The following is a 109,469-nucleotide window of genomic DNA, read 5'->3' on the forward strand; positions in this document are numbered from 1 at the left end:
CAACCAGATACAACTTGTATTATGTAGGCTACATTCACAAATGGGGGGTAGGGGTTTCCTTTTCAATGGATTATTGTACACATTTCATTACACATACAGTATTTGCTAATTTGGCACTGACAGTGAAACCATAACGAATGAGTTGAGTTCATAGGCAGCCGTTGGTCTACCTGATAGCCGTTGGTCTACCTGATTTGAAGGGTAACCCCTATTGGCTGAGGACATTGGGGTGGGGAGGAGGAACTTTCAGAGTTACGCGATAGACTACTCTTCATTCGGAACTCGAAAGCGTATGCGTCGACATCTCACGTATTGAGTTCTCACGGAGACGATTCTCTCCGGGGTGAGTCGTCTGTCAGTCGAATTTATTTATTTACAAAGGATATTTTATTTTTTTAATTGAGCCACGTCTGCAGCTAACGACACTGGATCTATGCAAACCCTACGAATTGTACGACTTTTTTTTAATTGAAAAGAGGAGGAATGTATCGTTTCTTTGTGAAACTAACGTTTCTTATTCCAGTCATCGTCATAACACAAGGTAAAGTGCCTGGAAAAAAGATACTGTAAAGTTATTTCTCCTAACGATTTAAACAATTGTGGACTTAATGTTTTAATTAAAATCACTATTATTAAGTGGAGTTGAATGACTGTTATGTTGATTTTGTTGAGTGCTGCAAGGAGATCACTTTTCGTTCATTTCAGTAAATGAGGGTTTAATGTTTGGGAAATAGGCTTCTGGTGTTCTGCAGTCTACGGATTGAAGTGGTACGGTAATCTGATATGGTTTAGAAGGCGCGTTGGCTATTTGATTTGCTTTATTACGGATCTCTGATCTTCTGCGTCTTTCTCAGTGCGAACAAGTTATGGGAACTCATTCCTCTGTGCCTTGGCACGTCAGTCTTTATCGTCTTTGCTTTACATTTTAGTTATTTAGCAGACGCTCTTATCCAGAGCGATGTACAGTTAGTGAGTGTATACATTTTTCATACTGGCCCCCCGTGGGAATCGAACCCACAACCCTGGCGTTGCAAGCGCCATGCTCTACCAACTGAGCTACGGGAGGGCCTTTGAGTTGTGAACTGTGTAATTTTTGTAAAACGTTTAGCCCACTAAGCATGTAGGCTATTGTTGATGTGTGCCTTTTTTTGAAAGTAAAAAAAAAAAACTTACACTTGATTTCGTCTAACTAGGCTATGTCTAGATTTTAAATTAGATACATTTTGTTTTCTTTCTCGTGAAGTAGGCAAAGGCTTAATTTTCACTGTGGAGCGAGAGTTTTGTGGTAGGCTATGGAACGCGTGTGTTGCGGAAGGCGTTGGTGGGGGGGTATTCTCTCTCTATGGGAGAGAGTGTGAGTCCCATAGGGGGTTGGGGTTTGTGGCTCGTTTTCTGGCTCGTGCTGGACTGTGATTTCTTTTGTTCACACATCTGAGCTCAGCAGCTGTTGCGCTTTCGCGCAAAGCTAGCCTTGACAGCCGCTAGTGGGTACTATGTATCTCCAATCATCTGGGCTTGATGTGCCCAGACGGTAATACACTCGTGTCCCCAGGCGACTGGTTCGTACATCTTTCTAGAGCGCAGACCTTAAGATCACTGACGTCATGATTTGACCTCGTATTTTTCCGAGTTCCCAGTTGTTTTGAATGCGGCATCAATGTGGGCAAACATTATGGATATACTGCCAAGATACAGGTCTCTCCGCGCTAACAATGGGAGTCGGCACCGCGGTCTGTCTAATTCCTGCCTATCCTTTTTTGGGAGATTGGTGGATACATCTCATTATTGTAATCCTTTTTTTCATATTCGATGAGAGTGGTTCACGTTAACCGCCTGTATTCAATGGAGAGAGATGCTATGCTACTAGCGTCATGCCATGAATATGCATAGCCATCTCGAGACAACTCAGATATAGTGTGTTTTCAAAGTTGTCAGGATGTCACGTGTCCTACTTATCAGTACACTCGTAACAATTTAACCATTACGAAACTTATATTCAATCAAATAAACCTCACGTAGCAAATTAGCCATTAATTTTTTGTTGTTGACCAAATTCGACAAATACAAAAACTAATGTCTTGGTGGGCGAAACAAAAAAAAAACGCCACCTGCTGGAGGGAGACATTGCTTTGGCAATGTAAACATATGTTTCCCATGCCAAAAAGCCCCTTAAATTGAATTGACAGATTTTTGGCCGAGTTGGGCCTCTCTCTTCCTCTCTGATGTGGGGAACATCAGGAAGTAGCATTAGCCACCACCATGCATGCTACTAGCCTCACCGGCCAACAAGTTGTCTAGGCCTACAGGGTCCCCCAAACCACAGCGTGCACATTACATGATTAGTTTCAAAGCACACATCTCAGTTGGCATTTAGCAAAAATGGTTATTGTGCAGGTATTATTAATGTGAATTGGCTTTTAAAGTTCCACTTTCTGCAGCCTATGTCTTACGGTAAAATAATGTTTTTACAGTGGGCCTATTAAGAGTTTCATGACTGAATTATATGTGTGGAATATGTTTTTGTGTGAATTACTGTGATTTTGTGAGAGCGTTACTGTTGCTCCTTTATAACAGATTTTTCTCTACAGGTCTAAGATGCTCTCGAACTACTGAATCATGTCTGAACGGAGGGAGGTGTGAGGCCTCCCCTGATGGAAACGGAGAATGCAGGTAAGTAGTCCATAGTCCACATATTAACAACACTTCGCTGAATGGCTTTACTTGTTTGATATCAACATCAGAACTTTTCCCCCAATACCAGGCCAGTTATTACAACCGTGATCAGGATTTTGAGTTTGGGTGTTTCTGAGCACTGGAGTTCAAAGTTGGGTTATTGGAACTCTGAAGTTATCCTTGGGTATTTTGTAAGGTGCATGGTGCAGTGTTATGGGTATTGTAAGGTTTTGATAATAGTGTGTGGTATTAGACATATTAGATTGTTCTTTGGTAGGCTATAGAGGCAAGGGGCCTTGTGTTCCCCCTCATTCCAGCCTTTGAGAGGCAGCTCTGCTCGGCAACTAGAGGCCCTCAACTTTCCTCTGAGCAAGGTCCTTCCTGTAGCCACAGAGCACCGCACGTCTGCACTTAAAAAAAAAAAAAGACTGAAAGAGAAGTGCCCCCCCCGCTTATGAATGCAGGACCCTTCCCCGGCGGAGTGAGGGACGCGTCCCAGTCCTAAATCTTGTTTTTCTGCTCTTTCATGGGGCGACAGCTGGGGATTGCATGCCGCCCGGCGACCATTGTCCCCTAGTCAGAGTAATGCTGTGTGACTAATCAGAGTGGGGCTTCCCAAGAACGCTACAACTACTATCCCCCCCCCCCTGCAAAAAACGCCACAACACACCCCAAAACCCTTGCCGTACCCCGTTCGAGGGCTTGTCTCCTGATTTATGAATAGGCACTCTCCCCCTTGTGAACTCCAGTAGAGGGCCAGATGGCGCTGAAATGTAATTAGATTGGATGTTATTGGTGGAGTCAGATTAATTGGAGTAAACTGAAGAAATTTGAAAGCAAACAAGTGGGAGTGAGTGGAGCAGATGAGGGCTCTCTAGCCTGGGCCTGATGCTGGTGCAGGGATGGGCAGTGTATGTTACAAAATACTATGTATTTATATACTTAATATTTTTACATTTGTATTTAAAGACCTGCTGCAAAAACCCTTCATGCAATTTATAATGAAGATACAAAAGACCTGTGTTCATCCCTGAAAATATGTTGTTGCAAAAAATGATGTCTCTTTTTTTATCACCATGGTGCTGGTGGCCTCTCTGAAGGAGTTCAGTGGTGGGCTACTGGGTGGGTGTGGCCTGATGGCATTTGGGGAAGGCCCCACTCTTGGGACAGAGGGACCCATGCTAGCCCATGGGCCACAACTCAATTACATCTGAATTGGATGTGCCTTTTGTTAAGTAAATCAGTTTTTAAATGAGGTTAAAAGGAGACTGGATTGCCAAGACAGGATAGGGGCATCTAGTGGGCCTCATCAGAGGGAGATGTGGATGTCTCTGTCCACTCTCTCCTTAGGCTGTGTTTACACAGGCAGCCCAATTCTGATATTTTCAAAAGACCAATTAGTGAAAAAAAGATCAGAATTGGGCTGCCTGTCAAAACGCAGCCTTAGTCTTCCTCTCATTCATCATTTATCTCTACTTTCCTCACCAAGCCAAACAACCATCTATCATACTGGACATTTAGGTGTGTCAGTGTCAATATTCAAGGGTCAGTGTGGAGCGTCACTGGGAGGGAATTGATGATTATCAAGCTCATGTTTATTTATTAAGTTTATGATACACACACGGGTCGTTCCACCTCAAAAAATACAAGAAAGAGGATTTAGACACCCACCATCTCAGATAGTTCTGAAATCGTTTGTTTTTAGAAACAGAAAAGATACGGATTCCTGCAAGATTGTTTTGTATTTTTGAAATATAATTTGATATCTGAGAAATTAAGCTAATTGATTGAACCCAAATTTGCCATTTTAATTTATAATATTCAATAAATATAGTACCTAACATCCGATTTGGACTAAACTTATTTCTAACAATGAGTTAGATATGAGGAATCCAAACGAATGGTCAAAAGCCACCCATTGACACCCCACGCCAATCCCACCCCAACAACAGTTATATAGTATCAGTTCTCTATGTTTGACAAGTAGTATGGAGCTGCGGCTCAGAGTATTGTTTCTTCATCCTATGTTATTTATTCCCAGTGAATTTGGTGATGTTTTTTCACCCTGCTCAGATAATTTAGTAATTTAAGTTGTTATGTTTGTGTCCCATCCTACATCCTGATATTACCAGATTCTGACCACTAGATGCTGTTTCAAATCATCCTAAAGTATCTCAAATTCGATCGTGTAAAATTATTTGGATATGAAGCGTGAAAATACTAATATAGGTACCACTGACTTGCATTGGATTTGTGCCACAAAAAAGTTAACATTTGAAACAGTGGCTAGGTAAACAAAACCAAAGGACTGGTTGCTGTCATATCTTGTCTATAGACTGCTTACAGGGTAAGGAAACCAATATGATATTTTAAAAAATATCACCTAACAGCAGTAACAGCACCATCTAGTGGTCAGAACCTGGTAATATCAGGATGTAGGATGGGAAATTACATTTACATCATTTAGCAGACGCTCTTATCCAGAGCGACTTACAAATTGGTGCATTCAACTTATGATAGCTAGTGGGACAACCACCTTTTTTTTAATGGGGGGTGGGGGAAGAAGGATTACTTTATACTATTCCAGGTATTCCTTAAAGAGGTAGGGTTTCAAGTGTCTCCGGAAGGTGGTCAGTGACTACGCTGTCCTGGCGTCGTGGGGGAGCTTGTTCTAACAACTAATGGATACCCAATAAACCTAACAACTTCAATGACTAATATCTCTGAACAGGGGGGGGAAAAACATCACCAAATTCACTGAGAACACATTACATAGGATGAAGAAAAACTACTCAGAGCCGCAGCTCCGTACTACTCCATACATAGAACTGATACTGTATAATCGTTGGGTTAGGATTGGTGTGGGGTCTGTTGGTTGCTTTTGACAATTTCTTTGGATTCCTCATGTCTAACTCAGTTTAATTTCCCAGAGATCAAATTATATTCCAACAAAATAATGTTGCAGGAATTCTAATCTTATCTCTTTCTAACTACAGAAACGATTTCAGGACAATCTGAAATGGTGGGTATCATGGCTTGCTGAAATGACATGGAATGACCCCCAACTGTTTACGTGGAATGACCCCCAACTGTTTACGTGGAATAACCTAAGGTAGCTATGTTGTCTTGGGAAAAGTTTGCCCTAGTTTCAGTGTGTGGTTTGATTGATGTGATGGTGCTGAGTTCCATCAGAGGTGGGCAGGTGGCAGCAGCAGAAATGTCAAAGGGCATTTAGCACGTCATCTGGTCATTTGATCACCCTTTTACTTATTTTTAGGAATTTACAAATGACTGAAGTCATTCTTGATAAAATGATCCAGAGATTGGGCCCATGACACAGATGGCAGTTATGATGAGGTGGAGTTTGACTCAAGAATATACTGGGATAGATTTCAGACAGACTCAATCAGAGACCTGACAGGTCAAAGATTTAGAGGGAGTTAGAATGGGACATGGTAGGGGCTTAGCCTGGTCCAGATATGCATACTTTAGTTCAGCCAACTTCTCTGACAAGCAAAATTAATAGAACGTATTCCCATTCAAGTCAATGTTTTATGATGGATGAACTGGTGGCCATATTCTATATATGGTTAAAGGACCAAGCTAAAACGCATCCAGATCTGGACCAAACTAGTAGGGATTAGGTTTGGGTTTAGAACAGGACATGGTTTTACTGACATTTTTCCGCTGCTCCTTCCTGCAGGATTGCCTCCCCTCCCCGAAAACAGGAAGTACTTTTTTGGGGGGGAAAGTCGCCCATCTTTTCTGTCCTCCACCTCCGGCTCCAAGAATAGCTATTTTATTTAAAGCCTTTCGACATGGATCATCCCCAAAACAGAATGTTCACCTTATGGCTTCCCATCCTTCCCTCCACTTGTATCAACATTAGTTTGGTCTGAGGGAGTTTTGTCTGACAATGAGTTTGGTCTGAATGGCACACCTGGTCACTTTCACACTGCCTCCACTCAATCTCAGGAGTGACTGAGTCAAATGTGTTGTGCCAATTTACCGTTTATGTGGCACTACAGACAGACCAAATTGTGGTTCTCAGTAGGTTCTCAGTAGCTCAGCTGGTAGAGCACGGCGCTTGTAACGCCAAGGTAGTGGGTTCGATCCCCGGGACCACCCATACACAAAAAAATTAAAAATAAAATGTATGCACGCATGACTGTAAGTCGCTTTGGATAAAAGCGTCAGCTAAATGGCATATTATATTATTATTATAGACCACATCAGTGTGCCCTCATGGGAAAGGCCTCAGCAGCAGGGATTCTGCAAAGTGAGAGGTTATCTCAAGTCCTGTGTTGGTGTGTGGTGAAGCTTCCTGTTTCTCACAGTGTCTGAATGTTCTCTAATAGCCAAAATGTGTGTTTGTGCGCACACGTGTGTGTGTGCATTTGAGTCCAATTTACAGTGATATCAGTCATGGTCAGGCTTTAGATGTTGAGATGTCGTTGCCCTCCCAGCTCTTTTAGCCTTATCGTCTCCTGTGAATAAAAGTTGACTTCAATGGTCTGTGTTTGACAGTCTTCCGAAATTGCAGCCTAATGGATACCCCAAATACTAATGATATGTACATGGTCTGGTTACTTAAGACGTAGGGAGGTTGGTTGGGGAGGATGGGTGGATGTATAACGCAAACATTGGGTGTATAACGCAAAGGTTGCGTGTTTAAATCGCGTTAGAAACAACTTGAACATCTTGGCTAATTAGCAACTTTAGCTAACCACAACCATAGTGTTTTGCAACTACTTAGCATGTTAGCTACCCCTTAAAGTGTCCGCATGCTTCCCATCTGAAACAGTTCGCAACAGTTAGTGCATATACACTGCTCAAAAAAATTAAGGGAACACTTAAACAACACAATGTAACTCCAAGTCAATCACACTTCTGTGAAATCAAACTGTCCACTTAGGAAGCAACACTGATTGACAATAAATGTCACATGCTGTTGTGCAAATGGAATAGACAACAGGTGGAAATTATAGGCAATTAGCAAGACACCCCCAATAAAGGACTGGTTTTGCAGGTGGTGACCACAGACCACTTCTCAGTTCCTATGCTTCCTGGCTGATGTTTTGGTCACTTTTGAATGTTGGCGGTGCTTTCACTCTAGTGGTAGCATGAGACGGAGTCTACAACCCACACAAGTGGCTCAGGTAGTGCAGCTCATCCAGGATGGCACATCAATGCGAGCTGTGGCAAGAAGGTTTGCTGTGTCTGTCAGCGTAGTGTCCAGAGCATGGAGGCGCTACCAGGAGACAGGCCAGCACATCAGGAGACGTGGAGGAGGCCATAGGAGGGCAACAACCCAGCAGCAGGACTGCTACCTCCGCCTTTGTGCAAGGAGGAGCACTGCCAGAGCCCTGCAAAATGACCTCCAGCAGGCCACAAAGGTGCATGTGTCTGCTCAAACGGTCAGAAACAGACTCCGTGAGGGTGGTATGAGGGCCCGACGTCCACAGGTGGGGGTTGTGCTTACAGCCCAACACCGTGCAGGACGTTTGGCATTTGCCAGAGAACACCAAGATTGGCAAATTCGCCACTGGCGCCCTGTGCTCTTCACAGATGAAAGCAGGTTCACACTGAGCACATGTGACAGTGTCTGGAGACGCCGTGGAGAACGTTCTGCTGCCTGCAACATCCTCCAGCATGACCGGTTTGGCGGTGGGTCAGTCATGGTGTGGGGTGGCATTTCTTTGTGGGGCCGCACAGCCCTCCATGTGCTCGCCAGAGGTAGCCTGACTGCCATTAGGTACCGAGATGAGATCCTCAGACCCCTTGTGAGACCATATGCTGGTGCGGTTGGCCTAGGGTTCCTCCTAATGCAAGACAATGCTAGACCTCATGTGGCTGGAGTGTGTCAGCAGTTCCTGCAAGAGGAAGGCATTGATGCTATGGACTGGCCCGCACGTTCCCCAGACCTGAATCCAATTGAGCAAATCTGGGACATCATGTCTCGCTCCATCCACCAACGCCACATTGCACCACAGACTGTCCAGGAGTTGGTGGATGCTTTAGCCCAGGTCTGGGAGGAGATCCCTCAGGAGACCATCCGCCAACTCATCAGGAGCATGCCCAGGCGTTGTAGGGAGGTCATACAGGCACGTGGAGGCCACACACACTACTGAGCCTCATTTTGACTTGTTTTAAGGACATTACATCAAAGTTGGATCAGCCTGTAGTGTGGTTTTCCACTTTAATTTTGAGGGTGACTCCAAATCCAGACCTCCATGGGTTGATACATTTGATTTCCATTGATCATTTTTGTGTAATTTTGTTGTCAGCACATTCAACTATGTAAATAAAAAAGTATTTAATAAGATTATTTCATTCATTCAGATCTAGGATGTGTTATTTTAGTGTTCCCTTAATTATTTTGAGCAGTGTATTATGATGACAGTTTGTGACGTTTTTGTTCGTTTTGTTCTTCGGCATAGGGTTATTCGGCTGTTCGTGCACACACACAAAATTCTCGAGGCAAGCCGAAGTTCGGAAGCCGAAGTCTACGCCCTGTCATTGGTCAACATGATTCTTCAATGAAGTGTTTGTTGTTATTCAATGATAGAAGACTCGTTTTCATGCAAATTTTTTCACTTGAGAAATACTGCACCAAACATCTTAGTTAGATGTAAAATTGCACGACTAAGATCTCCTCGGCAAAAACATCAAAATGAGTCAGAAGTTTACATACACCTTAGCCAAATACATTTAAACTCAGTTTTTCACAATTCCTGACATTTAATCCTAGTAAAAATTCCCTGTTTTATGTCAGTTAGGATCACCACTTTATTTTAAGAATGTGAAATGTCAGAATAATAGTAGAGAGAATTATTTATTTCATCACATTCCCAGTGGGTCAGAAGTTTACATACACTCAATTAGTATTTGGTAGAATTGCCTTTAAATTGTTTAACTTGGGTCAAACGTTTTGGGTAGCCTTCCACAAGCTTCCCACAATAAGTTGGGTGAATTTTGGCCCATTCCTCCTGACAGAGCTGGTGTAACTGAGTCAGGTTTGTAGGCCTCCTTGCTCAGACACGCTTTTTCAGTTCTGCCCACAAATTGTCTATAGGATTGAGGTCGGGGCTTTGTGATGGCCACTCCAATACCTTGACTTTGTTGTCCTTAAGCCATTTTGCCACAACTTTGGAAGTATGCTTGAGATGTTGCTTCAATATATCCACATAATTTTCCTTCCTCATGATGCCATCTATTTTGTGAAGTGCACAAGTCCCTCCTGCAGCAAAGCACCCCCACAGCATGATGCTGCCACCCCCGTGCTTCATGGTTGGGATGGTGTTCTTCGGCTTGCAAGCCTACCCCTTTTTCCTCCAAACATAACGATGGTCATGATGGCCAAACAGTTCTATTTTTGTTTCATCAGACCAGAGGACATTTCTCCAAAAAGTACGATCTTTGTCCCCATGTGCAGTTGCAAACCGTAGTCTGGCTTTTTTATGGCGGTTTTGGAGCAGTGGCTTCTTCCTTGCTGAGAGGCCTTTCGGGTTATGTCGATATAGGACTCGTTTTACAGTTGATATAGATACTTTTGTACCTGTTTCCTCCAGCATCTTCACAAGGTCCTTTGCTGTTGTTCTAGGATTGATTAGCACTTTTCGCACCAAAGTACGTTAATCTCTAGGAGACAGAACGCGTCTCCTTCCTGAGTGGTATGACGCCTGCGTGGTCCCATGGTGTTTATACTTGTGTATTATTGTTTGTACAGATGAACGTGGTACCTTCAGGCATTTGGAAATTGCTCCCAAGGATGAACCAGACTTGTGGAGGTCTACAATTTTTTTTCTGAGGTCTTGGCTGATTTCTTTTGATTTTCCCATGATGTCAAGCAAAGAGGCACTGAGTTTGAAGGTAGGCCTTGAAATACATCCACAGGTACACATCCAATTGACTCAATGATGTCAATTAGCCTATCAGAAGCTTCTAAAGCCATGACATAATTTTCTGGAATTTTCCAAGCTGTTTAAAGGCACAGTCAACTTAGTGTATGTAAACTTCTGACCCACTGGAATTGTGATACAGTGAATTATAAGTGAAATAATCTGTCTGTAAACAATTGTTGGAAAATTTACTTGTGTCATGCACAAAGTAGATGTCCTAACCGACTTGCCAAAACTATAGTTTGTTAACAAGAAATTTGTGGAGTGGTTGAAAAACTAGTTTTAATGACTCCAACCTTTTCTCGTTTTTCAAGCGAAGGTCTATTAAGGGAGTATGTGAAACTCTAAGATTGTGTTCAGAGGAACGCATTTAGCCTCTGCGATGCTCCGCCACGATTCAAGGAATGCTGCTCTTCATTTGTCCTCCTATAGGATTACTCTGTGCTCTCTGGCAAAGCTCAGCTCATAGTTGAGGCTTAAGGCTGTATCAGGAGCCGGCCAATGTGGCACAGGGTCAAGCGCCAAGCATGTGGGCAGGTGTTGGGCATTTATTGGCTTTTAAGTCTCAAGGGCCGAACCATTCCCAAGTGCTGAATTTCCATTGGAGATTTGCCCCAAGTTTTACCAAAAGGCCCAACTGCCCAGCTCCAGTGACTCACTGGGCCATGGTCTCAGCGGACCTGATCTGACTTGGGGCGAATGCAAGGCCGCTGGGAAATGTTATATAACATTTGCTAACTGTGGACATTGGTTAAAACTTTCCACGGTTAACACCTTCTCACAAAGCAACTGTTTTGATAATGCAGCAGTTGTTGATACTGCTCCTCACAATTCCTCAGTGTCAGCCCTAGCTATGTAAACACGCTTCCCAAAAAATAACACTAGACCTTACATTAATTAACATAATCACTGGAGACACTCTAGTGCTGCTATTGAAAAAAGCTGAAGATGCCTGGAGCTCTGATACGGGTCTAGGGTTGGGGGCCGGTGGTGAGTCAGGTGGGCGCCGGGGGGCACTCTAATCTCCCCAGACGTAGTTTGGCTAGACTTAGTTTGAAGAGAGCAGAGTTGGAGAGAGACTCTTGCACTTTCTCTTGAGCTATGTTTTATAGCCTACCTTTTTGGAGTTGGGCGATTTTCAGACGGAGACAAATATGGGTAATCAATATGTATTTCTAGACAATGTAGTAAATTATATCCTAATCATATTTAGGAAGTTAATATCCTTGGAATGATAACTGCCCCGTGCTTCTCCGCCCATGCATAGGCTATAGAATACAATTTTAATTGAGACCACACGCGCACCTGATCTCACACCTATGGCTACTGAATTTAAAGCAGCAAGAATGATGAGAGCGGACACTTGCACTTTCTCTTGAGTTACATTTGCATGTAGGATATAGCCTACCTTTTAGGAGGACGATTTGCAGGCTGAGACAAATAAATGGGTAATCAATATTTATTGAAAATAAAAAGGCGCAACGCTCGCTCACAATGGTAGCTTAGTCTACACCCCATCGTCAGTGATTGATCAACAGTACTACTCCTAGTAGGAGTGGGAAGATGAAGTGTTGTCATTCAACGAGAGACGACCAGATTTCATGCACATTTTTTCACTTGAGAAATACTGCACCAAACATCTTAGCTAGAATTAATGACAGATTTCTTGATTTATCTTAGATTAATTCGGACTATTTTGAGGAAGTGTTTCTGGCTATGTTGTTGCTACAGTGGCTCAACAGGGACAAATAACAGTAATATTGCAGTTTTTTATTTATTTTTTAAGCGAAGGTCTTTAGGGAGTATGAGAGCCCAGACGGTCGCTTCGCCTAGCCAAGTTCTGCTAGGAACAAACCAAACCTATGTATTCGGACGACTTTAAGGTGCTCCGATATTATTACAATTGGAGTTCTACACTTGTAGGCTACTTACTTTCTTGTCCAAATGGTGAGAACCAAGCAAACCGTTTGACCACCTGCAAAGTGAATGCTGATTTCATGGGTAGGGTATAAACAAAGAACTGTACAGCAGTTGATACACCAGCTCAATGTATAGTCGCAGACACGAACACATGAATGAACACACACACACACACACACACACACACACACACACACACACACACACACACACACACACACACACACACACACACACACATCAACAGAGTGGTTATGCTCCCAGTCCAACTAGCTAGCAGATGTAGACCTCCAGGGGTCAGGGCCTGGGTAATGATTAAACAAGGGAACTTCTAGAAGACTACAACCTCTCCCTCAACTTGAGCAAGACAAAGGAGCTGATCGTGGCCCCAGGAAAAGGAGGGTCGAGCACGCCCCCATTCACATCGACGGGACTGTAGTGGAGCGGGTCGAGAGCTTCATGTTCCTTGGTGTCCACATCACTAAGGACCTATCATGGTCCAAACACACCAAGACAGTCGTGAAGAGGGCACGACAACGCCTCTTCCCCCTCAGGAGGCTGAAAAGATTTGGCATGTGACCTCAGATCCTCAAAAAGTTCTACAGCTGCACCATCGAGAGCATCCTGACTGGTTGCATCACCGCTTGATATGGCAACTGCTCGGCATCCGACCGCAAGGCGCTACATAGGGTAGTGCGAACGGCCCAGTATATCACTGGGCCGAGCTTCCTGCCTTCCAGGACCTCTATACCAGGCGGTGTCAGAGGAAGGCCATAAAAATTGTCAAAGACTCCAGCAACCCAAGTCATAGACTTAACTCTGCTACCACACGGCATGCAGTACTAGAGCGCTAAGTCTGGGATCAAAAGGCTCCTGAACAGCTTCTACCCCCAAGCCATAGGACTTCTGAACAGTTAATCAAATGGTTACCCGGACTATTTGCATTGACCCCCTTATTTTATTATAATTTTTTGCACTGACTCTCTTGAAAATGCTCAATGTACACTCACTGGACTCTAACCACACACTCACACATACTACACTGACACTCCAACACAGAGACACACACACACACACACACACACACACACACACACACACACAAAACACACACACAAACACACATACATTCACATTCCTTCACACTCTTCACATACGCTGCTGCTACTGTTTATTATCTATGTATAGTCACTTTACCCCTACCTACATGTACATATTACCTCGACTAACCCGTACCCCTGCACATTGACTCGGTACTGGTACCCCTCGTATATAGCCTCGTTATTGTTATTTTATTGTTACTATTTTTCCTTTAGTTTATTTAGCAAATGTTTCTTACTTACTTTTTAAAAACTCTGTTGGTTAAGGGCTTGTAAGTAAGCATTTCAAGGTAAGGTCTGCACCTGTGGTATTCGGCGCATGTGACAAATATAATTTCATTTGAAGACAAACATAATGATGAAGGGGCGGAAAAAGATGAACAAGTAAGAAGGTTGAACAAGTAAGAAAGGGGGTGGTGGTGTGGGGAAAGGGAAAGGAGGGAGTTTACTTGAGCAGTGGCAACAAACAGCTTGAAGTGGCACACTTCTTCATGCACACACACATAAACACCAGAATGTTTTTTTTTGTCCGCGCTACAGACGGCTATATCGGCCCGCTAATAAAGGACTAGTAAAGGCCCAGTGCACTACGTTTGTGAAGGAAAAAAAAGTGGGAGTTGGGGGCTGTTTTTGTGTAGGAGGCTAAAGTCACCCTCAGTGGCAGATGGCAGATCAGGCCCTATATGGGGAAGGGAGTAGGGGAGGAGAGGGGGCTGACCCAAAGTCACAAATGTGTTTGGGGTCAGGGTTCAGGGAAGCATCTGCTCTGGCCCTGAGGGGACATTACATTGCTGGGAGAGACCTGTTGCTGTGGTGTGTTGCCGAGGCCTGATGGGTTTTACAGCGTGGGGGGGGGGCTGACTTCAGGACAAAGAAGATCCGTTACAGTGAGGGGATGGGGGAAACACACATAGGCAGGCACGCGCATAAATATGCAGACACACAGACTCCACCTCCGTCTTTGTCTTTATTCGTCTATTTCGCACAAACACAACTCTCTCCATACATATTGTACAATAGTACTGTGAGCCCCTGACACATCCAAAAAAGGTTATCCTGCTGGACGTATTGAGTCATGTTACAGTGAAAAGTGAAGTCTGCATGGGAGGCAAAGAAACTTCAAAGACACGGTTTTGCCAATTGCCTCTGGTTGGACCCCTGGGGAGGGTAGAGCGGTTAGCCTCACCCCCAGTCCTCATATCGTAGTGAGTCAACCACAGAGTCTCCCAACAGGCACGTGTGAGGTCTGAGATGAGGGCTGTAAAAATTACAAAAAAAAACAGGGCTGAGAGCAATGACTGTATATATGAATGGACAAAGCCATCAATCACGTGACACCATTCATTCCTATGTGAAGACTCAATAGCGCATTGAAGCCAAATAAAGTCGGTTAAGATGGCGTCGCATGGAGACATAACATGCGCAGTTTGAGCCACTCCAGGGTGACGTTGCAGGCTAGCTCAGTGCTGCCTCCTCTCATTGAGTAACTCCAGTTGAAGGCAGAACGGGGTACTGCAGGCTGCCATTAGCAACTAAATTATCCTTAACTTCGTCTGTGTGCGATTAAAAAAATAATCTGTTCAAGGACATACATCTGGTGCATTACAAACAATTATTGGTACCATGGTTGTCTTCAGAAAATATATTTTTCTATACACGAAGATTCACCTCGGCAGATTTTTCCATTCACTGTAATGGTGGAATCTGTTTTCTGCAGTACCGTGGTCGGCCTTGAACTTCTGTGGCTTAAATGAGAGGGGCAGTCGTTCTCCCCTGGCTGAGCGTGAAAGAGATCATGGGTCATCACTTTCATGGCAGTAAAGCTTTTTTTGAATTTGAGAGGGAGAGAGAGAGGATTCACAAGTGAGAGTATTTAGAGGAAGTAAGCGGTGGTGTTGCATGGTGTACTGAAACTTCTGTACTTTTTCGACACTATAACACAAAACGCTCAGGTGTTAGAATTTGTTACTTTCTGTTCTTCTATAAAAATGTGTTGCACATTTTGGAAATCACCTAAATGTATTGAACTTATTAGAAAATTAATTAATTAGCCCAAGCTTATCATAAAACATGAACAGATTGCGTCAATGATTCGTATTCCCTGCGACTTTCTGAAGAGGTAACGGCACGGGAATGCCCCTGTCTGTGTGTGCGGTGCGTGTATGTCTACCACTTTGTGTAGCCGTTAGTGATGCTAATGATAACCGTCTTCAGGTAGATGGAAAGGCTTTCCCAAAAATCTTATTAATTAAAAGTTAAGTACAAAGTAGCCTATACCTACCTGGCAGAATCATGATTATTTATGTCAATCCAGTGGGCATTTGTTTTGCAATCTCCATCTCATGTGCGCTACAGAAACCGCTAACCAAACAACAGTGCTAGCTGCATGCACACTTGAATTAAACTGGGAAAAATCTGTCCTTAAATTTTTTTTTTGCTGTGGTATTGTTTTGGTATCGAGTATCATGATACTAAACCTGGTATCGGTATCAAAGTGAAAACTCAGGTATCGTGACCATACTAGGTGAAAGGGTGACTCCGGTAAAGGTCTCCACACAGTTAATGTACGTCGATGTGCTCTTGGGTGGAGTCATATTTTTTGTAGCAACAAACACCTTTTGGTAACGTGATACCCTCGCCGTTCCATGTGTTCCTAGACCCCCGAATAGCAATATTCACAAGGGGGCGATAGCAGAAATTTCCTTTTCATCTGCCCATTTGTGGTAAAAGCAAAGAAGAATCATGTTGAAAGCATCACCAAAGAAAATCAATTGCATAGTTGAGTAATAGCTACATGTAATGAAAGTTTAGGTTTGTTTTACATTACCTTGTTTTGTGCCTGCCAGTTAGCTGTAGGCTACTCCTCTAGCAGCTTGCTAGCTAGCTGTCTAAAAACAGCACGCAAGCTAGCCTTTTAGCTTCCCACATGTGAAATAATCTGATTTATAATTAAATAATATGCCCTGGCAAATATTATTATACTTACCAGTGTAACCTACAACATCATCCCAGTTTGATATGCTGCTTGAATGTATATTTCGCTCCCATATCAGCTAAAAATAGAATGTCATCATGTTTGGTCACAGAGAAAGCACATGGCTAGTAGCTATTTTTACCATTTGAAAATAGCCTGGAATCATGTAGTTATACTACTAAACAAAATACCTTTTTGGGGGGGGGGGGGGTTATCAATGCATAGCCTATATAGATCAAATCAAGGAACCAAGCGAGTTTGGTGGTAAAATACAGGTTAATTGCGTACACAACACTTCCCCCACGGCTGTGCAAGGAAGACGCTCCTTTTGTGACGAAAAACGCATCTGCCCTCTAGAGGACAGCATCCCACCTCTAGAGGACAGAGAGGAGGGGAGAGGGGGAGGAGGTGTGCCTAACAGCTGCCTTCATTAACATGCGCACCTGCTCCCTGTGGAGATTCTACGAGGCCAACAGATGCCCTCTCTGACATGCATAGACACACTTACACTCCCTCTCTATCTCTCTCTCACACACACACACGATTAAAAACACAGATTCTCTAGATCGCAGTCTAGATCTCTTAGTATACACGTTAGATTATTACAGTGCTGCCTAGTCAGACTAGTTTTCCCCTGCTAACCACATCTGCTGCCAGGGTTGGGGATGGGGGTGAGGGTCTTTCTGGGAATAAAGAGGGTGTCTCATGATGTGATGATGGTTGGGGGTGGGGGGGAGGGTTGGACAAGGAGACTGTTGCTGTGTCTGACTTTGGTGGGAGTGTGGAGGAGGGGCACAGAGGGGCTTAGTAGCCTTAATGCGGTGCTCCATGTCTGGGCAGCTGGGCCGATCAGGGCCCCTTGATCTCTAGGGTCATGACGGGATGAGGGTGGACAGCCTGGGTTGGAAAAGGTAGCTGGGAACGGGACGGCACAACGAGACTGTCCCCAAAGCCTGTTTTTGGTGGCGTCTGTTGTCCCAGCAGAGTGTGTTTTCAAAGTTCTGAGGGACATTTAATCCAGGGAGACACACTAGAAAAACAGCCCACCCTGGCCTGGCTCTCGCTCCATCCCTCCCTCCCTCCCTCGCAGGGCTGCTGTGGGCCTCTGTTGAGCGGGAAACTGAGAGGGCCACTATCCACACCCATCCTCTTGCTTCCCTCCACTCCTGGCTCGTTAGTATCATGTGTTGATATAGAGTTTGGGGAGATACAATTCTATTGTACTGCTAAGAGAAACTGCAATAGAATTCCACCACATTCTATCCTCATATCCTCCACATAAAACAAGTGGTTCACTTTAGACTGTTTTAGACTGTTTTCCACCTGTGTTTCGACCGCCTCTAACTGTCACTGGTCTCCTTTCTCTCCAGGTGTACAAGTGACTACGTGGGTAGCCGCTGCCAGTACCCCAACCCCTGCAACCCCTCACCATGCCGCAACGGCGGTGAGTGCCGCGCCGTATCCCACGGCAACACTTTTGACTTCCGCTGCATATGTCGGCTGGGCTTCTCCGACCAGCTGTGCCTGACGCCTACCAACCACGCCTGCATGAGCTCGCCCTGTCGCAATGGAGGGACTTGTGACCTGATCACGCTCTCCGACTACCGCTGCCGCTGCCCGCCCGGCTGGTCAGGTAAGATATTAAGATGTATATTTTTAAGGTCATTTCTGATTTTAGTGAGCAGATAGTGGGAGAGGATGACAGTAGGGAAAGCTAGAGATACACTATCTATACAAAAGTATGTGGACACCCCTTCAAATTAGTGAATTTGGCTATTTCAGCCGTGCAATCTCCATAGGGAAACATTGGCAGTAGAATGACCTTACTGAAGGGCCCAGTGGCTTTCAGCGTGGCACCGTCATAGGATGCTACCTTTCCAACAAATCAGTTCGCCCTGCTAGAGCTGCCCCGGTCAACTTTAAGTGCTGTTATTGTGAAGTGGAAACGTGTAGGAGAAACAACGGGAAACGTCTAGGAGAAACAACGGCTCAGCAACCAAGTGGTAGGCCACACAAGCTCACAGAACGGGACCACCGAGTGCTGAAGCGCGTAAAAATCATCTGTCCTCGGTTGCAACACTCACTACCGAGTTCCAAACTGCCTCTGGAAGCAACGTCAGCACAAGAACTGTTCGTCGGGAGTGTCATGAAATGGGTTTCCATGGCCGAGAAGCCACACACAAGCCTAAGATCCCCATGCGCAATGCCAAACGTTGGCTGGAGTGGTGTAAAGCTCGCTGCCATTGGACTCTGGAGCAGTGGAAACACGTTCTCTGGAGTGATGAATCACGCTTCCCCATCTGGCAGACGAATCAGGGTTTGGCGGATGCCAGGAGAACCATACCTGCCCGAATGCATAGTGCCAACTGTAAAGTTTGGTGGAGGAAGAATAATTGTATGGGGCTGGTTTTCATGGTTTGGGCTAGGCCCCTTAGTTCCAGTGAAGGGAAATCTTAACGCTACAGCATACAATGACATTCTAGACGATTCTGTGCTTCTAACTTTTTGGCAACAGTTTGGGGAAGGCCCTTTCCTGTTTCAGCATGACAATGCCCCTGTGCACAAAGCGAGGTCCATACAGCAATGGTTTGTCGAGATCGGTGAGGAAGAACTTGACTGGCTTGCACAGAGCCCTGACCTCAACCTCATCAAATGCCCATGATTTTGTAATGAGATATTCAATGATTAGGTGTCCACATACCTTTGGTCATGTAGTGTAGGTTGTTTCAAAGGGCAATAGGCTGGGTTCGAACTAATGCCGACACTGTAAACGTGTGCCGGAGGCTGCAGCATTACCGTTCGGTCTAGCCAGGACACACAAGGTTTTAAGACGCTGTGTTAGGGGCCAGAAGATTTTCCTGTTCAGGTCACATGGTCAGAGACTGGGAACTCCTGGCTCTATCGATTTTTCTATTGAATTCACAACTTGATTATTCCCTCTGGAGTAATTTGATGGTTGTGGTTGAAGTGTACCCAGCTGGCACATTTGGTTCCTTGGAAGTTGTGGGAATGTACGTTTTTGGTTTTCCATTGGTTCTGGGAACGAAGCCATAAGTACCGGTAAAACAGAACATTTAAAAAACATTCTGAGATGGGAAGTGACATTTTGCCTGTTCTAGGAACCTTAATTTTTAAGTTGCAGGGAGGTTCTGATAATCTTTTACTACTGAACGTTTTCCTGGGAGGTTTTATTAACATTCTGAGAGTGGAGATTTTAGGTTATTTGGAGGTTTTTTAATAACCTCCTTAACTTTCACTGAATGTTTCAATAATACTTTTAATAACACTGCTAGATTAGTTTGTGTTAACTGTTTTGAATTCCAAGCACAGATATGACACATGGAAATTAATTTGCTTCCACATGAATCATGCAAACATCTTTTTTCTTTTTTGTGACATGCTGTCAGTGAGATTCAAACCTATGGTCTTCTGTCCTCATACCAATGGAATTAGCCCAATGTGCCACCAGGATGGAGCTAGCATGCCATGTTTTTTTTTTACTCATACAAAGCTGTTCATTTTAGTCTATTCAAACAGACCCCATTTAAAAGGAAACAAGCACTCACTAAGATCAGGTGTGGCCAATTAGTGGGCGCGGCCAACATACCTGAAAACACTTAACAGGATTGAGGATAGAGAGAGTTTTGTTGATTCTGAGAACGGAATGTATATATTTTTGTTAGCTATATGTGTGACAACTCCACCAGTCCTATTTATAATATAGTTTACAAAGATTATACCGTTTTTAATGTTTATCTTCCAAAAAATAATGATTTTTAAAATCAATTAGTATATTTGAGTTTAACCATAGTATTGGTTGTAATATTTGTTCTGTCTTTTCTGGTGGATTAAACTGAAATTACAACCAACTTTCTATGGCTTGTTTAACTATAGCTACACAATCCCCCGAACTCAACCAAATTTAGATGGTTTGGGGTGAGTCGGACCGCAGAGTGAAGGAAAAGCAGCCAACAAGTGCTCAGCATATGTGGGAACTCCTTCAAGACTGTTGGAAAAGCATTGCAGGTGAAGCTGGTTGAGAGAATGCCAAGAGTCTGCAAAGCTGTCATCAAGGCAAAGGGTGGCTATTTGAAAAATCTCAAATATAAAATATATTTTGATTTGTTTAACACTTTTTTGGTTACTACATGGTTCCATATGGGTTATTTCATAGTTTTGATGTCTTCACTATTATTCTACAATGTAGAAAATATTTAAAAAATAAAGAAAAACCCTTGAATGAGTAGGTTTTCTAAAACTTTTGACCGGCAGTGTATATTTTGGAGATTATTTCATTTTCAAATAACTGAAAGTGAGAGGTTGTAATCTGAATAAAGGGGAAAAAGGCCGTTCTTGGACATGGGGTGAGACATTCTTACTAATCTGCTAGAGAACCAGTTCGGTTTTAAGTATAACGTTTGTATGACTGAAGCCTTTAGTGAGAGGTCTAATGCTTTAATATTTAATCATTTCTGCCCTCTGAATTCATATTCATTATATATATATAGGCCCTTTTAATTTTGTTTGGCTTGCCGTTCCAAACAAAATTGAATATTTTTTGCTCATATAATTTAAAAAACAAGTCGATAGGTGTAGGCAAGGCCATAAGCAAATGGGTAAACTGGGATATGACTAAAGAGTTAATCAGGGTGATTTTTTTCACAAATAGACAGGTATTTTCTTTTCCATGGTAGCAAGATCTTATCTATTTTTGCTAACTTTCTATTAAAATGTATTGTATTGAGAATTTATTGATTTCAGGATATGAATACCGAGTATGTTCAGTTCACCGTCAGACCATTTTATTGGTAAACTACACAGTAATGTAAAAGTTGTATATTTTAGTGATCCAATACGTAATATAGTACAGTTATCATAATTTGGTTGTAATCCAGAGATGTTAGAACAATTATCTAGATCCTATGAGGCTGTGGACGGATCCAAATTGTGGATTAAAAAAAATATGAATCATCAGCGTACAATGACACTTTTGTTTTAAGCCTTGGATTTCTAGCCCCTTGATATTATTGTTGGATCTGATTTTAATAGCTAACGTTTCGATGGCCATAATAAATAAATATGCCGATAGTGGACAACCTTGTTTTACTACTCTTGACAGTTTAATACTTTCTGAGAAGTAGCCATTATTTACTATTTTATACCTAGGGTTACTATACATAACTATATTTTAACCCATTTTATAAGAGATTCTCCAAAATTGAAATATTCCAAGCATTTATATATAAATTCCAGTCGTACTTTATCAAAAGCCTTTTCAAAGTCAGTTATGAATACCAGGCCTGGTTTCCCACATTTTTCATAGTGTTCTATTGTTTCCAGTACTTGTCTTATATTATCTCCAATGTATCGTCCATGTAAAAAACCTGTCTGATTTAGGATTAATAATATCCGACAATACCTTTTTTAAATTCTATGCGCTATGCGTTTTGCTAGAATCTTTGCATCACAACACTGAAGTGTAAGGGGCCTCCAGTTTTTTTAATGGACTGGATCTTTATATTTAACATTTGGGTCCTGTTTCAGTAATAATGAAATCAGACCTTGTTGAGTATCTGAAAATCTACAGTTTTTATAGGAGTGGTTAAAACATCCTAATAACGGTGCTCTGAGTACATCAAAAAGGTTTGGTATACCTCAACTTGTATGCCATCCAGCCCTGGAGTTTCCCCAGACTTAAAGGCTTTAATTGTATCAAGAAATTCCTCCTCTGTAATTTGGCCTTCACATGAGTCTTTCTTCTGAACAGCTGTTCATTTTACATTATTAATAGAAAAAGATCCTTACAATTCGGTTAGTGGAGATGGAGGAGATTGAAACAAAAACATATGCTTAAAGTACTTTGCTTCCTCTTTCAAAATATCGTTTGGTGAATCATGGTCATTTGTTTCAGTAAATTATGTTTTGGTAGCTTTTCTATGTTGAAGATCCCAAAAAAATAATTGGTGCATTTTTCCCCATATTCCATCCAGTTCACTTTATTTTTATATTACGCTTGATCTTTGTTGAATAAGTTCCTCCATTTGTTTTTGTTTTTCCTCTAACTTATTATGTGCCGCTATGGTACAGTTTTATTGCTATCTATCTGTACTGTTAGTCCCTCTATTTTGTTTGTTAATATGAACTCTTTTGACCTAAATTGCTTTTGTTTTAAAGATGAGTATTGAATTGCATTGCCTCTAAAGGCACATTTAAGTGTCCCATATAATAAGGGGATCTGCTGTAGCTATGTTATGTCGGAAAAAGTAAGTTATAAATTATTCTGTCCTAGTTAAAAACAAGTTGTCATCCAATAGGCTTTTGATTAAATGTTAAATATCCTCACCCACGTGGAAATTCTGTAAGTGTAAAGTATATGCCAATTATTTGATAGTCTGACTGCTATCAACACTTTTTTTAAACTTTTGGTGCCAGTGAGAATTACATAAGAAAGTAGTCAAGCCGACTAGCTTGATTGAGCCTCCACCATGTATATCTCACTAGGTCAGGATATTTAAGCCTCCATATATCCACTAGTTCCAATATATCAATGATAATCCTGATTTCCATTAACTGCATGAGGGTGATAGTTTGTGGTGTGATTTCCTTTACGGTCCATTGCGGTATTTTAAACCGTATTATAATCTCCCTCCATAATAAGGGAGATTATAGTCTTGTCTGTTTTCCACACAACTTCATCTAAAATTGTTGAGTGAGTTTCCTGTAACAATAGATATTATATTCCTTCTCTTTTAGCCAGGTAAATACTGATCGTCTTTTCTTATTATCTGCTAAGCCATTACAATTATAACTGGCAATACTTATTTCACCATTTACCATAATGAGATACAAGTTTCAACTCTATTTATCATAATATATGTTTATAAACTTACCATTAAAAAGTACCGTCATGATTGAGTGTCCATATAGCTGTACCATGATATTTGCACTGCTACTAAGTAAACCTCCAATTGTTGATCTATGGGTCCAGCTAACCTTTTGATATGCTGATGATATGCTGAGCATCATGACTTGCTTACATTTTTTACATTTAGTTATGCTCATGTCAGTTATTTTATTTGTCCTTCCTCTCTTCTTAAGGGATAGAGTCCAGACAAGCTATTTTAGGAAACGTTATATTAGGCCTATAGTGTAATGCTAAAATCATGTAGCATATCAAATGAATTGACAAGGAAAGTTTGAAGAGGGAGAGAGAGACAGCTATAGTATTACTAGAGACGTTGGTTATGTCATTATTATCCCAGCATGTGCCTTATTCCAGAGGAAGATTTGCACTGGATTAGTTTTTCCTAAATGCCCCATGTAATTCTTACTTTTTTAAATTCAATTGAGTCTATGCCGGAAGCCTGGTGGTTTTCATTCTAGGCATAAGGATATTTCAACATCATGTGTAGATGATAAAAGGCTACACTGATCACTTGTGCTTAGCTGCCAAATGTATAGGTGTCCCCATAGGGTTAATATTTAAATTGAGGAAATGTGATCATAATCATTATTTTAACGATCCACGTTAGACGTCCCTCCTAGTCAAAAGGCTCTCCATCCTGCTGAAATGAACTGCTGGACAGTGCACTTGCACTTGATATGCATTTATGGATGAGAAAGTGAACTTGCCATTTCCAAAAAGGAGCTCAGTGGGGAATCAGGGATTCCCTGCTTTGCGATCTGTTGCCTACGTCAACAGCCACTGTCAGCCAGGGTTTCATTAAATAGGCCTAGGCACTATACTTTTTTATTGCACATTTAATTCAACTGACGATTTGGAGATATTCATCTTCAATTAATTGGCACAAAATGGACATCAGAAAAATATATATTTTTGTCTCTGGCTTGCATAACATAGGTGGTGGTCGCCTAAATTCATTGTAGTAGGCAAGGCCTAATATATAGGCTAGCATACGAATGGTGGATTAATAGCCCAGCCTATTAATTAACTTCTAATTTACACATCTCAGTCTTTACTTCTCTGTTCCCTTCTTGCGCAATTCATGCATCTCCGCTTGCATCTCCACTGGCCTCTCTCTCTTCCATCCTCTCTCTATTCCTCTTATAGCTCTTGAACCAGTAGCCTAGCCCAATACGTGTCCCAGAAGTAGCAATATAGTTTGGTCACTTGTTTTGAGCAATTAAAAAATCATTATATTCGAGGAAAGAGGCACCTTGCTCTTGCTTGCTGGATATAAAATAGGCTACAGCTTTCACAATGAACTAGCAGGGAAGTTTGAATGGCAAGAGCTTCTCTGGTGTAATGTGATCACATTGGCTGGTGGTAAAAATGCAATAAACGGGAATCTTCCGTTCTCCACACGCCCCCAATGTTTATGTTTACAATTAAATGTATTACGTCAGCATGCCCAATGTTACCAATCAAATGTATAAATTAAAGTTTTCATATCAATTTAATTTGCATAAATATTGTGATTGGATGATAGCTGTGAGGGTTGTTGAATCAGGATTAAATCCTCTGATCTCCTCGAGCTCAATAATGATATAATGTTCATATTTGAAGATTGCCGAAAGGCCAGTCTCTTTGGGAAATGATAGGAGTGGAATGTAATAGCTGAACAGAGACGGCAACCAGGCTAATGAGATACCAAGTAAATAACGTTTATAAGTTCCTTAAATGTGCTGAGAATGTTCCAAAGCCAATCAACTATCCTGCACCATTCCCAGAAGGTTGTGGGAAGGTTGTATGCAAAATAACCATAGGACAACCACACTCTCACCAAGCTCGAAGAAACATATGGTTATCAGAACATTATGTGCTAGCTGGGGATGGCCTAAATGATGTAACCAAATGAAATACTTGTTCATGCAGGTATGTTTGACGTGATTTCATTGTTAGTTTTTTCTTTGTTGTTGTCCTATCCTCCTCCTCTAGGGAAGACATGCCAGATCGCCAACCCCTGTGCCTCCAACCCCTGTGCCAACGGTGGACAGTGCTCGCCCTTCGAGTCCCACTACATCTGCGCGTGCCTGCCCGCCTTTCATGGCCAGACCTGCAAGCAGGACGTCAATGAGTGTACCCAGATGTCATCACCCTGTCGTAACGGGGGAGTGTGTGTGAATGAGGTGGGCTCCTACCACTGCCGCTGCCCCCAGGAGTACACGGGTGCCCACTGCGAGACCCCCTATATGCCCTGCAGCCCCTCTCCCTGCCACAACGGGGGCACTTGCGTGCAGAAGGGGGACACCACCTATGACTGCAGCTGCCTGCCAGGTAACCCTTCACCCCTTTGCTCAAATCTATTAAAATACTTTATCTGTGCCTGTTTGAGCGTGCCTGGCGTTGACTTTTCAATAATTTGTGTTTACCAAAGAGGTACTGGCAGGAATTGATTAATAGAGAGCTGTTGTAGCTTGGATGTGATTGGTGGATATAGGGCATTGCCAGTCTCTGGTTTCTGCTGGCAGGATATTATTGCACAGATGTTTCCCAGCTAGAACATTTGGTTCCTTGGAAGTTGTGGGAACGTACGTTTTTGGTTTCCCATTGCTTCTGGGAATGAAGCCATAAGCCTGAACGTTTTTTTAAATGTTCTGAGAACGGAAGTGAAAATTTAGCCTGTTCTGGGAACGTTAATTTCTAGGTTGGTGGGGGGTTCTGAGAACGTTTTACTATGGTTCCTGAAAGTTTTACTGGGAGGTTTTATTAACGTTGTGAGAATGGAAATTCTAAGTTATTTGAAGGTAATTCAACAACGTTCTGAGAACATGTTTCAGTAAGACTTTTAATAACACTGCTAGCTTAGTTTGTGTTAACTGTTTTAAACTCCAAGCACAGATAGGACACAAATTAATTTGCTTAGGCATTAATCGTGCAAATACATTTCTTTTTTATTGTGGCACAGTGTCAGTGAGATTCGAACCTATTAACGGTTCTCTATCCATGGAATTAGTCCACTAATTTGAGAACATGCCTTTTAAATAGAACCATGAGGAAACCTGTAGGAAACGTTATAATGAAGTACTGAAAATCCCACAGAAGATCAAATCAAATCAAATCAAATTTTATTGGTCACATGCGCCGAATACAACAGGTGCAGACATTGCAGTGAAATGCTTACTTACAGCCCTTAACCAACAGTGCATTTATTTTAAACAAAAAAAAGTAAGAATAAAACAACAACAACAAAAAAGTGTTGAGAAAAAAAGAGCAGAAGTAAAATAAAGTGACAGTAGGGAGGCTATATATACAGTAAAATAAAGTGACAGTAGGGAGGCTATATATACAGGGGGTACCGTTGCAGAGTCAATGTGCGGGGGCACCGGCTAGTTGAGGTAGTTGAGGTAATATGTACATGTGGGTAGAGTTAAAGTGACTATGCATAAATACTTAACAGAGTAGCAGCAGCGTAAAAAAGGATGGGGTGGGGGGCAGTGCAAATAGTCCGGGTAGCCATGATTAGCTGTTCAGGAGTCTTATGGCTTGGGGGTAGAAGCTGTTGAGAAGTCTTTTGGACCTAGACTTGGCACTCCGGTACCGCTTGCCGTGCGGTAGCAGAGAGAACAGTCTATGACTAGGGTGGCTGGAGTCTTTGACAATTTTGAGGGCCTTCCTCTGACACCGCCTGGTATAGAGGTCCTGGATGGCAGGGAGCTTTGCCCCAGTGATGTACTGGGCCGTACGCACTACCCTCTGTAGTGCCTTGCGGTCAGAGGCCAAGCAGTTGCCATACCAGGCGGTGATGCAACCAGTCAGGATGCTCTCGATGGTGCAGCTGTAGAATGTTTTGAGGATCTGAGGACCCATGCCAAATCTTTTTAGTCTCCTGAGGGGGATAGGCTTTGTCGTGGCCCTCTTCACAACTGTCTTGGTGTGTTTGGACCATGATAGTTCGTTGGTGATGTGGACACCAAGGAACTTGAAGCTCTCAACCTGTTCCACTACAGCCCCGTCGATGAGAATGGGGGCGTGCTCAGTCCTCTTTTTTTTCCTGTAGTCCACAATCATCTCCTTTGTCTTGGTCACGTTGAGGGAGAGGTTGTTGTTTCTTAACGTTCTCTGAACTATTTTAGAAAATGTCCAAAGTCAAACCAGTTTGAGAACGTTCCTAGAATATTACCAAAATTACAATGAAATCTAACCATGTTTGAACGTTTAGGAAAGTAATGAAATACAGAGAAAATTATGTTTTTTTTGTTCCTTAAATGTGCTGAGAACGTTCCAAGGCCAAGCAACTATCCTGCACCATTCCCAGAAAGTTGTGCGAAGGTTGTATAGAAAACAACCATAGGACAACCACGCTCTCACCAAGCTCTAAGAAACATATGGTTCTACAAACGCTATGTGCTAGCTGGGTTCCCCCTGATAACTACACGCGGGCACACACACACACACACACACTCTCACACTCACACACACAGAAACACACACATCACACAGGTTTTCTGTTTTCAAACGGTTTGACAAGCCAATTGTGATTCCGCCTAGGTGGGAGAACTACAGTTGTAGAGCTATTGTGTAAGATAGTGGTTAATGGTGGTTAGGGCTGTTATGGTGACAGTATTACTGCAATACCGGTGGTCACGAGTCATGGCCGCAGTCAAATTTTACCTGGACGTTTAGTCACGGTAACTATGCTTCTCCAAAACTGCGCTCTGATGCTGCTGGTGGTCATTAGTAGCCTACTAATGCTTGCTAACTGCCAGTCGCTAATGGCCTGGTACTCAGTGATCTATTGTCCCTATAATCACTCTGACGTCAATACAAATGCAATCGAAAATCAAATCAAACACTTCATGAGAGCCCATGAGCTCATGTTGCGCAACATTTCTATAGACATTTACATTTACATTTTCGTCATTTAGCAGACACTCTTATCCAGAGCGACTTACAAATTGGACTATGCAATTGCGTGAGAAAACAGTTTTGATGGCCTCTATTAAAAAGAGGAGGATCCCATCAGCTTTCTGTAGGCTTACTATATTTATTTGTCAACTTTCCTAATATTAAGCACATTGCTTTTGCTTTACAACAGGAATATAGCCTACCTGGCTGGCATGAAAATGATCCACGGGAAAAGAGTCCTCCATTCGCTATTTAAGTGCATAGATGACATGTATTTTTTCACCCTGCCCTTGTTCCGACAGGTGCATGATAATGGTCTATTCTAAATCAAAAATAATTTCACACATATTATTTAGTATTTGTAAAGACAAGATTAAATTAAGAATAGTCTGATGGGTGACTATTATCACTTGTGAATGATGCCCAGCATGTGCAGTAAGGCAAGAAACAGCATGTTTTTTTTTGTGCAAAAAAAAATCATAGTCACACACATCATGTAGCTATAGTCCATAGGCCTATATGTTTTGATAAGGTTTGTATCACAACTAAAGTGACCAAATAACTCCAAATGTACAGTGCCGGGATAAAGTATTTGCCCCCTTTCTGATTTTCTCTATTTTTGCATATTTTCTATACTGAATTATCACATCTTCAACCAAAACCTAATATTAGATAAAAGGAAACTGAGTTAACAAATAACAAAAAATAGTATACTTATTTTATTTATTTAATTAACAAAGTTATGCAACATCCAATTCACCTGTTTGAAAAAGTAATTGTCCCCTTACACTTAATAACAGGTTGTGCCACCTTTAGCTGCAATGACTGCAACCAAATGCTTCCTGTAGTTGATCAGTCTCTCATATAGCTGTGGAGGAATTTTGGCCCACTCTTGCATGCAGAACTGCTTTAGCTCAGCGACATTTGTGGGTTTTCAAGTATGAACTGCTTGTTTCAAGTCCTGCCGCAACATTTCAATTGGGATTAGGTCTGGACTTTGACTAGGCCATTCCAAAACTTCAAATTTGTTGCATTTTAGCCATTTTCATGGAGACTTGATTGTGTGTTTTGGATCATTGTCTTGCTGCATGACCCAGCTGTGCTTCAGCTTCAGCTCACAGACGAATGGCCTGACATTCTCCTGTAGAATTCTCTGATACAGAGCAGAATTCATGGTTCCTTCTATTAAGGCAAGTCGTCCAGGTCCTGAGGCAGCAAAGCATCCCCAAACCATCACACTACCACCAACATGCTTGACCGTTGGTATAAGGTTCTTACTGTGGAATGCAGTGTTTGGTTTTTGCCAGGCATAATAGGACCCATGTCTGTCCTTTAGGTGCCTTTTGGCAAACTCCAAGCGGGCTGTCATGTGCCTTTTTACTGAGGAGTGGCTTCCGTCTGGCCACTCTACCATAAAGGTCTGATTGGTGGAGTGCTGCAGAGATGGTTGTCCTTCTGGAAGGTTCTCCCATCTCCACAGAGGAAATCTAGAGCTCTGTCAGTGACCATCGGGTTCTTGGTCACCTCCCTAACCAAGGCCCTTCTCCCCCGATTGTTTAGTTTGGCAGGGCGGCCAGCTCTAGGAAGAGTCTTGGTGGTTCCAAACTTCTTCCATTTAAGAATGATGGAGGCCACTGTGTTCTTGGCCCTTCAATGCTGCATACATTTGTTGGTACTCTTCCCCAGATCTGTGTCTCGACACAATCCTGTCTCGGTGCTCTACGGACAATTCCTTTGACCTCATGGCTTGGTTTTTGCTCTGACATGCACTGTCAACTGTGGGACCTTATATAGACAGGTGTGTGCCCTTCCAAATCATGTCCAATCAATTTAATTTACCACAGGTGGACTCCAATCAAGTAGTAGAAACATCTCAAGGATGATCAATGGAAACAGGATGCACCTGAGCTCAATTTCGACTTTCATAGCAAAGGGTCTGAATACTTATGTAAATAAGGTATTTCTGTTTTTTATGTTTAACAAATTTGCAAACATTTCTAAAAACCTGTTTTCGCTTTGTCAGTATGGGGTATTGTGTGTAGATTGATGAGAAAAATAAATATTTAATCCATTTTAGAATAAGGCTTTAACGTAACAAATGTCGAATGCACTGTAATTTTGGCAATTTACTTTAGGAAAAGCTTCCCCTAATCTTATGGACTCGCTGCCTATGCTTGCATATTAAAAACGTAAGCATATAGGAGGACCTGTTTATTTGTTAACTGTTCAACTCAGAATAGCTGCATGTGCGCACTCCCTCAGAAATCGTTTGGAGAAAATATCCTTTCTATTTTATTCAGCTATGTTCAACTGTATTCTTCATACTATAAAATAATATAAAATAATGAATTCTAAGCAAATCTTGTCTGCTAGATGAACTGTGTAGCCCACAGCCATATGGCATAGCCAGATCAGGGCCTAACATAAGGACAACTCAGAATATGCAATTCTGTTCTTCTGAAATAGGCTACATTTTCTTCATATCATGTTTCTTTAGACCTGTCTAAAATAAATAATGGATTTATTGTGATTGTGTAGTCTATATTAAATGGATTCATGTAATTGTTCCAATGGTCGGCATCAGTGGCTTGTAGACTATTCATGGCAACTAGGAGATGCTAAATGTGTTTATGGTAAGTTCTGCATGCAGCTGCCGAGACTCTCTCATTCCCAACGGCTCAGAAACAGACGGAATTCCCAGATTTGTCTCCTTATCAATCCCTTCCTCCTGATGATAGCGAAGCATGCAGTTGGTGGTGTTGGCCTAAAGGTTGAGGTTTCAGTGGTAATCAAAGTTCAGTCACCTGTAGAACAATCCCAAGTGTTTGAGTGAAGGAGGGTTTCTTTGTGATGGAATGCGGACAGAGAGTGAGGCAAGCAGGAAACCTGCAGAGCTTTGGGTTGATCGTTAACCTGAGTTTTGGTTTGTAAAACGCTGACACACTACTCAGGGAGCCTTTGATGTGTGCAAGGAGGTAGGTTATACTGCTGTCTGTCTTAAACAGACGGCCATGGGAATATGCAGATCTTATCTCTGGTTATAAAGAATTGTAACAATAATAAGAAGGGTGGGTCTGATTGATGTGCAGTGAAATTGTTTCTTGTTTCTATGCTGAATGACTGACGTCTCATTTTCCTTTTTCTTTCCCTATTGTCTCTCTCTTTCTCCCCCTCTCTCTCATCTCTTACTCATCTCTCTCTCATCTCTCACTCACTCTCTTACTCACTCTCTCAGGATTTACAAGTCAGAATTGTGATCACAACGTTGATGACTGCCCAGGCCACAACTGTCAGAATGGTGGCTTGTGTGTGGATGGGGTCAACACCTACAACTGCCAGTGCCCCCCTCACTTTACAGGTAACCTTTATACCCACAAACCCTCCAATCTTCAAGATGGACAAGGTCTCTCTTGAAAATGAATGAACTTGAGATTACATGAACAAAAACTATTTCAAATTTCCACCCACATTGGCCCTATATCCATCTCTTATGGCCCCTGTATGATGTAATCCTTGTCCTCTGCCCTCTAGGCCAGTTCTGTACCGAGAACGTGGATGAGTGTGAGATGATGCCAAACACGTGCCAGAACGGTGGTACATGCCACGACACCTACGGCAGCTTCCACTGTGTCTGTGTCAATGGCTGGACGGGCGATGACTGCAGCGAGAACATCGACGACTGTGCCAGCGCAGCCTGTTATCACGGCGCCACATGCCACGACCGCGTAGCCTCCTTCTTCTGCGAGTGTCCGCACGGGCGCACAGGTACTACGATCTCACATGTCCCACACTAACCACACACACGCGTTGGAAGAAAAGTGATTAAAAATAAGAAACTGTTGAGAGCTTTGCACACCAGGCCACACTGAACTGAGGTGGCCTGGTTACACCCCCATGATAGTTGCTTGAAGATATTGAGATACTATTTTCAGGTGGGTACTTCACAATGTTAGTTGTTGAGGTGAGTCAGTTCTCCCCCTTTACAGTAGAAAACATTTTGTGCCCCTGGAAATGCACTGCCTATAGAAATCCCATTAATCATAATTTGTCTTTCCTCAGGATTACTGTGTCATCTTGACGACGCCTGCATCAGTAACCCGTGTCAGAAAGGCTCTAACTGTGACACCAACCCTGTCAACGGCAAAGCCATCTGTACCTGCCCTCCAGGTTACACCGGCTCTGCATGCAACCAGGACATTGACGAGTGTTCCCTAGGTGAGTGACTTCTCTCTCTGCTCCTCTCTCGTTTCTATAGGAAGGTACCTGTCCCTGAACATTCAGGATGACAAACTCTGCCAATGTGCTATTTGCCAAACACTCCCTTGAGAGATTTTCAATTAGACTAACTTGGATACATTAAGGTTAAATAAAAATAAATGATTGTCAGTGTGACGGTTATGCATTTTGGTAATATTTTGGCATCAGAACACTGAAGTGTAAAAGGCCTCTTTTTTTTTTATATCTACCTCTTGTGTTAATGATAGAGAAATTGCGCGGGGTGAAAGTGGGGATATAAGTGGTGATGTATATCCTGTGTTTGACGTTTCAGGTGCCAACCCTTGCGAGCACGGTGGGCGCTGCCTGAACACTAAAGGCTCGTTCCAGTGCAAGTGTCTCCAGGGTTACGAGGGCCCGCGCTGTGAGATGGACGTCAACGAGTGCATGTCCAACCCCTGTCAGAACGATGCCACCTGCCTGGACCAGATTGGAGGATTCCACTGCATCTGCATGCCAGGTACGACGACACATTGGAATGTACCATTTAGGGGGATATTTAGGTTTGTAACACTGTCTTACTGACATAGACACTTTGACATGTTGTTAGGTGTAAGAATAATTGTTCATGATTGGAGTCATCTTTCTGTTCTCTGCCCCTGCTACAGAAGACAATACTAGCTATCTAAAAATGGCAAAATATTTTTGGAGCCTGTGAACTCAAAGTAATGTTACCTGAAACTGTGTTTCTGTAATATTGTCATAAACGTGTGTGTGTGTGTGTGTGTTCAGGTTATGAGGGGGTGTTTTGCCAGATCAACACCGACGAGTGTGCCAGTATGCCCTGTCTGAACAACGGGAAGTGCATTGACAGGATCAACTCCTTCCACTGCGAGTGCCCCAAAGGTGAGAGAGATGGCGGGTGGAAGGAATTGAGGGATGGATGGGTGAAAGGAGGAATGGAGGAAGGAAGGTGTACAGGGATGGAGGATTGGAGGAGTAGATGGAGGGTGGGGGTCCTCAGCTCCTGATAGGGTTGGGTGGGAGTGGGGTCACTGGAGGGTAAAGTAAAGTGAATGATTACCATAGGGGGGTGTGTGTGTGTGATTAATACTTTTCTGAGGTTGACTAGTGTAGGCATTTCAGATGAGGGCAGGGAGGGTGGTAATAACAAGGTCCCCCTACATTAGCATAATTGGCGGACAAAATAGTTTGCACAAGACCTTAGCGCCCAAAGAGGGGGGTATAAGGGGTGGTGGGGGTGAGCAATTGTGTATTTGGAGCTCCTGCTATATGGGTTGTGTGTGTGTTGAGGGGGGTATCATTATAAAGTTCAGGATCCAGGGTCCTCCAGACCTACTTTATTAAATTAGTTTCCCCTCCATTTTCCATTTTCTCTCCTCTGCATATGCACTGTAGAGCCACAATAAAGGCTAGATTACGTTTGAAAGATGTGGTAAAATAATTAAGAGCGCAATTACATTCAGCTAACGTTAGATAGATATCTTTTAGGCCTACATTACAAATTCAGCATATTTAAATTACCTTAGGACAAACCAGGCTTCATTTTATCAATATCATGCAAATCATTACATGAGGTGAAAACAAATTCAGACTGAAAACTGTTAATTGACTGGGGAGTTGATCCTGCTTGCCATTGCATTGTTCTGAGATTCCTTTCTTTCTTTCTTTTTAAAGCTACGGCGACAATTTCAGAATGTAACAGGCTATTAGTGCAATTTCAGGGGAAAACCCAATAAAGCAAATCTCAAATTAAAGGAAAATATCTATACATTTCTGCTCTTTCAAAAACATTGTTCTGCTATTAAGATTTTTACTGTATGAGAATTTGGCTTGAAAAGACAATTCTGTTTAGATTCTACAGAACTAGTGGTCGCGTACGAGACATGAGAAATGTGCATCTTTACATGACAGTAATATGTTCATACGCTGGTATTATTTTGATAACTCTTGTAAATGTATCATAGTGTAAATGCTCTCCAAGACAACGCAGTATTTTAATCTTAAAGAACTGTCCCCAGATGTGTAGCCTACAAATAATGTTAGATGTACATAAACTTGGATTCAATACGAGACAAATAACTAAACTGTAAGAACAGCAAAACAGCACAGAAAACAATAACAGAAAGGAGTATGGCTGATATATATTCTTCCTTGTCCAGGCTTCTCTGGTGGTCTATGTCAGGTTGACATCGATGAGTGTGCCAGCACGCCCTGCATGAACGGAGCCAAGTGTACCGACGGCCCCAACAAATACTCATGCGAATGCACTGAAGGTATAGTAGGCTGGCACATGGTTAGAACGGTTTGAGGCTCAATTCTTGTCTTTAAATTAATACACTTTATAGGGTGGTACATGGACCAAGGCCAAGCCTACTCCTGGACCGAGTTTTTGTGCAACGATAGGCTTCCTCTGGTTCGGCGGAATTTCCCCCTCTATAAGATCTCTTCATCCTAGAACATAAGCTACATTCCGATTCTCTACCCTTATTCTGAAATGTGCGCTCATACACTCCCTTTCATGGATTTAAAATACATGGATTGGTGTGAGGAATATGGTGGAAACTCCTTCCAGCTATGCTTGCACCAATGCAATGCTTTTGAAATGCATGAGGGGGAGGTATAGTTTCAAATGAAATATCATTTTCTCTACTCCAACTCAGTATGTGCTGCCCCAATGATCCAGTTCCTTAATATTTTGAACTCAGTAGTTAGTTTCTTTCTGTGTATCTATCTTCTCCTCCTTTCCAGGTTACTCTGGGCAGCACTGTGAGACTGACATCAATGAGTGTTACTCGGACCCCTGTCACTATGGCACCTGTAAGGACGGCCTGGCCACCTTCACCTGCTACTGTCGCCCTGGTTACACGGGCCGCCTGTGCGAGACCAACATCAACGAGTGTCTGAGCCAGCCATGTCAGAATGGAGGCACCTGCCAGGACAGGGAGAACACATACATCTGCACCTGCCCCAAGGGCACTGCAGGTACAGGAACACACTCTCTCTCACACACACACACACACACACATGCGCATGCAGGAAGACACACGCAGAGACACGCACCCACACAGGCAGGCAGACATACACACACATACACACGCACACACCATACTACAATCCTACATATTTTACAACACAGGCAGCCACATCCAGGCATATGTGTGAAACTCTGCCAGTGTTAGTAACATTGTACCCCCTACTGTGGTTGTTTGACAGGCTTTAACTGTGAGGTGAATCTGGATGACTGTAAGAGCAAGCCCTGTGACTACGGGAGGTGCATTGACAAGATCAACGGCTATGAGTGTGCATGTGAGCCAGGTTACTCAGGTGAGCACTGGGTTGAAGAGAGGGGGGAAAGAGAGGGGGACAGGCAGGACAGGTGGCCAGCGAGCTGACTCAAACAGAAGAGTGGTGTCATATTCCCTGTGTGGGACAAGGCGGGAGAACAGAGAGGCAGCCCCAAACCTGATACACGTACTCTCTCACACACTCATTCACTCACACACACATCTGCTGCATGTGCACCTGGTGTGTATAGACTGTGTTCTTACACCTAAGCACTGACCTTTTTATACGTTTCCCGGTATCAGTGAAGAAAAGGTGGATTATTTTGCCCAAACCATTCCTGGAATAACAATTCCAGTCCACCTATTCCCATGGGGCTACCGTTTCAAGACCCTGTAGGGCCTGTTTTCTCTACTTGTATGTGTGTGGAAACATCCTGTGTGTTTGTGTGCACACATATGTGTCGCATTTTTGTGTGTGTCTGTGAATACTTAATAAACTCTTAGGTTGGGAGGGTCGTGGGTTTGCAGGCAGGCTGCTGTTGTGCCCCTGCTCCTCTGTCTTTTTGTCCTCTTTCCTCTGTTTTGTGAGTGTTGAGGGGCATGGCTCACGGACAGAGGGCCATTGTAGTTGTAGAGCAGGCAGTTGGGCCCTCCCCTTTCTGATTGATGGGGGAGGGGGGATGTAATTGTTGCTCACCGGCGTGTGAAATGGGGCCCTTCTGTCTCTCCTTACCAGCCCTGGGTTAAGGTGGCCCTCCCTCCCCCACTGTTCCCCCTATGAAGCGAGGAGGAGGGGGTGGCGAGAGGCTTTGTGTGTCCCATTGTCACTGGTATAAAAGATCTGAGCTTACACCCCCTCAGATCCAGCTGAAACATTCCTTCTCCCTCCTTACCAGAGCACCTCTTATTATTCAATGGGCAGGGAGAGGGAAAGGCCACACTGCTAATCTCCAGTGGCTAGCCTGGCAGCCTCACCCTGCCTCTATATACCCTTTAGTAATGTGGCCCTGTGTATTGTGCAGACTCCCCCCATCACCTCAGCAACTAACAAAGGATTAGAGATAGAGAGCGAGAGAGAAGAAAACAAAATGTCCAGCTGTGGTTTCTTTAAACAATGGCCATATATGAGTGAATACTCACCCCCTGCTGTGTTGGATTTTCAGGGGCCATGTGCAACATCAATACCGACGATTGTGCCATCAACCCCTGTCACAATGGTGGCACCTGCATCGACGGCATCAACAGCTTCACATGCCTGTGCCCAGAGGGCTACAATGATGCCACCTGTCTGTTGCAGGTGGACGAGTGTGGCAGCAACCCCTGCATCCACGGCCGCTGCCAGGACCTGGTCAACGGGTGAGCACACACACACACACACACACACACACATATTTCGATTAAAGCTTACCTTTCTCTATCTGTATTCCAGCTACAAGTGTTTCTGTGACTCTGGCTGGAGTGGGCCTAACTGTGACATCAACAACAACGAGTGTGAGTCCAACCCGTGTATGAACGGTGGCACCTGCAAGGATATGACCAGTGGATATGTTTGTAGCTGCCGAGCCGGCTTCAGTGGTCAGTTCAATTCAACGTGTCTTCCCTTACTGTTTCTCACTCTCCCTATCAGCTCCTTCTCTCTCTCTCTCTCTTTTCTATCTTCTCACACCTTACCCTCTCAATCCTGCAACTCTGTTTGAGTGGGTGTGTGTGGTGGATATCATCCCTAATAAGTCTGCGACTCTAACCCATGTGTGTTCTCTAATCCCCGGCCATGCTGTAGGACCTAACTGCCAAACTAACATCAACGAGTGTGCCACCAACCCCTGTCTGAACCAGGGCACCTGCATTGACGACGTGGCCGGCTACAAGTGCAACTGCTTACTGCCCTATACTGGTATGATAACGTATTGATTTTCGCGGAGCCATATAGGCCTAAAGAGATGTGTACAGTAGCCTTATGGCTCTGGTTTTGGTTTGGCCCTCTACTCAGAAAGGCCTGTATGGCTCCGGAATAGAAGACTTCTTGAACAATGGTATAACAATACATTTCTGAAATCCACTTGTGCGCTGACTACTGAGGGCTCTTCAGTAATATTGCTGAGATCTACAAATAATCCTGTGTAGAGCCCATCCCCTGGGAGAGCAATATATGCAAATTGTTATTCAGACAGCAGACTTATTTTAGAAAACATAGGTTGACTAATGCCCACTAACTGTGTGGAAACAGGCCTTATGTTTTGCTCCTCTCTGTCATTTGTGGAAAAATCCACCCTGTCTACCATGTTGTGATAACTTTGTGTGTGTGTGTGTGTGTGTGTGTGTGTGTGTGTGTGTGTGTGTGTGTGTGTGTGTGTGTGTGTGTGTGTGTGTGTGTGTGTGTGTGTGTGGGAATAACATGCTATAGACCGGGAGGGCTGGGAACTGGGACCTGTGGCCACTTCCTCTTCCTGTCTCTGGGCTACACAATAGCAGGAAACAGGAAGCAGCTTCCTGCCTGGTCTCTGGTTACTGTGGAGCGGATAGGGAAGTGGATAGGAAACTGGGATTTAAAAACTGATGTCATTCTTCAGGGGAAACTCCTCTGAGTGTGACTAGAAAAGGGAAATATCATGCAATGCAGCCATTTTCATTTCCATTTCGCTTTAAGACAACTTTGAAGAAGTCAACTCTACCAAGAGTTTAAAAGCATTGAATTGTGATGTAGTACTTCTCCAAAGATGTCTAACTGCAAAAGGGAAGTGGAGAGTGAAATACAAATGTAACATGAACGAAACATGTATGAATGGAACAAACATTCATGGCTCTTACTCAAAAAGCGTACAGACCGATGAATGATCTGTGATGGATTCCCTGTAGCACTTGAGGGCATTTGTTTGAGGTGTGTGTTGTGTTCCTATCCCTACCAGGTGAGACATGTGAGACACTGCTGGCCCCATGCAGCCCCCGGCCCTGTAAGAACGGTGGCGTGTGTCAGGAGTCTGAGGACTACCAGAGCTTCTCCTGCCTCTGTCCAGAGGGATGGCAAGGTAAACTACTCATCTCTTCCTCCATCAATCTGTTCTGTTTATTCCTCCATCTGTCCACCCATCCATCCATCCAATAGAGGGTGTTCTTTGAGAGACTGACTGCCCCCCCTCTCTCTCCTCTCTCAGGTCAAACATGCGAGATAGACATCAACGAGTGTGTGAAAAGTCCGTGCCGCAACGGCGCCACGTGCCACAACATGGTGGGCAGCTACCGGTGCAGCTGCCGTCCGGGCTACACCGGTCAGAAGTGTGAGATGGACATTGACGACTGCAAGCCCAGTAAGGAACTTCAACTCCTAGCTCTATCTTGTAAAGTGAACTTGGCCCAACTGTATCACTTACCTGATACATCTCTCTCTCTGTTTCTCTTTTTCTCGTTCTAGACCCCTGCAGTAATGGAGGTCTGTGCAGAGATGGAGTGGACAGCTTTGTGTGCACTTGTCTGCCAGGGTTCCGTGGTAGCAGGTGTGATCAGGACATTAACGAGTGCGAGAGCAACCCGTGTAAGAATGGGGCCAACTGCACCGACTGTGTCAACTCCTACACCTGCACCTGTCCACCCGGTTTCAGTGGCATCAACTGTGAGAATAACACCCCCGACTGCACAGAGAGGTACAGAGAGCAGTTCACATACTGTGTTTCTGTTAGTGGCAATTCAAAAGCATGGGAAAGAGCCCCTTTTTGCAAGAGAAACCCTCTTCAAAAAGTATCTTAAATGAATATTTTCTTACTAGCGCTGAATTTGCTGAAAATGTACTTTCTACGACTGTGATGTGGTTGTCTCCCCCAGCTATCTTAAGATGAATGCACTAATTGTTAAGTGTCTCTGGATAAGAACGTCTACTAAATGACTAAAATGTAAATTTCAAATGCTTTTGAATACATCCTAAGAGAAACAATCAATTTCCACATTGCTTGATAAAAACAATGTTGACCAGAATATTCTGGATGTTGCTAAATAACCAACTAATAATTTTAGAAACAGATTGGAAGAAACAACAACAGGAACATTTTAAATAAGCTGAAGTAAAAAAATATATTTTTAACATCCCTTTAACTAATTTGGTTACTATACTTATAGTCTCAAAACTCTCCCATTGTTGTGTGTTTTTTCTCTAGCTCTTGCTTCAACGGTGGCACCTGTGTGGATGGCATCAATACCTTCACCTGCCTGTGTCTTCCAGGCTTCACAGGCAGCTACTGCCAGCACGACATCAACGAGTGTGACTCCAAGCCCTGCCTCAACGGTGGCACCTGTCTGGACAGCTACGGCACCTACAAGTGTACCTGCCCTCATGGCTACACTGGAGTCAACTGCCAGGTATGGGCGGGCAGGAGCCATCTTGACTAAGGGCAGTGGGTTCATGTGTTCTGGCTAGGCAGCCATATCTCCTGAGTGCATTTGATTGTATATAATAATTTTCCCTCTATTTTCCCTCTTTCTATTGATATAATTTAATAAACATCTTAGAAACAACTGAGACGTAATAGTGGTAGTCCGCTCAACAGCGAGTGAGTGAGAGTGTGTGTGTTACACATGGGTGTATTTGTGTGTTAATGTGTTTCTGCTCTGCTTGCAGAACCTGGTGCGGTGGTGTGACTCATCTCCCTGTAAGAACGGAGGCTCATGTTGGCAACAGGGCTCCTCATACACCTGTCAGTGTCAGACGGGATGGACCGGCCTCTACTGTGATGTCCCCAGTGTCTCCTGCGAGGTGGCCGCCAAACAGCAAGGTAAGCACACAGAGTAAAAACAATTCCGATTATACAGTGCCTTCAGAAAGTATTCACTCCCCCTGACTTTTTCCACATTTTGTTGTGTTACAGACAGAATTTAAAATTGATTAAATTAAGATTGTTGGTCACTGGCCTACACACAATACACTATAATGTCAAGTGGAATTATGTTTTTTGACATTTCTACAAATTAAAATGAAAATCTGAAATGTCTTGAGTCAATAAGTATTCAACCCCTTTGTTATGGCAAGCCTAAATAAGTTCAGGAGTACAAATTTGCTTAACAAGTCACATAATAAATTACAATGATTTTTTTGTTGTTGGGACTACCTCAGCTCTGTACCCCACACATACAATTATCTGTAAGGTCCGCCAGTCGAGCAGTGAATTTCAAACACAGATTCAACCACAAAGAGCAGGGAGGTTTTCCAATGCCTTGTAAAGAACGGCACCTATTGGTAGATGGGGAAAAAAATTAAAAAGCATACATTAAATATCCCTTTGAGCATGGTGAAGTTATTAATTACACTTTGGATGGTGTATCAATACACCCAGTCACTACAAAGATACAGGTGTCATTCCTAACTCAGTTGCCAGAGCGGAAGGAAACCGCTCAGGGATTTCACCATGAGACCAATGGTGACTTTAAAACAGTTAGTGTTTAATGGCTGTGATAGGAGAAAACTGAGGATGGATCAACAACATTGTAGTTTCTCCACAATACTAACCTAATTGACAGAGTGAAAAGAAGGAAGCCTGTACAGAATACAAATATATATATATATATATATATATATATATATATATATATATATATATATATATATATATATATATATCCAAAACATGCATTCTGTTTTTGCAAAAAGGCACTAAGGTAATACAGCAAAACAAATGTAGCAAATCAATTAACTTTTTGTCCTGAATACAAAGTGTTATGCTTGGGGCAAATCCAATACAACACATTACTGAGTACCACTCTCCATATTTTCAAGCATAGTGGTGCCTGCATCATGTTATGGGTATGCTTGTAATTGTTAAGGACTGGGGAGTTTTTCAGGATAAAAAAGAAACGGAATGGAGCTAAGCACAGACAAAATCCTAGAGGAAAACCTGGGAGATTCATTCACCTTTCAGCAGGACAATAACCTGAAACACAAGGCCAAATCTACACTGGAGTTGCTTACCAAGAAGACAGTGAATGTTCCTGAGTGGCAGAGTTACAGTTTAGACTTAAATCTGCTTGAAAATCTATGGCAAGACTTAAATGGTTGTCTAGCAATGATCAACAACCAATTTGACAGAGCTTGAAGAATTTTGAAAATAATAATGGGCAAATATTGCACAATCCAGGTGTGCAAAGCTCTTATAGACTTACCCAGAAAGCCTCACAGCTGTAATCACTGCCAAAGGTAATTCTAACATATATTGACTCAGGGATGTGAATACTTACAGTGAGGGAAAAAAGTATTTGATCCCCTGCTGATTTTGTACGTTTGCCCACTGACAAAGAAATGATCAGTCTATCATTTTAATGGTAGGTTTATTTGAACAGTGAGAGACAGAATAACAACAAAACAATCCAGAAAAACGCATGTCAAAAATTTTATAAATTGATTTGCATTTTAATGAGGGAAATAAGTATTTGACCCCCTCTCAATCAGAAAGATTTCTGGCTCCCAGGTGTCTTTTATACAGGTAACGAGCTGAGATTAGGAGCACACTCTTAAAGGGAGTGCTCCTAATCTCAGCTTGTTACCTGTATAAAAGACACCTGTCCACAGAAGCAATCAATCAATCAGATTACAAACTCTCCACCATGGCCAAGACCAAAGAGCTCTCCAAGGATGTCAGGGACAAGATTGTAGACCTACACAAGGCTGGAATGGGCTACAAGACCATCGCCAAGCAGCTTGGTGAGAAGGTGACAACAGTTGGTGCGATTATTCGCAAATGGAAGAAACACAAAATAACTGTCAATCTCCCTCGGCCTGGAGCTCCTTGCAAGATCTCACCTTGTGGAGTTGCAATGATCATGAGAACGGTGAGGAATCAGCCCAAAACTACACGGGAGGATCTTGTCAATGATCTCAAGGCAGCTGGGACCATAGTCACCAAGAAAACAATTGGTAACACACAACGCCGTGAAGGACTGAAATCCTGCAGTGCCCGCAAGGTCCCCCTGCTCAAGAAAGCAGCACATATACAGGCTCGTCTGAAGTTTGCCAACTGGGAGAAAGTGGTCAGATGAGACCAAAATCGAGCTCTTTGGCATCAACTCAACTCGCCGTGTTTGGAGGAGGAGGAATGCTGCCTATGGCCCCAAGAACACCATCCCCACTGTCAAACATGGAGGTGGAAACATTATGCTTTGGGGGTGTTTTTCTGCTAAGGGGACAGGACAACTTCACCGCATCAAAGGGACGATGGATGGGGCCATGTACCGTCAAATCTTGGGTGAGAACCTCCTTCCCTCAGCCAGGGCATTGAAAATGGGTCGTGGATGGGTATTCCAGCATGACAATGACCCAAAACACACGGCCAAGGCAACAAAGAAGTGGCTCAAGAAGAAGTACATTAAGGTCCTGGAGTGGCCTAGCCAGTCTCCAGACCTTAATCCCATAGAAAATCTGTGGAGGGAGCTGAAGGTTCGAGTTGCCAAACGTCAGGCTCGAAACCTTAATGACTTGGAGAAGATCTGCAAAGAGGAGTGGGACAACATCCCTCCTGAGATGTGTGCAAACCTGGTGGCCAACTACAAGAAACGTCTGACCTCTGTGATTGCCAACAAGGGTTTTGCCACCAAGTACTAAGTCATGTTTTGCAGAGGGGTCAAATACTTATTTCCCTCATTAAAATGCAAATCAATTTACAACATTTTTGACATGCGTTTTTCTGGATTTATGTGTTGTTATTCTGTCTCTCACTGTTCAAATAAACCTACCATAAAAATTATAGACTGATCATGTCTTTGTCAGTGGGCAAACGTACATTTTTTAAAATTTTATTTTTTTATTTCACCTTTATTTAACCAGGTAAGCCAGTTGAGAACAAGTTCTCATTTACAACTGCGACCTGGCCAAGATAAAGCATAGTAGTGCGATAAAAACAACAACACAGAGTTACATATGGGGTAAAAAACATAAAGTCAAAAAAAATACAACAGAAAATATATATACAGTGTGTGCAAATGTAGCAAGTTATGGAGGTAAGGCAATAAATAGGCTATAGTGCAAAATAATTACAATTAGTATTAACACTGGAATGCTAGATGTGCAAGAGATTATGTGCAAATAGAGATACTGGGGTGCAAAATAGCAAAATAAATAACAATATAGGGATGAGGTAGTTGGGTGGGCTAATTTCAGATGGGCTGTGTACAGGTGCAGTGATCGGTAAGGTGCTCTGACAACTGATGCTTAAAGTTAGTGAGGGGAGATAAGAGTCTCCAGCTTCAGAGATTTTTGCAATTCGTTCCAGTCATTGGCAGCAGAGAACTGGAAGGAATGGCGGCCAAAGGAGGTGTTGGCTTTGGGAATGACCAGTGAGATATACCTGCTGGAGCGCAGACTACGGGTGGGTGCTGCTATGGTGACCAATGAGCTAAGATAAGGCGGGGATTTGCCTAGCAGTGATTTATAGATGGCCTGGAGCCAGTGGGTTTGACGACGAACATGTAGTGAGGACCAGCCAACAAGAGCGTACAGGTCGCAGTGGTGGGTAGTGTATGGGGCTTTGGAGACAAAACGGATGGCACTGTGATAGACTACATCCAATTTGCTGAGTAGAGTGTTGGAGGCTATTTTGTAAATGACATCGCCGAAGTCAAGGATCGGTAGGATAGTCAGTTTTACGAGGGCATGTTTGGCAGCATGAGTGAAGGAGGCTTTGTTGCGAAATAGGAAGCCGATTCTAGATTTAACTTTGGATTGGAGATTCTTAATGTGAGTCTGGAAGGAGAGTTTACAGTCTAACCAGACACCTAGGTATTTGTAGTTGTCCACATACTCTAGGTCAGACCCGTCGAGAGTGGTGATTCTAGTCGGGTGGGCGGCTGCCAGCAGCGTTCGATTGAAGAGCATGCATTTAGTTTTACTAGTTTTTAAGAGCAGTTGGAGGCTACTGAAGGAGTGTTGTATGGCATTGAAGCTCGTTTGGAGGTTTGTTAACACAGTGTCCAATGAAGGGCCAGATGTATACAAAATGGTGTCGTCTGCGTAGAGGTGGATCTGAGAGTCACCAGCAGCAAGAGCTGCTTCAAAATCAGCAGGGGATCAAATACTTTTTTCCCTCACTGTATGTAATTTTAAATATTTCTGTATTTCATTTTCAATAAATTTGCAAACATTTCTAAAAACATGTTTTGATTTCGTCATTATGGGGTATTGTGTGTGTATATGGGTGAGATTTTTTTTTATTATCCATTTTTAATTCACACAACAAAATGTGGAATACAGTGGGGGAAAAAGTATTTAGTCAGCCACCAATTGTGCAAGTTCTCCCACTTAAAAAGATGAGAGAGGCCTGTAATTTTCATCATAGGTACACGTCAACTATGACAGACAAATTGAGAAAAAAAATTCTAATAAATTGAATTTATTTGCAAATTATGGTGGAAAATAAGATTTGGTCACCTACAAACAAGCAAGATTTCTGGCTCTCACAGACCTGTAACTTCTTCTTTAAGAGGCTCCTCTGTCCTCCACTCGTTACCTGTATTAATGGCACCTGTTTGAACTTGTTATCAGTATAAAAGACACCTGTCCACAACCTCAAACAGTCACACTCCAAACTCCACTATGGCCAAGACCAAAGAGCTGTCAAAGGACACCAGAAACAACATTGTAGACCTGCACCAGGCTGGGAAGACTGAATCTGCAATAGGTAAGCAGCTTGGTTTGAAGAAATCAACTGTGGGAGCAATTATTAGGAAATGGAAGACATACTGATAATCTCCCTCGATCTGGGGCTCCACGCAAGATCTCACCCCGTGGGGTCAAAATGATCACAAGAATGGTGAGCAAAAATCCCAGAACCACACGGGGGGACCTAGTGAAGGACCTGCAGAGAGCTGGGACCAAAGTAACAAAGCCTACCATCAGTAACACACTACGCCGCCAGGGACTCAAATCCTGCAGTGCCAGACGTGTCCCCCTGCTTAAGCCAGTACATGTCCAGGCCCGTCTGAAGTTTGCTAGAGTGCATTTGGATGATCCAGAAGAGGATTGGGAGAATGTCATATGGTCAGATGAAACCAAAATAGAACTTTTTGGTAAAAACTCAACTCGTCGTGTTTGGAGGACAAAGAATGCTGAGTTGCATCCAAAGAACACCATACCTACTGTGAAGCATGGGGGTGGAAACATCATGCTTTGGGGCTGTTTTTCTGCAAAGGGACCAGGATGACTGATCCGTGTAAAGGAAAGAATGAATGGGGCCATGTATCGTGAGATTTTGAGTGAAAACCTCCTTCCATCAGCAAGGGCATTGAAGATGAAACGTGGCTGGGTCTTTCAGCATGACAATGATCCCAAACACACCGCCCGGGCAACGAAGGAGTGGCTTCGTAAGAAGCATTTCAAGGTCCTGGAGTGGCCTAGCCAGTCTCCAGATCTCAACCCCATAGAAAATCTTTGGAGGGAGTTGAAAGTCCGTGTTGCCCAGCGACAGCCCCAAAACATCACTGCTCTAGAGGAGATCTGCATGGAGGAATGGGACAAAATACCAGCAACAGTGTGTGAAAACCTTGTGAAGACTTACAGAAAACGTTTGACCTGTGTCATTACCAACAAAGGGTATATAACAAAGTATTGAGAAACTTTTGTTATTGACCAAATACTTATTTTCCACCATAATTTGCAAATAAATCCATAAAAAATCCTACAATGTGATTTTCTGGATTTCTTTTTCTCATTTTGTCTGTCATAGTTGATGTGTACCTATGATGAAAATGACAGACCTCTCTCATCTTTTTAAGTGGGAGAACTTGCACAATTGGTGGCTGACTAAATACTTTTTTCCCCCACTGTAAGTGGAGGAGTATGAATACTTTCTGAAGGCACTGTATCTAACTATTAGACAGTTAATTTAGTCGAGACAGAGCACAAATCGTTCTGACCATCTCTAGGCCAAGCAGACAAAGATCCAATTTTGCATGTAAAATTGACCAATACAGGATGGTTAGGGGATGGTAAGAACATGTTTGTGTGCTTTTTATGCTGTGTGTGTGTGTGTACATATGTGTATGCTACATATATATGTATACACCCCCCTCTTGTCTGAAGGTGTGGAGGTGGCTCACCTGTGTCGTAACTCGGGCCAGTGTCTGGATGCTGGCAACACCCACTACTGCCGCTGCCAGGCGGGCTACACGGGCAGCTACTGCCAGGAACAGGTGGACGAGTGCTCCCCCAACCCTTGCCAGAACGGTGCCACCTGCACAGACTACCTGGGAGGGTACAGCTGTGAGGTATATATGCTCTAGCTAGCAAATCTGAATCAACACAAACACATAAATTATTATTAATACGTTATCCTTAATTTATGCAATTAAAGGCCCACTCCGTAATTCCAAGCACAACAACAACGACAGCCCCGCCACTTGGTGTGCTACAGTATAATCTCTCTTTCTCTCAAGGGTAGGGTGTCAAAATTCAAGATACCTAACATTGCTCTACTTTCACACTGTTCTAATATCAAGTGTATGGACCAGGTCTCCCTTGAGTAGGGTTGCAATATTCCGGAAACTTTCAATAAATTACCAGATTTTCCAGAAATCCTGTTTGGAGGAATCAGGAGGGAATAAGCAGGAAATCCGGAATCCTCCAACCAGGATTTCTGGAAAATCTGGGAATTTATTGAACGTTTCCTGAATTTTGCAACCCTACTCAAGACCTGGTCTATACACTTGATATTAGAACAGTGTGAAAGTAGAGCAATGTTAGGTATCTTGAATCATGTGTCAGATAAGATAGTACTTAATTTCTCTGGTATTTGAATGGTTTTGGTCTGGTTTGTCTCTGTCAGTGTCTTCCTGGCTACCACGGGGTGAACTGCTCCAAGGAGATCAACGAATGTCTGTCTCAGCCATGTCAGCACGGGGGCACCTGCATCGACCTCATCAATACCTACAAATGCTCCTGTCCCAGAGGAACACAAGGTACACACTAGCGCATGCACACACACACAAAGGCAATCTCATAAAAATCTCTCATCAGTCTACCACTGAAAAACAAGCACAGAACAGTTAGTAGCAGCATATTATTCATGTATTTCCATTCGGTAGTAGACTAAGAGGAGCTCTATGCTAAATTACATAGAATTAGATGCATGTAATTCTATTTCTATACTGAATTCCACCTAATCCTCAGCCCACCCCTTCCCCAGGCATTCACTGTGAGATCAACCTGGACGACTGCAACCCCTCTATGGACCCTCTGACCAACGAGCCCAAGTGTTTCAACAAGGGTCAGTGTGTGGACAGAGTGGGGGGCTACCACTGCATGTGTCCCGCTGGCTACGTAGGGGAGCGCTGCGAGGGTGACGTCAACGAGTGCCTGTCGGACCCCTGCGACCCGCGAGGCTCCTACAACTGTGTCCAGCTCACCAACAGCTACCGCTGCGAGTGTCGCACTGGATACACAGGTACTGACCATACCCTACGCACCTAAAATAAATTGGATTATTCTGTGTTTATGACAGATTTGACACAACAATGCAAAAAAAAACATTGTCCACACATTTGTAATGTACATAAATAACAGACATTGTTCTCCCTCTCAACTCCAGGCCAGCGCTGTGACAAGGTGTTTGACGGCTGTAAGGGGAGACCGTGTAGGAACGGAGGATCGTGTGCAGTGGCCAGTAACAACCCCGATGGATTCATCTGCAAATGCCCACCGGTGAGCACATTTACATTTGAGTCATTTAACAGACACTCTCATCCAGAGCGATTTACAGTTGTGAGTGCATACATTTTTGTAATGGTCCCCGTGTGAATCGAACCCACAACCCTGGCATTGCAAGCGCCTTGCTCTACCAACCGAGCCACACACCACTGACCAGAACACAAACTCTAAATTCACCCTGGCCATAATGGCAACATATTCCCCATATAGAGCAAAAGGGAACAGGGTGACATTTTTGACGTAGCCCCTGGCTCCCTCTGTATTTCCATCCACAATTTAGCATCTCATTTAGCATAATTATTTACAGTGGGGGAAAAAAGTATTTAGTCAGCCACCAAGTTCTCCCACTTAAAAAGATGAGAGAGGCCTGTAATTTTCATCATAGGTACACGTCAACTATGACAGACAAAATGAGAAAAATAATTCCAGAAAATAACATTGTAGGATTTTTTATGAATTTATTTGCAAATTATAATAATAAATAATATGCCATTTAGCAGACACTTTTATCCAAAGCGACTTACAGTCATGCGTGCATACATTTTTTGTGTATGGGTGGTCCCGGGGATCGAACCCACTACCTTGGCGTTACAAGCGCCGTGCTCTACCAGCTGAGCTACAGAGGACCACCCATACACAAAATTCCACCCATTATGGTGGAAAATAAGTATTTGGTCAATAACAAAAGTTTCTCAATAGTTTGTTATATACCCTTTGTTGGCAATGACACAGGTCAAATGTTTTCTGTAAGTCTTCACAAGGTTTTCACACACTGTTGCTGGTATTTTGGCCCATTCCTCCATGCAGATCTCCTCTAGAGCAGTGATGTTTTGGGGCTGTCGCTGGGCAACACAGACTTTCAACTCCCTCCAAAGATTTTCTATGGGGTTGAGATCTGGAGACTGACTAGGCCACTCCAGGACCTTGAAATGCTTCTTACGAAGCCACTCCTTCGTTGCGTTTGGGATCATTGTCATGCTGAAAGACCCAGCCACGTTTCATCTTCAATGCCCTTGCTGATGGAAGGAGGTTTTCACTCAAAATCTCACGATACATGGCCCCATTCATTCTTTCCTTTACATTTACATTTTAGTCATTTAGCAGACGCTCTTATCCAGAGCGACTTACAGTTAGTGAATACATATATATATATATATTTTTTTTAATACTGGCCCCCCGTGGGAATCGAACCCACAACCCTGGCGTTGCAAACGCCATGCTCTGTCAACTGAGCTACATCCCTGCCGGTCATTCCCTCCCCTACCCTGGACGACGCTGGGCCAATTGTGCGCCGCCCATGAGTCTCCCGGTCGCGGCCGGCTGCGACAGAGCCTGGATTCGAACCAGGATCTAGTGGCACAGTTAGCACTGCGATGCAGTGCCTTAGACCACTGCGCCACTCAGGAGTCACGGATCAGTCGTCCTGGTCCCTTTGCAGAAAAACAGCCCCAAAGCATGATGTTTCCACCCCCATGCTTCACAGTAGGTATGGTGTTCTTTGGATGCAACTCAGCATTCTTTGTCCTCCAAACACGACGAGTTGAGTTTTTACCAAAAAGTTATATTTTGGTTTCATATGACCATATGACATTCTCCCAATCCTCTTCTGGATCATCCAAATGCACTCTAGCAAACTTCAGACGGGCCTGGACATGTACTGGCTTAAGCAGGGGGACACGTCTGGCACTGCAGGATTTGAGTCCCTGGCGGCGTAGTGTGTTACTGATGGTAGGCTTTGTTACTTTGGTCCCAGCTCTCTGCAGGTCATTCACTAGGTCCCCCGTGTGGTTCTGGGATTTTTGCTCACCGTTCTTGTGATCATTTTGACCCCACGGAGTGAGATCTTGCGTGGAGTCCCAGATCGAGGGAGATTATCAGTGGTCTTGTATGTCTTCCATTTCCTAATAATTGCTCCCACAGTTGATTTCTTCAAACCAAGCTGCTTACCTATTGCAGATTCAGTCTTCCCAGCCTGGTGCAGGTCTACAATTTTGTTTCTGGTGTCCTTTGACAGCTCTTTGGTCTTGGCCATAGTGGAGTTTGGAGTGTGACTGTTTGAGGTTGTGGACAGGTGTCTTTTATACTGATAACAAGTTCAAACAGGTGCCATTAATATAGGTAACGAGTGGAGGACAGAGGAGCCTCTTAAAGAAGAAGTTACAGGTCTGTGAGAGCCAGAAATCTTGCTTGTTTGTAGGTGACCAAATACTTATTTTCCACCATAATTTGCAAATAAATTCATTAAAAATCCTACAATGTGATTTTCTGGATTTTTTTCCCTCAATTTGTCTTTCATAGTTGACGTGTACCTATGATGAAAATGACAGGCCTCTCTCATCTTTTTATGTGGGAGAACTTGCACAATTGGTGGCTGACTAAATACTTTTTTCCCCCACTGTATGTGTTTGATTAACTTTGTCTCTTTTTTGTATATCTTTGTGGAAAGGGAGCGGTTTGGCGATGCAAAGTAAACGTGTGTGCCAACAGACTGTTTTAAGGTACAACCTCATCTGACCCATCTCTGTGTGTTTCTCTCCAGGGCTACACAGGCTCCTCCTGCGAGTATGACTCACGCTTCTGTGGCAGCCTCAGCTGCAGAAATGGTGGCACCTGTGTCTCCGGCCACCTGAGCCCTCGTTGCCTGTGCCCCGCCGCTTTTACCGGCCCTGAGTGCCAGACTCCCACGGACAGCCCCTGCAACGTCAACCCCTGCTACAACGAGGGCACTTGCCAGAGCACCCCTGACGCACCCTTCTTCCACTGCAGCTGCCCCAACAACTTCAATGGCCTGCTCTGTCACATCCTTGATTACTCCTTTCCCGGTGGGTTCGGCCGGGATATTACGCCACCACCCGAGGTGGAGGTGAGCTGCGAGATCCCGCAGTGCGACGAGTGGGCGGGCAACCACATCTGTGACTCGCTGTGCAACAACCACGCCTGCGGCTGGGACGGCGGCGACTGCTCGCTCAACTTCGATGACCCATGGCAGAACTGCTCGGCGGCGCTGCAGTGCTGGCGGTACTTCAACGACGGGAAGTGCGACGAGCAGTGCAACAGCCCTGGGTGTCTCTACGACGGCTTCGACTGCCAGGGACAGGAGGGACAGTGCAAGTGAGTCTCAGTCCGCCTCGAATATGTCTGTTCCATCTCAACCTCTCACTATCTCACTATGCCCAGTCTCAAACCTATTTCACTCTCAGATGATTATTAAAACATATTAAACCATGAAAGAAGGATGATGATATGTTGTGTTTGTAAGAATGATGAACATTGTCTACTTCCAACTCCTTACGAGTCTACATATCCAAGCAATCTTTTCTAATCTACCTACTTTCTACATTCCTACCTCATCCAATTCCTCTGGCCTTAGTTAACTTAAGTGCTAATCCTAATGTTGACCATGTTAATGCTCTCTCTCCCCAGCCCACTGTATGACCAGTACTGTAAGGACCACTACGCGGACGGCCACTGCGACCAGGGCTGTAACAACGCAGAGTGCGAGTGGGACGGCCTGGACTGCGCCAACAACATGCCCGAGAAGCTAGCTGACGGCCACCTCGTCCTTGTGGTCCACATCCCTCCCGAGCAGTTAAAAAATGGTTTTTCCACGTTCCTCCGTGAGCTCAGCACCGTTTTACACACCAACGTGGTGTTCCGGCGCGACGCCAACGGAGAGCCCATGGTGTTCCCCTACTACGGCAGCGAGCAGGAGCTGGCCAAGCACAACATGAAGCGTTCCACCGACAGCTGGCCCGACTGGGCGGTCGTGCCGGCCAACATGCTGGGCCAGGTGAAGGAGAGCGTGGAGTCCATGGTAAACCCTCCCCGCCGGCGCCGCGAGCTGGACCTCATGCAGGTCAAAGGGTAGGTACACACACTTGTTCACTTTGTTATACATTGCTCAGTAACACGCATTCAATGATACACACACAAATGCACCCACAGTCGCTTGCTCACTCACTCACTCAGACATTACTTGTTCAGTCTTTCCACAGAATTGTCCTTAGATTTGATATTAGAGAGGAGAGTCAGAAGAGGACTTGATTGTTCAAGTGAATCCTTTCCTTCCCTCTTATTGGTCGAATTAACTCTCCCCTTTTCTGGTAGGTCGGTGGTATACCTGGAGATTGATAACCGCCAGTGCTACCAGCAGTCCACGGAATGCTTCCAGAGCGCCACCGACGTCGCCGCGTTCCTGGGAGCACTGGCCTCCAGCGGGAATCTCAATGTTCCTTACATTGAGGCCGTCACCAGTAAGTACCAACATACAGTATCTCTCCAGCTGAAATACTCTCCATTCAAAAATCTCTCTCTCATAAAATATGACTGTATGAAAGTATGAAAATAGACCAATAACTACTTTAATGCTTGTGATTTAGATGATGATGATGGTCACTTTATTTGTATCCATTAGGAAAAATGTCTGTGTCATACAGCATGCCAATATACAGATATTCACATAGACATACGTAGAGCACATAAACATTACATACATAGTACAAGAGTCGTAACCCCATTCTGACATGCTGTACTCTCCCTGCCCCTCTCTCCCAGGTGTGCAGCCCACCCCTGCATCCTCTGAGCTATACCCCATGTACGTGGTGTTCCTGGGGCTGGCTGTGCTGGGCTTCATCTGCCTGGGGGTGCTGGTGTCGCGTAAACGCCGACGGGAGCACGGACAGCTCTGGTTCCCTGAGGGCTTCAAAGTGTCTGAGCCCAGCAAGAAGAAACGCAGAGAGCCCGTAGGAGAGGACTCTGTGGGACTCAAGTAAGTGTGTCTGTGCGTGCGTGTGTGTGTTTCATGTGTGGCTTATCTAACTGGTCTTTCCTATGTCCATCAGGCCACTGAAGAACATTTTGGACATTTCTCTGATGGACGACAGCCAGAATGGATTGTGGGGAGAGGAGGAGCCAGACTCTAGACGCTTTAGGGTAAGAGATCATCTGAAACCTACACAGACCATGTACAACCACTAAATGTATAAAATAGTGTACACATCTGGAAATTGTTGAATTAATGTTAAATACATAAACAGATAATTGCCTTTGCCTGCATAATGTGTATTGTGTGGTCACAGGGATTGTACGGTAGTTGATGGACCATGTTTGTCTCTGTGTTAGTTGGAGGAGCCGGCCATGTTGGACCTGGATGACCGCACTGACCACAGACAATGGACCCAGCAGCACCTGGACGCGGCTGACCTGCGGATCCCTTCCATCGCCCCCACGCCTCCACAGGGAGAGATCGAGAATGACTGCATGGACGTCAATGTCCGAGGCCCAGGTGTGTGAGGATCTCTCTCTTCTCAATTTTTTCTCTCTTCTCTCTCTGGCATACCCCCCTTGTCACATGACTTGTCCCGTGTAGCTCAGTTGGTAGAGCATGGCGCTTGCAATGCCAGGGTTGTGGGTTCGATTCCCACAGGGGGCCAGTATGAAAATGTATGCACTCACTTAACTGTAAGTCGCTCTGTATAAGAGCGTCTGCTAAATGACTAAAATGTAAAATGTAAATGTAGAAGTAACATTAAAGATGTCCTCCAGTGATTAAAAAAACATACCTTTTCCTGTTGAAATGGGATATCCCAAGTATAAATAAATTAAAGTGCACACACTAAAGGGTAAATAAATATGTTATGAGCTAAATAATGTTTTTTAGACACAACTGCAAACTTCAAGGAGTAGGGCATTCAAGGAGTTGGTCTGATGGGAATTTGTGATGTCATTGGCCTCCACCCTTGCTTGAGGGACAATAGAGGAGCAATAACGAAAACAAAAGAGCAAAGGCCCATACCCCCACGCCCACCTATTGAGATGTGCCTTTTGTTAAGTAAATCAGGTGTTAAATGAGGTGAAAAGGAGTCTGGAGTGCCACTCCATGCCATTCCGTTTAAATAAAGTATTTCCCCTCGGTCCTAATGTGTGTTTATTTTTTTCTCTATCTACCACCCTTTCTCTCCCTCCATCCATCTCTCCGTCCATCCCTCTCTCAGACGGTTTCACTCCTCTAATGATCGCATCGTGCAGCGGAGGAGGCCTGGAGATTGGGAACAGTGAGGAGGAGGAGGACCCTTCGGCTGAGATCATCTCTGACTTCATCTACCAGGGCGCCAACCTGCACAACCAGACGGACCGCACGGGTGAGACCGCTCTTCACCTAGCCGCCCGCTACGCCCGTTCCGACGCCGCCAAGCGACTGCTGGAGTCCACGGCCGACGCCAACGTCCAGGACAACATGGGGCGCACTCCGCTGCACGCCGCCGTGGCCGCAGACGCACAGGGAGTCTTCCAGGTACTACTACAGTACTCTAGTAGTAGTGCTCCTTTGAATTAATAAATACATTCATTTTATATGCCACTTTTCATTTGTGGACTATCAAAATGCTTTTCTAAAGCATGTGCAAAAAGGTGCATTTACGTGAATTGAAAATGATATTATATACAATGCCATATGTAGCATTCCCTATTACCAGTTAAGCATTTGGACTTTGCTCTCAGATTTAGCCTGTACTGTACATGTTCACTAAAGGTGTCTGTCTTTTCGTTCAGATTCTCATCCGGAATCGGGCCACTGATCTTGACGCCCGCATGCATGACGGAACGACTCCTCTGATCCTGGCCGCCCGATTGGCTGTGGAAGGCATGGTGGATGAGCTTATTAACTGCCATGCTGATGCCAACGCCATCGATGACTTTGGTAGGTTACACAGATTTTACTTTGGTTGTATTCACATCATATCTCCCACACAGTGTACTAATGGAATTTGCCCTTAACCGGCTGACCCATCTTCATGGACTGTAGCCCTCATGGTCTAGGAATTTGCAGGTTATTTGAATTTGTATTAAATCATCATTCCTTTTATTTTTTTTATTTTTTTCTCCAGGTAAATCTGCCCTTCATTGGGCTTCAGCTGTCAACAACGTGGATGCTGCCATGGTGTTGCTGAAGAATGGCGCCAACAAAGACATGCAGAACAACAAGGTGAAAAACATGGCTCACACATCTCACACAAACATGGCTCTTACATCTCACACTAGTTGACACACTAGTGAAACTACTACTTGCCAACTTGTGTAGTTGTTATGTGTGTAATTGTTACATGCTCAATGGTGTATTTCGAAATGTTGAGGAATATACTAAAAGCTCATTGTGCAATGTCATTCCAGTAAATGCCACCATTGTTCAGGGGATCAAAGAATAATCACAATCGAATGTAAAATAAAGTATTGTATTAAAACATTTTCTCACTCACTGTTTGCTGTCTCTCTAGGAGGAAACTCCTCTCTTTCTGGCAGCCAGAGAAGGCAGTTACGAGACGGCCAAGGTGCTGCTGGAGCACTTTGCCAACCGCGAGATCACCGACCACCTGGACCAGCTGCCCCGGGACATCGCCCAGGAGCGAATGCACCATGACATCATCCATCTGCTCGATGAGTACAACCTGGTGAGGAGCCCAGGGCTCCATAATGGGACCCTGAGCGCCACCAGCCTGTCCCCACCTCTGTGCTCCCCCAACGGATACCTGGGCAGCCTCAAGCCCACCGCCTTGGGCAAGAAGGTCCGCAAGCCAGGCTTTGGAGGGAAGGACGGCGGCAAAGATATGAGGATACGGAAGAAGAAGTCCCTGGACGGGAAGGGCAGTCTGCTGGACAGCTCGGCCGTCCTCTCGCCCGTCGACTCCCAGGAGTCGCCCCACGGGTACCTGTCCGACGTGGCGTCGCCGCCGATGACGTCGCCATTCCAGCAGTCTCCGCCCATGTCGTTCAACCACCTGCAAGGCAGTGGAGACAGCCACCTGGGTCAGATGGGCATGGGCATGGGCAAGGGGCAGGACATTGGGCGTATGCCCTTTGACCCGAACCCTCCCCGCCTGTCCCACCTGCCCGTTTCCAGCCCCGGCAGCCAGGGAACCATCACTATGGCCATGGGCGGCGCTGGGGGTAGAGGACAGTGTGATTGGCACTCCAGGATGCACCCGGGTCTCGGGCAGCAGGGCGGCTTCAACCAAGGCCTTCCCATGATGGCTCCCCTCCACGGGGTCCCCACCGCCACCCTGTCCAGGATCATGGGCTACCAGGGCCTGCAGACCAGTCATCTGGGCACGCCGCCCCACCTCATGCAGCAGATGCACTCCCGGCAGAACCCACAGCTCCAGCATCAGAACTCCAACTCCACCACAGCCGGCCAGGTCCTGAGCCAGAGCTTCCTGAGCAGCGAGCTGAGCGGCTCGGACCTGCAGCAAGGCAACGGGGCAGGCCGCTCGGTCGCTATCCACACCATCCTCCCCCAGGAGACCCAGATTCTCGGCACACAGTTCCTCACCCCACCCTCCCAGCACAGCTATTCCAGCCCTATGGACAACACACCCAATCACCAGCTGCAGGTGCCTGACCACCCCTTTCTAACTCCCTCCCCCGGATCCCCTGACCAATGGTCCAGCTCCTCTCCACATTCCAATATGTCTGATTGGTCAGAGGGCATCTCCAGTCCACCAATGAGTTTGCATTCTCAGATGGGCCTTATCCCTAACCAGTTTAAGTAGAGTGGGTCACAGAGGACAATGGACAGAAGAACTCGTCAATAGGAAAACAAAACAAAAAATACTTTTAAATGGACAAAGGATAAGACAGCTGACCTGACTGAAGATTCTCCTTTTTTATTACCAATTTTTATACTAACGACAATAACTGTTTTTATTTGTATTTATTTATGTACTTTTTTGACATGATATAAAGAAGATGCTTTTATATTTATGCGTAAAAAAAATTGGAAGGGAACCTGGGCTGTGTGTGCGGGGAGACTGGACGGGGGTCAGGAAAGGAGTATGTCTATCTACTGTGACTGAGACTACTGACTTATTGGTGTCTTATGTTGCTCTCATCACTGGATCGTGCACCAATTTTCACTGTTTTATTTTGGGAGTGCATTGTCATTATGATGCTTTGTATAATATATATTTTGTTGTAAAAGTTCCAGTATTAATTGATTAGATGTATAACCTCTTATTTTTTAACTGAAGCAAGTTTGTTACTGAACTACAATTCATTAAGTCTTAACACTGAGTATGTACTAGAGGATGGATGATCGAACCTGTGTCTTAAAATGTGTCCAAAATGCCACCCCTGTCAGTTAAACGGTTGGTGTCTGCGGTAAAATGAGTTTGGGGGATTTGAATGGGACCAGATTACTTAATCAGATTTTTTTTATTAAACAACGAGCGGTAGTATCTTCTGTTCCTCATCTGTTGAGTCCGTCTGGGAAACTGTGTTAACTGAAAGTGCAACGGTAAGCTGGGTTAAAGACAAATTACATCTTACACATGCCTTATTCTACAATGGTGTGTCACGGTTATTTTGCTTCTTTGAAGGAAAATATGTAATGTTTGGTGAGATTCCCAGTGAGTGTCCTCTAAATCGAGGATGCTTTTTGTGGAAGTTCTTCTTGTGTGTTTGACATCACCTGCGCTTTGTGGGGAGCATGGTTTAGGTGTCACGTTTATAAACTAGATCAGAGATAAGTGTTTAATTAATGTAATTCAAAAGTGTATGTACATGCAAAGTTTGCAAACAAAAGGTATTTCCTGTCAAAAATGAGTTGTGAAATATCATCTTGATTCAATAAAGGGCACTGTTAAGCTTACAGTTATGGATTTATTTTTGTATTCTTTATTAACGTTACATGCACACAATAATGTGATTATTGTGGGTAGTCAGATTAATAAAATAGTTAGATTAGAACGTTTACATGCTTTGCAAGAAGAACGATTTCCCTAATAATCCTGTTTACATGGACACATCTGAAATCAGGCTACCTGATGGGACTGATAAATGCAGTTAGTGCATTCATCTTAAGATAGCTAGCTGGGACAACCACATATCACAGTCATAGTAAGTACATTTTTCCTCAAAGTAGCTATCAGCAAAGTCAGAGCTAGTAAGGGGGAAATGCATTTTTTTCTCTTTATTCAACCCACCCACCACCCACCCTCCCTTCATCCACACAATATTTGATGACCCTAAACCCGACTGCGGGTTATGAGTCAACTTGGCACTGCATTACTGTTTCTGACAGACACACAGAGACAAAGGATATTCACAGTTTACTAGGTATACCTGGGTCGGACCCCCCTTTGCCTCCATAAACAGCCTGAATTATTCGGAGCATTCTACAAGGTGTCTGAAACATTCCACAGGGATGTTGGTCCATGCTGACACGATGGCATCAAGCAGTTGCTGCAGATTGGATGGCGGTACATTCATGCTGCGAACAGCCCGTTCTATCCATCTGAAAGATGCTCTATTGGGTTGAGGTCTGGGGACTGCACAGGCCACTCAAGTAAACTGAACTCGCTGTCATGTTCCAGGCAGTAGCGGTGCGTGGGTAAAATCACTGGGCAAGCCAAACCAGTAAAAAAGCCAAATTACAACCTACAGTGAGGGAAAAAATTATTTTTATCCCCTGCTGATTTTGTAAGTTTGCCCACTGACAAAGACATGATCAGTCTATAATTTTAATGGTTGGTGTATTTGAACAGTGAGAGACAGAATAACAACAAAAAAATCCAGAAAAACGCATGTCAAAAATCTTATAAATTGATTTGCATTTTAATGAGGGAAATAAGTATTTGACCCCTCTGCAAAACATGACTTAGTACTTGGTGGCAAAATCCTTGTTGGCAATCACAGAGGTCAGACGTTTCTTGTAGTTGGCCACCAGGTTTTCACACATCTCAGGAGGGATTTTGTCCCACTCCTCTTTGCAGATCTTCTCCAAGTCATTAAGGTTTCGAGGCTGACGTTTGGCAACTCGAACCTTCAGCTCCCTCCACAGATTTTCTATGGGATTAAGGTCTGGAGACTGGCTAGGCCACTCCAGGACCTTAATGTGCTTCTTCTTGAGCCACTCCTTTGTTGCCTTGGCCGTGTGTTTTGGGTCATTGTCATGCTGGAATACCCATCCACGACCCATTTTCAATGCCCTGACTGAGGGAAGGAGGTTCTCACCCAAGATTTGACGGTACATGGCCCCGTCCATCGTCGCTTTGATTCTGTGAAGTTGTCCTGTTCCCTTAGCAGAAAACACCCCCAAAGCATAGTTTCCACCTCCATGTTTGTCGGTGGGGATGGTGTTCTTGGGGTCATAGGCAGCATTCCTCCTCCTCCAAACACGGCGAGGTGAGTTGATAATGACCACAAAACTTTCACCCAGTTCTCCTCTGAATCATTCAGATGTTCATTGGCAAACTTCAGACGGCCCTGTGTATGTGCTTTCTTGAGCAGGGGGACCTTGCGGGCGCAGCAGGATTTCAGTCCTTCACGGCGTAGTGTGTTACCAATTGTTTTCTTGGTGACTATGGTCCCAGCTGCCTTGAGATCATTGACAAGATCCTCCCGTGTAGTTCTGGGCTGATTCCTCACCATTCTCATGATCATTGCAACTCCACGAGGTGAGATCTTGCATGGAGCCCCAGGCCGAGGGAGATTGACAGTTATTTTGTGTTTCTTCCATTTGCGAATAATCACACCAACTGTTGTCACCTTCTCACCAAGCTGCTTGGCGATGGTCTTGTAGCCCATTCCAGCCTTGTGTAGGTCTACAATCTTGTCCCTGACATCCTTGGAGAGCTCTTTGGTCTTGGCCATGTTGGACAGTTTGAAATCTGATTGATTGATTGCTTCTGTGGACAGGTGTCTTTTATACAGGTAACAAACTGAGATTAGGAGCACTCCCTTTAAGAGTGTGCTCCTAATCTCAGCTCATTACCTGTATAAAAGACACCTGGTAGCCAGACATCTTTCTGATTGAGAAAGGGTCAAATACTTATTTCCCTCATTAAAATGCAAATCAATTTATAACATTTTTGACATGCGTTTTTCTGGATTTTTTGTTGTTGTTATTCTGTCTCTTACTGTTAAAATAGACCTACCATAAAAATTATAGACTGATCATGTCTTTGTCAGTGGGCAAACGTACACAATCAGCAGGGGATCAAATACTTTTTTCCCTTACTGTATGTTTGATATAAACCGTTGTTTCCTCTATAACCCATTCGTTCATATGCCACCGTGATATACAATAAGGCCATGACAAAAAAAGACAGTTACACAGTGGAGGAATAAATTCAACTACACATATGTTTGTTTCATCACAAAACCGGAGAGCAACATCTGTCCGGTGAAGTCCACAAAGCAAATATTGCATGTAACAAAATATGACCTGCAGCATTGTCAAGCAAGTTAATGTTTTTGACAGTTTACTAAACAACTGCTGATTTAGAACCACGGCGGTTTACAGCAACTCAGCACAAAGACAACAGGCCTCTGTTATTTTAGCACCATTTCAACTTAAACATTTAAACATAATTAAATCAACAAGACTATATAGGCTTACTTTAATACACAGAAGAAGAAAAACATAGCCCAATCAATGTTGCTAAATATCATGTGGCTGTCCATGGGACTGATTTGTGTGTGTGAGTGCACGTGCGTGAAAACCATTGTTTGGGGTTGAACGACAATGCCGTCCTCCTCTCTTTCATGTTGGCAAAACAGTCTGTTCGCTTTTACTTTTTTTCATTGGCTACCTAGCTAAAATGCTTACTAGCCTAACTTCCTCGCATGGTAAATAATGAACTAGCTAAGTTAGCTAGCTAGTTAACTTGAGCCTACTAGGCTACATCTAGGCTACATATTGAACTTCAATCGTCTCAGGCCAGTGGCACAATATATTAATTTATGGTTAGGTCAGAATCGCCATCATAATCATTGGCCTGTACAGAGAATTAAGACACATTTTTCTGAAAATGATGACCTTTTGCTCAGGATGTGATTTGATTGGTGTGAAGCCAAATCCAAACTGGCCTCCCTTGGGGGGTGTTTTGCTGTGCCAGGACAACCCACAGTTGAGTTTGCTGGCATCAATCAATCAAATGCTACTTCGGCAACATGTCATACTCTTTTGTTCCAGACAGCATCAGATACATGGGCGCTGTTTCCCTCGCTCTGATGATTTCTCTGGTGAGATTCAGTAACTTGCGAATTGACAGAAAATTATGAAAACAGAGAGACGAAAGATCAATTATTATTTAGTTTTTGTTTTTTTATTGTTCAAATTGTTGTGGAAGCCTGGCTTCCCTTGGTATACATGAATACAAGCCACTGGTTCCAGGCAATGTTTTTCTACTCAATTGTCACGTGCCCACTGGAGCCGCTTCTTGTTTTTAGCTGATAGGAGAGGAAACCGGTATGGTCGTCTGCTACAATAGCCCTTCTGTGTCAAAGATCGCCGAGTTGTGCTTTCTGCAATGCCGTTCTGCACACCACTGTTGTACTGTGCCGTTATTTGTCTGTTTGTGGACCGCCTGTTAGATTGCACGATTCTTGCCATTCTCCTTCGAACTCTCTCATCAACAAACTGTTTTCACTCACAGGACTGCCGCTGACTGGATGTTTTTTGTTTGTCGCACTGTTCTCTGTAAACCCTAGACACTGTCGTGCTTGAAAAGCCCAGGAGGGCGGCCGTTTCTGAGATACTGGATCTGGCACGCCTGGCACCGACGATCATACCATTATCAAAGTCGCTTAGGTCACTTGTTTTGCCCATTCTAACGTACAATCGAACAGTAACTGAATGCCTCAATGCCTGTCTGCCTGCTTTTTATAGCAAGCCTTGTGAATCACTGTGTGTAAGAACAATCCATTTTCTTGAACGGGGTGGTCTCAGTCATATATACAGTGCATTCGGAAAGTATTCAGACCCTTTTGCTTTTTCCACATTTTGTTACGTTACAGCCTTATTCAAAAATGTATTTTCAGTTGTTTTTTTCCTCATAAGTCTACACACAATACCTCATAATGACAAAGCAAAAACAGTTTTTTTGAAATTTTTGCAAATGTATTACAAATAAAAAACAGGAATATCTTATTTACATAAGTATTCAGACCATTTGCTATGAAATTTGAAATTGCGCTCAGGTGCATCCTGTTTCCATTGATCATCCTTGAGATGTTTCTACAACTTGATTGGAGTCCACATTTGGTAAATTCAATTGATTGGACATGATTTGGAAAGGCACACACCTGTCTATATAAGGTCCCACAGTTGACAGTGCATGTCAGAGCAAAAACCAAGCCGTGAGGTCGAATGAATTGTCCGTAGAGCTCCGAGACAGGATTGTGTCGAGGCACAGATCTGGGAGAAGGACAAAAATAGTGCAGCTTTGAAGGTCCCCAAGAATACAGTTGCCTCCATCATTCTTAAATGGAGTTTGGAACAACAAAGACTCTTCCTAGAGCTGGCCGCCCGGCCAAACTGAGCAATCGGGGAGAAGGGTCTTGGTCAGGGAGGTGACCAAGAACCCGATTGTCACTCTGACATAGCTCCAGAGTTCCTCTGTGGAGATGGGAGGACCTTCCAGAATGGACAACCATCTCTGCAGCACTCCACCAATCAGGCCTTTATGGTAGAGTGGCCAGACGGAAGCCGCTCCTCAGTAAAAGGCACATGACAGCCCACTTGGAGTTTGCCAAAAGGCACCTAAAGGATTCAGATCATAAGAAACAAGATTCTCTGGTCTGATGAAACCAAGATTGAACTCTTTGGCCTGAATGCCAAGCGTCATGTCTGGAGGAAACCTGACAGCATCCCTATGGTGAAGCATGTTGGTGGCAGCATCATGCTGTGGGGATGTTTTTCAGTGGCAGGGACAGGGAGACTAGTCAGGGTTGAGGGAAAGATGAACAGAGCAAAGTACAGAGAGATCCTCGATAAAAACTTGCTCCAGAGCGCTCATGACCTCAGACTGGGCCGAAGGTTCACCTTCCAACAGGACAACGACCTTAAGCACACAGCCAAGACAACGCAGGAGCGGCTTCGGGACAAGTCTCTGAATGTTCTTGAGTGGCCCAGCCAGAGCCCGGACTTGAACCCGATCTAACATCTCTGGAGAGACCTGAAAATAGCTGTGCAGCGACGCTCCCCATCCAACCTGACAGAGCTTGAGAGGATATGCAGAGAAGAATGGGAGAAACTCCCCAAATACAGGTGTGCCAAGCTTGTAGTGTCATACCCAAGAAGACTCGAGGCTGTAATCTCTGGCAAAGGTGCTTCAACAAAGTACTGAGTAAAGGGTCTACATACTTATGTAGATGTGATATTTGCAACAATTTCTAAACCTGTTTTTGCTTTGTCATTATGGGGTATTTAATCAATTTTAGAATAAGGCTGTAACATATCAAAATGTAGAAAAAGTAAAAGGGTCTGAATACTTTATGACTGAGATTGGGGGAGGGGGGTGTGGGTCACCTGCGGTGGTGCGGCTTCTGGACCGGGCTCTGTGGATCCTGGTGGTAGTGAGCTCGGCCCCCCAACTTCCTGGACCTGAAGGTGAGCCTGTACAATACTGACTGGTTCTCAGTGCAGCTGGACGGGGTGTTCAGGGCCATGTTCAGGGGTCTGGATGTCTTGCTGGTAGACACCTGGGAGATGACCCTTGCCCACTACCTCCCCCATGCCTTCCACCCGGATACAGTCATTATCAAGAACACGATAGACACTATACTCTCTCAGAGAAGAGCTAGCAGAGTGGGGATTTGGACAGACAGACTATAGAATTAAGCAGTGTGGACCATTATGGAGAAAACAGGATTGCATAAGCCTTAAGAAAATGTGAGTCTGATTACAAATGTACGGCTTATATACATTTATGCAGCTGCTTCAAACAGTGTAGTAATTAGAACAATCAATTAGGATATTGAATGAAAACATGTGCTTATCATCCCTTGTCTCTGTGCGTGTCAGAAAAAAAGTATGCTGTGCCAAAGCCTTGATTTGTGGTAAATATGTGCCACCTAGTGGGGGGAGATGGAAATTAGTCTTATGATTCTGACCAATGCCAATACAATAGAGAGACAATTTTTACCCAGCTTGCCTGTTCTGGCTCAGGCTGTGCCCCAACCCTGACAGGAGGCAAATCTTTCTTATCACAAGAGCCCTTCTATATTGACAATCCAAATTCTACATGTACGAGAGGATAATGCTTTGAAGAAGGTCCAAAACAGGGAAGTGAACTCGACTTTGAAAGCAAACACACTGTTATTGGCACACTATCACTACACTTACTAGTGATGCACAGGTCAGCTGTTTGTTCATGGGTACCCGCCTGCAATTGCTAATAACCCAACCACAACCGCCGACTATATGTGATATCTGAGGCCCGCACCCGACCCTAACCTGCAAATAGGGCTATAGAAAATGTGCTGTACAGTCAGATGCCAGAAAGATTTCTTGACAGGAAAAATAAATAAATAAATACTAATTTAGAAAGGCCTATGTTTCTGCTTATAATTTCCAACCTTTCTTAGTCAACTTGTCTATAATTACTGTAGATACATGCAGCTTCTCTTCTGTCATTAGGCTGCTTGTTGCCTTAGAAGACTAAATAAACCCTTGATCTCCAGAAAATATGTCATAAATCGATAGAATGAATGCTTCGGTCTAGTTGACTTTTTTTTTTTTTTTTTTTTGGCGGGGATGGATCAGCTTAATATTGCAGATAGATTGTATCTTCTATCAATGTAATTGTCTGCATCACTTCCAATCCCCCATGTTTTTTATATACATACTCCCCTTTATTACTTTTCAACCCCGCCATCCTTTCCCTACTTGGAGTAAATTAGTGAACAACAATGCCCAGGCCTCTACTTCCAGTCTATAGTTACTATCTACACCTTATGGACACAGTTAATTTTACAATAATTATATTATATGTATATATAAATATATATATTTTTTTTCTTCTACTCTCAACCTCTCCAATCATTTTCATGATGTCCATCCGGTTTGCTTCTATATGCCATATCTTTCTAACTGTGCTCTTTCCCAAAAGCTCCCAACATACAACCTATATACTTATTATGGACACAGTATGCTTACATTATTAGCTATCTTTGTTATTATTTGTTGTTATTTGTTATTAGTCCCATCCTTCAACTCTATTCAATACCTCCCATCTATCTCTTAACAGCATCCATATAGGATTTCTATTTGCCATATATATTTCAACCGTACTGTGATGTTTTACAAAAGTTCTGAACCTTTCTATTCTCATTGCTTCTACAGATTGTGAATTAAAAATAAACATTTTTGCTAAAAGTATTATTATATTATTGATCGATTGACTATGACTTTTCAGATCACCCAGTAATGCTATCTGCAAGGTTAGCTCCAGGTAAATATTGCAATCCTTTAGCCATTCCTGGACCTGTGTCCAAAAACAAGCTACAAATGGACAGAACCAAAACAAATGATCTAATGATTCTGTCTCTTCACAGCAAAATCTGCAGAGCTGGGAAGATTGTATCCCCCATATAAATAACATTCTATTGATAGCAATAATTTTATATAATAATTTAAATTGAAAGATTCAAATTTTTGAATCCGGTGTTGTTTTGCATGTCAGTTCATAAACACTATGCCATGGGATCTGTCACGATCGTCTAACATAGAGGACCAATGCGCAGCGTTGAAGGTGAACATATTTTATTACTATAAATGATCACACGATCAAAAACACAAACGAAAACGTGACGTCTACGGTTTCACACAAACCGAAATGAACAAGAAACCACAAACACAACGTAAAAGACAGATAGTTAAATATGGCTCCCAATCAGAGACAACGAGCCAACAGCTGACACTCGTTACCTCTGATTGGGAGTCACTCAAACAAAGAAATACAATAACCTAGAACCCACAACAAAACATAGAAACTAACACCCTGGCTCAACATACGAGAGTCCCCCGAGCCAGGGCGTGACAGGATCGGTACGTCAAAAATCTCTTCCCAACTATTTTGCAATCTATATGGGACAGCTGTCAATCCTTTGGTCCTTAAGTGAAACTGATATACTTTTTTATTTATCACAGTTTTCCTTAACCAATTATGTTCTTTAATGCAAGGCCGACAGACAAGTTCCTTACTTTCTCCCCCTTCCACTTTCCTCTTCCACTTTTGCGGTAAGGCTGCAATTATTTGGTTGTAATTTTGGGTAGAGCAGACATTTCCATATGTTTTTGTTAGCTGCATGTGCGACATAACTCCACCAGTCCTACCGATGATATCATTTACGAAGATTATACCTTTTTTAAAGATTCTGTCAAAAAATAAAGGTTTTTTGTCAATTAGTATATTTGAATTTAACCACAATATTTGTTGCATTATTTGTTCTGTCGTTTCTGGAGGATTAAATTGAAATTGCAACCAACTTTCTATGGCTTGTTTTAGAAACAGTGATATTTGGGAGATGATTTCCTTTTCAAATAACTGCAAAGGAGTTGTTGTAATCTGAATAAAGGGAAAAAGGCCTTTCTTGAACATTGGGTGAGACAATCTTACTAATTTGCTTGAGAACCAGTTCGGATTTAAGTATAACTTTTGTATGACTGAAGCTTTTAGTGATAGGTCTACTGCTTTAATATTTAATAATTTCTGTCCTCCGAATTCATATTCATTATATAAATATGCCCTTTTAATTTTGTCTGGCTTGCCGTTCCAAATAAAATTGAATATTTTTTTCTCATATAATTTAAAAAACTGTTCGCTAGGCGTAGGCAAGACCATAAGCAAATAGGTAAACTGGGATAATACTAAAGAGTTAATCAGGGTGATTTTTCCACAAATTGAGAGGTATTTTCCTTTCCATGGTAGTAAGATCTTATCTATTTTTGCTAACTTTCTATTAAAATTTATTGAAGTGAGATCATTTATTTCCTTTGGGATATGTATTCCGAGTATATCCACATCACCATCAGACCATTTTATTGGTAAACTACATGGTAATGTAAAAATTGTATTTTTTAGTGATCCAATACGTAATATAGTACATTTGTCATAATTTGGTTGTAATCCAGAGAGGTTAGAAATTTTATCTAGATCCTCTATGAGGCTGTGGAGGGATTCTAGTTGTGGATTTAAAAGAAAACATGAATCATCAGCGTACAATGACACCTTTGTTTTTAAGCCCTGGATTTCTAATCCTCTGATATTATTATTGGATCTGATTTTAATAGCTAACATCTCGATGGCCACAATAAATAGATATGCCGATAGTGGACAACCTTGTTTCACTCCTCTTGTCAGTTTAAAACTTTCTGAGAAATAGCCATTATTTACTATTTTACACCTAGGGTTACTATACATGATTTTGACCCATTTTATAAGAGATTCTCCAAAATTGAAATGCTCCAGGCATTTATATATAAACCCCCAGTCGAACTTTATCAAATGCCTTTTCGAAGTCTGCTATGAATAGCAGGCCTGGTTTCCCATATTTTCCATAGTGTTCTATTGTTTCCAATACTTGCCTTATATTATCTCCAATGTATCTTCCATGTAAAAAACCTGTCTGATTGGAATGAATAATATCCGACAATACCTTTTTAATTCTATGCGCTATACATTTTGCTAGAATTTTTGCATCACAACACTGAAGTGTAAGGGGCCTCCAATTTTGTAAATGGACTGAATCTTTATATTTTCCACTTGTATCCTGTTTCAGTAATAATGAGATCAGACCTTCTTCTTGAGTGTCAGATAATCTACCATTTACATAGGAGTGGTTAAAACATGCTAATAACGGTCCTCTTAGTATTTTATTTATTTATTTTATTTCACCTTTATTTAACCAGGTAAACCAGTTGAGAACAAGTTCTCATTTACAACTGCGACCTGGCCAAGATAAAGCAAAGCAGTGCGATAAAAACAACAACACAGAGTTACATATGGGGTAAAACAAAACAAAGTCAAAAATACAACAGAAATATCAAAAAAGGTTTGGTATATCAAAAAAGGTTTGGTATACCTCGACTGGTATGCCATCCAACCCTGGAGTTTTCCCAGACTTAAAGTCTTTAATTGCATCCAGAAGTTCATCCTCTGTAATTTCACCTTCACATGAGTCTTTCTGTGTGGCTGTTAATTTGACATTATCAATAGAAAAAAAAATCTCTACAATTAGCTTCAGTTAGAGGAGATGGAGGCGACTGAAAAGAAAACAAATGCTTAAAGTACTTTGTTTCTTCCTTCAAAATATAATTTGGTGAATTATGGGTGACTCCGTCAATTGAAACCAGTTTCATTAAGTTCTTTTTGGTAGCATTCCTATGTTGAAGATTAAAAAATAATTTTGTGCATTTTTCCCCATATTCCATCCAGTTTGCTTTTTTAAAATAATATATTACACTTGATCTTTCTTGAATAAGTTTCTCCATTTATTTTTGTTTTTCCTCTAATTTATTCTGAGCCTCTATGTTACAGTTTTTATTGCCATCTATCTGTTCTGTTAGACTTTCTATTTCCTTTCTTAGTATAAACTCTTTTGACCTAAATTGCTTTTGTTTTCGAGATGAGTACTGAATTGCATGGCCTCTAAAGGCACATTTAAAGGTGTCCCATACAATAAGAGGATTCGCTGTACCTATGTTATGTTGGAAAAAGTCAGTTATAAATAGCTTTGTTCTAAATATAAATAAATTATCATCCAATAGGCTTTGATTAAATTTCCAATATCCTCGCCCACGTAGAAACTCAGTAAGAGTAATGTATATGCCTATTATATGATGGTCCGACCGCATTCTGTCCCCTATCAACACTTTTTTTTACTTTTGGTGCCAACGAGAATGAGATAAGAAAGAAGTCAAGATGACTAGCTTGATTCAGTCTCCGCCATGTATATCTCACTAGATCAGTATATTTAAGCCTCCATATACAGTGGGGAAAAAAAGTATTTAGTCAGCCACCAATTGTGCAAGTTCTCCCACTTAAAAAGATGAGAGAGGCCTGTAATTTTCATCATAGGTACACGTCAACTATGACAGACAAATTGAGATATTTTTTTCCAGAAAATCACATTGTAGGATTTTTAATGAATTTATTTGCAAATTATGGTGGAAAATAAGTATTTGGTCACCTACAAACAAGCAAGATTTCTGGCTCTCACAGACCTGTAACTTCTTCTTTAAGAGGCTCCTCTGTCCTCCACTCGTTACCTGTATTAATGGCACCTGTTTGAACTTGTTATCAGTATAAAACACACCTGTCCACAACCTCAAACAGTCACACTCCAAACTCCACTATGGCCAAGACCAAAGAGCTGTCAAAGGACACCAGAAACAAAATTGTAGACCTGCACCAGGCTGGGAAGACTGAATCTGCAATAGGTAAGCAGCTTGGTTTGAAGACATCAACTGTGGGAGCAATTATTAGGAAATGGAAGACATACAAGACCACTGATAATCTCCCTCGATCTGGAGCTCCACGCAAGACCTCACTCCGTGGGGTCAAAATGATCACAAGAACGGTGAGCAAAAATCCCAGAACCACACGGGGGGACCTAGTGAATGACCTGCAGAGAGCTGGGACCAAAGTAACAAAGCCTACCATCAGTAATACACTACGCCGCCAGGGACTCAAATCCTGCAGTGCCAGACGTGTCCCCCCCCAAACACACCGCCCGGGCAACGAAGGAGTGGCTTCGTAAGAAGCATTTCAAGGTCCTGGAGTGGCCTAGCCAGTCTCCAGATCTCAACCCCATAGAAAATCTTTGGAGGGAGTTGAAAGTCCGTGTTGCCCAGCGACAGCCCCAAAGCATCACTGCTCTAGAGGAGATCTGCATGGAGGAATGGGCCAAAATACCAGCAACAGTGTGTGAAAACCTTGTGAAGACTTACAGTGTCATGAACCCTGCGTCCTGAGTCTGTTCCTGCCTGTGTTGCCGTTTTTCTGCTCTGAATCTCCTGTTTTCCTGAAGGTTCCTGAACGCACCCTGTCCGGTTGCCGGGCGACGTTGCTAGGCGGGTGATCTCTCGATTACCCGCACCTGCTTCTCATCAGCTTCAGCACACCTGGTCCTGATCATCACCCCTTCATAAGCTCTGACCTGACATCCATTCCCTGCCGGATCGTTAGCCATGAACAGTATGTTTTGTCAGCGTATCAGCCTCTGAGTTACTAGCGTTAGTTTTGTTGTTTTGCACCTTGTTGGCCTGCCGTGTACTTACCTCCGTTTTTTTCTGTCTACAGTCATTCTCCCGGGACCTTCACCCAACCCCTGCCTGGTTGTCGGCGGCTGCCGTGCCATCATTGGATCTGCCACTTCACCTCCACCAACTCATCTCCGCCGCCCGCTCCGTCTCCTAGATTACTCTGCATTTTTTTTGAATCTGTTAATAAATACTCACCTTTGTTCAACTCACCTTGTCCTGGTCTGCTTCTGGGTTCTGTCGTAGTGAACCATGACATACAGAAAACATTTGACCTGTGTCATTGCCAACAAAGGGTATATCACAAAGTATTGAGAAACTTTTGTTATTGACCAAATACTTATTTTCCACCATAATTTGCAAATAAATTCATTAAAAATCCTACAATGTGATTTTCTGGATTTTCTTTTCTCATTTTGTCTGTCATAGTTGACGTGTACCTATGATGAAAATTACAGGCCACTCTCATCTTTTTAAGTGGGAGAACTTGCACAATTGGTGGCTGACTAAATACTTTTTTCCCCCACTGTATCCATGACATTCACAATTTCCTTAAGAGCATGTGGGTGATTGTTTGTTGTGTGATTTCCTTTACGGTCCATTGAGCTATTTAAAACAGTATTATAATCCCCCACCATAATAATATTGTCTTGAATTGCTTGCAGGGTTGATAATTTATTATATATATTGTCAAAGAATTGTGGATCATCATTATTTGGCCCGTAAAGGTTAATGAGCCATATCTGTTTATGGTCCAATAACATATTTAAAATAATCCATCTACCTTGCGTATCTATTTGGACAATTTGCACATTCGGATCGAAATTACTATTAATTAATATCATAATTTCTTTGCCCATGGGAGAAGTATATTTCCCCCCCCCCCCCATTCTTTTTTCCACGCTACTTCATCTCGAATTGTTGAATTAGTTTCCTGTATACAATAGATATTATATTCCTTCTCTTTGAGCCATGTAAATATTGTTCTTCTTTTGTTATTATCAGCTAAGCCATTACAATTATAACTGGCTATACTTATTTCACCATACACCATAATGAGATAAAAGTTTCAAGTCTATTTATCATTATATATGTTTGTAAATTTACCAATAAAACATACCGTAATGATTGAGTGTCCATATAGCTGTACCGTGATATTTGCATTGCTACGGAGTAACCCTACAATTGTTCTCCACTAATTCCCCCGCTAAAGCCCCTCCCCATCCCAAGTTGAGCCGTCATCCCAGTGATCAGTATCCCACCCACGTCCCTCCGGATCCCTAAGGCCCCGAGAGGCCAGGACCCATCCATCGAAAACAGCACACAGTGCCACCCACAAAACAGAAGCAGATTAACCGCCAAAAGCATTTCCAATGCTTTCACCTCTATATATATATCTATATAACTATTTTAAAAAATGTATGCATATCCTATTTTCCATCATTATCAATTAATATGCGTAATAATGTTGGCAGTTCACGCGTAGGATTCTAACATATAACCCGGATTGCCATTGTATTACATTTAATTCATTGACAAGCAATTATTATCCTAGCAAATAATTCCCGTGGTCCATCCCATACCCCCCACAACACCCCCCCACAACAGATGCCAGACAAGCACACACGCACATACTCACATACTCAAACACACTCAACCCCCCTCCTCCACAATCCACCATAAAATCAGATACTCAACGGCTGTTATATCCCAGAGCCCAACTCGAGAAATAACCTGATTTACGAGTGCACATACAGTTAAAGCTGATTGAGAGAGCATGCAGATTGAGCAGAAATTGATAACAATGTGAGATTTGATTAATCTACTTAATCTATGTCAAGTCCTAGGTGATGGAGATCAGATCCACCCTCTTCACCTGAGACACAAACACTCTGATCCCCTGTTGTAACCATTTTCCCAAGCATCTCCGTGCGGTCAGACCTTTGATTATTTTGTGCCACCTGGGCCACAATGATAAACCCCCTCTCTGATTGTCCGAGTGTGACCCCCTCCCCATGGGTTACTGCAGCCAGTGTTGCCAGCACTGCCACTACCTGGGTGGGCGTACCCCACCGGAATCCCCACCGGCTAGGTAAAAGGTTGTCAAGGTTCTCATTAGCAGCTTTGAGAATTTCCTTGTATATTATGCTCTCCCATCAGGGGACTCTGGCTTTGTAGGACCAACCCTGCCAGGCAGGCTCAGAATCTTGAGGGGGCGGTGCTGCTCAAGTAGGTCTCTGACCGCATTTATTTCTCTGTTTAGGCTGCATACTCACAGCAGGTCCATAAAAGAGATGGGAACTTCTCTTTGGTGTATGGGTCGCTCAGGTGGGTGTCCAGGTTATAGGGTTAGGGATCTTTCCATCATGATAGGACAATGAAAAAGTTGATTAGATGTATACTATATTTAAAAATGTATATCTCTCATCTAATATTATCTACACAAAATTGAAAGGTCTCTCTCACTACCCCTGCTCATAGACCCCCGGTCGGCTCTGGGATATGCAACCATTTCCCCTCTAACTCACTTAACGCCGCACCTTTTCAAACACAAAAATGCACACCACATGGTTGACTGCGGAAGAAATGGGCAGAGCGTGCAAACGCACCCGCATCCACATCTGCCGCAAGGGGGAAAGGACGCCAGAGAGAACACAGGACCAACCACAACAACCATCCGCCAAAACAACAACCTCCCGCCAAAAAAGCCATGTTCTAATTATTTGTATTTAAAGATGTATTATTCTGCTTGTTATGTCTTTTGATCCTTTTTATAAAATACTATACTTACTATAAATGTTATTTAATATTACAATCCCTATCATTGCTAGTATCGGGTGCTCCAATATTTGACTCCTCTATTACAACTTTTAGAATAGCCATGGAGTAGTCTTTGTGTCTCTGAACATTTGGTTGTCAATATATAGTTTATCCACCACGAGTGCAACACATTTCCCTTTTAATCTTTTTTCCTTGAAGATTGGATACAGAACTTTGCGCCTTTCTACAATCTCCCTCGGGAACTGATCATTCATGCCAATTTTCGTGCCAGCAAGTCTTTTTCCTAGGCTTTTCACCATAGCTTTATCTTTAAAAAAAGCACATTTGGCAACGATTGGGCGCTCATATTTCTGTCCTCTTTTTCCGAAACGGTGTACACGTTCGAGTTGGATTTTATCGACAGCCTCGAGTGGGATTTGTAGCGCTGTATGCAGGAAGTCCTTCATAATATTCTCTGTTATTTCTCCCTCCTTTTCCTGAATACCCGTAAGTACTAGATTTTCTCTCATCGATCTAGTTTGGATGTCTAGTAAGGCTTCTCTCAGAAGGTTGTTCTCCTTTTTTAGTTCCCTAACGTCCGTTTCCATCTTAGAGACTGTCACTTTTAATTTTTTGGTTTCTTTCTCCATTACCAAAGCTTTTTTGTCACTAATTTGAAGACTCGCTTTCAACTCTTTTACATCTTTACTGACCAATTCTAGTATGCCCAATTTGTCATTTATCGACTTCAACAGGTCGCTTTCCACACTTACCATACCCAGTGGTGAAAAGCATATATCATCTGTATCAGTCGATAAGTCGTGTTTCCTTTTGGGGATCGGCGCTCCACGTTTATCTTCAGTCATGTTTGGGTGTTGCGTGTTGTTGTAATATTTGTCGATATATTTCTCTAGCCTTATGATCTGTTTTGTGTTATTATCCAGATTGAATTATATTAACTGCGAATATATGAAATGCTAATATTTAGTCTAACTTACTGATTTTGAATATTATGTTTTTATCTTGAGGTGTTTTGTACCGCTTTCTATTCAATACGCCATCTTGTCTACGTGTGCGCCGCCCCTACTCTAGTTGACATCGGTAAAGTTATCTTTCATCTCTGCTTATCTCCTGCAGCAAAGACGTTTAGGGACCGGGAAGAAAATGCAATAACTAAAAAACAATATTGAAAGATTTTCCGTGCACAATTTCCAAATTACATCATTTTGACTGGTTCTAAGGGAAATAAAAGCTGTGAAAATTACCCAACATGTTTCTGATACGATTTCAGTTAAGCTTGGATGCATATTTTATCAGCTTTTAAGATGCTGATAAAGATATCACCTTTACAGACAGTCCCTAACCGCTCATTCATTCTCTCAAGATGCTGAAATCAATCAATTATATTTCTCCACTCCTGTTCCCTAATAAAAATTTACATTTGGTGTAGTCCTATAATTTTACTGCAAGAACTGCTTAATTCTGCAGGAGTTCATATTATATTAGGCTATGTGAGAAGTTATAGACCCACAGTCAGTGTCCAGATTTCAGTTAGGCAACTATTCAATTTCACCCATCTGAACAGTAGCTACAGTTCCCTTGACGTGCCATATATGAAGTCCCTGTCTTCTGACTGTCGAATTTCCCAAACATTAGGCTACTATTCTGGCCCTCCCTTCTCTTAATGTTCAACTCTCCATTTTGCAGCTTTTCTCTTATTGAATTAAACTCCGACATTGTCCTTTTTGCCTCAGTGGATGACGTTAACTTCTTCTGCCCAAGATCCCAAAAGCATTTGACAATTGTCGTGTATTTGGTGCTCGTACAGCTAGGCCCTAAAGCTTAAACGTGAATTGATTCTCAATTGCATTACAGTTCTAGAAACATAAAGCATATCACATGAAAACAATTTCACAAATGCAAAATACACACTTACTGTACACCAGTGGCGGTAGGTGCCGTTTAAAATGAGGGAGGATTACTTGGTGGAACTCCGTCAGGAGGGAGGGATCTAAGATGTTCCTCCTAGGCACCCAGCACCGTTCCTCCGGACCGTACCCCTCCCACTCCACGAGATACTGCAGACCTCCCGTATCTCATTGTCCTGGAGTGGACCAGCTACCACCGGCCTGAGGAGAGACACATGGAACGAGGGGTTAATGCGATAATCATTAGGCAGTTGTAATCTGTAACATACCTCGTTCAATCTCCTCAGGACTTTAAATGGCCCCACAAACCGCCGACCCAGCTTCCGGCAGGGCAGGCGAAGGGGCAGGTTTCGAGTCGAGAGCCAGACTCGATCTCCAGGTGCATACACTGGACCCTCACTGCGGTGGCGATCGGCGCTCGCCTTCTGCCTACGGATAGCCCGCTGCAGATGGACATGCGCAGCGTTCCATAGTCTCCTGAGTGGCGCAGTGGTCTACGGCACTGCATCGCAGTGCTAACTGTGCCACTAGAGATCCTGGTTCGAATCCAGGCTCTGTCGCAGCCGGCCGTGACCGGGAGACTCATGGGCGGCGCACAATTGGCCCAGCGTCGTCCAGGGTAGGGGAGGGAATGGCCGGCAGGGATGTAGCTCAGTTGATAGAGCATGGCGTTTGCAACGCCAGGGTTGTGGGTTCGATTCCCACGGGGGGCCAGTATAAAAAAAATATATATATATATGTATTCACTAACTGTAAGTCGCTCTGGATAAGAGCGTCTGCTAAATGACTAAAATGTCAAATGTAATGTCTCCTCCGAGCGCCGAAACCATTCATCCACCGCAGGAGCCTCGATCTGGCTCTGATGCCATGGTGCCAGAACCGGCTGATACCCCTACACACACTGGAAAGGGGTCAGATTCGTAGATGAGTGGCGAAGGGAGTTCTGAGCAACCTCTGCCCAGGGGATATACCCTGACCACTCCTCCTGCCGGTCCTGGCAATAAGACCTCAGAAACCTACCCACATCCTGGTTCACTCTCTCCACCTGCCCATTACTCTCAGGGTGGAAACCCGAGGTAAGGCTAACCGAGACCCCCAAGCGTTCCATGAACGCCCTCCAGACTCTAGAGGTGAACTGGGGACCCCGATCAGACACTATATCCTCAGGTACCCTGTAGTGCCGGAAGACGTGGGTAAACAAGGCCTCAGCAGTCTGTAGGGCAGTAGGGAGACCCGGCATTGGGATGAGACGACAGGCCTTAGAGAACCGATCCACAACGACCAGAATAGTGGTATTCCCCTGGGAGGGGGGAAGGTCCGTAACAAAGTCTACCGATAGGTGAGACCACGGCCGTTGTGGAACGGGTAGGGGTTGTAACTTCCCCCTGGGCAAGTGTCTAGGCGCCTTACACTGAGCGCACACCGAGCAGGAAGAGACATAAACCCTCACGTCCTTAGCCAATGTTGGCCACCAGTACTTCTCACTAAGGCAGTGCACTGTCCGGCCAATACCATGATGTCCAGAGGAGGGTGACATATGAGCCCAATAAATTAGTCGATCACGAATCTCGAGCGGCACGTACCTCCGCCCCGTGGACACTCTGGAGGAGTAGGGTCGGTACGTAAGACTCCGGCAGTATGGAAGTGGGCTCAATGGACCTCTCCTCTGTGTCATATCGCCGGGACAGGGCGTCTGCCTTAACGTTCTGTGACCCTGGTATGTAGGTGAGCTTAAAAACAAACCGGGCCAGAAACATGGCCCACCTAGCCTGACGAGGGTTCAGTCTCCTAGCTGCCCAGATGTATTCCAGGTTACGATGGTCAGTCAGAATGAGAAAAGGGTGTTAAGCCCCCTCAAGCCAATGCCTCCACACCTTTAGGGCTTGAACCACGGCTAGCAGCTCCCTGTCCCCCACGTCATAATTACGTTCCGCCGGGCTGAGCTTCTTAGAGTAAAAGCGCAGGGCCGGAGTTTAGGAGGCGTGCCTGAGCGTTGAGACAGTACAGCCCCAATACCAGCCTCTGACGCGTCCACCTCCACTTGGAACGCTAAAGCGGGGTCTGGATGTGCCAGCACCGGAACCGAGGTGAACAGGTCCTTCAGTTGCCTAAACGCCCTTTCCGCCTCAGCCGACCACTGCAAACGCACCGGACCCCCCTTTAGCAGGGAGGTGATGGGAGCTGCTACCTGTCCAAAACCCCGGATAAACCTCCGGTAGTAATTGGCAAAACCCAAAAACCGCTGCACCTCCTTAACCGTGGTGGGAGTCTGCCAATTACGCACCCCTGAAACGCGGTCAACCTCCATCTCCACCCCTGACGCGGACAACCGATGGCCCAGGAAGGAGATGGACTCCTGGAAAAACAGGCATTTCTCTGCCTTCACATACAAGTCATGCTCCAACAGCCTACCCAACACTCGACGCACCAGGGCCACATGCTCGGCTCGTGTAGAAGAGTATACTAGAATGTCGTCAATATACACCACTACACCCTGCCCATGCAAATCCCGGAAGATCTCGTCCACAAATGATTGGAAGACTGAAGGAGCATTCATTAACCCGTATGGCATGACGAGATACTCATAGTAACCCGAGGTGGTACTAAATGCTGTTTTCCATTCATCTTCCTCCCTAATGCGCACCAGGTTGTAGGCGCTCCTGAGATCCAATTTTGTGAAGAAGCGCGCTCCGTGTAATGACTCCGTCATACTCGCAATCAGAGGGAGAGGATAACTGTATTTAACAGTGATCTGATTGAGACTACGGTAATCAATACACGGGCGCAAACCTCCATCCTTCTTCTTCACAAAAAAGAAACTTGAGGACGCAGGAGAAGTGGAGGGCCGTATGTATCCCTGTCTCAGAGACTCAGCGATGTATGTCTCCATCGCCGCCGTCTCCTCTTGAGACAGAGGATACACATGACTACGCGGAAGTGCAGCACCTGCCTGGAGGTCTATCGCACAATCCCCCTGTCTATGAGGTGGCAATCGTGTCGCCCTCTTCTTACTGAACACGAGTGCCAAATCATCATACTCAGGAGGAATGTGCAGTGCGGGCATTTGGTTCGGACTTTCCACCGTGGTCGCCCCTACGGAAACACCTATACACCGCCCGACACACTGATCAGACCACTCCCTGAGAGCCCTCTGTTGCCACGAAATGGTGGGGTCATGAGAGATTAACCAAGGAAGCCCCAGCACCACGGGAAACGCAGGAGAGTCGATCAGATACAACTGTATGATCTCCTCATGACCCCCCTGCGTCTTCATCTTTAGTGGCGCTGTGACCTCCCTAATTAAACCTGATCCCAACGGACGGCTATCTAGGGCATGAATAGGAAAAGGCACATCTACTGGTAGGAGGGGAATCCCTAACTTAACACAGAAATTACGATCAATAAAATTCCCAGCTGCGCCTGAATCGACTAGCGCCTTATGCTGGGAATGAGATGAAACCTGGGGAAATTCAACTTGAATACACAGGTGGACAACAGAGAGCTCTGGGTGAGTTGGGCGCCTACTCACCTGAAATGAGTCATCAGTGCGTGACCTGTTGCCTTGATCCCCAGGAGACCCTCCCCAGCACCGAGCCGCAGTGTGTCCTCTACGGCCACAGTTGGTGCAGAGGACGGCCTCCCTCCGGGTCTCTCTCCTCCTCTCTCTAGCGCCAGCACCCCCGAGCTCCATAGGGCTCGGCTCGGAGGTACTGGGAGATGGAATGGACGGCCCCAACTCCGGACGTCCGCGGGTAGCCAGCAGGGTATCCAGACGGATCGACATGTCCACCAACTGATCGAAGCTTAGATTGGTGTCCCTGTAGGCCAACTCTCGACGAACGTCCTCTCGTAGGCTGCACCGATAGTGGTCGATGAGGGCCCTCTCATTCCACCCCGCATTAGCCGCTAGAGTCCGGAAGTCCAGGGCGAACTCTTGTGCGCTCCTCTTCCCCTGTCGGAGGTGGAACAGACGCTCCCCCGCCGCTTTACCCTATGGGGGATGATCGAAAACCGCCCTGAAGCGGTGGGAGAACTCCGCGTAGCTGATGGTGGTGGCGTCTATTCCCCTCCATTCGGCATTGGCCCACTCCAACGCCTTGCCGGATAGAAAGGAGATGACGGCGGAGACGCTCTCGTATCCCGAGGGCGCCGGGTGTATGGTTGCCAGGTAGAGTTCCACTTGAAGTAGGAAACCCTGACACCCGGCTGCGGTGCCATCATATGCCCTCGGGAGCGAGAGCCGAATCCCACTGGACTCCGGAGATGGTACGATGGGGCTGGCCGATGGTGGTGGTAATGTAGGAGGAGGTGTGGGCAAGCCTCCTCTTTCCCATTGGCTCAGAGTGTCCATCACATCTTGCATGGCGGTGCCGAGTCTACGGATCATGGCGTCCTGGCTGCTGACCCGATCCTCCAGCGACTCGGTCACCACCGCTGGTCCTGCTGACTCCATGGGTGGTGTGTTATTCTGTCAGACTGGGGTGATGTGTATGCGACAGTGAAGTCAGGCGCAGGACACAGAGGATCAGGAATGACTACTTTACTTCCAGTAATACGCACAAAAACAAAAGTCTCCAACACTAGAGGAGTAACACGCGGAGTGCGTAAAATAACGAGCTAGCAATGCCAAACATACGACAGGACAAAAGGACAATAACACACAAAGGCAAACATAAAACAAGGGAACTTATAAGTTACATAATCAATACAAAATAAGAAACAGGTGTACAAACTAGACAACACAAGACACACACCGAAACATCGATCGGCAGTAGCTAGTACTCCGGGGACGACGAACGATCAGAGCCTGAAGGTACGGAGGTGCCGTTCCCCTCACAGCTCCATAGGCAAGCACCATGGTCTTGTAACAGATGCAAGCTTCAACTGGAAGCCAGTGGAGTGTGCGGAGGAGGGGGGTGACGTGAGAGAACTTGGGAAGGTTGAACACCAGACGGGCTGCGGCATTCTGGATGAGTTGTAGGGGTTTAATGGCACAGGCAGGGAGCCCAGCCAACAGCGAGTTGCAGTAATCCAGACGGGAGATGACAAGTGCCTGGATTAGGACCTGTGCCGCTTCCTGTGTAAGGCAGGGTCGTACTCTCCGAATGTTGTAGAGCATGAACCTACAGGATCGGGTCACCGACTTGATGTTAGCGGAGAACGACAGGGTGTTGTCCAGGGTCACGCCAAGGCTCTTCGCACTCTGGGAGGAGGACACAACGGAGTTGTCAACCGTGATGGCGAGATCATGGAACAGGCAGTCCTTCCCCGGGAGGAAGAGCAGCTCCGTCTTGCCAAGGTTCAGCTTGAGGTGGTGATCCGTCATCCATACTGATATGTCTGCCAGACATGCAGAGATGCGATTCGCCACCTGGTTATCAGAAGGGGGAAAGGAGAAGATTAGTTGTGTGTCGTCAGCGTAGCAATGATAGGAGAGGCCATGTGAGGATATGACAGAGCCAAGTGACTTGGTGTATAGCGAGAATAGGAGAGGGCCTAGAACTGAGCCCTGGGGGACACCAGTGGTGAGAGCACATGGTGCGGAGACAGCTTCTCGCCACGCCACTTGGTAGGAGCGACCGGTCAGGTAGGACGCAATCCAAGAGTGAGCTGCGCCGGAGATGCCCAGCTCGGAGAGGGTGGAGAGGAGGATCTGATGGTTCACAGTATCAAAGGCAACAGACAGGTCTAGAAGGACAAGAGCAGAGGAGAGAGAGTTAGCTTTAGCAGTGCGGAGAGCCTCCGTGACACAGAGAAGAGCAGTCTCAGTTGAATGGCCAGTCTTGAAACCTGACTGGTTTGGATCAAGAAGGTCATTCTGAGAGAGATAGCAAGAGAGTTGGCTAAAGACGGCACGCTCAATAGTTTTGGAGAGAAAAGAAAGAAGGGATACTGGTCTGTAGTTGTTGACATCAGAGGGATCGAGTGTTGGTTTTTTGAGAAGGGGTGCAACTCTCGCTCTCTTGAAGACGGAAGGGACATAGCCAGCGGTCAAGGATGAGTTGATCAGCGAGGTGAGGTAGGGGAGAAGGTCACCGGAGATGGTCTGGAGAAGAGAGGAGGGGATAGGGTCAAGCGGGCAGGTTGTTGGGCGGCCTGCAGTCACAAGTCGCAAGATTTTATCTGGAGAGAGAGGGAGAAAGATGTCAAAGCATAGGGTAGGGCAGTGTGAGCAGGACCAGCAGTGTCATTTGACTTAACAAACGAGGATCGGATGTCGTCAACCTTCTTTTCAAAGTGGTTGACGAAGTCATCCACAGAGAGGGAGGGGGGGATTCAGCAGGGAGGAGAATGTGGCAAAGAGCTTCCTAGGGTTAGAGGCAGATGCTTGGAATTTAGCGTGGTAGAAAGTGGCCTTAGCAGCAGAAACAGATGAAGAAAATGTAGAGAGGAGGGAGTGAAAAGATGCCAGGTCCGCAGGGATTCTAGTTTTCTTCCATTTCCGCTCAGCTACCCGGAGCTCTGTTCTGTGAGCTCGCAACACATCAGCTGTATGTGACCAGGTGAAAAAACACTTTCCAAGCCAAACCTTCATGTCATGACCACTATAACCGCTACACACACCCTACATCATAATCAACATAGCTACTAGAACTAACACATTGGTAAACCCACTAGCTAAAATCATGCAGTACAGTGTACAGTCAGAAAGCAGTTTAATGGTTACACCGGTGGACCCCAGTGGCAATAAATTAATAAAACCAAAAGCTTACCTTGACTTGGAAGAGTTACAGTGTTGGATAGCCATAGCCAGCTAGCTAACATAGCATCCCTCTCTGTTTGAGCTGGGTATTTGAGTAGGCTAAACTAGCTAGCTGCAAGTGAAAGTGAAAGTTTAAAAAAATACACCCAAATATAGCTAACTCTCTCTCTCTCTCTCTCTCTCTCTCTCTCTCGCTTCTCCTTAATGTTGGAAGAAATTAATATGTTCAAAACTACTCACCACATTTTATGCACTGTAGTGCTAGCTAGCTGTAGCTTATGCTTTCAGTACTAGATTCATTCTCTGATATTTTGATTGGGTGGACAACATGTCATGCTGCAAGAGCTCTGATAGGTTGGAGGACGTCCTCAGGAAGTTGTCATAATTACTGCGTAAGTCTATGGAAAGGGTTGAGAACCATAAGCCTCCTAGGTTTTGTACTGAAGTCAATGTACGCAGAGGAGGACAGAAGCTAGCTGTCCTCTGGCTACACCATGGTGCTAACCTACAGAGTGCTGCTGAGGCTACTGTAAACCTTCATTGCAAAACAGTGTGTTTTCATCAATTATTTGGTGACGTGAATATTTAGTATAGTTTTATCTAAAAATGATAACTTTTTTAATGTTTCACTATTTTAATTTTTATGAAATTCACTGAGGAGGATGGTCCTCCCCTTCTTCCTCTGAGGAGCCTCCACTGCTGTACACTGTTTTAACTGGCTTCATCACAGTTGCAGCCAACAGTATTTTTCAGTGGCAACACCTTTCTGGTGGCCTTCTTCCGTTACACACATGCTAGATAGCTAATTGGTACAGGTGGTCCCTCTGTCTTTCGTCTGCCTTCCGTAAACACGCGCTGTGACATGGAGATATGCCCGTGTGGGAACACTAACCCTAACACTATAAAGGTGTGTATCAATGTAACGTTTTTTTTGTGTGATTATTCTCGCTGATTTGAAAGATAAGCTCCTTATGTTCAGACCGAGCGTCGGGCCTCTTAACAAAACTCCCCTGTACAGAAGACGCCTTCGTCCAATGACTCTTATGTGTAATCTAATGGAACTGAGAGTCATGATCAAGGGCTAGGCTATTGTCTGTTCATAGCATGTTAGTCAAGGGACACAGGTTGTTTTATAACTCATATATGCTACTTGAAGTGCATGCATTTAGTTTTACTAGCGTTTAAGAGCGGTTGGAGGCCACGGAAGGAGTGTTGTATGGCATTGAAGCTCGTTTGGAGGTTTGTTAACACAGTGTCCAATGAAGGGCCAGATGTATACAAAATGGTGTCGTCTGCGTAGAGGTGGATCTGAGAGTCACCAGCAGCAAGAGCGACATCATTGATTTACACAGAGAATAGAGTCGGCCCGAGAAATGAACCCTGTGGCACCCCCATAGAGACTGCCAGAGGTCCAGACAACAGGCCCTCCGATTTGACACATTGAACTCTATCTGAAAAGTAGTTGGTGAACCAGGCGAGGCAGTCAGTTGAGAATCCAAGGCTATTTAGTCTGCCAATAAGAATGTGGTGATTGACAGAGTCAAAAGCCTTGGCCAGGTCGATGAAGACGGCTGCACAGTACTGTCTTTTATCAATCGCGGTTATTATATAGTTTAGGACCTTGAGGCAACTTGTCACAAATCTTGCTGCTGTGGTGGCACACTGTGGTATTTCACCCAAAAGATAGGGGAGTTAATCAAAATTGGATTTGTTTTGGAATTCTTTGTGGGTATGTGTAATCTGAGGGAAGTGTGTATCTAATATGGTCATACATTTGACAGGAGGTTAGGAAGTGCAGCTCAGTTTCCACCTCATTTTGTGGGCAATGTGTACATAACCTGTCTTTTCTTGAGAGCCAGGTCTGCCTACGGTGGCCTCTCTCAATAGCAAGGCTATGCTTACTGAGTCTGTACATAGTCAAAGCTTTCCTTAATTTTGGGTCAGTCACAGTGGTCAGGTATTCTGCCACATTGTTTGGATATTCTGCCACTGTGTACTCTCTGTTTAGGGCGAAATAGCATTCCAGTTTGCTCAGTTTTTTGGTAAATTCTTTCCAATGTGTCAAGTAATTATCTTTTTGTTTTCTCATGATTTGGTTGGGTCTAATTGTGTTGCTGTCCTGGGGCTCTGTGGGGTCTGTTTGTGTTTGTGAACAAAGCCCCGGGACCAGCTTGCTTACGAGACTCTTCTCTAGGTTAATCTCTCTGTAGGTGATGGCTTTGTTATGGAAGGTTTGGGAATCACTTCCTTTTAGTTGGGTGTAGAATTTAACAGCTCTTTTCTGGATTTTGATAATTAGCGGGTATCGGCCTAATTCTGCTCTGCATGCATTATTGGGTGTTTTACGTTGTACACTGAGGATGTTTTTGCAGAATTCTGCATGCAGAGTCTCAATTTGGTGTTTGTACCATTTTGGGAATTCTTGGTTGGTGAGCAGACACCAGACCTCACAACCATAAAGAGCAATGGGTTCTATAACTGATTTAAGTATTTTTTGCCAGATCCTAATTGGGATGTCGAATTTTATGTTTCTTTTGATGGTGTAGAAGGCCCTTCTTGGCTTGTCTCTCAGATCTTTCACAGCTTTGTTTACATTTACATTTACATTTATGTCATTTAGCAGACGCTCTTATCCAGAGCGACTTACATATATTTTTTTATACTGGCCCCCTGTGGGAAACGAACCCACAACCCTGGCGTTGCAAACGCCATGCTCTATCAACTGAGCTACATCCCTGCCGGCCATTCCCTCCCCTACCCTGGACGACGCTGGGCCAATTGTGTGCCGCCCATGAGTCTCCCGGTCGCGGCCGGCTGCGACAGAGCCTGGATTCGAACCAGGATCTCTAGTGACACAGTTAGCACTGCGATGCAGTGCCTTAGACCACTGCGCCACTCAGGAGAAGTTACCTGTGTTGCTGATGTTTTGGCCGAGGTAGGTATAGTTTTTTGTGTGCTCTAGGGCAACAGTGTCAACATTTTTATTTGTGGTCATGTCAACTGGACATTTTTTGGAACACCATTATTTTTGTCTTACTGAGATTTACTGTCAGGACCAAGGTCTGACAGAATCTGTACAGAATATCTAGGTGCTGCTCTAGGCCCTCCTTGATTGGGGACAGAAACACCAGATCATCAGCAAATAGTAGACATTTGACTTCAGATTCTAGTAGGTTGAGGCCGGGTGCTGCAGACTCTTCTAGTGTCCTCGCCAATTCGTTGATATATATGTTGAAGAGGGTGGGGCTCAAGCTGCATCCCTGTCTCACCCCACGGCCCTCTGGAAAGAAAAGTGTGTGTTTTTTTGCCAATTTTAACTGCACACTTGTTGTTTGTGTACATGGATTTTTATAATGTCGTATGTTTTTCCCCCAACACCGCTTTCCATCAATTTGTATAGCAGACCCTCATGCCAAATTGGGTCAAAATATTTTTTGAAATCAACAAAGCATGAGAAGACATTGTTTTGGTTTGTTTGTTTGTCAGTTAGGGTGTGCAGGGTGAATATGTGGTCTGTCATACTGTAATTTGGTAAAAAGCCAATTTGACATTTGCTCAGTACATTTTCTTAATTATTAATTCCATTCTTGTACTTTTAGATTTGTGTGTATTGTTGTGAATTGTTAGATATTACTGCACTGTTGGAGTTAGGAACACAAGCATTTTGCTAGACCTGCAATAACATCTGCTAAATATGTGTATGCGACCAATAAAATGTGATTTTATTTTTATTTGATTTAATTGATCATGTATATGCTTTTGCTGTTTGTTCTTTGTTACAGAGACAAAAAGATTGGAGAAGTAGTTTAGCCATACATCTCAGTTTTGGATAGATACAGTAACTATTTGTGTTGTTGTTTGTTTAGTGTGTTCCAATTTTCCCAGAAGTGGTTAGATTCTATGGATTCTTAAATTACATTGAGCTGGTTTCTGATGTGCTATTCCTTCTTTTTCCGTATTGTATTTCTGTATTGTTTTAGTGATTCACCATAGTGAAGGCGTAGGCTCAGGTTTTCTGAGTCTCTATGTTTTTGGTTGGATAGGTTTCTCCATTTCTTTCTTAGGTTTTTGCATTCTTCATCAAACCATTTGTCATTGTTTTTTATTTTCTTAGGTTGTCTGCTTTACATTTTTATACAGTGCTATGAAAAAGTATTTGCCCCCTTTCTAATTTTCTCTACTTTTGCATATTTGTGATACTGAATGTTATCAGATCTTCAACCAAAACCTAATATTAGATAAAGGGAACATAAGTGAACAAATAACACAACAATTACATATTTATTTAATTTATTTCATAAACAAAGTTATGCAACACCCAATTCCCCTGTGTGGAAAAGTAATTGCCCCCTTACACTCAATAACTGGTTGTGCCACCTTTAGCTGCAATGACTCCAACCAAATGCTTCCTATAGTTGTTGATCAGTTTCTCACGTCGCTGTGGAGGAATTTTGGCCCACTTTTCCATGCAGAACTGCTTTAACTCAGTGACGTGTGGGTTTTCAAGCATGAACTGCTCGTTTCAAGTCCTGCCACAACATCTCAATTGGGATTAGGTCTGGACTTTTACAAGGCCATTCCAAAACTTCCAATTTGTTGCTTTTTAGCAATTTTCATGTAGACTTGATTGTGTGTTTTGGATCATTGTCTTGCTGCATGACCCAGCTGCGCTTCAGCTTCAGCTCACAGACGGATGGTCTGACATTCTCCTGTAGAATTATCTGATACAGAGCAGAATTCATGGTTCCTTCTGTTAAGGCAAGTCGTCCAGGTCCTGAGGCAGCAAAGCATCCCCAAACCATCACACCACCACCACCATGCTTGACCTTTGGTATGATGTTCTTACTGTGGAATGCAGTGTTTGGTTTTCGCCAGGCATAATGGGGGACCCATCTCGTCCAAAAAGTTGACTCAAGTTTGCCAAAAAGCACCTGGATGATCATCAAGACTCTTGGAAGAACGTTCTATGGACAGATGATTCAAAAGTAGAACTTTTTGGACGACATGGTTCCAGTAATGCCTGGCAAAAACCAAACTCTGTATTCCACAGGGATGTCAGTGGGCTGTGGGCTGACTGTGAATGCTCCGAGAGACCCTGTGTTAAGGTCAGTGATAAAGTCATCCACAGTATTACTGCCAAGGGATGATCTGTAGGTGTACCTACCATAGGAGTCTCCTTGAAGTCTATCATTGACCATGTACAGACCCAGAATGCGACAGAGCTGCAGGAGTTGCGACCTGTTTTTGTTGGTTGTTTTGTCATAGTTGTGTGTCTCTCCCGCTCTCTCTCTCTCTCTCTCTCTCTCTCTCTCTCTCTCTCTCTATGACTTCACGCAGGCCCTGTGCGCTCAGCTGCTGAGTGGCTGTGACAAACAGACGAGCAATTACAATGGGACTGCGAAGAAATCGGGGAATATCTAATTCAATGGCAATTTCAACAAAGATTGACAGCTGTTGGAAATAACTGCAATTGTGAAAAAGAGATTAAGTTATTGTAACGATCCCGGCAGTCTGAGTCGGGTCCGGTCTGTGTACTAGTTTTTCTCCAGTTTCCCGAGGGTTCTGGAACGCTCCCTGCCTGGTTGCCGGGCAACGTTGCTAGGCGGGAGCTCTCTTGATTTCCGCACCTGCATCCCATCAGCAATCTGCACACCTGGTCCTGATCATCACCCTTCTTAGGCTCTGGCCTAACATCCATTCCCTGCCGGATCGTTAGCCATGAACATCACTCGTCCGGAACCTTCATCCAACCTCTGCCTGGTGGTCGGCGGCTGCCGAGCCATGATTGGATCAACCACTGCACCCCCAACAACTAATCAACGCCGCCCGCTCTGTTCCCTGGATTATTCAGCATCACTCTTGAATTTGTAAATAAACACTCACCTTCGTTTCAACTTACCTTGTCCTGGTCTGCTTCTGGGTTCTGGCTTTGTAACTCGTGACAGTTATTTCCTAATTAGATTGTTTCAGGATTTGTCACCAGTTGCAGTTAAAATGTAGCCAAAGACCGCATTGGATGGGAAGTTCGGCTCATTTCGTTAATTTGATTCAGTAATGCCCAGAGAATGCAGGACTGCCTACCAGCAAACGATGAATTGAAAACTCGAAAGGGTCATGATTCTCGTTCACCATAGGGGCTTATTGGAGCTGTCATTTGTGACTGAGACTTCTCGAGTTTTGAGTGTTGAGCAGAGTCAGCCTGTTATGTTTTGGTTCTACAAAATTGTATCCATCAATAACATTCAATAATCAATTAATTGCATTCATTCTTGCACCAGGCGATCAATTATCAGTTCTAACAATGTATATTTCTTCTATATGCTGCCTGCAGCACGATCCAATTATTTATTTTTTGCGTGCACATGATAGACAGTTGGTGGTCGGAGCACGAAATAGCAAAATAGCTGCCAAAAGGTTGAACGTACCTATCATCAGGATCGTAAGAAAATCCATATGTTAATTGTTAGGATTGTAAGAAAAGCCATGCGTGAAACATACAAACACCGTGTTATGATTACGGACTAACATTTTAGGCTTGAACAAATCTTGTGTTGCAATTCTGACGTACAACAATACCTTTCAGAGTTTTGGCAATTTCATCTCACCAACAAAGAAAACGTACACCAAACAGCATGTGAGGAGTGCTATGCGAACAAACATGACAAAGTATTTAAAAAACGGAAGTCAGGGAAACCGGAAAGAGGTATCCTGCACGTTTTCAAGTTAAAAGTCTCCATTCTCTATTCATAGTGCAAACTGAGTCCACATGCTCCTGATGGAGTAGCCGTAAGTCTGTGTGAGAAGAGCGACATGGCAGAGGGACATGGTGGCCCGCCTAATTCTCATGTAAGGATTGTGTTGTCAATTATTACTCCTCAGTTGAGTTTACTTCACATTTAGGTAGCTAATGTAATGGATTCGTTTTTCAGGTCAAGTCTAATTAGCACTAGCTAGCTAATGACATGTAGCTAGGTAACTAACTAGCTTACACAGTTGATCTCGGCTCGTGGAATATGATATGGCCTAGCTAGCTAGCTAGTGTTAGCTAGTTAGTTAGCTCATGTCACTGACAAAATTACACGTTGTTGTGCAAGGAGTAAGCCTCAGTGTCTAGCTAGCCACTGTTTAACTACCAATTACCGTTATGCAATGGCTAGCTAACAAGGTGGATGAAAAGATCTCTCAAGGGAGGAGAATGTTTCCTGTGTACAAGGTCGCCCTAGTAAAGGACTCACATCCAGTACTTAGGTATAGTAATAAGTTACTGATTGGCGTTATTAATTTTTCTAATGCGTTATCAAAGAGTAACTAAGTTAGCTAGCTAAGTAGCCTAACGCAAGTTTAGCTGACATCAATAATAACCTTGTGTCATTCTGTGTCTTCAGGTTCTACTAAGAAATTACATATTGGAAAGGCTTCAGACCAGTCTCTTGCGGGTGGTCAATTACCCACCGATCGATTTTGACTTTTTGGAATTCACCTGCAATCAAGAGCTCACTTTCATCAGTGCTGTGTCTAACGTCATTCAGATCCCTGAAGAAGTTTTAGGAGCTTTGACAGAACTGCTGAACCGTGTCAGAGTTTGAGAAGTTGTTGTACCTCAAGATGATCCACTAGACCTGGAGCAAGAACCAACCGGTCAGCCCAGATACACTGTATCTCAGAGCCAGCTCCAGGAACTGCTTGCCCTGTCTTTGCTAGTAGAAGGCATTGCACGTACTTGGTGTGTCAGAACGCACTGTTGCCAGACCTATGAGAGAGAACGATCTCTGTGGATCATATTCTACAATGTCCGATGAGGACCTAAACAATGTAGTGTCAGCTATCAAATCCAACATGCCCCATGCAGGCTACAGAGTTGTGAAGGGAGCCTTGCTCACCCAGGGTCACTGTGTACAGTGGGCAAGGGTAAAGGCATCAATGCATCGAATCGACACAGCCGGAATTATCCTTTGGATGACCCAGATGGGTTGTGTTGTCCGACGGAAATATTCAATGGCTTGGCCCCAGGCAGTTATGCATATAGACAACACATAGGTATTCAACCTATTTTGCTTAAAAACAAATGTTTTACCATATCGTTATATTTGGAGACATCAATGGATTTTCGAGGAAAGTATTGGTTTCCTTTATCGATTAGTACCGGAATAATGTTTGATGTTTGGTTAAATTTAGTGCATTGCCTGGCAGATGAGGTGCTTTATACTATGGTCCCACCAGACTTGGCCAGGGACTGGTCTGAGACACACTTAACTGATTAAAGTGATTTTTTTTTAAATGTTGCATGACTAAATGCATATCAGTATTTATCACTCCAAAAACACTCTCATTAAAATCATCATATTTCCTGTTTACAAGATAATGTACCTTGGGACTGCCAACAACAACAGAGTAAGGACAACTCAACTTCTTTCTCCATTCTGTGGAGAAATGTGGATTCCCATCAAGGTAGGTTCTTAAATGAATTAATTTTTAAAAAATGGCTTATCAATGTCGTCAGATTGAAGATCATACTACATGTTACTTAAAGATGATAATTAAATTAGATGTTAATTAAAGTCTTATTTCAATTGTTAGGGTCAGGGGTGTTGAAAATGTGGATGTAGCCAGGTTGATGTTCATAGTGTGTGGGAATGACAGGGGGAGCTTCATAGCTGGAAAAAGCATCCACAATCAACAGCAAGTGTTTGTACTAATTAATGTGTCAAAGAGGGGCTAGGTTTTATTAAATGGCAAATGCATCTTGACAGTCATGATCAAAGAGGACATTGATGATAGAATCTCTCCTTTCGCTTGGTAGTAAGGGCACATGGGCTTGGCCGCTCAACCACTGCATGACAGATGGGATGGTTACTCGCTCATATTGTCGTTTGCCTTCCATTGGTCCTGAAAAGCAAGAATCATTTATTTCTGGCTCATATGCATAGTGTTTACTGTGGTGGGCTGGGCCTGAGCGTCAAATATGATAAATTAGTTTTCCATTGTAAAGTGAATAATTCTCTCAAACAATACTATCACTTGCCAAACTAAGATGTCATTAAGCAACGTTCTGTAATGTAGTTGGTCACACCTGTACACTTGTTTTCCTGCAGCTCATCCTCTGGCTGCATCCCATCAGTTTGACCTAAAAGACAGAATGCTGACATTATTCATGCATACGTCTATGAATTTATTCAAAGACTCAGATGCATGGTTCTTAAGGTTGGTAAAGTGACTGCGTCACAGGTCGGACGCTCAGACTGGAGGCAAAAACCATGCTTTAAGTAAATATAAACAAAAATGTTTATTCACATCAACAAATCACAGAATAAAGTTAATTTAGCGATTAATTGTTTAGGGAAAATGCTTACAAGGTGTCACGCCCTGGCTCTGGGGACTCTTTAATGTTGAGCCAGGGTGTTAGTTTCTATGTTTAGTTTTCTAGGTTTCTGTTCTAGTATGTTGTATGTTCTATGTTCATGGTCTAGTTTGTGTATTTCTATGTTGGCCAGGGTGGTTCCCAATCAGAGGCAGCTGATTCTCGTTGTCTCTGAATGGGAACCATACTTAGGCAGCCTGTTGGCACTTGTTAATTGTGGGATCTTGTTCCGGAGAGGTTTGTGTTTTGTTAACCTTAGGACTTCACGTATCGTTTTGTTGTTTTGTTATTGTTAATAAGTACTCATTAAAAGATGTACGCATATCACGCTGCGCCTTGGTCCGTTACTTATAACGATCGTGACAGAAGATCACACCAAATAAGGACCAAGCAGCGTGTCCAGGAGCAAACGCCGGAGGTAACGCTAGTGGATGTCCTCCTCGGTTGGGGGAAGATCACCGAGGAGGAGGCCATCCGCTACCTGAGGGCGATGAGGGAGGATGCCCAGGAAGGAGAGGAGAAGCGGCGCCAACCGGGCCGTCGTCGGACAGGCGAGAGGCAACCCCAATACATTTTTTGGGGGGGGCACACGGCATGGACGACGGGGATGCTGAAGGCAGCTACAGGACGTATCGGCGGATTAGGAGAGGAGGCCACCGGGTTTGGGGGGCTGGAGGGGAGGTTGGCGGAGCCTAGAGGTAGAGCAGAGCCAACTCCCCGTACTCAGGCTAGGCAGCGTGAGACTGGGCAGGTTCCGAGGTATGCGGAGCTGCGTACTGTGCCGCGAGGGGTCCGGCACAGTCCTGTACGTCCTGTGCTAGCACCACGCACGTGTCGTGCTAAGGTGGGCATGCAGCCAGGACGGAGTGTGCCGGCTCAACGCTCGTGGCCTCCAGTACCCCTCCTCGGTCCCGGATATCATGCGCCAGTGCCACGTGCTGTAGTGCCAGTACGAGTGCACAGCCCTGTACGTCCTGTGCTGATGCCTCACACAGAGTGTGTAGTAATAGGCATTCAGTCAGGACGGGTTGTGTCAGCTCTTCGCTCCAGACCTCCAGTCCGTCTCCACAGCCCGGTCCGGCCTGTTCCTGCTCCCCGCACCAAGCCTGTGGTGAGCGTCGTCAGCCCGGTCCGGCCCGTTCCTGCTCCCCGCACCAAGCCAGTGATGCGCATCGCCAGCCCGGCCCGGCCTGTTCCTGCCCCTCGCACCAAGGCAGTGGTGCGCGTCGCCAGCCCGGCCCGGCCTGTTCCTGCCCCTCGCACCAAGCCTGTGGTGCGCGTCGCCAGCCCGGCCTGTTCCTGCCCCTCGCACCAAGCCTGTGGTGCGCGTCGCCAGCCCGGCCCGGCCTGTTCCTGCTCCCCGCACCAAGCCAGTGGTGCGCGTCGCCAGCCCGGTCCGGCCCGTCCCTGCTCCCCGCACCAAGCCAGTGGTGCGCGTCGCCAGCCCGGTCCGGCCGGTTCCTGCTCCCCGCACCAAGACAGTGGTGCGCGTCATCAGTCCGGCACAGCCCGTGCCTGTTCCACCGGTGCCTGGTCAGGTACCGGTCAGCTGCTCCACACCGGAGCCTAAGCAATCCGCTCCACCGATGTCCAGTCCAGCTCCAGCCAGCGGGACCAGACCAGGGGCGCTACGGGGGGGTAGCTAGAGAGTGGTGGTCACGCCTCCGAGGCGGAATGCCCACCCGGCCCCTCCCCTGTTGGGTTTAGTTGGCGCGGTCGCAGTCCGCGCCTTTGGGGGGGGGGGTACTGTCACGCCCTGGCTCTGGGGACTCTTTAATGTTGAGCCAGGGTGTTAGTTTCTATGTTTAGTTTTCTAGGTTTCTGTTCGAGTATGTTGTATGTTCTATGTTCATGGTCTAGTTTGTGTATTTCTATGTTGGCCAGGGTGGTTCCCAATCAGAGGCAGCTGATTCTCGTTGTCTCTGATTGGGAACCATACTTAGGCAGCCTGTTGGCACTTGTTAATTGTGGGATCTTGTTCCGGAGAGGTTTGTGTTTTGTTAACCTTAGGACTTCACGTATCGTTTTGTTATTGTTAATAAGTACTCATTAAAAGATGTACGCATATCACGCTGCGCCTTGGTCTGCTTCATATGACGATCGTGACACAACGTCAGTTATTTCCATTTTTGACTGATTATTGCCCATCGGTATACGGTAGCATTTGCCTTTAAATAGGAGTCAGGAAAAGCTGCGATGGCTGTAAAAATGTTAACCTGGTAGCATTGTAACTTGTCAGGTAGCTAAAGTGACTTTTACTATAAAATTATTGCCATGTAGATAGTAACACACCTGCTCCCTCATTCTCCTGCATCTCATCTGCTGGCTGTGTCCCATCAGTTGGACCTAAGACATAATGATATCGCTCACAACTCAGGTTAACTCAGGCTAAGATGCATGGTTCACTAAGTTTTTTTCCATAACTACATTCACAATAATTCTGTGTCAGCAAGTTGTATGGCTTCGTAGTTTGTCACTCTTTCACACACACCTGCTCCATCTTTCTCCTGTATCTCATCTGCTGGCTGTCTCCCATAAGTTGACCTAAGACAGAAATAAGATCATTCATGGCTCAGGATTTTCACCCAGATAAATGGCTCAGTATAAAGAAGATTGAATTGTGTTGTATATCACAAACCTGTCGACTCAATCTCTTGCAAGAAGTCCTGCATTTGGTTCATGATTTGAGTTTCATGATGCTGGCAACAAGTTTCCTTTCCACTCAAAACTGGCGCAAAGCAGGACAATAGGAAGTCAGCATCTGACTCCTAAAGGTTCAAAACAGTTATTCAAACCTACAGTACAGTAGGTTTTAAGTTTAGGAATACACACAACCTATGGCATGTGACTTGCATTCACTGACAAGATTAACAATCAGGTCTGAAAAAGAACCACACATACGATTGATCAAAACTGTCAGCAATTAGATTTGATCAGGCTGAATTATTCACTGCATGGTCTTGCCCAGGAACAAAGAGCTCTCTGCAGATGTTGGCATGTGTTTGGATGATGGCCAGCAGCTCGATCAGCTGAATCCCTTCCTGATCTGGTTTAGAACAGGAATCAGCCGCATTGAAGCATGAAGAACAACAGATCTGGCAAACAGTGAAAGTAATTAAAGACAGGAGCACTGATGAAATTATTGTTTAATCATAACAAATGAACTAATAGATATGTGGGGATATCATCTTAGTACAGTACCACTCCTGAGGCGCTTTGTCAGTACTGGCCCTGATGTGATGATACTGACCTGACAATGCTGTCTCTGTTTCTCACAGCAAATGTGCCAGTGCAAACACAAGCTAGTATGTCACTTGTAAGCTCTGACAATGTGTTTTCAGTGGCCTCTGAAACCTGAACCAATTTTGAGTTAGTGTTGTGTTACGAATAACCTTTATTTAACTAGGCAAGTCAGTTACGAACAAATTCTTATTTACAATGACGGCCTATATATCAGAACTCAGAACGGCAGGCAGGCTCGGTTCAGGGCACGTAGAATGGTCAGAACCGGGGCAACTAGGAAACAGATACTTGAGAAAACAGGAAGACGGGAAAGCACGCTGGTAAGACCTGACAAGACAAGATGAACTGGCAACAGACAACACAGGTATAAATGCACAGGGGCTAATGTGGAAGATGGGCGACATCTGGAGGGGGGTGGAGACAAGCGCAAAGACAGGTGAAACCGATCAGGGTGTGACACTATATCTGATATAGTAGACAATCTTACAAGGATACGTCAGACAATATAAAAACTCACAGCCAATCCTATTCTTAAATCATTGATGATATTAAGTAAAAGGAAAAAACATTTCAAATGTTTACCCTTTCTCTTACCCTTTCAATTAGGATCCTGTACTCTGCATCGGTGACAGCCTCTCTAAGTGCAACCTGTTCCATGTCTCCTGTCACAATATACTGGTACCACCACTTATGCATGAAACAGGGGGATGGTCCTCCCTGAGCCAGGCTTGCAGAGACTATTTCTCCAATGGCTCTACAGTTGTGGTCAAAAGTTTTGAGAATGACACAAATATTAATTTTCACAAAGTCGGCTGCCTCAGTTTTTATGATGGCAATTTGCATATACTCCAGAATGTTATGAAGAGTGATCAGATGAATTGCAATTAATTGCAAAGTCCCTCTTTGCCAAGAAAATGAACTTAATCCCCCAAAAAACATTTCCTCTGCATTTCAGCCCTGCCACAAAAGGACCAGCTGACATCATGTCAGTGATTCTCTCGTTAACACAGGTGAGAGTGTTGACGAGGACAAGGCTGGAGATCACTCTGTCATGCTGATTGAGTTAGAATAACAGACTGGAAGCTTTAAAAGGAGGGTGGCGCTTGAAATCATTGTTCTTCCTCTGTTAACCATAGTTACCTGCAAGGAAACACGTGCCATCATCATTGCTTTGCACAAAAAGGGCTTCACAGGCAAGGATATTGCTGCTAGTAAGATTGCACCTAAATCAACCATTTATCTGAACATCAAGAACTTCAAGGAGAGAGGTTCAATTGTTGTGAAGAAGGCTTCAGGGCGCCTAAGAAAGTCCAGTAAGCGCCAGGACCGTCTCCTAAAGTTGATTCAGCTGCAGGATTGGGGCACCACCAGTGCAGAGCTTGCTCAGGAATGGCAGCAGGCAGGTGTGAGTGCATCTGCACGCACAGTGAGGCAAAGACTTTTGGAGGATGGCCTGGTGTCAAGAAGGGCAGCGAGGAAGCCACTTCTCTCCAGGAAAAACATCAGGGACAGACTGATATTCTGCAAAAGGTACAGGGATTGGGCTGCTGAGGACTGGGGTAAAGTAATTTTCTCTGATGAATCCCCTTTCCGATTGTTTGGGGCATCCGGAAAAAAGCTTGTCCGGAGAAGACAAGGTGAGCGCTACCATCAGTCCTGTGTCATGCCAACAGTAAAGCATCCTGAGACCATTCATGTGTTGGGTTGCTTCTCAGCCAAGGGAGTGGGCTCACTCACAATTTCGCCTAAGAACACAGCCATGAATAAAGAATGGTACCAATACATCCTCAAAAAGCAACTTCTCCCAACCATCCAAGAACAGTTTGGTGACGAACAATGCCTTTTCCAGCATGATGGAGCACCTTGCCATGAGGCAAAAATGATAACTAAGTGGCTCTGGGAACAAAATGTCAAAATTTTGGCTCCATGGCCAGGAAACTCCCCAGACCTTAATCCCATTGAGAACTTGTGGTCAATCCTCAAGAGGCGGGTGGACAAACAAAAACCCACAAATTCTGACAAACTCCAAGCATTGATTATGCAAGAATGGGCTGCCATCAGTCAGGATGTGGCCCAGAAGTTAATTGACAGCATGCCAGGGCGGATTGCAGAGGTCTTGAAAAAGAAGGGTCAACACTGCAAATATTGACTCTTTGCATAAACTTAATGTAATTGTCAATAAAAGCCTTTGACACTTATGGAATGCCTGTAATTATACTTCAGTATACCATAGTAACGTCTGACAAAAATATCTAAAAACACTGAAGCAGCAAACTTTGTGAAGCCCAATACTTGTCTCCCGAGTGGCGCAGTGGTCTAATGCACTGCATCGCTGTGCTAGCTGTGCCACTAGAGATCCTGGTTTGAATCCAGGCTCTGTCGTAGCCGGCTGTGACCGGGAGACCCATGGGGCGGCGCACAATTGGCCCAGCGTCGTCTAGGGGAGGGAATGGCCGGCAGGGATGTAGCTCAGTTGGTAGAGCATGGCGTTTGCAACGCCAGGGTTGTGGGTTCGATTCCCATGGGGGGCCAGTATGAAAAATAAAATACAAAATAATGTATATATATGCCATTTAGCAGACGCTTTTATCCAAAGCGACTTACAGTCATGCGTGCATACACTTTTGTGTATGGGTGGTCCCGGGGATCGAACCCACTACCTTGGCGTTACAAGCGCCGTGCTCTACCTGTAAGTTGCTCTGGATAAGAGTGTCTGCTAAAATGTAAATTCTCAAAACGTTTGACCACGACTGTACAATCAACCAAAATCATAGAATGTAATTTACTGGCGTTGGGTTGAATTGGTACCGCAACAACATTTGTAGAATAGATATTCATTATTATTTTATATAATTACATATTTGTCATTGCTTGAATTTATCAAAACAATGAATGTCAAAGTGGTTCATACATACTTGAAATTTCCACAGTTTAAATCACTGATTGAGTATATTGGGTTTTTCCCCATTCCTTCAGGGCCCTAAAAAAGGCACTCCTCGATCTCTTTATAATATCTGGAGGTAGACAATCAAACCAAACGTTATCTAACATTAGCCGTTAGCTAGCGAATAACTAGCTAACTAACGTTAGCAAGCAATTATTCGCTAGCTAACGTTAGAGTTTACAGACTCACTAGTCCAAATCAAGCACAAATCATCTACAGAGTAACAGACTGCCCAAAAATTCTAGTTAAATTGGTAGTTCGCTAATAATAGCCTACTCAACTCACCGGAGCCATCACATTCCTACTCCAAGTTGTTGCGCCTTCGTCCATGGCTTGTAGTTACAAGTGTGTAGCTAGTTCTCATGCACCCAGTTGCTCCGCGCTCAAAAATAAAATAGAGTTTTGATTCTAGGCTATAAGTGAATCAGAGGTTTCCTCCTCTAAGTGCCACTACCGAGCCTGTGGAATGACAAACATTACCATATCTCAAAGTGCTTAACCCTTTTAATCCCATTTTTCCCCCTTACAATGCCACTCCCCACTATGCCACTATGCAAATCATTTGCCCTATTAAGTCAAATGTATAGATTTTTTAAACATTCAATGGGTAAGTCAGTGAAAATGTGTGTTTATCCTGCGTCCATACAATACAAATAGAACAGAATACATTTGAAATGTGTATTTGTATTTATTATGGATCCCCATTAGACTCTTCCTGAGGTCCAGCAAAATTAAGGCAGTTATACAATTTTTAAAACATTACAATACATTCACAGAGTTCACAACACACTGTGTGCCCTCAGGCCCCTACTCCACCACTGCCACATATCTACAATACAAAATCCATGTGTACGTGTGTGTATAGTGCGTATGTTATCGTGTGTGTGTATGCATGTGTCTTTGCCTATGTTAGTGTTGCTTCACAGTCCCCGCTGTTCCATAAGGTATATTTGTATCTGTTTTTTAAATCTAATTTTACTGCTTGCATCAGTTACTTGATGTGGAATAGAGTTCCATGTAGTCATGGCTCTATGTAGTACTGTGCGCCTCCCATAGTCTGTTCTGGACTTGGGGACTGTGAAGAGACCTCTTGTGGTATGTCTTGTAGGGTATGCATGGGTGTCTGAGCTGTGCGCCAGTAGTTCAAACAGACAGCTCGGTGCATTCAACATGTCAATACCTCTCATAAATACAAGTAGTGATGAAGTCAATCTTTCCTCCACTTTGAGCCAGGAGAGATTGACATGCATATTATTAATATTAGCTCTCTGTGTACATCCAAGGGCCAGCCGTGCTGCCCTGTTCTGAGCCAATTGCAATTATCCAAAGTCCCTTTCTGTGGCACCTGATCACACGACTGAACAGTAGTCCAGGTGCGACAAAACTAGGGCCTGTAGGGCCAGCCTACTTGAAATGCTTGTATACTGTAGGTATTTGGCATCACGGTCGACAACTCCGTTGTGTCCTCCTCCCAGAGTGCGAAGAGCCTTGGCGTGACCCTGGACAACACCCTGTCGTTCTCCGCTAACATCAAGGCGGTGACCCGATCCTGCAGGTTCATGCTCTACAACATTCGGAGAGTACGACCCTGCCTTACACAGGAAGCGGCACAGGTCCTAATCCAGGCACTTGTCATCTCCCGTCTGGATTACTGCAACTCGCTGTTGGCTGGGCTCCCTGCCTGTGCCATTAAACCCCTACAACTCATCCAGAATGCCGCAGCCCGTCTGGTGTTCAACCTTCCCAAGTTCTCTCACGTCACCCCCTCCTCCGCACACTCCACTGGCTTCCAGTTGAAGCTCGCATCCGTTACAAGACCATGGTGCTTGCCTATGGAGCAGTGAGGGGAACGGCACTCCGTACCTTCAGGCTCTGATCAGTCCCTACACCCAAACGAGGGCATTGCGTTCATCCACCTCTGGCCTGCTGGCTCCCCTTCCTCTGCGGAAGCATAGTTCCCGCTCAGCCCAGTCAAAACTGTTCGCTGCTCTGGCACCCCAATGGTGGAACAAGCTCCCTCACGACGCCAGGACAGCGGAGTCACTCACCACCTTCCGGAGACATTTGAAACCCCACCTCTTTAAGGAACACCTGGGATAGGATAAAGTAATCCTTCTACCCCCCCCCCCCCCAAAAAAAAAATTTGTAAAGTGGTTATCCCACTCACCAATTTGTGAGTCGCTCTGGATAAGAGCGTCTGCTAAATGACGTAAATGTGCCCTTGAGCAAGGCACTTAACCCTAATTGCTCCTGTAAGTCGCTCTGGATAAGAGCGTCTGCTAAATGACTAAAATGTAAAATGTAAAATGTAAATGTAAACATTGAAGACTTCAGAAAAGGCTAAATAAGTAAGTAACACTTAAATAGTTAATCACACATTTTCTAACCAAAACTTTATTGGTAATATGGGCGTTATGTATTAAAAGGGTTGTCTTTCAGTTCCTATCACAATTATTTACAATTTTACTTTTACATTCAGTTTCTTTTAAAGTATTTTCGGTTATGTCACCTGTTTCTTTACATTCAGTCTTTTAAGTCACCTTATGTATAATACTGTACAGTATATCATGATGTGGGAGACAGCTAGCCTCCAATGAACCCACATCATCTACATCAACTCCCTCATACATTAAAACTTAATTGTTATGACCTTGGTGTCCTGCTGGATAAAAGCCCCAGTTACCAATAAGTATCGTTGTAAAGGATATTCTGCTTGTCCCTCTCTTTTTCCACATAGATGATCACTAGCATTCAGTTTGTCCCTTCAGTTCATGGGCATGCAAGCAGCAAATTTACTTTAATAATATCTTTTTTTACCACTTTACCTCTTGACCAAGTGGCATATATGCAGAAAGATCAGGATCACTGCAGAGTCTCCTTGACAACCTCAAAATCTTTATGAGCCATACACCTTGCTGGTGAAAAGAATGAGGTAGCTGCAAACTGTGTATCGAAGCCTCTCCTGGGAGAGGGGACACAAAGCTGCTTGTGCAGCAGTTCAGTTGAATACAAGTAGAAATCTTCACCTCTACCCTAAAATCTCATCGCCCTCTATGGTTCTCCATGGCACACCCTGGTTTAACATGTTACACTAGCTGCTCAACAAGATGCTGTGGCAGCTTCCCTCCAGAGGAGGCCTGCTCACAGCGAGGATGAGAGATTAGGCATCTGAATCGAGTTCACCTTGAAGTTTGTGTGTCCTTTGATGGGTCAGATCCCCTAAAGCAGTCTGTAATCAGACGGTCATCCACACCACATTGAACACTAGTGGAGCTCCCTCAACCAGATTGCTTTATGCATGTCGGTGAAAATAGTGTGCGTAATGATGATTGCCAGGACCGGTCGTTAGTAGACCGGCGACATCGAGCGCTGGAGAGGGGGAGTAGGCGTGACAGTACCCCACCCCGACGTGCGGCTCCACCTGCAGGACAATGCGGGCCAGGAGGACGGCCCCGAGGGCGAGGAGCGGGCCAGTCCAGACGGCAGAGATGGAAATCCCGGACGATGTTGTGGTCCAGGATGTCAGCCGCCGGGACCCAACAGCGCTCCTCTGGATCGTACCCCTCTCAGTCCACCAGGTACTGAAGCCGTTGGTGATAGCGCGGGAGGAGGCAGACTGGTTGCACTTAAAAAGAGACCCTAGCTCACAGGGCTATAAATATAGCCTCTAAATAAATGTTAAACAAAATAGTTGAAGAAGCACGTGTAGTGGCTGATAGGGAAAACAGATCTGGCAATAAGAATAGTCTATAGATAGTCTTGACTATTTGGGACCCCTTGGCTATTTCGCTTAGGACAGGTTATAGCCAAGACTTAATCAATATTTTGCTTTGTCTCATTTATTGATATGGATATAGCCTCTGCGTGGTGGGGTTGTGCAACGCAAATGGCTATAACTGTCACGTCTACTCCCGTTCCCTCTCTCCGGTGCTCGACATCGCAGGTCTACTAACCACCGGTCCTGGCAACCCACATTATGCCCACCTGGCAACCATCATTACGCACACCTGCTCCCCATCGTTATGCACACCTGGACTTCATCATTACCTTGATTACTTCCCGTTTATTTAGCCCTCAGTAGCCTCAGTGTAACACCCTGGCTCTGGGACTCTATATGTTGAGGCAGGGTGTGTTCTTTCTATGTGGTGTATTTCTATGTTGGGAGTTCTAGTTTGTTTATTTCTATGTTGGCCTGAGTGACTCCCAATCAGAGGCAACGAGTGTCAGCTGGGGCTGGTTGTCTCTGATTGGGAGCCATATTTAAACTGTCTGTTTTTCCCTTTGTGTTTGTGGGTTCTTGTTCCGTGTTGGTCTATGTTACCTAGGACGTTACGAGTCGTTTGTTGTTTTGTTTACTGTCCGTGTTTATCGCTAATGATAAATAAACATGTTCGTTCATCACGCTGCGCCTTGGTCCTCCTCTCTTAACGATCGATCGTGACAGAAGAACCCACCATACAAGGACGACAGCGTGTCCAGGAGCAGGCAGACTGGACATGGGAGGAAGCGCCGGGAAAGGAGATGGAGAGGTTGGCGATGGCCCAGGTGGGCAAATCGTGGTCCTGGGAGGACATGCTCGGGGGGCAAAGGGCCATGGGCTAGGATTAAGGCCCTGGCGAGAGAGGAGCAGCGGCGTCAGCAGTGTCATCGTCGGACGGACGAGAGGCAACCCCAAACATTTTTAGGGGGGCACACGGCATGGGCGGCTGGGCAGCAGGAGGCTGCCACAGGGCGATTGGAGAGGAGGCCACCGGGTTTGGGGGGCCAGAAGGCAGGTTGGCGGAGCCTGGATGGAGAGCAGAGCCAACTCCCGTACTCAGGCATGGCAGCATGAGACTGGTCAGGTTCCGGGGTATGCGGAGCTGCGTACTGTGCCACGAGTGGTCGGCATAGTCCGGTACGCCCTGTGCGAGCACCCCGCACGTGTTGTGCGAAGGTGGGCATGCAGCCAGGACGGAGTGTGCCGGCTCAGCGCTCGTGGCCTCCAGTGCCTCTCCTCGGTCCCGGATATCCTGCGCCAGTGTCACGTGCTGTTATGCCAGTACGGGTACACAGCTGTGTACGTCCTGTGCTGATGCCTCACACAGAGTGTGTGAAGGTAGGCATTCAGCCAGGACGGGTTGTGGCAGCTCTTCACTCCAGGTCTCCTATCCGTCTCCACAGCCCGGCCCGGCCTGTCCCTGCTCCACGCACCAAGCCTACGGTGTGCGTCGCCAGCCCGGTCCGGCCTGTCCCTGCTCCACGCACCAAGCCTACGGTGTGCGTCGCCAGCCCGGTCCGGCCTGTCCCTGCTCCTCGCACCAAGCCTACGGTGTGAGTCACCAGCCCGGTCCGGCCTGTCCCTGCTCCTCGCACCAAGCCTACGGTGTGCGTCGCCAGCCCGGTCCGGCCTGTCCCTGCTCCTCGCACTAAGCCAGGGGTGCGCATCGTCAGCCCGGTCCGGCCTGTCCCTGCTCCACGCACCAAGCCTACGGTGTGCGTCGCCAGCCCCGGTCCGGCCCGTTCCTACCCACGCACCAAGCCAGGGGTGCGAGTCGTCAGCCCGGTTCGGCCCGTTCCTACTCCACGCACCAAGCCAGGGGTGCGAGTCGTCAGCCCGGTCCGGCCCGTCTCGGCTCCACGCACCAAGCCAGGGGTGCGCGTCGTCAGTCCAGCACAACCCGTGCCTGGGTCACCGGTGCCTGGTAAGGTACCGGTCAACTGCTCCACTACGGAGCTGAAGCTAACCGCTCCTGCTACGCCCAGTTCAGCTCCAGCCAGCGGGCCAGACCGGACCAGGGGCGCTATGGGGGGTTTATTGGAGGGTGGTGGGCAAGGCCGGAGCCAGAACCGCCGCCGAGGAGGAATGCCCACCCAGCCCTCCCCTGTGTTGCTCTAGTTGAGGCGCGGTCGCAGTCCGCGCCTTTAGGGGGGGGTACTGTAACACCCTGGCTCTGGGACTCTATATGTTGAGCCAGGGTGTGTTCTTTCTATGTGGTGTATTTCTATGTTGGGAGTTCTAGTTTGTTTATTTCTATGTTGGCCTGAGTGACTCCCAATCAGAGGCAACGAGTGTCAGCTGGGGCTGGTTGTCTCTGATTGGGAGCCATATTTAAACTGTCTGTTTTTCCCTTTGTGTTTGTGGGTTCTTGTTCCGTGTTGGTCTATGTTACCTAGGACGTTACAAGTCGTTTGTTGTTTTTGTTTACTGTCAGTGTTTATCGCTAATGATAAATAAACATGTTCGTTCATCACGCTGCGCCTTGGTCCTCCTCTCTTAACGACAATCGTGACACTCAGTCTTCAGGCAGTATTGGTTTTGTTTACGTTCAGTATGCTACTCCTATTTTCATATTCTTCATGTTTCTTATTATTAAACTCACCTTCTGCAGATGCAGAAGATAACACCATCTTCCGGATGGTCGAGGAACAGGGTAATCTACTCCACCAACACCACGACCAGCTGGCTCTACTGGGTACAACCATGAAGGAGGTCCTCCGCATTCTCCACCGCCTCGACACCACCAAATCAAATCAAATTTGATTTGTCACATGCGCCGAATACAACACCTTACAGTGAAATGCTTACATACAAGACCTAACCAACAATGCAGTTTTAAGATAAATAAGTGTTAAGTAAACAATAGATAAGTAAAAAATAAAAGCAGTACTATATACAGGGGGCACAGAGTCCATGTGCGGGGGCACCGGTTAGTCGAGGTAATTGCGGTAATATGTACATGTAGGTAGAGTTAAAGTGCATATGCATAGACAGTAAACAGAGAGTGGCAGCAGCGTAAAAGAGGGGGTGGGGGACACAATGCAAATAGTCCGGGTAGCCATTTGATTACCTGTTCAGGAGTCTTATGGCTTGGGGGTAGAAGCTGTTAAGAAGCCTTTTGGACCTAGACTTGGCGCTCCGGTACCGCTTGCCGTGCGATAGGAGAGAGAACAGTTTATGACTAGGGTGGCTGGAGTCTTTGACAATTTTTAGGGCCTTCCTCTGACACTGCTTGATATAGAGGTCCTGGATGGCAGGAAGCTTGGCCCCAGTGATGTACTGGGCCGTACGCACTACCCTCTGTAGTGCCTTGCGGTCGGAGGCCGAGCAGTTGCCATACCATGCAGTGATGCAACCAGTCAGGATGCTCTCGATGGTGCAGCTGTATAACTTTTTGAGGATCTGAGGACCCATGCCAAATCTTTTCAGTCTCCTGAGCAGTGGCGGCTCCTGAAAAAATTCTCAGGGGGGGCAATTTTTCTGATGATTTAGGTGACCTACACACATTTAAAAAAAGATATGTCCAGCAACAACATGAAGACAGGGGCAGCATATAAGTCAATGCCAGAAGCATTTATTGACTGATCTCAAAAGTGTTGGCTTACAAAAGCAAAATAAGTTATCACAGTAAAAATAATCAATGGTGTTCTTTCACATTCCTCAACACTGCATAAACAATATGCATTTCCATAAACAAATGAAATATCAGCTGAAAATACAGCATCTTGGTATTTGTTCAGATTGCAGGATCAACAAGAGCTTTTACCACATTTTTTGCCTCATGGTTGAATTGGAAATATGTGCACCTGAGCATAATTCACAACAAGCAAGCAGGAGCTTTTGATAGAGGCTACTGAAAACATTGATGCAAGTTATTGGTAATAAGAAATTTTTATAGACTTCCATATTCTGCCCTCTTGTATAGATTTGTGAAAATGAACAGTGATAGACATTTTGCCTGAAAACAGAATTTGAAAATAATTTATAGAAAAGGTAAACACAGCTATCTGTATGGCTTTGTAAAAATGAACAACCATATTCTGGCCAATTGTATAGATTTGTAAATATGAACAACCATATTCTGGCCAATTGTATAGATTTGTAAAAATGAACATGAACAGATTTTTATTTTTTTTACTTTTTTTAAAAATGAAAAATAACTATTTTAAACAACATCAACTGTGAACTGATTTGGGCGTGTGTGTGTTAAAGAGACAGACAGGGAGGGACAAAGAGAGAGAGAGGCTACATTACTTGTACTGAAACTGTTCTCTTCTCTCTTTCAATGCAGCAAAGCGGTCAATGACTTTCTCATTGAAATCAGGCATGCTGAGGACTAGTTCCCTCTCCATGGAAAGCATGGCCAGTGCATTCAGACGTTCCTGGCCCATTGAATTTCGCGAGGAATGTCTTAACTCGTGTCAAAGTTGAGAAACATCTCTCAGCTTCAGCTGTTGTCATGGGAGTAGTTATGAGGATGTTCAACAGAGTCACAGTCTCAGAGAACGTCTCCTGGAGGTTGTAGCTCATGAGAACCTGGTACAGTGCCAGTGCACCACAGTTTGACTTTCTCTTCATCGGCAAAAAGACCGTTCAGTCTCTCCAAAAGCACACTGGCGATTGAGACTGAGGTTGATTCCGAGATGGGAAGGAACTCAAAAAAGCGCTCCTGCACTTTGTGGTTGCTATCTATGTACCTCAGCACAAGCACCAGCTGTGTCTGTGTAGAAACGTCCGTGGTCTCGTCAGCTTGGATAGCTACGAAGTTCGCCGACTTCACCTCCTCCACAATATGTTCCCTCATGACCGCTAGCATACACTCCAGTAGCTCGTTTTGAATGGTCTTTGATGTGAACTTCTTTCAAAGAGACAATCGAGTTGCACTGAACGCTAGCCATCTTTTGATAGTAGTACGTGAATTGATTGACGCTGCTACCCGCTCTTTTCTTAGTTCCGTTCATGGTTATGTTACGTATGACGAAAGCGCGTAAGTGCAAGCCCTCAGAAACCCATAGAGATTGTATTGAAAGCTCTGATATTTGAAAAAAAAAGATTTTAGATGAGAGGCTATGACAGACTTCTGGGGCGATTTTCAACCTGACTGAAATCGCCCCAGAAGGGGCGGGGCCATTTGAAGCACGACTTTAGCCTGATTGGACATTTAGTGGCAGATCAGACGTCTAGATTAGAACACTGATAACTACTGTTGCCGTGATATAATTGATTAGAAAAAAAATCCCTTCCTTTTCTCGTTTGGCAGTGCGTCGCCCATATCGCCCTAATGAACACACCGCCCCTGCTCCTGAGGGGGAATAGGCTTTGTCGTGCCCTCTTCACGACTGTCTTGGTGTGTTTGGACCATGATAGTTTGTTATACACTGTTCTCTCTGCTACCGCACAGCAAGCGGTACTGGAGCGCCAAGTCTAGGTCCAAGAGGCTTCTAAACATATTCTACCCCCAAGCCATAAGACTCCTGAACAGGTAATCAAATGGCTACCCAGACTATTTGCAATGTGATTTTAGCATTCTAGATGAGATGATTGTTTCCAGATGAGCACAAACATGATGAAACACCCCCATTTCTACTCAAGTATAAAACCCCTCGTGACTAAATTCACCTCAGACCAAGCAGATTACGGTATAAACCGGATGTTGCGAATGGTTGAATTTCTACCAGACCAGGAAGCGTGAAGCTGAAGCTACACGGCTTAAAAGGGTTGACACTCTACAGACCAGCAGACGTGAAGCGTGAGCTAAACGTTACAAAATTGTTTACTCTACAGACCAGCCGACATGCAGAGCGAACTGAATATGGCAAAATTGTGAAACTCTGAAACTCTCAACCTCTACATGAGGTGAAGAAGAAGACAATGCACTAGACCTTATCATCTCAGTCTGCAGCTGGCATGTATAGTCGTCTAGAGAACTTTCACTAAAGACACGAGTTGGGAAGGACAATCCCTCTCAGACAACCGTTGGTACATCTGAAGTATCTATTCTAACAGATCAACTCTACGAACTACAGGGTATGCTGAAGTATCCATTCTAACCACCACCACAACCAGAAACTACCTAGGATATTGGGATCTCTGGTGGGCAAACCAGAGTCCTACATCATCCACTCAACTATCGAGGACAGGTACACTTAAATACAGTACATGTTGCATTTCTAATCCTAATGAGCGGGTCCAAAGCATTTGTACTTCCGTTTACAAACGTCCGATAGCTCAATTCCTTTGTCTCTTCCTTCCCCCCCTCTCTCTGAATCAGCCAACCCTCCGTCTACCCAAGCATTCATGCTATTGTTAGTCTAGTCCACTAGGGACCTGTTTTCATTGTTTTTCATTAGTAATCAACAACCTGTGTGTGTGTGTGTCTGTGTTTATATGGTGTTATTATTTAGTTAGGTAGTAAATAAATAATTAAGCCAATTTGTGTATTTCTGATTCATCAATAAGGTTAGGGTTCTTGCAGGTTCAAGGATTATGCAAAGTTCAGAATGAGACTGATAAGAGGTAATTATTTAATAAGTGACTGTTATCGATATATAACATATATATACAGTGGGGGAAAAAAGTATTTAGTCAGCCACCAATTGTGCAAGTTCTCCCACTTAAAAAGATGAGAGAGGCCTGTAATTTTCATCATAGGTACACGTCAACTATGACAGACAAATTGAGATTTTTTTTTCCAGAAAATCACATTGTAGGATTTTAATGAATTTATTTGCAAATTATGGTGGAAAATAAGTATTTGGTCACCTACAAACAAGCAAGATTTCTGGCTCTCACAGACCTGTAACTTCTTCTTTAAGAGGCTCCTCTGTCCTCCACTCGTTACCTGTATTAATGGCACCTGTTTGAACTTGTTATCAGTATAAAAGACACCTGTCCACAACCTCAAACAGTCACACTCCAAACTCCACTATGGCCAAGACCAAAGAGCTGTCAAAGGACACCAGAAACAAAATTGTAGACCTGCACCAGGCTGGGAAGACTGAATCTGCAATAGGTAAGCAGCTTGGTTTGAAGAAATCAACTGTGGGAGCAATTATTAGGAAATGGAAGACATACTGATAATCTCCCTCGATCTGGGGCTCCACGCAAGATCTCACCCCGTGGGGTCAAAATGATCACAAGAACGGTGAGCAAAAATCCCAGAACCACACGGGGGGACCTAGTGAATGACCTGCAGAGAGCTGGGACCAAAGTAACAAAGCCTACCATCAGTAACACACTACGCCGCCAGGGACTCAAATCCTGCAGTGCCAGAAGTGTCCCCCTGCTTAAGCCAGTACATGTCCAGGCCCGTCTGAAGTTTGCATTTGGAAGTTTGCATTTGGTGCATTTGGATGATCCAGAAGAGGATTGGGAGAATGTCATATGGTCAGATGAAACCAAAATAGAACTTTTTGGTAAAAACTCAACTTGTCGTGTTTGGAGGACAAAGAATGCTGAGTTGCATCCAAAGAACACCATACCTACTGTGAAGCATGGGGGTGGAAACATCATGCTTTGGGGCTGTTTTTCTGCAAAGGGACTAGGACGACTGATCCGTGTAAAGGAAAGAATGAATGGGGCCATGTATCGTGAGATTTTGAGTGAAAACCTCCTTCCATCAGCAAGGGCATTGAAGATGAAACGTGGCTGGGTCTTTCAGCATAACAATGATCCCAATTACACCGCCCGGGCAACGAAGGAGTGGCTTCGTAAGAAGCATTTCAAGGTCCTGGAGTGGCCTAGCCAGTCTCCAGATCTCAACCTCATAGAAAATCTTTGGAGGGAGTTGAAAGTAGTGTTGCCCAGCGACAGCCCCAAAACATCACTGCTCTAGAGGATATTTGCATGGAGGAATGGGCCAAAATACCAGCAACAGTGTGTGAAAACCTTGTGAAGACTTACAGAAAACGTTTGACCTGTGTCATTGCCAACAAAGGGTATATAACAAAGTATTGAGAAACTTTTGTTATTGACCAAATACTTATTTTCCACCATAATTTGTAAATAAATTCATTAAAAATCCTACAATGTGATTTTCTGGATTTTTTTCCCTCATTTTGTCTGTCATAGTTGACGTGTACCTATGATGAAAGTTACAGGCCTCTCATCTTTTTAAGTGGGAGAACTTGCACAATTGGTGGCTGACTAAATACTTTTTTCCCCC

General features: G+C 44.4%; 1 protein-coding gene across 2 annotated transcripts; it reads left to right on the plus strand.

Annotated features, from left to right (window-relative positions):
* The first annotated feature begins 289 nt into the window (after positions 1-289).
* On the plus strand, positions 290-58,210 carry LOC121582746 (neurogenic locus notch homolog protein 1). 2 transcript variants are annotated; one of them, XM_041898823.1, is made up of 34 exons: positions 290-541; positions 2,589-2,670; positions 17,939-18,201; positions 25,468-25,806; positions 31,613-31,735; positions 31,909-32,142; positions 32,437-32,592; positions 32,927-33,112; positions 33,385-33,498; positions 34,776-34,889; positions 35,365-35,598; positions 35,830-35,940; positions 37,064-37,256; positions 37,330-37,475; positions 37,681-37,794; positions 38,807-38,926; positions 39,053-39,205; positions 39,310-39,538; positions 40,046-40,247; positions 40,507-40,660; positions 46,948-47,132; positions 47,690-47,822; positions 48,050-48,307; positions 48,452-48,564; positions 51,110-51,681; positions 51,994-52,434; positions 52,678-52,823; positions 53,125-53,338; positions 53,412-53,502; positions 53,692-53,854; positions 54,564-54,862; positions 55,120-55,267; positions 55,455-55,552; positions 55,842-58,210. In XM_041898823.1, exons 1-34 carry the CDS (start codon positions 484-486, stop codon positions 57,111-57,113), a joined length of 7,458 nt encoding a protein of 2,485 aa, XP_041754757.1. In that variant the 5' UTR covers positions 290-483; the 3' UTR covers positions 57,114-58,210. The 2 variants fall into 2 exon arrangements, with proteins under 2 accessions (XP_041754757.1, XP_041754758.1); XM_041898824.1 differs by lacking the exon at positions 37,681-37,794.
* Positions 58,211-109,469: the final 51,259 nt, after the last annotated feature.

This window comes from Coregonus clupeaformis, chromosome 15 (genome assembly GCF_020615455.1).
Source record: "Coregonus clupeaformis isolate EN_2021a chromosome 15, ASM2061545v1, whole genome shotgun sequence".
NCBI lineage: Eukaryota > Metazoa > Chordata > Actinopteri > Salmoniformes > Salmonidae > Coregonus > Coregonus clupeaformis.

Excerpts from the sequence above, each read along its gene's own strand:
- LOC121582746 (XM_041898823.1), top strand. The coding sequence starts at position 484 with ATGTATCGTTTCTTTGTGAAACTAACGTTTCTTATTCCAGTCATCGTC. Across the intron at positions 32,143-32,436 it reads GTGTCCGCACGGGCGCACAG|GATTACTGTGTCATCTTGAC; the intron begins GTACTACGATCT and ends GTCTTTCCTCAG. Across the intron at positions 34,890-35,364 it reads CTCATGCGAATGCACTGAAG|GTTACTCTGGGCAGCACTGT; the intron begins GTATAGTAGGCT and ends CCTCCTTTCCAG.